Source organism: Cheilinus undulatus, linkage group 5 (genome assembly GCF_018320785.1).
Source record: "Cheilinus undulatus linkage group 5, ASM1832078v1, whole genome shotgun sequence".
Classification (NCBI taxonomy): domain Eukaryota; kingdom Metazoa; phylum Chordata; class Actinopteri; order Labriformes; family Labridae; genus Cheilinus; species Cheilinus undulatus.
Genome location: NC_054869.1, coordinates 27,938,950 through 28,074,568, shown reverse-complemented (window position 1 = coordinate 28,074,568; position 135,619 = coordinate 27,938,950). Strand labels below are relative to the sequence as shown.

Here is a 135,619-nt window from a genome sequence, read left to right as displayed (position 1 = left end):
TCTGTTAAATTCATGCACTGACTATGACCTCTTAACACTGCAGTTTGTGGAGTCAGCACTTAAGTTGAAAGATAAATTATTCAGACACTGGTTATAATTTGAGGGTTCCATTTAGCTATAATAAGCAAATGAATTTTGAGTTTATTTTTACGTTGATTTAAAGAAATGTTAATGAACATTGGTTATTCAGTTCACCATCATTTAGATGGTAGATAGATGATTTTTCAAAACAATCCATAAGGTGCCCTCCTGAGGATTTAGGCTCATAGTTCATTCTGCCTGTGTCAGATGGTCATAAAACCTGGCACACACTACAAGGTTTTCTTACCAATCATCAGTCTGATTCCCCCTTTTCCATCCAAAGGCTTATTATCAGATGGTTCTAAAGATCTTTGTGACAGGTTTTCTTGTGGTGTGAGGTGTATCCTTCTCTGATATGCTTGGAAGAAGATGAGCTCCAACTCATCTGGAGCCTATCCCAGCTGTCATTGGGCGAGAGGCGGGGTACACCCTGGACTGGTTGCCAGTCAATCCCAGGGCTGACATATAGAGACAGACAACACATAGAGACAGACAACCAGGCACGCTCACATTCACACCTACGGCCAATTTATAGTGATCAATTAACCTAATGAGCATGTTTTTGGTGGAGGGAGGAAGCCCGAGTACCAGGAGAAAACCCACGCGTGCACAGGGAGAACATGCAAACTCCGCACAGAAAGGCCCTGTTCGGGAAGCGAACCAGCAACCTTCTTGCTGTGAGGCAACAGCGCTAACCGTGCCGCCCTGTTTCTGTGTCTGTAGCTTTAAATGTTACTGAGCTTTCTGACTCCGCCCCGACCACACCCCTCTCAGGAAATGGATGTGGCATGATGGATGTGACTCCCCTGATCCTCCTCTCAGCTGCCAGCTGAGAGGAGGATCAGGAGAGCAGGGCAGAACTTTCTTCCAAGCAGGGAGGGCCAACCAAACCTGGGGGCGGTGCTAACTCCCCACATGACATCACAAGGGGAAAATCTGAGAACGGTTTGTTTTAGCACACATTTTCTGAAAAGTGGGGAAAGAGAGGGTGGGGTGGATTTTTCTGGTATTTGAGAGGATTGTAGACCGGACAGGGGCACACATTTGTTGTTAGAAAAGTCTGAAAAAGTGATTTTTGCATAATATGTCCCCTTTAAGGCCTACATTAACCTCACCTCTTCACTTGTGTCAAAATTAATTGAGGCTATGTCCATGCTTTATACAGCCTATGGTCAAATCAACATATCAATGATTTCTTGATCCAGGAAAAAAAGTAGGTTTATTCTCCAATTATTGGTAACAATCAAAATGCTAAGCAAGCTACCCTTTCAGCTAGTTACTAATGGACCTTCCAGTGGATCTTGCTAACAAGCTAGTGAATGGTTAACTTGTAAGTCAAATGGAAAAACATAGACAACTTTATAACTCTGTAAATTCTGCACCTGCCCTAAGGTTTACCTATGGTACAAATGCAATGCACTTTACCCCCTCAGCTTGTAGTGAGAGCCGAAGCCAAATGACAACCTCTGTTTTGCTTCGCATTTGTACTGTTAAAATTCTGGGTCAAAGCCTGATACAGAAGCAGTTCAAAAAGCTTAATCCAGATTGAGGTGCATACATGGAAGAGAAAATCAGTATCCAACAGTATTATCAAGGTGTGTTGGTCCAACTTTAAGAAATAAGATTTAGTATGATTTCAGTCTGACAGAAATGTTTGCTTGCATTTAAAAAGTCCAGCTTTTGCTGAACTAACAATAATTGAACATTTTTTAATTGCATGTAAACGTACTGACAGGCACTGTCCACCACCAAAGGGAGGTGTAAAATACTGATCAAACACTGCACCTCAAATTCAGACTAAATATGGTGTAATCCCAGTAAAAACCAGCAGCTTTCTCTCTCTTTAACCATCAACAAAACAAGGTCATTGGCAGCAAACTACCCTGCACAGCAGTCAAAGTTTCACTGCCAAGGCCGGCAGTCTCTCAGCCCTCTGCAGCCTCTCTGACTGTGTGGGGAAAACTGGAGCCGCTTATTTTAGGTCGTAGGTTAGAGCCAACCACAAGCTAAATCAAACTCAGTGACGTTCTCATTTACTCCATGAGCTGTGCGTTTGCTTACAGTTGCTTGTCACGCACAGTTATCTTACCCCATGGCACAATTTTTTTACTTTTTGTTGCAATTTAAACTGTGATTTTACATTCCTTTGAGGGAGTTAAGACCAGCATCATGAAGACATTAAAGATTGTAAAAAGGTCTTCTTAGATCACTTACTTAAAAAAAAAAATCCTTTCAACATCAGTAGAGGCAGCAGCACACTTAGTAAAGACACAGACATGAAAACAAGTTATTTCAAATGCAAACAGCCATCAGTCAACACACCTACAACCTGATCCATCATCCTCCAAAGCTTAAATCTGCTTTTAAAAAGATTTTAAGAGACCAGCTTGCCCAGAAACAAATTTTCCTGCAGTAGAGTCCAGGCTGTGGGAGCAGTGTATCTGAATCTTCTTCTACCCATTTCAAGACTAATTTAAGAAAGCAAAAGTAAATGTGAATCAGTCACAGAGCAAAGACTGTAGTGTGAATTATTTTTCACATGAAAAAAAAATCACACAAGTATGAAAGATGCAGGTTAGCCTTAGAAATAAGGATATGCTAATGATTTTGTCTGTAAGTGGCCAATGAAGGCCACTCAAATCAATCCGAACAATGAGGAGTTCAGGAACATGAGATTTGTTGGAAGAGCCTAGTGGTATACATCCAAATATAAAAGAAAAAAAGAACTTATTTCTGAAATAAAAACCCAATTTACCCTACTTTTAATGGATAATATCACAGCATCGATGTTACTGTATGTCAATGTCAAATTAAATTGCTCATTATAAAGCTTAAAGTTGGTCAGTCAGACAATCTAATCTGGACTGTTTCACATATCACTGCATGGTACATACTTCACATCCATCTGGGCAACATCTACAAGGATGGTTAATCAATACAATGTAATTCGATTTTGTTTGTGTAGCACATGTGTGGCCTTTCTTTCAAGAACACAGAAATAAACAGAATACAAATATGTACTATATCTAACAGTTAAAGGCACAAGAGAAATGCAATGTTTTCAGACCACTTTTAAAAGAAGTGAAGAAGAAGTGTCTACAGATCTCAGGTCAGCAGGTAGTTTGTTCCATACTACAGCACTGTAATGACTAAACACTCCTTCACCTGATTTACTTTTAACTTTGGGTACATTCAGGAGACCAAAACCTGATGATCTGAGGGATCTGACTGGATTATAGTCTTATCAGGTCAGAAAGGTACTGGGGTGCCATACCGTTCAAAGATTTATAAACAAGAAGTAGAACTTTAAAATCGATTCTGTATCGGACCAGAAGCCAATGAAGACTTCAGAATGGGTATGATGTATGAGTTGGAGTCAGTTTATTATCTTTTTGGGAGTCCAGTATGGAGGGCGTTGCAGTCATCAAGTCTACTGGAAATGAATGCATGGACCAGTTTTTCAGAATCAGATTGAGACATGAATGACCTCAGTTTGCTAAAGAGGAAGAAGGCTAATTTGGTCATGGTGGTTATGTGATGTAGAAAGTTTAGATTCATATTAATGAAAACACTGAGATTTCTGACATGTTTACTGGACTTTAGAGGAAATGAAATAGGTATGAATTATTCTCTCTGCTTTTGTGGACCTACTATCAGGATTTCTGTTTTGTCTTAGTTAAGCTGAAAAACATTCTGTGACATTCAGTTTATTTTAGCTTCTGACCAAGTGATTTACAGGATTGAGATTATCAGAGGAAAGTGAAACATATAGTTATGCATCATTGGCATATAATAGGTAGGAGACATTGTATTTTTGCATGATGGAACTAAGAGGAAGCACACAAAGATTCAATAACAGTCAACCAAGGACTGAACCTTGCAACCCACAACTAAAACTAAAAGTTTCAGAGGAGAAGTTGCCAAATGAAACTGAGGATGTTCTTTCCTTTGAAACTGATTTAAACGACTGAATGACAGATGCTGAGAGGCCAGTGCAATTTTCTAGTCTGTTTGGTAAGATGTTATAGTCAACTGTGTTAAAGGTAGATCTTTAATCTAAAAGTACCAGGATTTTTCTACAATTTTAGGGAAAGGGAAGGGAGAGTTGTGGATGTGCCTGTAGTTGCTGGTTATTGAAGTATCAAGTTTGTTATTTCTGAGTAATGGAGTTATAAAGGCATGCTTGAAAGAACTGGGGGTAAAAGTGGGACTAGACCAGCACTCTGTCGGTCATTCACCATGGCCAAATCAGAGCAAAAAAATGTAAGGCATGCACAGTCCCAGGGAGTAACTTACACAACATGAGCTCAAAAGTTAGCAGTTGTCATTGTTTACTATCAGAGGAGACAGTTAGTGAAAAGCGGTGAAAACATATTTTACACTAAGTAAAGCTTTTAAGCTGCTCTTTGCTCTTCTTTTAATAAAGAATTGTCCATTCCTGATAAAACCTATGCTAGAGCTACATCTGAGCTAATCTCCTCAGTGGTCAGAATTTTTTTTCTTCCGGCTTGTAATAAAATTTAACCTGCATATAGCTACCAGATGCTGATTGGTACAGTCATTCTGTACCAATTCTGACTGGACAAAAAGGCCCAGATCAATGCTTAGATGTTAGTTCATGCAGGACACTGCAGTCTTAAGCCTAGTCATGATTAGCTGCTGCAGCTGATCCCAATTATCGCCTTCCAGCTCTCACAGCCAATCACAGCTCTTTCTCTCAACACATCGGTATTCAAATATGACATACTTCTCACTAATCCCTGCTTGCAATAATGCTGATGCACCATGCTGCTGCTGCTGGCAAAGCTTACCCTCCTCTACCCCAGCCTCCTCCTTTATAGCATCAAGCTTGTTGCACCCTCATATTGAGATTCATGCTACTATGGATAAATTGCTTTCCCCCAAGCTGTAAGCTCAGGTTTACTCTGGCCTGTGGCTTCTTTTCCATATGCAATTACCTACTCTCTTTCTCCCAAACTTTCTATTTAAATAAAGGCATAAAAGTCCAAACATAAATCTTTTTAAAAACAGGTAAGATAAAGGTCCTGCTAAAGGGAGTTTAAAGACAGAAAATTACATGTATCGTTTTAAGGAATAATGTTTTGCACAGTTAACCTGGACCTCCAAAAGGTTATATCCACTCACAGTACAGTACACTTATTAGCATTGTCCTCCTATTGAATAAAGCCCCCCACATGGCCCTCACTTCTTTCAACACCACCCCTCTTCTTCTTCTTTATGAGCAGACTGCATCGCAGCAGGCATACAGGCAGCAGACTCCCCCCAACTGCTGCCCCGAGGCCCCAGACAGATAAGCACACACACATGTACCACAACCACAGAGATAACAGTTTCTACTCAAACATATTTTTATTCATCTCCCTTGCTCATCCTTATGCATACAATAAACTTTCACTCTAAAGGACATAGAAATACCAACTAGTACCAACTATTTCTCGTGAAAGGACATCATAAGTGAACAGACCCCAGGCCTAACGTCCCGCTGGCTGGTAGGCAGCATCCGGTGCTTTGGAGAAACAGGAAGTGTGTGTGTCTTTATAACAAGCTGCTCTAAGGGAGGCAGGATTACAGTGAGGTGTTTTAACGTTTGATCTCCTGCCAGCTGCAAATGTTGCAACTTGCAAAACTACTGGAAAAAAGTTTAAGCCTGCAAATTTTGAATAAGTTTTCATTGTCTGCTTCCCCATTCTGCTTGTTACAAATGACTGTTTTCCCCCTCCGTCAGCAGATTAATAATAACAACATCCACATTTTTTGGCACACACTGCATGATGTAAGCTGAAACATGCTGACTGTGAGCACATATGGTATACATCCACACATATAGGCTGCCACAGCCACATCACCCCACCCCCTCTCGTCTTATTGTGTGTTCATCCATCTCTCATCAGGTTTTCTTTCTCTAACTGAACTATTTTAATTCTTTCAGGGGGATATACTCTACATTGTGTGAGAAAGTGTACTGGAACTTAAAATAACACAAAGATGCAGACAAAAAACTCTGGCAAGAGAAGAGGATTTACAATGGCTGCCGAAGGGAGGAAAGCCTGTTAAAGTAGGGGACTGTTTTACTGCCATTTGACACATAATCTCAAACACTACATACAGACACAGAAAAAAACGAGTGTAGGGCTTTGACCTCTTGTGTCTGTAAAAGACAGAGACACAGAGATGGTTTTTGCTTATGCATTCCAGGCAGAAATGGTTTATTTTTGTTGGAAACATAATTGTCTGTGGTGAGGATTTGGAGTTACATTTTACCCGGCAAACTCCCTCATAGAGTACACGTGGGTGTTATCGCCCTCTTGTGTTGACCTGGGATACTGGATTCTTTTTCCACAACACTAAGGACTGGAGTAAACTTGGAGGGGAGAGATGTTTTCCTCTCACAGGGTGTTAACACACTGCAAATGTGTTTTGCTGTCATGAGGTCTAATTTCACACAGAAGTGCACAATGGATTTAAGTGTTTCTTCTCATGCAACTCAAACTACAGTGAGAAAGACAGAGGGACAAAAAAGGGAGGAAAACAAAAGAGAGAGTGGGGGTTAGTTAGTCCCTTGATTACTGATTTTTCAGTCCACAAAAAAAAAAAAAAGATTCAAAGAATACACTGTGTTCACGAGGATAAAGAATTTAGGGTTCTAGTGTGACCCTGGCTCTTTGAGAGAAGATACAACCTCTCCAGACTCTACTCAATTTGGAGACATGTTCCGATCAATGACTATGACTATTTTCCAAAGAAAAGCCTCAGCTACACATGGCTTATTTTGTGACTGGCACCAGAGGGGGCTGCTTCTACCTTTTTGCAATGAAACGGGCTGCCCTGCCAGCCAGCCCACCATTTTGAAGAGATGAATCAGAGGGGCAACCAGGACTCTAGATAATGCCCCCCCCCCGGCACCTAGAATCCTCCGGGTCTAGACCGGGAGGCATGAGCAGCAGTGGTGCAGGGCCCCTTCTACCTGATTTCCATGACTTGGACACCGGGCAGTCTTTCACCTGTAGCAACATGTAAGTGACAATGACGTGTCACGTACGCATGATTTGCATGTGGGACCAACAGGGAACCACTAATACCAGTCAACTGAACCCTGAAGGAGGGTAAAGGAAGGAGGGTAAAGAAAGGGAAGGCATAGTGCAGAAGCCTGGGCTATAGAGATGGCAAGCAGGAAGAGAAAAGCTAGCTTAGCTTAGCAATAAACAGCTGATAAAGAAAAGATAATAACACCCTTTAGATTAAAAAATGTCATTTTTTCTATCATTTAAAATGTTTTTGTTACTTTTTGTATGTATGTAAAAGTTTTAGTGATACTAATGACAAACTAACAATTGCATACTTATGAACTAAACGCTGCATATTTTAAGTGTATAAGTGCGCTAAGTGCTTTCAAACTGAAGAAGTGTACTCAAATATAGTATACTACTGCTGCACTCAAAGCCATCCAAGAATTAAATGTGGAACAATGGACACTTTGCACCCTTAATACACACCATATTGGTGTTATCATGCTAGCGCGCTAGATAAAGTTAACATCCATTAGCTAGCTTCCATGTTATTAGCAACGACAGCACATTTCAATAAAGAAAAAGGCATTTAAGACCAACTGGGTTCATTTTCTATGAGTAAATAATGTTAACATAGTGAATTTAACAGGGAGTGGAAAAGCCATCAAGTTTAGATTATAATTGCCAAACAACTTGCTGTTTAAAAAGAAGTGCAAAAAGGAAAAGTGTGGTTGAAATGTTATCACGTAGTGTAAGTACACGACTGCAATGCACGATTTGGGACAATACTAATCCGCTGTGATTGCTCTGTACTGCATTTACTAAGTATACTACAGTATACTAACTGAAGCATGCCATTTCTGACTTTCAGACAAGTGCCTTCTTGTTCACTTTGGTTAAGAGCATTAATTCTACCCATGCAGTAACCACATCTTTATTGAAAAAAAAAATGGAACAAAACAAAAAAGGAATGTGTTGCTGCCCAAACATCTGGCAAAGTTAGCAACTAGCTGGTGAGCATTTAGCAGCCCAACAGCTGAAAATTTCACCCTGAAATGTGCTGAGGCCAAACATAGCTGGATTCTGAGTGAATTTTAATTTTCTTCAGATGCTGCTATTGCTAATCTAGCAGTGTTGTGTTTACAGGTTGTTTCTTCTGCTGCAAGCAACTAAAACATAATCACAGTTTTAATTGACAATCAAGTTATAAAATATGTTGTCTTGAGCTTTCAGGGTCTCCATTTTATCCCTTAGGGAACACATGTCTTATGGCTTGACTCCAATTATCTTAAAGCAAATGTTCAAAATATGCCTTGTAGGCTATTACTAATTTGAAGAAAACTGTTTCAATCAGGAAATCAATTTTAAAGTTAAATCTCTTTCTGTAAATGAGTGATAAATAATAGTATGATATAGAATCATAGACAAAATGTTTTTGAATTAGTCTAAGCAGTTTGTGTCTGGTATTGAAAACTAGGCCATCTCCATGTTTACATTGATCAGAGATTAATATTTACAGACATGGCAGCTTTTACTAAAAACAGAATGGCATCCCTTACTCTAAATTCTCTACAGCCATATGATGTGCATCCAATACTAATACAATTTCAGTTTTATTTTGACCCTTGTAATGTGTTAGAAAGCTGCCCACATCTTTAGTGTTAGCGGGTCAAATTTGACCCGTGATTTAACTAAGCTTGAAAATACTTGAAAAACAATAGTCATCATCCAATATCATTTTTCCCCTTATAACTTACTTAGTATGTATTCTTATCCGTGTAAAACTGTTTTAAATGTTTTTTGATTGTTTTTTTTTTTTTTTTTTTTGGCTAAATAGACCTTTTCTCTTACAATATACCACTCGTTTTCAATTAAACAACGGTTTAAAATGACTTATTTTATTTCCTACAGTGAAGATAATGGGAAAGTATATCATCCAAGTCTAATAGACTAAAATTAGAGTATATCTACCAAAACAATTGCTTGTTTGTTTGTTTGTTTTTTTTTTGTTTTTTTTTTTTTACTTAACATTCTTAACAATAGTGACATTTGTGGTGTTACAGGTCAAAACTGACCTGTATAGATTTATGGTTAGGAAAAAGACAAAAAGTTGTTTCCTTTTTATAAAACCAACTTTATGTTACTCAGAATAGCAAGAGCAAATTGAAAATCATACCATAAATTAAATATAAAACAACAATATGGTGTCAGGGCAGGTGTGTGTGTCTAAATGAAGGTGTGTGTGTCTGTATGAAGGGGTGTGTGCCTGTATGAAGGGGTGTGTGTCTGTATGAATGTGTGTGTGTCTATGTGAATGTGTGTGTGTCTTTATGAAGGTGTGTGTGTCTGTATGAAGGTGTGTGTGTCTATATGAAGGTGTGTCTATATGAAGGTGTGTGTGTCTGTATGAAGGTGTATGTGTGTCTTTATGAAGGTGTGTGTGTCTGTATGAAGGGGTGTGTGTCTGTATGAATGTGTGTGTGTCTATATGAATGTGTGTGTGTCGGTGTGAAGGTGTGTGTGTCTGTATGAAGGGGTGTGTGTCTATATGAAGGTGTGTGTGTCATGAAGGTGTGTGTCTGTATGAATGTGTGTATGTCTTAATGAAGGTGTGTTCGTCTATATGAAGGTGTGTGTGTATGTATGAATGTGTGTGTCTATATGAAGGTGTATGTGTGTCTATAAGAAGGTGTGTGTGTCTGTATGAATGTATGTATGTCTGTATGAAGGTGTGTGTGTGTGTGTGTGTTTGTGGTGAGGCAAATCGAGCCATATTTGATCCACAGAGCAACCAACAGCTTTTAAGTGATGCATGCATCAGCCAGTATTCTCTGCCGGGTCATATTTGACCCGTAACACCACAATTGGCACTTTTTTTTTCTTTCTCTTCTGTTTTTTTTTTTTGAGACCTTCAGAATTTACTAAAATGGTGAGAATTTCTTTTGTTGTGTTAAAATAGTTGTGTCTAAGGATTAGATGAAGCCTCATTCCAGTACAATAAAGCAAATGGTACTTTTTACATACCTAAACTTGAAAACGGGTCAGATTTGACTCGAACACAATATAAGGGTTAAGTCATGTTAACAAGCAGCAAGAACTGAGCCTAATGCTGTTACATCATATCTTGATTGTCTAATCAGCACAGTAGTTATTTCTTGGTAAAAATCATTTTCTGTGAGAAGTCTGTCCATTAGCCTGGCACATGATCAGATCTAGCTTGTTGGAAGCCACAAGGCCTGGTTCTCTTGTTCTCTTTTCTATCTCTGTTTGTATAAAAATGCAGAAGATACATTCTCTTTTTAACTAAATATCAGATTTAAAGGTGGAAACATTTCAATCATGGCATCCTTAGACTGTTCCCATCTATATGTGACACTGAAGGCTTTCATAGACTTGACAGAAGAGCAAATCTTCTCATCTGAATCTCTTTAACAAAACAAATATAAATATTATGCCAAAAGCTGCACAAATTGTAATCATTGCATTCTATTCTGTTTAATAGAAATAAGTGTCAGTCAAGATTTTCTGTAACAAAAACTTAATCAGAAATCCCAAAGGTTTTCTTGACTCCAATTTGAGACAGAGTTTAATATTGCGAATGTTGCTCTTCATTTACTAGAAAAAAAATTCCCCTTAAAAACCTTAAGTATACACACAACGTGCTGTTGAGATGTCATCATTATCAAAAGATACCTATAAGTTAAAGGTGAGGAAAGTTGCAACTTCCCGGCAATTTCCTGTTTTGAGCACAAATCAGATCAATTTTCCTCCATAAATGTTTCTATAAGGGACAAATGAGGACAAATCTCTCTTTTCTGGACACCTGTGCTCATCCAGGTTCACTAAAATGTGTTATTGGGCAGCTTTCAGAATGTTTTTGGCTCTCAGCAACCATCAGCCACCTGCATGCTCACTGTATGGGAAAAAGCGATAAGGCTGCAGATGTTCTGAGGGTTCTGTGGACCCCCAATGACATCTGATGTGGAGCAAACTATAAACTGTAAAACCAGGGGCCCCTGCATTGCTTTTAACATATTAAACACATAAATAACTGCGACTACAGAAAAAGAATAACATGCAGTCTTCTTGGCAAACTAGTAAAAACCATCTCAGACTGTGGCAAATTCTCATTAAAAAAAATGACAGATAAGCACATAAAGACAAGCAACACAGGAGGGCACTGCTCCCCTGTCGGAAAACATCGTGGTCTTGTCCAATGTGAGAAACTCTCCAAGTGGAATAATCGGTTACATATTGATAGTTAAAGCTCAGGCAAAAAGCACCCAGAGGTAGTAATTCCACATGAAAATGTGGGCCTTTTTGGTGCTAACTCTCACTCTCACTGTTACTGCGACAGACACTGAAAATAACACAGGGGCGGAAGAAAAACTTGTGATAGCCAGAGGAAAACTGCTGGTGAGTAGACACAGAAACCAGTTTCTGAAATTACTGTAAAATTTCTACTTATCATGACTTGAAAATGTTAAGGATGGCATCAGTACCATCAAATTATACAGCCAAAATGTAAAGAAAATAGGCAATTTTTGTGACAGTTAATGCAGGATGGCTTTACATTCAATGTTTGTTTCACAAGATGAACATTTTTGTTTTTATTATTATTATTTCATTCAACTTTTAATCATTCTTGAGAAATCATTAAGGTCATGCCCTCATTTTAATGACATTAGCATAAAATTTAAACAAATAGACAAAAAGTTTAAAAGATTAAAAAAATAGATAAATCATTAGCATCACGAAATAAGCAGATTATCATTGGAAACAGTTACAGCAGTCTATCATCATGTTGTTAATCTGACTCATGCTGACAGTTGTCTTCAGTTTTATGTTGTAAAGGCTTCCAGATGTACAGCACAAAAGGTTAGGAATGATTTTCTAATTTTATGACCGACTTGTGTCACCTTTAGCATTAGCCAATTACTCGGTCAAGTCTGGTAATGATTATCTGCCCAGTTTAATAATGAAGTTATGAAGGAAGGACTCTTACAGTTGTAACAACTACAGAAGGCCTAAGGTGACATGCATGTGTCTTATTTTACTTGGTTATCCCTGGACGATAATTCAGTTTTCACTTATTTTCTTGAGATCTTGGCTAATTCATGCTACTTTTTCTGAATAACAATGCAGATTTACTATGAATATTTTTAGCACTTTTATGTCAAGACAAAATAACTAGAGATGATATGTGATAAAGGGGAGGAGGGTGAAATAAAATATATGGATGTATGTCCCATTCGGACTCTGTAACAATACCTAAATCAGAATAAAAGCTTTACGTGAACAGCCCTTTTTGACTCATCATTGTAACTTCAGTTCATCCACTATGTATGCCCTGCCACATGTGGATTAGTAGGGGTCTGAGGCCAATTCTAGCTGTCATTGAACGAGAGGTGGGGGACACTTTGGACTAGGGGTCAGTCAGTCACAGGACTGACACAAACAAACAAACAAACAAGTATGGGCAATTTAGAGTCACAACTTAACCTAATAAGTATGTCTGGACTGCAGGAGGAAGCAGGGGTACCTGGAGAAAACAAGTAAATCCCACATGCAGAAGCCCTGTTTGACAAAAAGTGAGGCAAATGGCATAATCTAAACCACTCTGCAGTACACAATTGCTGCATTTTTATTATTATTATTATTTTTTCAAAAATATGTATTTGGTGGTTTTGGGTGTAAGGCTTTTTGAGTGGTATTGCTTTGGCCTTCTAAATAGATGACAATAGCTGTAGCCAGCACTAGAGGGGGCTGTAAATACACCATTGTGGAGAAAATGTTAACTAACCAGACGGTGACTAAATAATACAATTTTAACAGTCTCAGACAAGTGCTTAGTAGAACCAAAAGTTTGGTCATTTCTATCTTACCACAGCGTATGTTTTTATCTGTATATTGTCATTTTTAAGTATTCTTACTTTGTTTTGTACTTAAAGAGCATGGATAAAAATAGCATTCTTGTTAACTCTAGCGTGTTAACATACTTGTTTTCTTTATCTTCTGCTAATTATCCCCAACATGCTCTTCCTCTATCAGTAAACAAAACATAAAGGCTGAATTCAATGTCTGAAATAAAACAAAGGCTGTCACATTAAAGGATACAGCAGAGACTGTTATAATAGCAATTAGTGGGCGAAATGGGAAATACAGTAAGATAAAGGATAAGCCCTGTTCACTTAGTATGTATTCTGCAGAGATACCAAACCTATTTCTGGCACCTTTGATCACACAAAAGACGCAACATACACAACTCGATTTGTCATGCTGTTTTAACCACTGTGTGTTGTCGTCACTGCAGGCTCCCAGCGTGGTCGGATGAGGCATAAAGAAAATGCCAGAGCTCCATCATTTCCTCATGGAGCGCTGGGCTTTATAGTATCCTTATGCTCTTTTGTTTGTTAAAAACCTGACTTCTCTTTCACAAAAAGCACACTCACAGACATTCTCTTGACCTCTTTCATAAACAACACAATGTTCTCAGCAAGTTGCCAAATCTGTTGCCAGCTCTAAGGACTTTCCAAAAACTCTGCTTGTCTAGGTCTGAGTGAGTTTAAAAATAGCCAAACAGACAGATTTGCTTTCATTCTCCACTGTCTACCTGTTGTTCCCTTTGACCCCGTCTTTCCCGCATTCAGCCACAACTTGGAATACGACTCATCGGAGGAGAAGAAACCCCGTCTGATCTTCTATAATGAAAAAGACGAGGTTGTGAAGGTGAGATGAGTGTGGGGGTCTCTTCCTCATCTGCTTTGTGCAAGAGTTTATCTGTGGAGAGCCACAGAGACAAGGCACAGTCAAGCAGGAGAACTTTTAAGACTTTCTGCCTCTGATACCAGATCTTCTGTCAGATAAAAAGCCAAGACTGAGTGTGTTTGAGAAAGTGAGACAGATGGTGAGAAGTAGGAGGGTATATAAATTTAGGGCCTCTGACAGAAATATTTGTAAGTGCTGAAGTTGGATAGTTGGTGTGAATACTGATATGAAGTTGAACATTTTTATTCCTTTAAATTATAACCCTACAGAATTCCCCACAGTCTGTCTTTCTTTAGTATGTTGAAAAGACTCCTAAAGCTGCATTTAGGCCAGAAACTGACAGTAAAGCCTTCTTTTCTTTAGTGCTAGTCTCATCTAAAATCTCTGAGAACCATTACTGTGATTTCAAAGTGTTTCTTCTGTTCTTATTGTTTTCCCAGAGCTCCCGCTTTTTCTTTGTTACGTTCAAGGCCTGTGTTGGATGTTTTAGTTTATTGTTTCATAATGTGGGTGCTGTGGGACTGTAATTTGACTTTAAATGAGGAATAATTTCAAAGGCTAAACTATAAAATGAAGATATGAAAACAAATGTGCGGCAGGAGCCTCCATATAAGCCAAGAGTGGAAAAGTTTTAATAAAAATCCCATTTTGGGACAGCAAATTAATGTATCATAAACTAATGTGAATCAAAACACAATATGTGTGTGCAAGCACACTTCCCTGTGACTTTAAACAGCTGCTTTCAACCATTTGTGCGTCTTTCAGACTGTTCCTGTAAAGAAAATGAAGGCAGACGAGATCAGCAGCCTCTTAGATTCACTCGGTTTCTACAAGAGGTCCCAGAAAGGGGAAGAGGTGCCAGAGGAGTTCCAGAACTTCCCCCTGCATGCTGCCAGGGACGAGCTGTGATGACACCCTGTGGCCAAACGCTGCCATTGCACCTTGGCTGCATTAATGATGAGTGGGGCCCCAAGGCCTTGACGAGAAGCCAGGCACCATTCTGAGGAGTCGCTGGTCGGGTGCAGTGTGCAGTGTGTTAGTCATTGCTGTGTCACTCTGTGTGTGTGCTGGATTAGAATTAAAAGGCTGTAAAACACCATAAAACATGACTGAGTGGATTAATGTTACTAATGTGCCTAATGTCTACATTTTGTGCACATTTATGGGATAGAACAAAGCAGAAGAAACACAATAAGATAAAACACTGCAGAGATTTAAAGACCTTCATATGTATGGGAGAAATTGTTTTCAAAGTGTTTTAATTGAGGAAGACTTCCCTTTATGGTTTCTGTATTTGAAAAGTCAAGGTGTAACCAACATTGAGCAGATATAAGGCAGGACAGGTTTATTCATATACACAGAGCAACTTCCCGCTTTTTACACGGTTAAAAATTTTTCCATTCAAAACCTCAGCGCACAAAAATAATGCAATAAAATGCTTTAAAAATTAAAATATAAACCAAATTTTTTTGGTTTTACTACACTCATACTGTAGGAAGCAAACAACCCACCTGTTTAGGCCTAAGTCTTTTTCTCTTAAGGCATTTAAACATGTATAATATTAAGCACACATCTATCAGTCAGCTCTTCACTTACATTTTTGTGTTTTTTGAGCCCTCAGGCCTGTTAGAACAGTGGTTCCCAACCTTTTCATTAGAGACTCCCTACTTGTATCTAAAAAAAATTTGAGGTCCCCTAGGATCGACATAAATACAAAAGTGATATATTGAGGTTAAAAATTCACTTCAACTGTGGTTATTTTTATTAGTTAAATCCATACAATAGCTCTAAACACAAATGTCTTTACCCAAAGACCATTGTGTGAATCATGCTTTAAGTTATAAGTGAGAATCTATTTTTAACAACCTCAGGGCAGACACATTATGTTTGACCCATTTGCATTGTGTTGGTTTTATTTTGGCCTTAATTCTATCCCAGTAAAGCTTAAATTGTGGTTAAATTCTATAATAACATAAACAAATTGTCTGAGAATCATAAATGGCCTCTAAGTTCCTCACAAACTGCCTTTCTGCTGCCTCATCCTAATCCTCTGCCTGCCCCCCCTCCCTATAATCTGATTAGCAGTGTCGTCTGCCAGCATGCATGTGCGTGTCCGTTTGTATCAGTGCCTTCATGCGTTTGTCTACTTGTGTGACTGACCGCACAGCGAGGATTTAGGAGCACACTCTGAGACACATGCAGAGTTTTGGACTGTAACATTTCCTGACTCTTTGGCTCGGTCATGCTTGGCAGCTTTACCCACGATGCCTGTGTTTTACTCACCTGTCCCAGAGAACCTGCAGATGGGTCTGAGCTACATGGGAGGCTCGGTGTTCACCAACAACAGGACAGCAGACAGCGACTACAGCAGAGAGCAAGAGGACGCCAACGGTTGGTTACTGGGTCTATGACGTGTGGTACAGAATAGGTAGAATGTCATATGGGTAATAAAGTAAGATAAAGAAACGTGAGGTTATGTCTAACTGGTGCAGAATTTAACATCACACAAGTATAATTGGTAGGAAAGCATTTAATGCAATTAAATAGCTAAAAATCAATGTAACATTTATGTGTTTATGTTTATGTACATTCATTGTTTCAAAAGACTATTCAAACATATATGTATATTAATAGTTACTGAGCATTAGTTAACACCAGAGATGTACACACATAGATGACACTTTTTGAAATACATCTTTACAGGCACCTTATAGAGCTCATAATGAATGAAGGACTATGACAGTGGAGATCGATCCACAGTTATGAAATTTATAAAATGTGAATAGATTTTCAAGATGATTTTTTTCACATTTTGTTGCATGTATTATCTAAGGTATATTATTGTGTCAAAGGTGCAGGTTTTTTGACTGAAAAATTTTATCTAATATACTTTGCAAGATTACCTTGATTCTCTATAAAAAACAAATATTTCTAAATTATTATTTCTGCTTTCACCTGAGTTATCTCAGGTGAAAGCAGAAATAATAATGTGATAAATAATGTGATAATAATGTGATAAATATGTTTTGGGTCATTTTTGACCCACCTGTGAAAGAGTGTAAGGTCCAGTTACGTGTGCATTTCAGAGTTAATATGTACTGTCTCTTTAAGTTTTCTATTATTTTGACTCTATGTTAGTGCATAAAGATGTAGGATATAAATATCCTCTTGTTCTCATTTTACAGTGGTCAATGAGCTGGTTTCACACCTCCCACTGCAGATGCTTCTCTACTTCAACATATTTTATTTTCCTTGCTGGTGGTTTTCTGCAGTTTTCATGTTGGATGTAAAGGTCAGTTGGGATTCATATGTTTTGATCCTTCTAAATTTCATAAAATTAAACATTTGCATCTGTATTTGTTATTTAAAGAAATCATTTGCAAAATGACAAACATTTTCTCACTAGATTCTCCCTGTGTAAAGTTGTGCTCAGTTTATTTTTCTTGGTCCACAAGATGTTTTAGAAGCAACATGTCTGTTCTGGAGTTTTAATAAAAGAAACAATGAAGTTAAATGGATTGATAGATCACGGTACAGTTTCTTGTAGTTGTCATTTGATACTGACTTGCTGTCATACTGACAATAGAATAACTCATAGTCGGCCTTTATGCTGTGGATGAGAACTAGTTTTGCTTAATGACTCTTACAGCCTCTTGCAATGATAAAAATATATGTACTTAAGCATATGATGCGGCATTGTGTAAGGACACTATTTGTGTGTTCAGAAGTATCAGATTTTTTTTTATGAAATCCATTAAATACTGAGAGTAAAAAAAGGTTTCACACCTTTCTGGCACACTGTCAACACATCTCTTCTTTATTCTTAGTTCTATTTTCTCCCCGGGTACTACCAGGCTCTGCTAATCACTGGCATGATCCTCCTCACAGTCATGGAAGTGGTCCGCCTTTATCTGGGCTACATTGGGAACCTGAAAGAAAAGGTACTTTAGCCCTAGATCCAGTCTGAGACATAGAGCAAGACTCTTATCAGGACTGTTGAACAACACAGCAGAGAAATTGACTACTTTAGTATTCTCTCTGCGTGATCAAACAATCAGCTCCTGGCAACTGTCTATTGAGTTTTTGTAATTGAGTGTGCGTGTAAGTGTGTGTGCCTTCATATGATTATAGTTTAATTGTACATTTACACAGCAGCCATTTCCCACTAACATCATGTCTTTGGTAGATAGCTCAAATGTTACTGCTATATAGTTACTGAACAGTTAAGATTTAGAGTGGCATCAGGCCATAATTAAAGCTTAAACAACATATCTGATTATATAGCTACCTTCTGAGATTAGATTATGATACCATTTAGCCACCCTCATGCTAACTGATGTTCACTATATGTGGCATTATATCTACATTACATTTAAGAGGCCTTATTAGGCACAATCAGACTTCGTTTGGTTTAATAAGCATATTTCCAACCCATTTGCTGCAAGCGGGTATCAGCAAATATTAGGATGGAGCCAAGCTCTTACCACTATAATTATTAGCACATATTATAGGAAAGTCTTTATGCTTACATTGAATTTTGAAAGTCTCCTCAGGTATAAGCAAACTTTACTTGGTAAAATAAACAGATAAACAACAACAACAACAAAAAAAAAAAATAGCCTACATACTTTTAACCCATTTGTCATTTAGCTTATATGCACGATATTTCATTTAGCTAATATTATTGATGTATGTAAACCGCAGGAAGTGCCTACATGTGTCCCAACAGCACCTTTCAAGAGACTTATCAGGCATAAGTAGATTAAACTTGTTTAAAAAACATATATTTGCCTACCTATTTGATACAAGTAGATGGCAGCTAACAGTAGCATTTGGCTGTGTCATTGCTAAAAATGTGACTTCTGACAACCAGGGGGTGGAAAGTGACTAATTCCATTTATTCAAATTACTGTAATTGAGTAGCATTTTTATGTACTTGTACTTTTTTGAGTAGTTTTTAAAATCACTACTTTTTCTTAAGTATATGAGTGAAGTATTGCACTTAATTACATTTTAAAAAGCCTCGAGTACTGAGTAAAAACATAAACACTAAAAGCCACAACAAGGAGGTCCAAGATTTCTGTCAACAACATGAAAACAACCAGTCGTTTGGCTTTCACAACACAGTCAGTAGCACATAGCAAGTGAATGAGACCATCTTTCTTCCCAAAACAGCTGTTGCATTGTACTTTAGGCTAGGTCAAACTTTATAATAAATAACATGGTTGGAGGTCCATATTTTCTTGTTGTTATTGCATATTAAGGACAGGTCATATTTCAATGAGAGAGCTCCTTGTGTTCCAAACGTAGCAACTCAGTACTTTGAGTAAATTTTAAATGACTTACTTTTACTGGAGTAGATTTATAGGACACTAGTTCTACTTCTACTTAAGTAAATTCTAATCAGGGTAACTGTTCTTTTACTCGAGTGCAATAGTCTGGTACTCTTTTCACCTCTGCTAACACGCCTCACAGTGTTAGATACATTCATTTAATGGACGTTATAAGATGACAGCACACATTTCCTCCAGCAGAATGCTAACATTAGTGTCGTGCCTTATTTCTCTTGTTACAATATGTTTGTTAACAACATTAGCTGACGTCTGATGAAGGCTATCTTCTCAGTACTAAATTTAGCTGTTGTCTGGTAAAAGCTAACTCCTCAGTGCTAACATTAACTGTTGTCTGGTAAAAGCTAACTCCTCAGTGCTAACATTAGCTGTTGTCTGGTAAAAGCTATCTTCTCAGTGCTAACATTAGCTGTTGTCTGGTAAAAGCTAACTCCTCAGTGCTAACATTAGCTGTTGTCTGGTAAAAGCTATCTTCTCAGTGCTAACATTAGCTGTTGTCTGGTAAAAGCTAACTCCTCAGTGCTAACATTAGCTGTTGTCTGGTAAAAGCTATCTTCTCAGTGCTAACATTAGCTGTTGTCTGGTAGAAGCTAACTCCTCAGTGCTAACATTAGCTGTTGTCTGGTAGAAGCTAACTCCTCAGTGCTAACATTAGCTGTTGTCATGGGTTATGCAATAGGCTATGTTATTTTAAACTTACAAATGGCAACATCAGCCTTTGGATTTTGCCGTTTCATTGCCTTGCCATTGGCAAATAACCGAGAAGTGTTGCTCATGAAATAAAACAAATGTATGACTGAAACCTTAACAGTAGCTAGCTACTGAGCATAATTAAAGCCTCCCACTTAATGTTTGAGTAAAGTGGCTATGTGTCAACATGGTGACTGCCTGACTACTCTACCTTTTAAATCATGCCCATACTCAAACCTAAAACCTTTTCCTGCATTTGCTGTCATCAGGTGCCGGAGCTGGCAGCCTTCTGGCTCCTGTCTTTCATGTTCCAGCTGCCTATACTGCTCTTTTTCCTCACCGATGAAGCAATCATCATCCTACCACTGGAGAGAGCTGTTCACTCCCTCTACCTCCTTTTCCTGCTCACAGAGATCCTGGCCTCCTTCCTGGCACTCAAGACCATGACCCAAAAACTTACCCTGCTCTTCTACCTGCGCCAATTTGGCAAGGTGGAGAGCTTTCGCCATGCAGGGATGAGCCCTGTCTATGGGGTGCCATACCACCGCAGTGTGCTGCCTGTGTCGCCAACAAATGATATTTATCATTAAGGACATTGTCAATTAAACTTTTATATTGAATTTAGGATGTCTACAGCATTCTTATTCACCATAATTTTGTTTAATATTAACTCCTAGATCGTTGCATTTATGCTGTTGATGATGCTTAAAGTGGTCAGTAAACAATTCTCAGCAAATAGATCATGGTTATAGAAATGTTTGGAATTAATGATACTTTAATAAAGACACAAGATGAAGCTGGGCTATTACAGTAGCTACCACAAGCTATAAAATTTCAGAAAGCGTCTTTGAAAACTGTTGGAAGGTGCTATTGATGCAATCTTGAATGGGCTTGATGAAAAAAAAAACATTCTTATAAGGCCTGATTTACCATTAAAATGCTATAAATTTAAGAACATGTTAAGGCCCTCAAAAGTCATGGAAAAAAAAATTAAAATTGACAATATAAGCACCATTTCTGTGCTTGGGCCCAAATAATGATGAAATAATAGTAATCAAACCTACAAAAACTAAGAGGGTGAGTCAAAGCTGATAAGCTACTTGAAAAGTCAGGAAAATGTGGTACCAGACTTGTAGATTTTACTCTGTCTTACATAGAAAAGAATAATTTCCAGCTAGGGATCTATAAAGAACGGTGAATACAAGGAAAGTCAAGCCCATAAGTAGAAATAGCTCAATCTGTTGCATATTTTCTGGTCTGACTTTATATGATAACAATTCAAATTTAAAGGCCCACAAAGGAGACCAAACTACTTTACTTTTTTTAAATGCCAAACATTGATGATTTAAAACAACATAAAAACTGCTTCAGCCCACTCTAAATGTCAAAACATGATTCTGTGTTAGCCAGACTGTCAGGTAGTGACACCTCTTTGCAAGGTAATGGAGCAAAATGCACCATCAAACAACAACACAGGCTCAGAAATAAGAGCACAATCCAGATGGAGCTTTTATCAGAGAGTGTTAAAGGATTTTTTTTTCTGCAGTGATGATGGATGATGGAGGCTGCAGTGTTGGTACAACAAAATTGTTTTTTGCGAGGTAGATTGAATTTTTTGCCCACGAGACAAGATTAGAGTTCAGGTAGAGGGATCTTAGGTTTCTAGAGGAAACAATAAGAGACTGAGATTAAATTTTCCCAATTTATCTTGCAGCCGTTCCTACGGTGTATAATATTACAGTTACTGTTTGATAAGTTGGCTCCAGGAATTGAATTTCTTGAGGCTTGTAAAGTGGAGTTTAAAGCTAACTGCAGCAAAATTGTGTTAAATATTTATGACCACACAGTGGCAGTCAGCCACCAGAAGAGGGGTGAGGAGAATCTACCAGTGCTGCAAAGTGTGATGAGAACAGATTATCATGCAGCACATGTCCTGCAAAGGAAAGCCTCTGGCAGCAGAATAAAGGTTAGACATGTCCACAGTTGAATATGATGAATTATTTGATAATATATAACTCCAGCATTTATCTGCATAGAAATCAATTTCATTTTTTTGTTGTTTACACCTTTTTTATTCTGTCTGTTGGAAATATTTCAACTGTGGATGTCAGACTTGTTTTACAGGAGGCTTATAGCTAATAGTTGGTGGGAAATTACCCATTGTGGTTCAGAAAGTAGTCAATAGGCTGTTTATGTGAGAAACCGTTTCAGTGATACAACATGCTTATTCTACTGTATGCAGGAAATTATAAGCTGAAGAGGCTGCTCACTGTTTACAGGGAAACTGATATGTGAAAACATTCAAAGTGGAGGATAATGTATGCCTAGCAATTTAAGCAGAAGTGGGTGCTTGAAAGGCAACCCAAATGTAAGGCCACATATTTGACGAGAAGAATCACTGAATTTGTATGTATTTTTATGTATTGGAGCTTGACTAGTTTGACTTTACAAGTTAGCACCACAGATGTTCTCTTTTACTCTATTTTAAATGGATTTTTGAAAGAGCAGCATGTCTGAATTTTACCAACATTACCTTGTGGAGTGGAAGAAGCTGCTTCCCAGAGCTCATGGTGCAGCGGACTGTGATGCTGTAAGAAAAAAGACAAAAAAACTGAAAAGGGAGAAAGAAAATTTTAAAAAACCACAACAGGAGACAGCTAAAAACATAGTTTTTACTGGGTTGTGTTTTTTTATGACTATTTGCATAGTGCTGGCTAGTGCTGACCACTGATGATATCTATACATCACATTCAAATGAGCTATCAAAGATAAAGCCAAGATTTTTGACAGAGGGTTGACTGTAGGATGCTAGAGGTTTAAGAACACTGCCACAACCAACCAGAAGCTCAGACTGACCAAAGACAATAAATTCTGTTTTCTTTTCATTTATTTTTAAGAAATTAAGCTCCACCCAGGATTCAGCATCTTCAAGACAATCTAGCAGAGCATGCTAAGAGTCAGGTTTTATCGGCAGGTAGATCTGCAAATCATCTGCAAAACAATGGAGAGAAATTTTGTACGTCTCAAAAACTGAGGAAGCACATACAAAGAAAACTGAGTCTTGAGGGACCCCACAGCCTAGTAGGGCTGTACTAGAGGAGTACTGGCCCAAACATACAGAAAAAGTCTTCCTTTGAGATATGTTTGGAATTACTTTTGGATGTGATAAAAGAGTCAACAGTATCAAAAGCAGCAGAAAAATCTAAAAGCAACAGTGCCACAGAGATTCCATTTAAAAGAAGATCATTAAAAACTCTTAAAAGTGCCGTTTCTACACTGTGTGGTGAGATTTAAAACAAGACTGTTTTTCTCTAAAATGTTATTGTGACTGTAATTGACAAAAGACACTTTCTCAAAAACCTTAGACAGAAAAGGAAGTTTAGAAATGGGCCTTAAATAGGAAAGAACAGAGGGACCAAGATTGTGTTTTTTAATAAGAGGCTGCACAACAGCATGTTCAGAAAGAGTTGTAATGCAGCCTGATGTATTTATCAAAGTTAAAATGCATGACCCAACCCTGTTAAAAACATCCTATAAAAATTGTGGAAGATTAGCCGAAGGGGTAATGTGACGGTCTTAGTTTTTGGACCACCTTAGACATTGTCAGACATTGACACCAGCAGAAACTAGGCAAGAACAACTGAGCACTCAGGAGTCACAGATGGATCTGAGGTATAGGGGATGGAGAAGACCTGAGAGAGGAAATTTTATTGATTGTAAGTGTGGATCAAATCATCTAAATTTGATCCACACCTATAACATGTAAATAACTTTCTATTATCAAGTAGGCTACTGTATTATAAATGTAGATAAGAAGCCAAAGTTGAATGAAAGAGCAACAAAGTAAATGGACCTGAGCATGTGTTGCGCTTTTCTAGTCCTCTGACAACTCAAAGTGCTTTAACACTGCAGGTCACGCCTCCCATGCACACCCTTTCGCTCCACATTCACACACTGATGGCAGAGGTCGCTATGGAGAATCGGCCATCAGTAGTGAATCCTATTCAAACGCATCCATACACATTTACACACCACCAACGAAGCAATGGGTGCAAATTGGGGTTAACTGTCTTGCCTAAGGGCACATCGACATGTGAGGGGATTGAAACACAACCCTCTGAGATTACTGACTAAGGCCAGCCATACACTAGACGTTTTTTAATCTGAAACGATTTTAAAACTGTGAGAGACCACAGTCTTAAGGACAATTTCCAAAGATTTTTCATCTTTAATCCTCTGAATGCACACACTAGACGACTCAGCCAGACTGTCAGATCACTGGAGACCACACACCTGCCGACCTGCCTACGACCTCGTGTGATCCCATGACTTCAGAAAACAAAACACAGATGTCTGTCAATACCATCTTGCTGTCTCTCCACAACAGGCTGTCCTGGCATGCGTTATAGGTGCAGCAAAATCATAAAACATGGGAAAGACTCAGGATGAAATCACTGCTGAAATTAAGGTACAGTTGTGTTTATGGTTGTGAACGGTGAAAGCATGTATGATCCAGCTGTGATGCTACCTTATCTTCTCTCATTGGTTGTTGTGGGTACTTTGTCAGAGGCACTACGACCCAGAATCGTAAATATCAAACGTGTTTGGCGTTTACGATTCTGGATTTTGGAGGCTACCACGCGATTTGGAGCAGTAAAACAATTGTGTTGACAACACACACGAGGATTATTCCGACGAATAGTCATTCGTGACGAGGCTCCTCTCAGGATACACCCCATGATCGTCGGGGGATGCAAATCTTGCCCCGAATTGGGCTTAAAATCCTGTCGTGTGTGGCCAGCCGAAGTTAGAGTCAAAAATCAGGGAAATTCTGATTTTCAAAAATTCTCCGGGGAGGACCCCTGGGCCCCAGAGGCAAGGTCCAAGTCTCTGAAACCAGCAAAAAAAAAAAAAAAAATCTTTATATCAAGCAAATTAAAGCTAGATATAGACATACTGCAACAATGATTTTTTGCATTACTGTGTGGTAAAATGCTATGCATAAAAATGTTTTTTTTGTATGTGTGTGTGTAAAGAAGAGTCATTCATTTCCCTTTATAAAATATTTTTCCCTCCTGATTTTGTTCACCTATAGGTCTCACTGCACCAATCACTCATCAGCCCCTCTAAATTTCTATATAGAGACTGATTTTCAGCTCAGTTCCTGCCTTCACTTTAATCACTACCACTCAGCTCCTGCTGGAGATTTGCTCCCCCTTTGAGAAAGAACTTGAAAATTAAGATGAATGTCTTCATCGCCACATTAACTCTAGATTTAAATCACTTATAACAGAATTCACTTTATTACCTTACACTCTTTAAAACCAGATTTACAGCATAAAAAAGAGCACCAAGTGACTCTCTTTTTGACAAGTTTTTCATTGCAAACAGAGCTGAAGCTGTACTCAAAATGTCAGCTGTTGAAGCTGGTGAAGTGCTCATTGTTAAGTCACTCTCAACATGTTTTATCCTCTTCAGCAAAGCCAAAGAGAAAACAAACACAGACGCAGAGAAAAGAAGGGAATTTGAGTCCCAGTGAAGCTGCAGAGTCCTTCTAGTCTTTTTTTTTTTAACAATGATTCTTGAAACCTCTTAAAATGGAATGACTGGGTGAAAATGTTACTGCTGAAAGTTTCTTCAGATTTTCTCATCTGTTTTCTATCTAGTCTCTGTGGTTATGCAGAACACGTATCAAAAGATGTATCACAGTCATATAGTGTGGAGCCTTTACTTTCTTGGAGTGACATGTCTTCTTTAATTTTAGCATTACTTTCACACTCTCCACTCCCTGTAGAGTACTATATGTTCACCAAGATGCTCTGACCCATTCAGCTCCCCCCTGCATCCAGTTTTAATAAGTATAAACTCTATTATGTTCTGGAGAAGAAGAAGATTAACCAGCTGCGGGTGAGAAAAGGAATAGAAATCCCCCCTAGAGACACAGTGGCCACATCCAAAGAAGCTCCTCACACCTTTTGCCTCATCAAATTGCCTTTCTTTGGTGGTGAATAATAGCATAGGAGAGTCAGGGGATATAATGTTCTCTATCTCTCTAAACAGATTGTTTCCCTCCTGCTTCTTAGCATCCTTTGAAAATGTGCTCCGTGCCACTCCTGATTAAGTTTCCTTCTTCACGTCTTCTCCACAATGCAGCGGTGTGAAGGGTGACGTCAGCTGCGGCTGGTCGGTCAGCGCCTTAATCACGATTGGGTGCTCACAAAAAGTGAGCAACGAAGCAGTGCTAACCACTGAGGCAATATCCAAGACACCGTAGAGACATCCTCATCCCCTTTTTCTCTAATCCCTCAGGGTTAAGGAGACAGCCAGCCCTTCCAAGATGCATGAAATATTTCTGTCCTCTTCATCTCAGGTGGTCAAACAAAAAACCCTCACAATTCAGCTTTATTAATAACAGCTGTCTTAAAGCTGTATGCCTTAAGACAAACATGAAATAATTGTCACAAAAACCTGTTTAACTGAATCAGAAGACATTCAGAAAACTGTCAAAAAAACTCAAATAACAAATTGTACATGCAGGTCTTATAGCAAATTTGACACATCAGACAATAATTCTATCAGTATGTGTGACACTCACAAATGTGTTGTCACAATTGTAGAATTTATGTTAATTTATTTGTAAAGGTCAAATTTTGATGTATTTTTGTGATTAACATGATCTAGATGTAGTTACCAGTTTGCACCACTAGAGGGAGTATCCCCAAAAATGAGTGCTGGTTGTGGTGGGACTGCAAGGTGCTTCTCTTCCTCAAACGGAGAATTGCCTGCTTGCTGACGACAACTAATGTCTCATGTCCTTGTTTTCCTGTCCTTTAACAGGTTAGTATGGTGGATAATGATCCCAAAAAACACTTCTAAAGGGTTTTTAAAACCTTTCTGATGTTGTACTGACAAAGTTAATGTATAAAAAGATGTGTTTTGTCTGTGGTGAAACTTGGTAGCTGAGGATCAGTTGTTGAAAAGTTTTGCTAGCTCACGAGTGTAAACGAGGTAACAATGGCGGGTTTATGCACAGACTTTTCTTTGTTTGGTTTTGTTTTAGCTCCTGAATATTATTTGCTGTAGTTTTTAAACAGAGCCACCAACTCTCATGCAATCAGCGTGAGAGTCACGCAAATGACGCTTTTCACACGCACTCACGCCACACCTCCCATTCCTCACGCATTTCTAGAAATTCAGCCAAGGACCCACCCACCCTAGCTACCTCTGATTAGCTGAATTACAGGAAGACAGCCTGTTCTTGTCAAATCAGATCCCCCATGGGGAGGAGTCGCGCATGTCAGCTAACTTATGAGGGTGAAGAGGAAGCCACGGGGACGGTTAAACCGCGTTACAACCAACTGAAACCAGCATTACTACAGCGTGCTTCTTCTTTTGCATCTTTTTTCGATGGAAAATCGTTAAATATTCCTCTGACACAGACTACGGGTGAGTATCAGCTTACTACTTGAACTACTGATAATTTTACCTCAGCACTGCATGTTGTTTGAAAGCTAGTTACAGCTAGCTTGCCTCTGAAGTTTAAGTTATATATGTACAACTAGCCATTGTAAATGTGAAATTATTCAGAGTAGATTAATTAATTTATTAAACCAACATGGCAATTTGAATCCGCAAGGTTTTAAGGATGCCCTCTAAAGAAAATGCTGGGCCAGCAGCAGGACAGAAGAGGAGCCTGTTGTCCTACTTTTCAAAAGATCAGCCACCCAAGAAAAGAGCCCCTCAGACAGAAGGTGCAGTATCTGTACATAATGGTTGTTATGCCTCATTTGCACCTTTTTTCATGACACGTGTTTCACTGATGTTGCTATAGAAATTCTTAATGAGGTTTCTTCTTCTTAAGTCCAGAACAACAGTCTGAAGGTATGATATCTGACTGTACATAATGGTAGCTAATAGTAATAGTAATAACAGAGCTGTAGAGTATGCTGTCAAAAAACTGCCCATTTAAGAGCCAGTACTGCAGCATGCCAAGTTTGCAGATGTCTGGCAGAGGTTGGAATGTACTGTGGAAGATACTCTTTACTTTGTTGAGAGGTGAGGGTTTTCCAGACATTTCTGCTTGTGACCTGAAAAAATACCTTAAAATATACTGACACTTTAACACTAGGACAGTGAGCAACTACATTTTACCTCCAAGTGCAAGAGCCATCTCTAAGTCATTTATTTTTTAAAAGCTTAAGCATTATTTTGGGTAGATGACCCACATCTCAAAAACAATAATAAATTTGCAACACTGCTTTCTTTTAACTATAGGTATCCCCACCTGCTTCCCTACCATGGGCCACAGGAGCATGATCAGCTGGCTAATGAGTTTTTAGAGTATCAAGCGATGCCAATGCAGGACCCAAAGGATCCAGTGGAGATGGGGAGCTTCTGGGCTGAGATGGCAACCCCGAATACACAAGGTAATAATTATTTTTGCCTTCTGTTCACAGTGCTTAACAGTTCACAATTACTTAATTAAAGCCATATGAAAATGCTTTAAAACTGTATTAAATAGGCAGTTTATTTTTCAAAGGTGACAGGGGTTAGCCAGTTTCCAAGGCTCTCAACCATAGCAAAGTTGGTCCTGGTTCTGCCCCACTCAAATGCAGATGCAGAGAGAGTGGGCCACTTGACTCTTCGTCTTCCATGTTTGTTTTTTTGAGAACTCATAGTGAAGGGACCTGAACACAATAAACATGTACACAGACTTTGTACTGTAATGCCTACAGAGTAATGGTTCTTACTGTTAATACCAGGACCCCATTTTTATGGGACACAAACAAAGCATACATTGGTAGGTTTGAATAGGAATTAATTAATATAAATACATATATTGGGTGTGTGGTGGTAACCCCGACTGGGCCAACCGTACATTTGCCCCGCACGCCATGAAGTCTCACTCCTAGGTTTTCTCACAAGTTGGCAGCCCTTTTTTAAGATGTCTAAACAGTAAAGTGAACATAAACGGTTGTGTTATTGTAACATCTAGAGCCTTTCAGAGAAATAAGCCAAGCTTATCGAGTGAACGAGTTGTTAAGAAGGACTCAAATGTAATTCTATTGTTAATGTTTCGTCTGCTTAAGTTTGGTTTATGAGTAAGTAAGCACTTTAAAATAGAGAAAGTAAACAGGTAAAAAACAGTCTGAATATACTGTTTTGATGCAATTCTGAGCTGATGAGCAGCAGTTAAAGGGTTGAAATTTAAGTTACAAAGACTAAATATTATGCTCTAATCTTACAGTAGAGAAGACATATTCATAAGTCTATCTTATGCTGTATTTTTGAAGGCAAGAGATATGTCAATACCAAAAATACATTGTTGAAGAGACTGAACCTAAAATGACATGTGAATGTTTGCAGAAGGAAATGGAAAATAATTAGTTTTATTAAAAATGGAGAATTGCCTGCTTGCTGACAACAACTAACATCTCATGTCCTTGTTTTCCTGTCCTTCAACAGGACACATACATCAACAATTAATCTGCTACAGATCTTAGCTGTGAGGCCTGTAACATATGCATTTATTCTTTTATATGTTTATTCATTTTACCACTGGCATTAAGAGTTACAATCCTCGAGTAGTCAAATGACTGATACGATGATGTGCTACAACACGACATGATACAATAAGATGCGATACAATGCAATACAATACAAAATGATATGACACAACACATTATAATATGATATGATGCATCATGATAAGATACACTTTATTGTCCCCTTGGTAAAATTTGTCTCAGACTCCAAGTGTTACACATATACAGTTGCAACCACAGTAATAAATCAGAACAGTAAGCAACACTGATCCACATGAACACAGAGAATACACAAATAAGGAAGCACATATCAACAAAAATACAAATGGTATATTGCATGTATCCAACATGTATGTTTGTAAAACCTACTGAAGGGAAACACTGTTGGAGACCTGAATTAGTTTCCAAATTTAACAAAGCTTAGAGAAATGCTGGTTCTTCTCTTTTAATTTCATAATTGACCCAACAAAATCAGTGCCTTAAGTCAGCTGGTATGTACAGTATGCAGTACTGCAACACTTTCTTTCTTTCTTTCTTTCTTTCTTTCTTTCTTTCTTTCCTTCATCTATGCTGTAGTATATCGCCTTCTTCAAAAATATCATTCCTTTTTCTTAAAACAGAATAAAGATTGGTTAAAGTGACAGTGTGTTTAGAGTGGCACAAATGGGTCAAAAGTGGTAAAAAGAAGTGTTAACAGAGGCAACATGGGAAGAAATGGTAGTGGAAAAGTGGCCAAATGGCTTAAATCCCCCAAAATGAGCACAAAAGGTAGTGAGTGATATATGATTAATAGGGAATAATTTGGTTAAAAAAAAGAAATAAAAATGAAAAATAAGCAAAAATGTTAACAGCACAATATAGGTAGAAAGTGGTAGAAATCGTCTGAGTCAAAAGTGGCAAAAAGAGCAGAAAAAATGGTGAAAAGTGGTTAAAAAGTGTCAAACATATATATATATAGTGACATGTGGGAAAAAGGTGATGAAAAAAATAAAATGTGGCAAAAATGGGTAAATAGAGGCAAATTGGGTAAAAAGTGTACAAAAGAGATAAGAAGTGCCAAAAAATGGGCTGAAAGGGTGGTTAAAAGAGGTTAACAAGTGGAATAAATTAATAATTTAAATTTGGATCCAAGCTTAACACACTTTTCAGCTACAAAAAGTGACCAGAGTCCCACTGCTGTTAGCCAGGATAGCTAGCACCAATGCTACTGATCCCACACACATATACTGATATTGTCAACTGGGGAGGGCCCATTTTCTGGTTTTGTCAGGGGCCCACCCAAATTTGTGGGGGGATCTGGATTTATTGCTGTGGCATATGGCACACTTCCATATGTGCTGTGAAGTTCATCTCTGTATATTAATCCAGGGGAACTCAGCAGTCACTGTGCTGCAGGACAACAAGAGCCCACCTCTCCTGCACTGTCCAGGACTAGACCAGGCCCAGCATCAACCCCCCTGAAGAGCCTCCACTAACACCTGTTGTTGTCCATAGTGCTGCAGAATGAGCCATCAATGATAACAATATTTAATAATAATGATGTTGGTCAAAGGATCATGGACACTATTTCTGCTCCCAGAACATCTGGCTTATTGGCAAAGACTAAAAGTCAGGGTGTACGGTCTGTGGCAAAACCAGTTCACAGACTGATGTCAGTGAGTGAAGAGCTGTTTAATCTCTGCATTTAGTGCTGACAAAGCAAAACAATAAATTCACTACAGAAGTTATTTTTGATAACATTTATGATGCTTTTTATTTTTAGATATGTAGGGTTGTGTTTTATTTTTATTTTGTTATTTAATGTTTCTTGTTGCAGTTTATTTTTTATTTATTTATTTTGGGCTTTTTGCCTTTATTTGGAGAGGACAGGACAAAGGATGGTGTAGAAGATCATAAAGAGAAAGTCAGGAACCACTAGCAGTAATTTGCTAATTGACTATAACACAAGGTATTTCAAATGTTTAGTCTAATAGGGAAATAGCATTTTATTGTTCTTGTTTTATTAAAGGAGCTTTGTTATATAATATTATGTTAATACCGGCGACAAACATGTAGTTTATTTCTATGTAATTTTCCATGTCCATTTTAACACTGGTTGACTGGCTGTTAATAAATTTGCCAGTGTGACATTTGGTCCTTGAGGATTTGACTTAAAAGTGATTGTTTTATTTCTTTGGAGATAAAAAAAAATATCCAAACATACATCATGTAAAGCTGTTCAACTAAAAATCACTGAGATGTGATTTTCTTTCCATATCAGCCAAATCCATACTGTGGTTGTGTGACAAACAGACAACAGGTGATTAAGGGGAGTACCAGCACTTTTTGCTTTCCTTAAAGCAGTGAAGAATGCACCATCAGCTCACATTTCCCTTCTCCCTGTGCTATCAGGTTCTGAGATATACAGTATGTACAGCACTGGAACTAGTGATTACTCAGAAACTTGTCTATGTGAACACATCATTTTTGAAGTGTGGAAACTACAATCAATATCCTATTCACATTTATTGTTACAAGGCAGAAACAACTAACACATACATCCAAGAGCCTGGAAAAGTAAAACTATCTGCTTCATTACTTTGATTTGTATTTCTTTAAAACGTGTGCAGTGAAATGAGTTTTCTTTGCTATTGCTTTCTGTTTGTGTGAAGTATCTGACTCTTAGATTTATTCCTTCTCTGCCAAGCCTATTACCAGAATTTAAGAAACTTAGACTGAGTTGGTTTATTTACCATTTGTAGGCATATTTTTTTAAAAGCTGTGGTTAAACAAGGATTAAGGTGGAGCAAAGCAACGGAGTTTATATTTCCTTTAATATTTTCCAGCCTTGAAAAAAACTGAAGAAGACAATAAATATATCAAACTTAAAAAAACAATGCAAAAATGGTCTCTCTCTCTTTCTATGTCTCTCTCTCTCTCTCTCTCTCTCTGTGTCTGAAGCCCCCATCCCTTTTCTCCCATGCTGAATCTCATGGTGCTCAAACACACGGTGGGTGGAGGGAAGACTTCAGAGTTCAGACTCTGGCTGAAAATGATCAACAAGGTGTCATCTAATGGTTACAAAACTGCATGTGAGTCAAAAACTAGAGCAGAGAAACTTGGAGAACGTTAATATTGACATTACTGAGGCAGCATTTCTTTGTCACCATCATTGGTTATATGCACAATTACATGATTACTTTCATTTATTCAGACAAACAGGCTGACAAACAGCTGCAGATAGGGAGACAGAGGGAGAAAAGATAGCAGATGATGATGAGAGGCTAACAGTGTAGGCCTACATACTGCGGTAGGTCTTCTTCATACCCATTCGGAGACAACTATTCCTTTGAGCTCAGATTTGATCTCGGTAAAAAGTCACACAGTGCTATATCAAGTGAACAGGGAGGCTGATCAGGAACTGTGATTTGTCTTTGGGCCAGAAACTGCTCTACAGAGAGTGCAGTGTGAGCTTGAGTGTTGTCTTGATCAGAATGAAACCATTTTTCCACAATTGTGGTCTCTTTCTTCAGACTCTTCTTTCCAGTTTTTCTAGAACTGGTTTGTAATCGTGCTGATTCACCATTGACTCCCCTGGAACCTACTCCTCAAAAAATAAGCCCTTACTGTCAAAGAAAACGAACAAAAAAAGCATTCGATTTTGACTTTCTTTGTTGTGCTTGCTTCATCCTTGGTAGTGTTTTCCAATGCGGCTTGTCTCAGGATGGCAGATCCAAGTTTCATCACATGTAATCTCTTCTTCTAAAACATTTGGGTTGCCTTCCATTTGTTCCAAAATGTCTCCACAAATTTACTTGCGTCTTTCCTTTTGATCAGGGGTCAGAAGTTTGGGGAAAACTTGGACAAACACTTGAGTCATGTTCAAATTTTCGTGCAAATTTTGCCGAACTGTCTCTTTATTGATAGAGACCATTTCTTCTATCATACTATATGGAGTTGCTGATCATTTGGAATGATTTGTTTAATTCTTTTGAATGTGCTAGGCGCACAGAGCGTTCGTCATCTTGGACGTCCTCTCTGCCTTTAAATCTTTTGTGCCATTCAAGCATATGTGTACTTGACATGTTATGTTCCCTATGTACCTCTGTTAATTTACACTATATTGCCAAAAGTATTCATTCAACCATCCAAATAATTTAAATCAGGTGTTCCAATCCCTTTCATGGCAACAGGTGTATAAAATCAAGCACCTAGGCATGCAGACTGTTTCTACAAACATTTGTGAAAGAATGGGTCGCTCTCTAACCTGACACACCAGATGGATGTGTTTCACACATCCATCTGAGAAAGCTTCAATAGGAAAATTTTGAACAAAGGCAGAGGCTTTGAAAAAATCTGGGAGGGAGATTGGATGAATGTTCTGTTTGTCAAATCTCTACGGGCAAATAAGAGCATCAAAACACATGACGTAGCCGCTATCTAGCTGCGCATGCGCAGCTACTGAGGAATAACACAAAACATGGCGACTATAGACATGTAAGTACTTGAATTTTGTCGTTTTTGAAAAGAAAACAACTCACTGCTGTTCTTTGTTCTTCTTTTAATGAAGAAATGTTGTCAAGTTCTGATAAAACTTACGCTTTAGCAGCATCCATGTTAACCTCTTCCTCCACAACTGCACCAGCTCCAGCTGCTGCTTGTTTATGTCACGACTCTGCTGCTCCTGAAAATACTGCCCCTCATCGTTGATTGGTCCTGTCACTTTCTAACCGGGCCCAAACGTTTCAGATGGGAGCTTAACAAGATGGATTCACCAGTGAAAAACAAGGAAACGGGCGTGTCCATTTGCTTTACAAGGTTAGTTGCTCTCAGGAGCTCAGTGAATTCCAGCGTGGTACTGTGATAGGATGCCACTTGTGCAAAGAGAGCTTCATGGAATGGGTTTCCGTGGCCGAGCAGCTGCATCCAAGCCATACATCACCAAGTGCAATGCAAAGCATTAGATGCAGTGGTGTAAAGCATGCCGCCACTGGACTCTAGAACAGTGGAGACATGTCCTCTGGAGTGACAAATCACGCCTCTCCACCTTGCTATCTGATGGACGAGTCTGGGTTTGGTGGTTGCCAGGAGAACAGTACTTGTCTGACTGCATTGTGCCAAGTGCAAAGTTTGGTGGAGGGAGGATTATGGTGTGGGGTTGTTTTTCAGGGCTTGGCCCCTTAGTTCCAGTGAAAGGAACTCTGAATGCTTCAGCATACCAAGAGATTTTGGACAATTCCATGCTCCCAACTTTGTGGGAACAGTTTGGGGATGGCCCCTTCCTGTTCCAACATGACTGTGCACCAGTGCACAAAGGAAGGTCCATAAAGACATGGATGAGAGAGTTTGGTGTAGATGAACTTAACTGGCCTGCACAGAGTCCTGACCTCAACCTGATAGAACACCTTTGGGATGAATTAGAGCGGAGACTGAGAGCCAGGCCTTCTTGTCCAACATCAGTGTGTGACCTCACAAATGCGCTTCTGGAAGAATGGTCAAAAATTCCCATTAACACACTCCTAAACCTTGTGGAAAGCCTTCCCAGAAGAGTTGAAGCTGTTATAGCTGCAAAGGGTGGACCGACGTCATATCAAACCCTATGGATTAAGAATGGGATGTCATTTAAGTTCTTATGCAAGTAAAGGCAGGTGAGCGAATACTTTTGGCAATATAGTGTGTGTAAAGATTTGGCTGCTGTTTTGTTCAATTTCACCAAACATTTCAAGATAATTGCGTTGCTCAACTTTTAAGCTAATCCTTTTCTGACACCTTAGGGCAGGTCTAGACCATACCCTCTGTTGTAGCCTCTTATAATAAGACCAGCATTAATCACCATTAGCACAGCACTAGCAGTAATTAGATGTGAATTTCCAGCCTTTATTATGTAATGCAGTTTGACTGTAAACCACGTGGTTCAAAAGCACTGTCTCATTATTTAATAGCCATACCTCGTACAGATGTGAGCATCAGCACTGAAGGCCTGCATGCATGCCAAACTGTGAGCCCTGTGCTGAATCCCTTTGAGACATTGCTAAGTTTGTTACACTCATTTTCAAACAGCGATCACGGACAGGACAGAACCTGGCATATGAAGGAAACAGCAATATAATGGCAGATGGGAACACATGTATGGCTCCATTATTGGCGCTGTGTCTATGGCTGTACTGCTGCCTCACTCAAATCAGAATGAGCAGAAGTGGCTCTTAAGGCTACAGAATACATATTGGTCCATTTCTGAGTCTACTAAATGATATTGGGGCCATTAAATTCAAATCTCATTCACAGGCCACTTACATTGTCTCCACTTTTCCAGCTAGCAGGCTCTATGGAGAATGTGACATCACACTGGCAGGAAGGGAATATTGAAATTCTTACAGTAATTGGAGGCTGGAGATTTTCAATTTGAGTCTGATTACCTTGGTGAGGGGGAATGGCAGGCCAATTCACTTCCCCTAGTGGTTTAAATAGCCACTCACCATACAGTACAGATGAATATTTTATTAGGAGCCACAGTATCAAATCTGCACAGCTTGATGTCACAGGGAAATGTACTCAACAGATCAAAACAACATTAAGGTGTTATAGTCGATTTACTGGTACCTTATTTTAACAGTTATTTATTTGAATGGGGTTTGAGTTGAGACATTTGCATGTTACCTTATTTTGGTCTCAGTGTAAAGAAGGAGGATTGTTCTCAGAGCTGGAACACTAATCTTTTCAAAAGCTGCGAATGGGTTTGCTTCTGTGTTACATTTGCAGGAAATGCAAAATCTGAAGCTGTTTTAACAAACAGAAGAAAAGATTTTAATAGACCTGCTAAGGTTTCCTGCAGGTGTCTATAATAGGTCACATATGAGCAGTGGCATGCACAGACTTTTTCAAGGGCAGGGGCAAGTCACAGCGAGTTCTTACCACTGAAGAGGTCACTAAGTTTTGCATGTTTTAGACGACACTGGGTCTTCCCCCAGAACATTTTCAATTAAGTAGATGCCATTTCCTGTATTATAGTGCATTTTAACACCATATTAGCACCAGATAATCCAAACTGGTTCTGTGAGATATAGTTCTGGCTCAATATAGATCAAAAAAGGGTGCAACATAAAAGTCATTGCATTCATTGTATCACTTTTTATCACTTTTTGGACTCGCTTTTATCTCCAGCACGATGGTCCAGACTGGATGTCTCTGGGGCTAAATTCATGCAGAGACATCTTCCTCCCTGCACTCCTCAGTGCACCACGTGACTACCCATGACCAAAATCACAAGATAATCTGTTGTACGTCATACCCTTCGGTTGTGGACCCAATTTAGGAGATCCTTTGGATATAAACTCTTTTCCCTTTTGAGTTCGATTGCCTCCAACCACCTTTATTCCCCCTCGCGCTCCGACTCAACTTTTCAGACTTGGCATGAAAAGGACATCAGATCATTTGCAAACATGTTTGAAGATGGCTATTTTGTTTCGTTCAATCAATTGACTGAGAAATACAATCTACCCAAAACACACTTCTTTCGGTATTTACAGGTCAGACAGTATGTTCGTTCAAATGTGTCTTGTTTCCCCTTATTACCCATAGCTAACCCAATCAATACCTTTCTTTCCTTTGACCTGATGTCTAAAGGTGCATTGTCAAAGTTACACAACAACATTTTGATGCTGATATGTTCACCACTGGACAAGATTAGGGCGGCTTGGGAACAGGACTTGGGACACATCTCAGATGACCAATGGGATTCCATTCTTTTATCAATTTATAGATCCTCAATCTTAGCTAGGCACTGCCTAATTCAATTTAAGGTGGTCCACACATGTCCAAGGTTAAGCTGTCCAATATTTACCCCAATATAACTCCCACTTGTGACAAATGCAACCATTGTGATGCTACCCTGATACATATGTACTGGCTATGTCCTAAATTGCAGAAATTCTGGCATGACATTTTCCATACTCTATCTACAATATTAAAGAAGAATTTAAGCCTTAACCCTACCCTTGCCCTGTTTGGTATTACTTGTGGAGACAACCCCCACCTGACCTCTACAGAACACCACATAGTTGCCTTTGCCTTGCTCTTGGCCAGACGTGCAATACTGCTGAAGTGGAGGGGTGCTGCCCTGCCCACGCTTGGCCAGTGGTGTCAGGATGTAATGTCCTGTCTCAAACTTGAGATGTTACGTTTCTCTATCAGTAGCTCGAAGAGAAAATTCTATGAGACATGGGAACCTTTCTTAACCTACTTTCATAACACTCAAACTAAATGAGTTTGAGTTTTGATCGGGCCCTTGGCATCAAAAGTAAGATTTGACTCTGTGTGGTGCGCTGCAACTAACTCTTAGATTTTTATGCCTTAATTTTCTCAGAACAGCCGGGGATGGGAGGGGAGGAAGGGCTATTGCACTATAACAGGTATTACTGTCACAGAGAATTGTCTTACCTGTACTGCACACTACTATACCATTTGTGGCAATGCGCAATATTACTGCCCAACCCTGTTTTGTGTTTTTTTTTGTTTGCACTTTTGTATATTTGCATAATGAAAATTCAATAAAGAAATTTGAAATAAAAAAAGTCATTGCAACAATAATGTTTCATAGTGTTTCTTGGTCCTAATGGTCTTCTGGAGTTCAGTGTGTTTTTTTCACCCAAGAAGGGAGTTTAGTGTGTTTTGCCAATGAGGGTACTTAAACATGCCTTTTTGCCACCCAAGTGGGCAGTTTATCATGTTTTAACCAGCCAAGGGGGCAGTTTAATGTGTTTTTTTTCACCCAAGAGGGCAGTTTAGTGTGTTCTGCCAACAAGGAGGGCACTTTAGCATACGTTTTGGCGCCCAAGAGGGCACTTTAGAGTGCGTTTTGGCTCCAAAGAGGGCACTTTAGAGTGTGTTTTGGCTCCAAAGAGGGCACTTTAACATGCATTTTGGCTCCCAAGAGGGCACTTCAGTGGGCTTTTCAATAATTGGGCCATGAGGGGGGGGCGACTGCATATGAGTCACAACTAATGATGATGTGTACAGTTATTGCCAATACAAAGTATTCTCCTAATTGATTTTTGCCTTTTTTATTGATTTTCTAAATCAATCAGGGTTTATGCAATTTGGCTGTTTGACAGGAAAAAAATAAAACAAAAAACTCTTTAATGCCAAAGTAAAAACAATTTGTTTATGTCAATTAAACAATAATATATAATGAAAAATAAGTGATAAATTGAAGTTTACCCCTTTTAATGTGGCTGACCTGATTCAACAGAGGTCCAGCCAATGTGTGCTAGAAGTCTCACAATTAGTGAAATGGGGTTCACCTGAGTGCTGTGAGTGTGTCTCAAGTGATACTGGTTGATCAGTATTCCTGGATACCACTACACCATGAAGACAAAAGAACACTCCAAGCAACTCAGAGAATGAAATAATAACATATAATTATGTAACACTACAACACATGAAGCAAATACTCGGAACTATTTCTTGAGTAAACCACTGGGTGGAGTGACACAGTGCAGCAGCCATGCCTGGAGTGTAGTTCTTTTTTCTTTGCATTTAGCTTTAAAACATCTCCGTCTCGTAATTCTCCATGATTATTTCATAGCGTGGTGAATGTACAGGCCACAACTTGTCCACAAGAGCGTTTTGGAGCTGTTGGATTGTGTATTTGATGAGTTTGATGAGGGAAAGCCGGAATACCGTCTGGTTACATTGAGTTGGCACAGCTGGTCCGAACTCGGCAGCAGCGATCTAAAAATAGCTTGCACCGACAACTAAAGGTAACGAACCTATTACTAAGGCTGTAGGAGTTATGGCAATGGACGAATTTGCCAAAATGTTGAAGTATCCCTTTAACTGTAAGATTAGTTGTTAGCCTATTCAGTGTGTAGTATAGTCTACCCTTGTTTCATCTAATGTGAACTCTGTTCTTTCATTGCTACTGATTCTTTTTTAGCGTGATAAACACACTGAAAAATATTTTTTCAAATAACTTGTGAAAATCTTGCAATCATAAAAAAATCAAACCTGAAAGTCATTGATGATCAGCCTGATTAAAACTTTATTGACCCAGCTATTTATGTAAAATGCCACTGGCATCAGACTGAAACCTCATATCTCAGTTTTTCATGATTGTATTTGTTTTCATAAACCAGTGCTCTTGGTCACCCTTTCCATCTATCAGTGGATTTTTTTTTTTTAATTACAAATTTTGAACCAGTTGAAAGCATAAAATAAATACTAACCATGATTACTAAGTGTTACATTACATTACGTTACATTTTTGTCATTCCCTTATCAGTCCTCAGATCTCAGTCCTTGATCCTCTGTCCTCCAACCAGTTCAATAGCTTTGAAACAGTTTTTTAGATGTCAGGTCATAAAAAATAAATATATAAATAAATAAACAAAACTCTGACTTCTTGCATGCAGTCTCTTCAGTTTCTTGATTTTTAATGTCGGTACCATGTTTTGAAGTTTGTTCATTAAACATATTTTTTTAAAAAAAGATGGCAGGTCAGAAATGTCTTTCCGTTCAACTGAAGATCGAGGACAGGTCAGCTAAGCGACATGAGACACAGCTCAGGAACCTGCTGGAGGGATTATACATCCCATCAGGTAACAGAATGCCTTGAAACCCCCAGGAGGAGCTGGAAATTTAATTTCTTCTTCTCTGTTTTGTCCATCTTTGTAAGAAATAGTCAATTTTTTATTCTGTCTTTCTCATGGGGAGGTCTTCATACAAGCCTTTTGGGTTTCATACCTCTTTTTTCCCTCAGATATAACTTTTTTTTTTTTTTAAGTTATATCTGAGGGATTAAACACCTGCACATTTTCCCCTTTTTAATCCCCTTTAGTGAATCAGCTGATGTTGTTCACCTGTTGACTCAGCTGTTCCTTGTTACTCATTAGCTTCTCCTGCTCTAGACACAGAGGCTAGTTTTCAGCTCATTTCCCACTGCTCAGATCACGTCTCATACCACAACCATACTTTCACTATAAATCACCATTACACCATGCAGAAATTTCAGGTGTTTGCTTGAGTAACCACAGTTCAGATCATGTTGAAGTTTCAACTCCACTAACATTTTAAACTGTGAAGTATTCCCTCTATGCCTCATTTATTTTAGACCTTTCAGTAAAATTAAATATTGACAGAGGAGTTGATCCAGGAGACTGCGCTGCTTTTTCAGATCAAATGTGGCATTAGGTCAGGCATATTGCTTTACACTCTATTAAATTTGATTTAAAGCACATACGAAGGGAAGTACCAAAGGACTGTCTGTCTTTTTGACAAGTTTTACAGACCGAACACATCAAAAGCTGTTCTCAGATATCAGAGACAAATGAAGCACCATCACACTGTCTGCCGTAACAGCGTGTTGTAGAACAAATGTGGAAGAAATAAAACCAACATTAAGGTTGGTTGCTGTCCTCTCTGTCTCTGTTTCTCCTCTTAATAAAGCTCTTCTCTGTGTACATATGAAACACTACAGAGATATGTGTCAGACTTCACTGATAGAGACAGACAGTGTCTCTGGAGATTAAATTTTTTAGCTGACCGCTGAGGTCAGCCCTACACATGGCAATGTCTGTGTCTGAGTATGTCTGTTGCTAAGTGACTGAATGAGTGACCCTTTTGTATCAGCCATACAATACAGAGTTGCGTTTTCTTGGACTGAGTGCTGGCAGTAATGGCTGCCCCCACTGTGTTAACTACAACCATACATACAGAGTTGCTCTATGGGTGGGGTTTACTTGTGCTGAAAGTCCTCTGATGGCTGCCTCCACTGCTCTAAATACTCAGAGCTGTAGCCTCTGTTTCACCAGAACTGGGCCACATTTCCACAGGACAATGAATAAAACAACCATATAAGCTTTTCATGTTGGGAAAGATGTTTTCACTCCTCTGCTGACCTGCTTTGGCATGACTGTGTGATAGTTGAGGGAGCTTGTAGGGGTCTGTGCCCCTAATGTTTTTTCAAAACATCAAGTCTTTAACTTTGGTAAAAGTACATTACTTCTGATTACTGATGAATGTAAAAAGTACTATCTTGTATTTTGATAAACAGATTGACCCTGCTGATCACAACATGGAAGTTTCATTCTTGTTGCCAAACTAAAAAAAAAAAAAAAAAAAAAAAAAAAAAATCAGGTGTTTTTTTTTTGGTTTGAAAAGCTTAAAAGCACATGCTATATAATAAAAACCTTATTATTAATATTTCTGCATTTTTAAGAAATATGCATCTTTAACCACACATTTGGCAGAGGGGGGCACTAAATTGTAAGTTTTCCTAGGGCACCAAAATGCCTAGAAACGGCCCTGGCCATTCATGACTGCATTCAGTCTAAGCAAACGCAACTCTGTTATGTTAGGGCTTTGGAAGTAGGGTCACATTCTTTTATTAAATATATAGTTCATCTTTGTGACTATGTGTGTCACACACTATGGAGAAAGGTCGTGACATCATCCAAACCAATGATATAGCACAAAGACATAATCCAAGGACAAGGACCACAATGATCAGTAGTGACTGCATAGTTCAACCTGCAAACATGACAGGCTGCTTGAGCTGGAGTGAATTACACTTCAGCCATTATTGTTACAGGGTCTTTCACTGCATGAGTAGGTGGGGGTTAACGACCTTGTAAAGTGAAAAGTGAATCTATATTTAGGTTTGTTGTATGACAGGCCACTGTGTTATGAACCCCTAAATCAAATTTCAGTCAAAAAAACATCTCTAAGTTTATAAAAATTAAGCTTCAAAATCATGAAAAATGAGTCCGTAAAATCTGCTCCAGGATGGTGTGGGTGTTGTAGCCAGAAATACTGCATTAAAAGATGAGTCAGGAGTCAGAACAAGTTGAATGCAGCCTTGATGTTACGTTTACATGCCTGTTGAATGAGCTGAAGCCACGCCCATTCAGGAGAAATAGGAACCCCTCAGATTTAAAAAATGTTTCAATCTGAATGTTGATGTCATGATCAGAGTGCAGCTGCCTGGCTCTGTGCTAGAGAAGAGACAAAGTCTGTTTTCTGGCTCAAATCTCTCTTATGATGCTTCAAATTATCCATAGGCTGATAGATTTGGCAAATTTACCTCACAATGGACAAAAAACAGCATTTAGCTTACTGTTAACTTTCAATAAAGGCAGTGACATCTGCTAACAACAGGCTGTACTGAGGTTAACTGCCCTGTATTTTGTATTTTAGTCATTCCCTACTGTGGGCTTGTGACATCATGAGCCTACATATTTGCCCCACCCAAATTAAACCAAGCCAGGAAAGAGGTGAAAAAACTTTATAACAGTCTAAATCCAGATTCATATGTAGGGCTCGGTTTTTTCACATGTTTGCAGCAGCCATATTCCAACATACACTATATTGCCAAAAGTATTCACTCACCTGCCTTGACTCGCATAAGAACTTAAGTGACATCCCATTCTCAATCCATAGAGTTGAAAATGACATCGGTCCGCCCTTTGCAGCTTCAACAGCTTCAACTCTTCTGGGAAGGCTTTCCACAAGGCTGGAAATTTTTGACCATTCTTCCAGAATTGCATTTGCGAGGTCACACACTGATGTTGGACAAGAAGGCCTGGCTCTCAGTCTCCGCTCTAATTCATCCCAAAGGTGTTTCATCGGGTTGAGGTCAGGACTCTGTGCAGGCCAGTCAAGTTCATCCACACCAAGCTCTCTCATCCATGTCTTTATGGACCTTGCTTCGTGCACTGGTGCACAGTCATGTTGGAACAGGAAGGGGCCATCCCCAAACTGTTCCCACAAAGTTGGGAGCATGGAATTGTCCAAAATCTCTTGGTATGCTGAAGCATTCAGAGTTCCTTTCACTGGAACTGAGGGACAAAGCATGAAAAACAACCCCTCCACCAAACTTTGCACTTGGCACAATGCAGTCCTTTTCACTGTAAGAGCCACTGCAGGGTTGCCAGGTCCGGGTGACAAATTTAGCCCAATGGCAGCTAAAAACTAGCCCAAAACCAAGCCCAAAGCTGAAATTCAACATAAAACATTAAAGCCTCTGCCACACTACTGTATATTAGCTGTGTGCGTGCATGTGTGCTGCTTCTCCGTATACCGTGTATGTCTACGGCCAGTGTGGCACAGCGGATCTTGTGTGACATGTTCTGTTTTTCTGCTTCTCTGTTGGTTGATTTAGTTGTGTTTGAGGGCAAATAAAGTAGTTCATTCTGCTTTGGACAGTAAATAAACATACAGAAGATATCAAAACTGGGTCCACTCAACCCGTGGCATTACGTAAAAAGCGAGAAAACCTTGGACCTGGCAACCCTGAGCCGCTGAGACTTTTTTGTTTACCTCTTTCTGATAACTTTGAACATGTTTTCTAAAAAATAAATATTATTTCTTGTGGAATACTGCTTAATTATATATTTAAAAATTCATCATTCGAAATTACATGAAAGCTTAACAGAAACAGAAACAGTAACAAGAGAGGATGGGCCATTTGGTTAAAATTTGCTAGCTTGGTTGATGGCTAGCTAGCTAACACTACTGTAAGCTAGCAACTTTGGAAGAGGATAAGGGATAGAGAAAGTAAGAATTTAGAGAATGAAGTTGAATTTTTGAGAGTATAAGTTGAAATCCATTTTTGAGAAAAAAAATTCAATTTTTTTTAGAATATAGTCAAAACTTAAAGCATGGGATCAGTATTCCCCATAGACCTCTGGTGATTAATGATCACCCAGGACATCTATGCTGATAATCCTTTGCAAATCAACCATGCCTGGAGCCTAACTTGCTGAGTAAAAATTCCAGGACAAATTATCCGTTATATTTTAGCACAGAGGTCCATAAGTAATTCGAATCCTATGCCAAAAGTACTTAAGACTCAAACAAACAGAAGATCTTGACTGTCTCTGCAAAATTCCTTGTATTTACAAACATGAAACTAAATTTAGGAATTGGATTTAGCAAGAAAGAGATTCTCTCTTTGGTTGTCAAAGATCTGCTGTTTGTTATAGCCTTATAAACTTTGACTATAGTCTTAAAGTTTCAATTTTTTTTTTCTCACCATTTCGACTTTTTTCCTAAAGTGCACAGCACTCTTTTTCCTTCACCCTGGCTTGTATCAGGGACTCCTCTCCCTTATTAGTGGATGGTTTAAAAAAAAAAAGAACAGTACATGCAAAAAAATAACAATTAATTCTGCAAAAAAAAAAGTGCATTCATGGAACTATGACACATATTACCGATGACTCCCTGGTGAGTACCCTCATATGGCCTCTGTTTCCCGCATGTTCTAATGTGTTTGTGTTTTCTGGGTGCAGCAACAACAAAACTGGAAGCCACTGAGCTTCTGCGAATTCTCCACAGGCGCTGTTGGGAAAACATGTTTCACTGTGATAGTTAGCTGGATGATCAAGCTGCCTCCAAGCTGACAAACAGAGGGAGAACGTGGCAGAGAGTGATGCCAGGCGCTTTTTTGGTGGGGGAAAAAAAAACCCCAAAAAACTAATAAGTGCTTTCCAGCCTGGCAATTCTTCTCTGTGAAGTGTAAAATGGATAAAAAGTGGAGAGTATTTGACAATCAATATAAAGAGAGTAAAAATGTGTTGTCAAAGGATGGCACGACTTCCATCTCTTAGATGAGATGAGCCTCATTCATCTTCACATTCTTTCATGAAAAATGTATCCAGACTGAGTTTCAGAGCAATGTTTTGTTCTTTATTTGGTTACAGCCTAAAATTTTGCCACATGTATTCTGATCACGAAAAAATATCCAAGAAAAAAAATATTGATATTCAGTGTCTTTTAACCACTTTTAAGCCTCCAGTTAACGCACCCTTACTACTCATGCATATTCCTAATGCTCTGCTTAGTATTTTCTACCCACAGGCTGCTCGGAGACTCCTGGGGAGAGAGCTGCTTCAATTCAATTAAAACTGGAAGTTCGGCGATTCCTGATCCAATCAAGCTCTTGGCTCACCTCCATGGCCATGACGAGAATGATAATGGCACAGAAGACAATTGCAGAGACAGACAGAAACATGACACACTGGAATCTGACAGGCTGGATCGTGATGGAGATGTATGGCATTGAGTGAAAATAAAAAAAACAATGAGATGGAGCATATGTCTGTAAGTCATTACTGCATGATTGCCTTGCCAGATGCTGAGAGACTGTAGTGATAATGTTTCAGAAGTGGGAGGAAAACCAAGAGCTGACAATAAGAAAGTTGACCTGCTATGAAAAGTGACATGGATATAACTGCTTCTTAAATTCTATGAATAACAGAATTAAGATGATTAATTTAGATATTTTTTTAACAACTATCTAGCCAGGGTAAAACTGATAAGGTACACAGTAAAAACTGGAGTGTTAATTTCTCAGAGTTACGTTGATTTAACTCCCTAAGTGTAATTTTTAAAGGTGACATATTTCACCTTTTTAAGACAAGTTTATATTGTTCTCAGAGGTTCCAAAAACATGCATGTGAAGTTTATTGCTGAAAAAACCCTCTAGTATAGGATTTTTGCATGTCTTAAAACCGCTCACTTTCAGCCCTTCTCAGAACGAGCCGTTTCTGTGTCTGTGGCTTTAAATGGTAATTAGCTGTCTGACTCCACCCCTGACCTCCAAGTGGGGGAGGGCCAACCAAACCTAGGGGAGGGTGCTTAGGCCCCTGGTGAGGTCACTAGATGTCAAATCTGAGAATGGCTTGTTTCAGCACACATTTTCTGAAAGGTGGAGAAAGAGAGGGGGAGAGGGAAATAAACATGGGAATTTTTCTGGTACTTGAGGGGATTGTGAGCAGGCCAGGGGCACATATTCGTGTTAGAAAAGCCTGAAAAGTGATTTTTGCATAATATGTCCCCTTTAATTCCACCCTGAGTTAAGTGGTCTTCAGTGTTGGAGTTGTTTGAGAGTGTTAATCCCATCAACTCTGCAGAGTCAGTTAATGTAAGCCCTGCCTACTTTCATTTCAAAATTTGAATAATTTTCCCATGATGCCCTCATGCAGAGTGTTTATATGTGTTTTACGTGTTTTGAATTGTGTTTGGATATGTTTAGATGATGCATATTGTACAGTAATCATTGTTTGGAGTCCTCTGTTCATGTTTCTGGTGGATTGTTTAAGATTTTTAAGTTTTTAAACTTTCAACCATGAGTGAAATTGTTTACTGAGTCAGTGACTTCCTACCTGTGGCAGTGAACATTCAGTGAATGTATAAAGCAACAGTGACTCCCTGAGTGAGTGAAGTGCAAGTGTCTATCACCTACCATAGGTCTTGAATATGTAATAGCCTGGTTGACTTGCCAGAGTATAACACTTAAAGGTGCAGTGTATAATATTTAGCCTAGTAACATTTAGCTGAACAAACTTGGTAAAATAAAGCAAAACATTTCTAAGACGGTCTATCTAAATAAGTGCGTAGTCATCTAAATTCAAAAATAGCTATTTTGAAAAAAACAACTCAGAATAAACCTTTAATTCATACATAGGGAGGGTCCCCTCCATGAATGCCGCCATCTTGGATTTTTACATATTTCCATGGTAACATAAAGGAAAAAAGGATAAATAAAGTTATTGTATCGTATTGTATTGTATTCACATTACAGATACACATTAAATTCAACTGGTTGCCATAGTTTCCAGCAGAGAAATGCAATCTAGAACCCACTTCTAGATGTTGATATTCAGTTTTACACACTGCACTTTTAAGCAAATGATTGATAATGTTATTAATCAATCTGCTGAAACACATCAGAGAAGAATGATCTTACTCTGGTGTCAAAAAACACCTTCATATGTTGAAAAGTAACACTTAAATGCTACGATATATCACTATTGGAGAACTATATAAACTCAGCTTAGGTGTTGAATTTAACACTATGGGAGTTGAATTAACACTGACATAGAGTTGATTTGTTATTACAGAAGAATAGATAAACAACACAACTTGGAGCAATTTTTAAACTCCCCAGAGTTGATTAATCCGTAGTGTTAAGTTTTATTAACTCTGTACAGTGTTAGCCAGTGTTCATTTTTTACTCAATTTTGAGTTAATTTTACTCTGAAATTTTAACACTGTGGAAAGAGTTAATTTAACCCCAATTCTGATAAGGACCAAATACACTCAGACACAGTGTTAAATTTAACTCTAATGTGGTCAAATTTACCTTATTCAAAAATTTTACAGTTATTTTGTTCTTTTCCAGAGAAGAGTTGTCTCAGTTTCCTCTACTAAATTTTCTGACATCCTCACATAATGATCTTGCTTTGAGGTCTGACGTTATTTTCCTAAACATTTAGTTACGTTGTTACGTTTAGTTACGTTGCCAATCCACATTGTTAACATCACCAATAAATAGGTAATTCTGTTTGAAGGAAAGGGGTTTACATTTGGAAAAAGGCTATACTGTACAACAGCATAAATAGAAAAAAATCATTGTTGTTGCTTTGATAGGTGGTTATTATTCAGGTTTAAGATAAGAGAATGGACCCATAACTTTGTTGACCTCCATGGGCTCCTCTGTTCAGCCAGGCCCCATAAATCTCTCCCCTTTATTCCCCCAGTGAATTGTTGCAAAATGTACTTGGAGAAGACTTATCACTGGAACTTTTTTAGTTATTTTTTATTTTGCCTCCTCTTTGTTGTCTGTTCAAAAATGCAGATCTGAGCATATGACAAAAACTTCCCCTTTTTCCACCATTAATCTGATAAATCACTGTTGCATTTTGGGCTGCAGTCATAGAGGAAATCTTGTTGGAAGGAGCACAGCAGATGCAGATTCATTGTTTGAATGCAGGAGTTTTATTCTTATAAGGGATATGAAAAAGAGAAGTCTTGCAAAAAAACCAATGTACCTTTGAGTGTGTGCAAGAGGTGAACATAATACGCAAAGCTTTGAATATCTTTGTCATCCATAATCTGTCAGTGCCTTGTGTGACTACCTCCTGTAGTACCACTGTGTGAATGTGCAGCACAGAGTCTGAGAAGATGCTGTAGGATATAATCCATCCCTGCAGAGTGGACTGACTGACTGGTTCGCAGCCACAGGCAGACAGTAGATCTCGTCTCTTAATGTTCAGTCTGTATATTTGATGTATTACCAACTGCTCAAGACATTAACTGGCCTTGGCCCCATTGCTTGCTTTGACCTTAAGGTTTTAATTAAAGACTTTGTAAAGGTGAAATGATTAAGTCTTTTTTACAGGAGCACATCTCAGCCTTTAAGCTGAACAGGAAGTTACTGTTTCCTTACATCAGAAGCTTTGCAAAATAGAAAAGTAACATGCATGTTTATTTCTTCAAAATGTATTCAAAACCCAAGCTATTTTAAGCCTACAAACATGCACTTATTCAACTAAATGTAGTTCTTTCTCCTGACCTCTTGATAACCGCACAGCTCAGAGGGATTTGTAACATAACAACTGTCACATTTCAGCTGCAAAACAAAAACACCCACAGCTCTTCCTCCTCTAAAAATATAGAACACAAATCAAATAAATAACATAATAAATAAACCATGAGAAGAGAAGATAAAACTTGAAGCTTGTGGCAGCAGCAGCAGCTGGCTTATCATGTGGTGGTGAGCAATCCATCTGCTTCTATCAAGTCCAGCTCTGATGGCATCAAATGGGTCCCCAGATCCTTACTCACATGATCAAACTGCCCTTGACCTGAGGGTCAACTAGAATGACAGCTCTTCTTGGCAGGAAATATAACATTGTTTGATTTCCTGGAAGTGGGATGATTACACATGCTGGACTTGGTCACAGATTTGGACAGAGTGGGGGCCTTGGCAGGGCAGGCATGATTTCTGATTTCTAAAGGGGAAGCTGCAAAGAGGATCTGCTTTTATGTTCTGCTGCATGGAGCACATTGCATTGGGTTTAAGATTTCTCTAAATTAACAGATGTTCTCATATTTATTGTAGAAAACACAGGGTTGTAGATATGAGTAGAATCAGGTTAGGCTTCTTTTTTATCTGTCTGAATGTTAAATCAGCTGAAGCAGTCAAACTTTACTCCAGGGATTGTATTGTTTCCTTCTGATTATCAAAAACAACAACAGCTACTGTCAGGACCTAACAGCACATTATCAGACTGACTTAATAAATAGCTCTAGATAAGCTTCAAAAGCCCAAAAGGAAAGATTGATCATTTCTATTTGATTATTTTAATGCCTGCCACCGCTGCCAATGGATTTATGTCAGACAGGGTGATTATCAGCAAGCAGACTAGGCGTGCTAGTGAAAACATTTTCCACAGATTGAGCAAAATATAGGAGATTTTTGTCTACAATGATCACTTAGATCCACAGAAAATGAAAGTTATTCATTAGCTTTTATAATAGGGATAATAAGTCACAAAAAAGCTTGAATCTGAAATTCTTGTGAACTAAATCTTTCAAAAGGTTCATTTGGACAGAAAGAAAAAAAATGGCATCACATTTTATCTTTGCAAATCTGACAACTAAACTATTCTGGTCAGACAATTCATGTAGACCTTCAATTTTTATTTGGTTTATAGGCTTTTATCTTTTCACTTCTTGCAGAATTAACCACAGAAAAACATTAGCATTGCTAGCTATTTAACTGAGTTGACACCAGTCTCTTACATTTCAAAGTATATTACTCAGGCACTTAAGCTTATTTGAAAGTGGCATGCATTGAATCTTGGGATATGTCAGGCCATGAAGACTGGCCTGGTTTGGACAGAAGGATGTAAGCTCCATTTGATGGGACTGCTTCTGATATTCTGCTGTGACATAATTAGTCTTCAAATGTGCGCACAGAAGGATGCAGCACCTGAATTGGGACACAGCTCATGCCTCAAAGTACTATTTCACAGTGTAAATTGTGATATTTGGCCTTAACTATATATGTTGCAGTGGTATTATGGGGACAAATGATCCACTGCGGTGCCCACTTCAGCGGTAGTAACAGAAGTGGTACAGAGGAGAAAACAGGATAAGCAGAGCCAGCAGGGGAGCACAGTAGTCCAGTATGTAAGCTATATGCTCCCAGTTTACCGTGCTCTCTCACGCTCCTGTAAAGCCAAAATGCAATGTGAATTGACAGTCTGGGACACCAGATATCACATTGTTGTGGTATCAAATGAATGTCCCAAGGCATTCAGTTTCATCAGTCAGAAGTGCACAATGAGCACGGTCATTGTGCATGATTTACAAAAAACTAAAAAAAATAGTAAAGCACATTATTATTTCTTGATTATTATGTCAAATTATAGTTATTTACTTGCATTCCTGAACAGAAAAATGAGTTTTAGTGGTTGAATGTTATGCTTGATTCATTTCTGACTTCTCAGAGAAGCCCAGTGAGCCGGCTCAAATTTTGGTATTAAAAGGCGCATTCAGTTTGAAATTCCTCATTCCTTTTCAAAATGGTAAACATGGAGAGCTCACTGAAAATGAAAGAGTCCGCATTAAAGCACTTCATGATGCTGGATGGTCTCTGAGACAAATATGACAGGTGGTCTAATAAATTTGTTAAACACTGTACATATTCAGACAGTGTTTCAGGCAGGATCGAAAAAAACCTGCCTTCAGTTTCGCAGTTGATCTTAACTATATTTATGTAATAATGAGAAAAAAACTGGTAGAGCAAAAGCTGTGCCTTGCTGTATGCACTGCTGCATTTAGTGCTCAAACCTATTGTCTGTAATTGTAAGAACTGCCTCATTTTTCTTACTGCTTTATGACTTAAAGGCAGAAAAATGTATTTTGGTGCAACAATAAGATAAAAATCTTAAAGAGATATGTAAAGTTTCATCATTGTGCCTTTTAGATATGGGGAGCAGACACACAAAGTCTACAGTGTTTAGAAGAGGGGCGGAAAATCTATTTCTGTTAGGATGAATATTCACTTGTGGGCCACAATCACTTACCATCAGCACAACTGAACCCTAAATGACTTTGCACCTTTGTTTGTTGTAATAACTGTGTTCTTTATTAACTGTATGAAATGTAATGACTTGAAAAGCTTATTTAAACAATTCTAGCTCTATCCTTAGTGATTAAAACAATAAATCATTAATTATTTCAGACCTCGTGGTTTTCATCTACACAGGCTCATCAGTAATAGATGAGAGATGTCTTCATTTTTCTGCTGCTGCTGTGAGAATTAGAGGGAAATTAGCTTGTCCTTTGACTGATAATGTCCCTACTGAAAACAATGGGATCTGATGCGGCAATATGCACTGAAACAAATCCCAGTTATGTCATTTCAGAAAGCATTTGTAGAGAGCAGTTCCCAACCTTTTTGTGCCTCCTCACTCACACACTTGTAAAGTGATAAAAATTCCTGTCATGCATGTTTTTGGCAGAAATCTGTTCCCCAACTTGGTGTGCTAACATGGTAAAAGCACATTGTGAGACACTTACAGATGGTCCTATTGGATGAATAACAGTGCAAATGTATTCAGCATTGTATGAGGCAATGATACTGATCTGCTGTGCTCAGATGCCCTGCAGAGAGGACGACTAAAAAACATGGTGAAACAAAGATGCGATCCCTTTTAACTCTAAGATTAAGCTTCATTTGGAGCCATTTCTTTGCAAACATTTAAATGAACACAACACAGAAAAGCCCCATTTATGCAGAGAGCTGGGAAACAATGTGCAATTTGCAATTCAACATCTAGTGTTTTTCTGCATGAATATTGTTTTTAATCTCATGTGAATATTTACTTTCAATCTAAATTAGATTTTTATGCTGTGGAAGAACCCCAGAACAAACTTTTATTTGCTCTCTAATTTTCTCCCTTCCATAAATAAATTTCATTACCACTGGTGCTGCACCATATCTGCTTAGCCCCAGTGCTTATTTAGGCATGGTGAGGAGAAAAACATGCTCAATTGCCTATTTTGTTTGTGCAGCAGTGATGAGATTAACACGACCCCTGTAAGGGTTTATATGGCCCTTAGGTATTGTCTTGAGTGTTGTCCGTGAAACACGGACCTGTGTTCTTTCTCTATAACCCGTTGTGTTCATGCCAGTTTTTGAGAAATAATATTATCTGAAGCTGCATTTCTACCAAAGTAACAGAAACTTTAGGGCCATATTCTGACTGTGTTAAGTATGCTGTCAAAAGCATGCGCCTTACTAAGTGCGTTTAGTTGATTAGGTGATAAGTACCAGAAAACACCTGGGCAACAAAACACACCTGTCAGTCGCATTCAAATACTTTTTCTCAGATGAAAAATGGGTGGGTTCAAACAAAAGGTGCTCTCTTCTAAGTTGTGTATCAGATCTAGAAGTAAATACTTATTGATAAAAGCTGAAATGTTGATCTCTTGTCTAATATTTATCTTTTGATGTCAACAGCAAAAATAAAAGGAACTGGGCTCTCTGTTCCAATACTTTTGTATGAGATACTGATAAATGTTGCTGAAGCATTCTCACAACATCAGAAACAATTAAAACCCAGAGCTGCAAGTGTACTGAACGGGCCCTTGCACCTTCACAGGGTTTGATGCAGAACCTCAACACAGTTTTTTTGCGTTTCAGATGGAGAAAATCTCTGGCTAAATGCTGGAATCTGGAGATAATAAACTTCTGGGACTCCAGGGCAACCACAGGAAGTCGTCCCTTTTCTTGTCAGTGTAATACAGGTATGTATTAGCCTTAAATTGGCTAAAAATCCTGTTGGGGGGGTTGTAAACCTCATAACCATTCACAAAGTAAAGCATCATGACCTTCCCTCTTCAGTGCCTCACTGTCTCCTTCTCCCAAACAGATTTCACTACTTCAATTATAATTGGACAAGTGTTTTTACTCACACAATTTAGAAGGACAGAAGGTGCCCAGATGTATTTATAATCATACTTTGATTTAGTGTGAATTTAGTTTATTTAGATGTAAACACACATCAAAGCAAGACATGAACATTGTTCACATCTCTTCCATGTTCATTTGGACCTGATCAGTCAGCTCTAATGACAAATAGATATGTGGCCAGCTTTCTCTAAACATTTTGTTTTTCAATTCGGGCTGCAAAGTGGCACAGAGGTGAGCAGAGGTTGCCTCACAGCAAAAAGGTTCCTGGTTTGCTCAAGGCCTTTCTGTGGGGTATTTGCATGTCCCCCTGTTGTGCACGTGGGTTATCGCTCCAGGTTCTCCGACTTCTTCCTGCCACCAAAGACATGCTCGTTAGGTTAATTGGTGACTCTAAGTTGAACGTAGGTGTGAATGTAATTGTGCCTAATCGTTTGTCTCTGTATGTCAGCCCTGCAATTGACTTGCGACCAGTCCAGAGTGAACCACACCTTCCACCCAATGACAGCTGGGATAGGCTCAAGCACCTCCAGGACCCTGAACTGGAGGTGAGGTGTAGAAAATGGATGGATTGACATTTACTTCAGTTTTTTCAGTGTAAAGCTACATTGCATCCATCCATCCATCCATTCTCTGCCATGGGCCAAGGGGGCTGGGGCACATCCCAGCTGTCATTCTGCAAGAGGCTGGGTCCATGCTGGACATATCGCTAGGCAAACTGAATGCTGGCATATAGAGACAAGCAAGCACAAACCCACTCACAACTAAGGACAATTCTGTATATCTGCAGTTTTCACTTATTTTATTAAGATTTGAAATTTTTAAGAAATTCTGACATAAAATGAAGAGAAAAGGCCCAGATGAAATGAAGTTAATTGGTTCAAAAAGGAAGATGGTGGCCTGTTCCAAAGTAGGCTGGGCTCATTGTAGCCAGGGTTGGGCGTTCAGCTCCTCCAGGGATCCGCAGTCCTGGGGGAAGATTGCCAGGCAAAAATATAGAAAATCAATGCACTCTGGGAAAAAAAGAGAGGATAACATATTTATGGCATCATTTTGGATTGTAGAGTTCTGGCTGTTGGCTGAAATGGTGATTTCAAATGCAGGTCACAACTTTTTTGACATGTAGGCCTTATGTTGTAGCTAAATTATGTATTTTTCTTGATGTGGATTGCTCAGCTTTGGAAATCCTAAAATTATTATTTTTGGATTGACCATTTCTGAAGCATCTGCAGGGAGTCAAGAGAATGAAGGCTGACAGACACAGAAAAAATCCTAAATGTTCTCATTTATGTAATATGTGTGGTGTTATTTGAAGGTAATTTTATGTGAAGTTGCTTCACTTTCAAAGCACCTTCAAGATGCTTCTTTCTTGATGTCTTACCTGCTGACAGTTCATTGCTAATTTGAAGTCCTCCCTTCATAAGGTCCATGCTTTTGAACTTGGAGTGGTGCAGCATCCTGTAGGCCAATGGTCCAAGCTGCCAAACGGTGGTTGGACCAGCCTTGTAAAACCCATAAGAATGCCATTCAGGTGGGGCGAGAGAAACAGTCCCTGGTGGACAGACAAGAATAGACTAAAATGAGAGCCATGTTCAAACATGAGAGTAAAGATAATAGAAACTGGTCAAACTAAACATCATACCACTATAAGACCAGAAGGTCGTCATCTGCTGGGATGTCCCACAACCAAAGTCTATGATCCTGAGGCAGGAGGGCCCCAGAGTGTAATTCCACCATGACATTCTCAGTTTTCAAATCTCTATGAAATACACCACTTTTGTGGATTGTGGACATGCTTACTTTTATGCTCATATTCAATAAGTAAAACAGAAAGAAAAAAAAATTCTTGCATGTTTGAGATTTGCAACACCTGAGCAATGGGAAAAAAATCTACAAATAAATGGCGATGTACATGAAGAAGAATGAATTAAATGTAACATCCAGTCCCCTTACCTTTGCTTCATCCTCCTTCAAAATCCTGGAGTGGCTCTGGAGGTAGGTCAGGAGGTCAGTACATGGTACTGGTCTCTCCATCACCATAACCACCTCCATTCCTAGGAGACACCACTCCAAAAGCCCTATGACAGCAGACTTTTCGGGTCCGCTTGTGGCTTGCTGCCATAGGGTGATCTCTGGGAGTTTTAAATGGCTGAGAAACACAAAGCAAAGTTGTTATTGTGATCTATAGAGGAGAAGCATGGATGATTAAAATGACTGCAATTAACAGACAACAGAGCAGGCTATAAGGATCAGTTTACTCACTTTCCCCTCTTGTTGGACGTTGGACAGCTTCAGCTGGACATATTTAATTGCCACCTATAAGACACGAAAATAAGTTTAAACTGTCATGGAGTGGTCAACACTTCTTTACTAAGGACTGCACAGTCCTAACCAGGACAGCTGAGTATCTTCATTACAGAAGTTTTAAGTAAGAATGGTCACCATATTTTTAGTTTCAGTATCAAAAGTAAGCAAAGTTAGCTGCTGCCACTGTCGTCACTATCTGTGAATTGAGTTTATGTGGGGCAGTGAAAATATGTAAGAGATACTTACAGGGATGCCATCTTCCTTGCGGATTCCATCATATACTGAGACAAAACCTCCTGTCCCAATCTTATTTCCCTTGTAGTGCTTCTCCTCAAAGTCAGCTGCAAGAACAATCTGAATGTTTTGAAGATGAAAAAGTAGCATCTTTGCACTGACTATGTTATTTTTTCATGGAAAAATTGCTTCCTATTTGGTCTTGATTAGCCGTTAAATTCAGTCAAAGGAATCTTTTACATAAGAAGAACAATGCTTACATAAACTGTAGCCTTCTTTCAGTTCTAGTCTCTGATCAGACTCTTGCCTTACTTCTGTTGTCGTTAACAAACAGGCTTTCTGTTTGTCCCTCATTAGAAGAAGCAGAAGATGATGATGATGATGAAGATGACCACAGTTCAACCATAGAGTCGCCCTCCTCCTTCTCGTCTGTCGTCACTATGGACTCCTCTAAAGAAGAGTCGGACACCTTTTCAATGCTGTGTGAACTGTCCACCGATTCTTCTTGAAGGTATGATCGCCTCTTGGGAGACTTCAGGTCGAAGGTAACAGTCTTTCTTTTTTTACCCTGGACCAACACTTCCGTTACGACACCTCTTCCTCAGCCGTTCCCTCTCAGGGGCGGCTTTAAAATTTACTACAGATGAAGGGCCATCTTCTTAAACAGCTTTCCTCTTGCCCCTTATTTTTTCTATAAAATGATTACAAAGACGTGTTTTAGGGTGAGTTTTCTGGGCACATCACTCTGTTTGGATAACAGTTTTAAACTAAACTACAACCAGTAACACCTTACAGTTTTCTATCGATGTGGAAAGCACCAGGACTGTTTAAGTCACTGAGAGCAATTAGTGCATGATAAACAGGGCTGCACACAGAGTTGGCTGGACCCCTGAAAAACACAGAGAATGAGCCCTCCCCAGCTGTGATTTATTGGTGATATCAATGCATCTGTGTTGGATCCATAGCATTGGTGCTAACTTCCATCCAGGCCAACAGTTAACTTAATTTTGGACCTAAATTTAAAAACCTCTTTTCATCACTACTTCCTCCTAATATTTTCCATTTAATTTGTTTCAGTTCTTTCTACTTTATTTCCTGACATCCTGACATTTGTGCACATTATGGCATAGCTATGAAGTCTGACATCACTTTGCTAATGGTTTAGCTCACTTTTCCCATCCACATTGTTAACGTACCAATAAAACGTAATTCTGTTATAAGAAAAGGGGTTTATGTTAAGTAGTTAAGTTTGGTTGGGCCCCATCAAAATGCTGATGAATAGTTGAACATTTTTTCTGCACATCTAATTTTTTTTAAAGTAAGGAATAGTGTTTAAAGCTCCTATGAGGGATGTTTAGGTTGTGTTAATTCTGGCACCCCCTATGGGCAGAGTAGAATGATTTATGTCCTTTCCATACACCTTTGCGTAGTATTTTCTACCTTTAACTTTCCCAAATGCTGCATTTTTTAACTGATTAGTAAATACAAACCACAAAGTAAGATGGAGGTTGATTTGTGGCAAGTGTTTTTATAACATTTTCAAAATCTTTTAGTGTGTGCCATGTTTAACTTGTCAGAGATTCTTCTGCGATCATTAACAAAGCAGCATTGTTGTTGGGACCTTGTGGGAAGTAAAATAAAGTCCCTAAAACTATTTAAAGCCTGTTCTCCACGATTTACACCCAAAGTATCTTGTGAGGCAATGGAAAAGCAGCAATGTTCTCCATATTCCCTCATCCCTGAGGAAGGTACCTGCAGTTTTAACGAAGCTTTGGTCAAACCTTGGCCTTGTTTTTTTTAAGCATCAAGATATCAAATGAAAAGCCCTCTGGCTTTATGAAGGAGAAAGATTGTCCCTGACGCATGAGTGCACTGGCAACGCTCTGAACTTTAGTAAAAGCCCTTCACAGACTGATGCAATAGAGCCTTTTCTGAACACTGTTGTTGAGTAATAAAGTAACTATGAGTCACTGAGCCCACAAAGGTGTCATGGATATATCTAGCTTCTCTCATGAAAAAAAAAAAAAAAAAGCTTTTGGCTGGCACTTCCCCGTCACGTCCAAATCATGAGTGCCTCTTTGTCTTCATTCATTTTTTAATGTAACCCTTATTTAACCAGGAAAAAGACATGATTTATTTGTTCATACAGAACTTTATTTTCCAACCACCATTGATCATCAGGTCACTGCTATGGTTAGCTGGTCATTGCTGAAAGCTCCCTGAGTGTTTTTTTGTTCTCAAGGTTTTTATGTTACATGGGAATAAGAAGAATGTCATGTCAGTTTTTCTCTTTTGATTAGCAGTCATCACCTTGAGGCATTCAGCAGCTGATTAATGCTGAGACAAAAGAAATGAAATACCTCTCCCATTTCCTTTCCCTCTGGGAGAGACAGAACCGTTACTCATACAAGCAAGGACTTGTTCTATGTGGATCCACGGAGAGCATATAACACTGGAACACTGCAGAAAAAATCCACTTTTCAGTCTACGTGTTCAGAAGTCTGTTTCCTCCTTTCAATTCAGTTAATCATTTAGTGTTTAATGATTTTGCCTTAAACTGAGCATTTTACAGCATTCAGTGTGTTTATCACTCTGCATGTTTCAGAGCTGCTTGGATTTTTTCGTTTATATGGGTGCATTGCTTTTTGTTTTTTTGTCTGATTCTGAATAAATGTCAATTTTTCGAACATTTGCAGAACTGATTTTTGTCAGATTTATGGCATTTAAGGCAAGAATAGCAAATAAATGAGAGGGATGTAAGGGTTAAAGTCAACCCATGTTTCGATTTGAATTTCAAATTTTCTTTAAAGAAAACTTTAAAGTCAAAGTGTGGATTAATTTCCTTTAATTCACTTTTTAATGAAAAATTCGAAAGATTTTCCCTTACAATTTTATTTCTTTTTTAATTTTAATGCACTTTCTGATTCAAAGAACAAAAAAATTGCACATTTTCCATATTCATTACCTTGAAAAAAGTGAATCTGAGAATATATCTTTTGGAAGTATGTATAAAATGAAAAAGGTTATTTTAAACAATCCCCAAATAAAGGAAAGTATAGAATTGGATAAATAAGGTTAAACAGAGTGCAAACTGTGCTGAACTGATTTAAATCACCCTTTATTTGTATCAGTTTTTAGCTGAATCAGGATATATCCTTGCATCCCTATCCAGGAGAATAAAATTATATATATATATATATATATATATATATATATATATATATATATATTTGTATATTCACACATTTATAAGTGTATTGAGGACGCTGGGACCCGGCTTTCTCCTAATATTAGGCTATTTATTTATTTTTAAGAGAAGGAAAACAGTCACACTGGATTGTGGGTAATTGTTGAAAGCAGAGGATACACATGCACATCCTTGGAAATTCTCTCTTTGAAGGACTGAGTCCTTCAAAAGAAAATTTTCGAGGACCCTCAACATTGGAACAGTCCTCCAACAGCACTCTATGATGCAGTATCCTTCAAAAATGGCCGTTCAAGGATCCTTCCTTGGCTTTGAGAAACAGCTATGGTTTTAACTTAGCACCACCTGGCAGGTAAATTACATTCTGTGCATTTAATGCTCCAAAAATTATCAGTGAGTCATAATGAATTCATGAATAGAAAACTGTGTGAATTTATGATGAATTATAAGTGATGCATATGTATTAATAAAATTTCATGGCTTACCTTATGAATAATTTAATGCATGGTGTTTAAATCAGCCTGACTCATGAGTAGTAATGACGTTCGTGATTTGTTCATGGTTAAGTCTACACTTTAACAATCATGACCAATCTGCTGAATTCTTAGTGGTATAATCATGGTAACCTCAGCACAATGTCATTATGTTTGTGGACCCTAAAATGAAGTGGAGAAATTATCCCTCTTTGATGCTGTTATATAAAACACAGCTGTTGGTGAATTTCATAAAACAAAGACTAGGCCAAAATTGCAGCGTTGAAGCTTGAGTTTCAGTATATTGGGAGGAAATTTTCAGACTCTGTGAGGGAGTAATCTTCCCTGTATGCTTTGCAGCATGTCACTCCCCTCTCCACAGGTAATGAAAGCCAGTTGGCTTTTATATGTAAATATGTGCAAAACAGCATGTCTAATGATCTCAGAGCAGACAGGGCCTTTTACCTTCACCTGGCACATGAATGTTGATTTGAAATAAGATGTTTATCTTCAGAGAGAAACATCCTATTAAAGGTTATAAAAATTACAAAATACGTTTTGTTTTGTTTTTTAATCAAGAAGCAAAAGTGTATTTGTTGATTATCTTGAAATGAGATATACTAGCTAGTTTAGAGGAAGGAGTAATTCAACAATACCTCAATTCCACCAGCAGAACCCATAGTGCACACTTTTGTACTACGAAAAGAGGTGGAGACATGGGGTCAATAGTTAAAAGCAGAATTTTACAGTTTCAGGGTTTATGCAATAAGCAGTATTCTTTCATTGTCATTACAGACCATTGGGGAAACAAATAAGAGCATACTAATAACCCTAATGCAAAAACTACACAAATAATGACAGCAGTTTTATTTTATTATACACATGAAGCAGCATTTTTTCTATTCTACTTCTACTGCAAAAAGTATGTCTCCTTTCTACCAGAAGAACAGCCTTACCATTGTTAATGATTGTAAGGAATGTAAGAGGTGATGTTGTTCAGAAAATGCAGCAGATGGGGTCCAAAACACCAAGCAGAGCTAAAGGGTGTAAAAATTGGAATAAAGCAATTCATGGACACAGCAAATCCATCATTTTCTATAGATTTCAATCTGAAAATGTCAGGATGTCGATCAATACATCACCTTAAGCTGCCTCGTTGAGGATTCCACCAATCAGCTATGACTTCACAGACACAGAGCACAGGCATTCTGTGATTTTATTTATATGAAATACAGTTCCACAGACATAAAGAGAAGAACATCAGGTGGTGACGATGAACAGATATCACATGATCAATAAACATTTTGGCAAGATCCAAAGACATGTATCAAAGTACAGTACCATGGAAATAGAACATTCAGTAGACTATTAACATTTTCATACAGTTTTTCCATTTGTGAAACAAAAATAAATATTGGTTTATACATTTGGTCTGATGATAAAGAATAAATCCATCACTGGTTTGTTTTAATGTGTATGCACAATGCCAAGTGTCTCAAAGAATAAGGCAACAAATAAAAATCATATTTCTAACTTTATTTCCCATGAAAATGTTCCCTGTATAATGAGAGTAGAAAACTAATTAGACAGCATCATTTGTCGGTTGGTAAATATTCATTTCCTTCACATTCTTGTCACAAAAATAGATACATCTATGCTAAAGTAATGCCTAAAATACATCTGGGAATGGAATAAACAATCATGGGGGTGAGTTGTTGTGCGCTGCAGCACATCTTAAAGTGCAAAATGGAAACCAAAATATTTGGTGATAAATGAGCTTTTTTTCTTCTCGTATTTTTTCCTAGAGAGTTGACACTTTGACAAATTGTTACCCTGCTTGTCTCTGGACGATAAGATGGTCTAATTCAGTTGCTTTTGTGAGGCTGTGGCTGAAGTGTAAAATCCAAGTTAAAGGTTCCTAACCCAAAGAAAACAAAGTATTCATAAGATGTGATAATGATTTATATCTCTATATCACATTATCCTGTTTTAAAGGCATCTTAAATTAACATGGCTAATTCAGACCTTCAATTTTTGTTTTGTTTTTTTTAATTTCTTACCTGTTTGAGGAGAGAGTGTCTCTTTGACTAGGTAGGTATTTCATCATTTAGAAGTTGATTCTGTGACTTTATTACTAATCTTTCAGTCATTATCTTTCCATAAACTGTACACAAGAAGTGACATGATAAATTATCTAATGTTTGGTAAATTTTCAGTAAATTTTGATACAATTTCAAGATAAGGGTGTGGTTTCGCTGTACTTCCATTTAACAGTCTGGTTTGGTTACGTTTATTTTGGCATGGTTTAGTATTAGAGGTAACGATATCATTCATTTCACAGTATCACGGTGACAGAAGCGTCTAAATACCATCATGGACATGTGACAGTTTCAAACAAAAGGTCTTCGAGGCAAAAAGTGTAGATTTTTTAGTGAAGCAGAGGGACAGTTCCCATCGGCCCTTGCGAACCCATCCTCCTATGCACTCCACTCGCTGGCTTGATCTAACAGCACTAAAACGGTGGATCCTACAAAGGCAATAGACAACTGAGTGAGATGGTGGAGGCTCCAGAGACTTTTAAATCTGACGTGTGAAAGCATTTTGGTTTCCTGGTGTTGCAAAAGCAGAAAAGGTGACGGACAAACAAGAAGCCATATGCAGTTACAGCCAGACTGTGGTGACAATCTTGATAGGAATATGAGTAACTATACGTTCTGTACTGTGGACTTGTTACCAAGGTATTATTGTACCATGAGATTTTGATACCATCCCATCCCTATTTGGTACAGTAGACAGAGTAATCCTCCTTGTGTTTCCACAGCCAATGTCCATCCAGCCTTGCTCATATTTATGTGATTTTAGCTCTTTTTATAAATCTAGATTAGGGGGTTTCAAAGTTTGGGAGAGTGAGCCTCTCCAGTTTGTTTCATGAACCCACACCCCCATAAATGATATGATAAAAAAAATCAAACAACTATATTTTCAAACTTTTATATCGGATCTTTAAACATTTTTATTTCAACATTTCTATATTTTTGGTCTGCATGTGTCTTTAAACATCCATCTTTCCCAGGCAATCAGTTATTTAGTTTCAGTAATGAACTTATTGCCAATACTACCTGATTTTTATGCTCTACACTTATTTAGTGGGAACTATGAGTTTGTGTCTATGCAGTTGATGCAGGATTGCATAACTGCAGATCACACTCCACCTTCAGCCTTGCCTTGTTTGATCATTGCTGGCACCTAGAACCTGCTCTTAACATTTCTATCGCTAAATGTCTCCGTTACTGAAATTCCTTTTACTTCTTGTCAAAAATTCCCCTGGTTTGGTCACTAGACTTTATGCTTTTGTCTTATGACCCCAGGCTTTGTACAGCCTGATGCTGCCATTAGCTTGTACATATTTGCATAATGAAACACTGTGGCTGTTAAACATCATCAGGATAAATGCAAGAAAATCCTAACTTTACTAGTCAACTCTAGAATAGTCTCTACATGAACTATTTGTCCAGTCTGCCCCACAGCAGAAGTTTGTAAAGCAAGAAACCTTTTATCAGGTTTATTGTTCCGCAGCTCTCCTGAAGCCCTGCGGTGCCCCCTAGGGGAGACCCGCCTCCCATGTTGAAAACAGCCAGTCATCTGGCTCCCAGTTGGCTCTTCATTTGGTATTGTTTTGGCTTACGTTGTGGATGAAAAGGAAACCAGCTCTCAAATGGAGGCCAGCTCCTGTTAACAGAAAAAAGCTGGCTCGAATTTAGAAGTCATTTAATCTAGCCAATCCCCAACAAGGTTTATTTGCTTATTAGTATATTACTGTTTCCTTAAAAAGCATGTGTATAACAAAGTGAAGGGGAAAAGCCAACCTTTTGTCAATTATTGGTGTTGTTACACAGGAAGTGAAGATTCTTTCAACCAGTCTACCGACTGCTGCAAGTTAGACTCCACTCTTTAGGGTCAGACACGCGTGCTTGTCAGTCCAACAGAAGAGTGCTGAAAAAGTAGGATGGCGAAAGTTTTTATTTATTTTTATTTTTTTCATTAATCAGTGAGTCCAGGATCATGTAGGCTGTCCTTCTTGCAGCTTTATCAGATCTTTGTGTCTTAAGTGTTGGACATTTACTGCCCCCTCCCCCAAGCCAGTGAACATGGAACGAAAAATGATTTTATTGGCATTGTCAGTAGGTATTTTTAGCTGTCTCAAATTTCCTTTAGGATTAATAAAGTGTCTATTGATCTCTTTCTAGTGATGAAGATTTTGCATATTTTTTCCAATCTGAACTGGTTTTATGTCAGTGCACAGTGGGGTGGTGTGGTGGGGTGGACTGAGATGATTCCAGGCAGCACAAACACATATATTTGTGTATCACTCTGAACTGAACCAGACTGTTGGGTGGAATTGCAGCTTAAAAAACAATTTGGCTTCAAAGTTTAAAAAAAAAAAAAAAAAAAAAAAAAAGGAGGATGTGGACCAACAAAAGGCTAGTTTGGGAACTAAAGGATAGTCAACAAAGCAGTAAGTAACATCAGGGTGGATACATCCACTTCTTCTATACAGTCTATGTATATGTCCCAGCTCTAATGTCACAGATTGCTCCATAACTTTGGTTAAAGTTGTTTTCTATGTTCAAAAAACAATATTAGTGACAGTCTTTTCCCCAATGCATGCCCAAAAACCTAAACAACATCCAGTTGTATCCATTTGGTGCTTCACAGACAATGTTTTATTGCAGCAGTTTATACCATTTGGCCCGTGTAGTGCTTCAAAGCACTGGGCAGCTTCTGACGCCCAGTTTTCCACTCAGCTGTTTGATCTTTGTATCTCACTGAATCACAGCACTGTCCCGCGGAGAAACATCAGGGCCAATTTCTCTCTTGTATTGCCTAAACCTTGATAAGTGCTTTAGAACATTTTCTGACCTCAACAGTTGCTAGGTCCATCGGTGCTAACATTTTTAGGTGTTTTTGTCTGTTCAAAGCACTGTTTGATGCCTGTTTTAGGTTCATTTATTGCTCAATAGCAACACATCCAGACAGAAATAACTTAAAGCAAAAGACAGAAAAGAAAAAGAATCCTGCACATTTGTATCAGCACTACCAGGTTTTGATGCATACTCTTTAGATGCTAAGTGGCACATTTGTTGGAACTGTTTTGCTCTTCTGTGGCAGTGAAAATGATACCAGGTGCCCAGCGAGGCAAAAAAGGTTCGCAGGTTAGCAATCCCAAAAGTGATTTTCACTAGCATTTACTAAAGCAGCCCTTCTTTTTCATGCAGTTGTATGCTTTACTTTAGTTGTGATTGCTGATACCCTGGACCACATAATTGCTCACAGTTGTTATTTAGTAATTAACACAGTCATTATGGTAAATACATTGATAAAACCTTACAAATGTGTCAAGACAGCTGTTTAAATCCATGCACTTCATGCATAGAAGATGGTTGTCCTTTTGAGGGCTGTAGAGCCCTGCCGTGGAGACAAAAAAAAAAGCAGTGTTTGCTGCATGTCCATCCTCTCCCCAGCCTGTTACCAGTCCATTCAGACCTCCACACCTCCCTCCAGAGAGCTGTTAACCTGCTTCACCCTGCTCCATCCATTTCAGACCGAGATCCTGCAGCCTGCGAAGGCAAGAAACTAATCCACACAATCACATGCACCACCCTGCAAACCCTTCTATTTGTCTCTTACCAGGCTATTGTTATTTCCAAGTGGTTTTTGAACAATGTTGCACCTCGAACAATATCTCCACAATGCTGTGCACTCCAGACCTCACACATAACATCAATTTTGAGCCTTAGGAATACATTTTCTTCAGTGTCTCCACCACATAGCAAAAATTGCTTTCTACTGGTTTCTAACAAACCGCATGGGACACACAAATACAAAACTGGACAGTCACTACACTTCTCTCTATAGCTGCCACCATACAGAATGCAACACTGCTCAAATGCACATAGCTAATGAATACTAACAGTTGTATTACAAAGAGTGATATGTTTAGTCAGATGTCCCCTTTGAACAGCTTTCTCTGAACGGGAGGTCCTTTAGTCCTTAAAAGACTGTTAATTGTCAGTATGTCTTTGGAAATGTGACAAATTTCTGCACATGTAGCGTCCTAGGGGACTCCAGGTACTCTACAGTCTTTGCCTGTTTTATAGCTGTGCCATTGTCTGTATGGATTGATTTTTAAGCAGTAATTTATCAGAAGGGCCGCCTTAAGGTGGTAGTTCAGGCTGGAGATGCCAGCGTTCCTATTTCATGCCACTTCTCAGCACCTGATTGGCTGCGATGAGCATGACGCTGATGATGAAAGCGATGGCAAAAGCACATATCAGGCTCTTGCGCACACATGTTTGCTTGACTTGCTGCGTCGGGCTGGAACCTGAGGAAGAAAAAAAAAAAAAGAAGAAGAAGAGGGAGGTGAATAAGAAAAAAAAAAGAAGAACCAGAAGGTCCATTGAACCCGCTGTTATTTCATGCTTGAGAGATATCTGAGAGTAATTTCCGAATGACAGAGCTCATCACAAAACCTTACAATTACATGAGCACAATTATAAGGAATGAACGCTGCCAAGAAGATTTGTTTCCACACCTGTATGCCACGTAACTGCATCGAGATTGAAATGCTGATTGGAGTTTTGGAACAACAAATAGATTCATGCCTGACTGGCATAATAAAGGCCGCTCATCAGAACAGCAGCGCTCAAAGAAAAAGGTTGTAGTCTACCTGCAGAATCATCTGAACCAAGGTATATAAAGCAAAAGAAAATGATCAAATAGAAACTTTATTCTGCCTTACTTCTGTCCAAATAGAAGAGATTTCAAACATTTTAAATCTGATGTCTTTTGAATAACATTCCTGTTTTTAGAGGACATTGCTGCTCACTGATAAAAAACACATCTTAAGAAAAGTGTCCCACAAGAGAGAATAGCTTCTCATTGCAAATCATAGAGTGGCTTTTGTAAGGCTCTTAAAAAGATGTCTGTATAATAAGCAAACTGTACTCTATAACGATTTTGTGTAAATGAACCATCCAAACAGCATTCCCCCTTTGAGACATCATTTCACCACAAGTACACATTAAGGTTATTTAGCATTGAAGAGGTGGAATTAACTCTTAAATGGTGGACATTATCCCCAAACCTGCCTCAACTTCAGTCGGGGATTTCCCGCATTTCTGACTGTGACTTTCAAATGAGCTTCTTGAAAACAGTGCTCTCCATGCAGAGTCTGTGTAGGCGGATGGAGATTTAGCTAGTAATTTTTTCTTGTAAGGAAAAAGCAACAGGGGAGACGGAACAATGACATTTTCCAGCACAGTCGCTCTGTTCGCAGAGATAGGAGAAATTGATATCGCTTATTTCTGCTGCCTCTGTAAGAGCTGCATTTTGGTGCAGAGTGATGAGACTATTTTTTTTAATGTGCTGGTGTTTTCAAAGATACCTCATGTTAAATATCTAAGCAACATCTGAAGATATCTTTGTCACATGTCAGCGTTTTTATTGAATACCCACTGGAGATAAATTGCAGGAAATCAACCCTCTCTCTCTCTCACTTCTGTACCTCTTTGAGAGAGACAAGAGCTGATTTCTGATACTGCAAGTATTTCTCTTCTGAATATGACTGCTGTGTGACTTATCCTGTTCAAAGTAAAGGCATTCTTAGGCTGTTCAATGTTTCAATACAGGTTTTCATCTCATACCCCAGCTACAGTTACATTGCCATTTTGAGAAAAACCCAATTGGATTTTAAGCATAACTCAGCAGATGGATAAATCTTTCAGACTGTGATTTCAGAGCCCCTTTTACACATGCACTTCAATCCTGTAAATTCTCCCAAAGTTTTAGATTGCGCTGCTTGTGTGAAAGCAAAATATTTATGATAATAAAAAGATTTTTTTCCCAAGTTTAATCCACACTTTTCTTGCAAACCCCTAAGGAAACTTTGCCAAGAACTTTGGGTGAGTCAGTGTTTGACACTGCAGAATATATTCTAAAATTCTCATGAGCCAATGAATGTTACATACAGCAATGAAACATGTAAAGGAAAAACTGTATCGTAGCATCAAACTCCACCTCCACCATCAACCTGATACTGTGACCGAATGCCGACTCAGACTACACAAATTCAACCAAATGCACGTCAGGAACAACAAATGGTCTTGTGGTGTGACATAACTATTGATGCATCCAAAATGCCCATCAACCAAAATTAAACCAGACAAGGATGTCAGAATTTTTCTTGCATAATCGTCTTACTTCACACCCTAACCCGAGGTCATAGCATGAATCCTGCCTAGCAATAGGATAGCATTTGCTCTTATCTTTGTATCATTATTTACCAGAGTGACATTAAACAAGGCTTTACTTGTTCTCCTTCCAGAGATTTATGTTTACATACACGAGTTTCCTTGACATTTTATCACATTCATACCTTAAGTTCTATTTAAAGGGGAGCCGATCCATATTTTCCTTCTCCTGATATATCAGGAAGAGTTGATAATCGTTTCCTTTTTTTCTTGTCAGAACACAAGACAGCTAGCATCACATAGAGAATAAGTCTGATTCACTGTCTTTGACCCACCACCCTGAAGACCTGTGGACTTGCACATAGTCGTAGAGCATGCAATGAGCGGTTGGGATCACACTTGTAGTGTGGCCAGACTGTTGGCAAAGACATACAAGTCTCGTCACGTAGTCTGAAATGGACCTGTTGTGAAAGACCAGGAACATCATGTGGTCTGTACTGGCCTTAAGAAGCGGCTTCCTGAGGTTGGATTGAAATCTGAAAGCTTGGAGGTGGTCGGGCAAGTGACTCCCTCTAGCAGCTTTGGCTGTTTGAATTTATACATACTTTTTATTATAGATGTCTCAAAGGGCTTCTGGTATGATGAAGTAATTACAATGTGTTGTGAGACACTAGAGATCTTATAAGCATCAGTGTTGCACTTAAACACACTAAATGAGCATGTTCATTGAACAGTGAAATAATCAGTTAAGTGTTCATGTCATGAAGGAGATCAAGTGTATAGTTGACCCTGGAGACACTGAACCACTGCTCATATTTAGAGACATACTAGAAGTTTTGGTGTTTGCCATAGTGTCAAAAGTGGATTTACCACACTCTATGCATCCTGGTTGTCACTACAGACAAGGCTTAAAATGTAAAGTGCAGTAAAACCTCTGGTATGGCTTTCAGTGTAAAAGCCCAATATTTTGTTGTTGTTGTTTTTGTTTTGTTTTTAATGTTGAGACTATATCCACATTTTCAAAAAAGCTTTAATTATAAATGCATTTTTTGGGGCAGATCTTTATTTATTTAAGTCACATGAAATTTAGCTCTATGTTAGCATTTCTACTAGTCTTTGTTTCCAAAACACTCAGAAATCACACTGGCTGCTTGCACGTGCTATGTCAGTAATTCTAAAAACTTCAGGATGCATGATATTCATTTCTTTATCTCTTTTTGTACCCGTTGATGTGAACTAGATAATTTTATATAAACCAGATTCTCAAAGCATCAATAACAATATCAGTCAGCTCTGTACAAGGATGGCCACTAAGTTGCTCAGAATATTAAAAAAAAAAAAATGAAACAAAGAGGTGAAGTGCTGATTTTTTGGGCCTTTTTTTCGTCATTTAGTGTTTTTTCCAACATGAGTGACGAGAAAGGCCTGAAAGTTGAAGAATGGTATAAATACAATTTCCAAACAACCAAATTGTGGTAAGTAAAAATGCTGAGTAACATAGGAAAACGACTAGACACAGTGGCTGGTGACCAAAAACATTCATTTTAACCCTTGAAACCATATAAATTAAATTAAAATCACCATCAGCTGATGTATGCCATTAGTTTTTTAATGGTGTGATACAGCAGAGAAAAGAAATGTTAGAAGTGTAAAAGTCTGCTCTTACTGTCTATATCCACCTGGCAGTCCTCGGGGTTCTCTATGTGGTTCTCTTCAGTCATGATGATGTTCTCGATGTCTTTCATGGAGAGGTGATCACAGAAAGTGTCATACAGAAGCCTCTTCAGCTCCTCAACTGTTAACTTCTGCATGTCACACTGTGGAAACACAGAAATCAATATTAACAGGGAGTCTGCAAACTGATAGCTCAAAAACACATCATCATCCTTTGTTTGTTTGCTTATGCTGGCATTAAAAATCATTATAATGGATAGTCAGTTTACACCAGAGAACAAGACACAAACATTACTCTCTGGGTAAAAGATCCACCAAAATATCAAAGCTGCTGCGAGAATCCTTCTGTTTCAGCAAAACCCATTAACTGGTGACTGTACCTTCCAGACACAGGTGTGTTTATCTATATTAGCATGAACCTGGATATGAGGGTACAACAAGCTTTATGCTATAAAGGAGGAGGCTGGAGTGGAGGAGGTTAAGCCTTGCCAGCAGTAGCAATGTGGTGCATCAGCATTAATGCACACAGGGATTAGTGAGAAGTGCATCATATTTAAATATACCACTGTATTGACAGAAAGAGCTGTGATTGGCTGCAGGAGCTGGGAGGCAATAACTGGGATCATCTGGCCATCAGCTGGTCGTATGTCTACCATGTCCTGCATGAATTAACGTTGAGTTTCATTATATTAATCCATAAGTGGTCTTATTTGGAATTTTTTATAAAACAAAATTAACAGTTTGTGAAACAAGAAAACCTTGACAAAAATGCCGATCCAAGATGTGTGCTTGTTTTCAAAAAAGCCCATGTGTCATTTCAGCTCAGCCTGAGCCGAGCTCCTCTGTAGGACCGCAGGCTCTGTTTGATCAATCCAGCTGCACATGCTTGATACAACTATTCATGTATAATGTTATGTGAAGCCAGCCTATGCATCAGCCCCTAGGGTTTCTTGACTCTCCCAGCAGGTGTCTCTGCTTGTGATGCTTTTTTTTCATGCACGGGCAGCACCAAGAATTCCCATAAATCTCCCTCACGCTCGATTTAGAGCCTCACTCTTTGACAGCCTCTGTGGTGCTGTTATCACCTAACTACAACAAAGGCACACGCTCCATCCCATTAACTTCATCCCACTGTCAGTGTGAGCAGCTGATTATCTAATGAGGTGTCTGTAAATACATTAATATCTTTTTTACATAAAAATTGACTTTAATGTTTTAATAACTCTGTCTTCCACACACAAAGAGGCAGCGATATCGCCTTAAAGTCTTGAATAAGGACACACTTATTGAGAGAATTCAAACCCTGCCTGATTCAAATCCTCCTATTAATTCCCATAAGAATACAGCAATTAAACTGCTTTTCCATTTAAGTCATTCAGAGGCAAATTCTGAATAATTCTGCAACTGGAGTTTTTTTTTTTTTTCAACAGCTGTCTGTATTTTCTCTAATAAGCACGAAATGAGTTTTGAATACTGAGTACCTTCCAAAAAACGGAGTCAAAGTCAGTGCCATTGAACTTATCTGGCAACCCAGCTGCCGTAAGCTTTGGGCCCAGAAGAGTCACAAACTCCTCAAAGTCCACCTGGCCATCACCTGTGGAAAAAAAGAGGAACAGTTGGTCTTTATAGCCGCTGGTTTTACCACCTGCTACTGTCCAGTTTTTTGGGCAAATAGTGAGCAAATTGCTTTAGTGCTTTGTGGGCTTCAATAATATAAAACCCCAGCTGTGTGTTTGCCTTACCGTCCATGTCCAGTCTCTGGATGATGACCTCCAGCTCCACCTCGTTTGGCATGTAGCCCAGGGAGCGCATGGCCATCCCCAGCTCCTGCTTTGAGATGAACCCGTTCCCATCACGGTCAAACACTTTGAAGGCCTCACGGATCTCTGCAAAGAAAAGAAAACATGCACATGTAAGACTTTTGACAGAGCAGGATATGAAAGTGGGAAATGTTCCATCCAGCAAAGGCGAATTTGTTATGCCGCATCAGTGCTTGAGTCATAGTTATATGGGGGTTGGCAGCTCAGGAGAACAAATTCCACCAGTAAATGATAAAAAGGAACCAAAATAAAATTCAAAGAAATAGCCCTGAACAAAGAGAATGGGACAAATTTTCCCATTTTAAGAGCAGTTGTCCCTGCCTTCTTGTTTTTTTAGATTTCATGGGGATTAATCAAACTATGTAGTCTAACCCTCTAAGCTGCCAGAATCTCTGGAGCTTTAACACCAAAATAACCTGTGACATTACCTGCTGTCATATAAAGCACAATGTGTAATGAATGGTAGCATCTCCTGGCTTCATTTATTCATTTATTTTTTTAGAAAAAAAAAAAAAAACAGTGAGGGACAAAATCAGTAGCACCCACAGTGTCAAACTGTTACCCCAATTTTCAAATATTTCAGCACATGAAATAAAGAAGAAAAGGACAACCACATACCGCAGAAATAAAGTAAACAATGACGCGTGTCTGGTTCTGGGAAGAAGGAACTGAGGACCTGACTGAGCACACCTCAGGTCAAATACCAGATGGACTTTTGAGAATTGCATGGTTACAAACAACAAGATTATAAATCACCATTGTTCCAATTCTCATAGCAGTATCAGAAGTATTTCTGAAAAGTCAGAAATCAGTTCTTCCTCTCTGCTTGAAAACACTGCACACATGAACCACTGTTTTTAGAGCAGTGAAGAAGAATGCATTGAAGGTGTGTAATGGAACAAGCTAAATGTCAGAAACAAGGCTGTATTTTACACCTGAAAGGCTGACAAGTAAAACGAGTAAACTTCATCTCTAGTAACCTGATAAAGTATTTGAAGCGGCATCGCTCAGAGAAGCACAACTATTGCACATCCAAAACAACAATAAAGGAAAGGATAAAATGAACTAACAAAATAGTTTATTGTTTTAGACAACCAGCCACTGTCTGTCATGGGAAAAAGGGGATTTCACTGCTTAATGAAGCATTAGGAGCCAAAGTCATGGGTAAGTGTGCCAAGTCACAAATTTATATCTGAAACTGCCCTTCCCAAACTATTTGAAACAGTAAAGCCCAAAACTCAACGGCGCTGGCCAATGATGAAACAATTTGCCCCCATTATTTTCTATAAACGGCACTTTAGGCCACTGCTCTAGAACAGCTATTTTGTCCATCTCAACTGTCGTAGTAGAAGCTCTGTTTGAGAGCACAGAAAGAGATTTAGCGCCATCTTTTGTCCGAAGTGTAGAATAGACAGGAGGCCTGAGCTGCTGGTGAAATACTACTATTGTTTTTTTCACTTACCCAGTGAGGTAGGGAGGCGATCCTTAAGCTGGCTGTCAGCTCTAGTATCAAGCACCCGTCCCAGCAGTGACTGGTGGGGAGTTTGACAGTTGATCTGTGCCATCAGTGTGTGTTGGGTATGGAAATTGAAGAGGCTGCGAGGGTTTTGGGCTTTAGGAATTATTTCTTAGTTTTGCTCATGTTTTTTAGGGAATTACTGACATGCAAACTAAATGATAAAAGAGTCTTCCATGACGTTAATTATTGTTTGCATGTGTTTGTTAATGTGCGAAGGGTTTAATCTGAGACAGGGCATACAATAACCATAGCAATCATATAACGTCTATGCAGATGATACAGCTGTTTACATTTGATTGTAAATAATGATGTCATCTAATTCAAAATAGGGGCACCATAGAATCTGTGATAACTCTAAACTTGCATGACTTACATAGAAAAACTTTTTTTTGCAAATTGTTTACAGCAAAACAATTTGGTTAGCTAAATTCAATCAAGTGCTGACATTTGTTAGATGCTACTTCATCTATCTTACTCCCAGTAGATCCACTGTTTGAGATAATGTTACAATTATTTTCAAGTTATTTTCAAGACTTTTATAAATACTTAGAGAAGTAGTAAGCTTTTTTGATAACATATGCTCTGGAGTTGGTTAAAATCTACAAAGCTGGGTGCCAGTTTAGCTCAGCTGGTAGAGCAGGCGCCGATATACAGAGGCTATTGTCCTCAATGCAGTGGTCTCAGGATCGATTCCTGGCCTCTTTCCCCAACCCTCTCCCCATGTTCCTGTCTCTCTTCAGCTATCCTACCTAAAAAAAAAATAAGAAGAAGAAAAAAAGGCAGAAAAGCCCCCCAGAAAACTACAATGCCAATGCAGTGTAAAAAAGTGTTATATTTAATGAAAATAATAACATGGAAGACAATAACCTCTACTTTTAGAGCAGATTTGAAAATTCTAGTTACAATGAGTGCAAAGTAGCAGGGCTATAAAACAGACAAATAAAATCACCAGGTTCTATGTCTGTAGATATAACACATCTCTAGAGAGCCAATACATCTCCACAAAAAAGGAAATTCATCAAACACACCATCTTAAACATCATCAAAATTAATTCTAATAAGCCAACATCCCTGTATCACATTAACAGGTCTCTGATCTAAGGAAAAATGAGAGGAAGGGAAAGAGGATTGCCCCGTCTGCCAACACAGAGCCACAATCACTATAGGACATCTTCAAGCTGTTAATTCATCAGTTCAGCCACACTGCATATTTTGCCTCAGTCTCTGCCTGTTTATTCTTCATGAGAAAATGAATCCCTTCATTTATATGCAACAACATCCACAACCAAATCACCTATGATTTCAGACTTGTCAGATCCTTGTGTCACAGGCCTGATTAGCACACAAAAGAGCAGAGCAGGAGATGAATCTTAAGATAGAGATAATGAAAATCTTAAGAAAATGAAATAAAATGTCTGTAATCTCTTTTATCCAGAATAAGCTGAAAACAGTAAATGTAATGTTTAAGTAATACAAAAGTCAGAATCAGGTTCAAGGGTCTGACTGGACTGCCCCATACCGATGGTTGTCAAGGTAGTAAACGAGTAATCTGTGGTTTCAGTGCTAACTGATTTATCTCTAGCAAGGTTGTTTGAGATCCAGTGGGCAAAATACAAAGAATAAGTAAACTTGATAATGAGACACTTTAATTGCATGAGCACACACTCAGCTGATTGCCCTCTAGCTATGATGCTAACAACTAAAGTGGTAACATTCATGAATCCAGATGTACAGGAAGCAAAAAGTTATTTCATCAGGATGTAAAACCCCCAGTCTGCAAAGATGGGGAATTCTGCTTTCTTGGGGATGATTGTGTTTGCATAGCTCTTGGCTTGCCAGCTTTCTTATATTCATCAGCCGTGATAGAGAAATTGCAGCAGGGATGGGTGCACCATTCAGTCACTGCAGTAAATTATATACACAGTCTTTTCATAACTACTGCAAATACTTGAAAAAATGAATAAGAGAACTTCAGCACCTACAGTTTGGTCGACCACTGAAGCGTTGGCCCATTAACGCTCAACCTGGCTGTTTAAAAAAATGAAGCCAATGCAAAAGTGAAAAAAATGCACTGGAGGACTCCTGTAAAAGGCAAGAAATTCCTGTTAGATCTTTTGTCAAAATGCCCAATATACAGCAGACATTACCATGTTTACAGCCTAGTTCAAAAAACAGTTTTGGTCTGCAGCTGCTGCCTGTGTCAGGACAGGTTTCCTTTATATTGTCTGCATCTCTTCTGAGTGATATTTTCTTGAATCAGGAAATGTGAAGCATAGATCTTTTTTTAAACAATGTTACAGATTCTACCGAGGAATGCAGGATTTATTTTTGTATTGATAAGTGCTGGCAAGAAGCGCTCTGGAATTGAGATCTGAGCGCTGCTAGTGCAAAAAAGCTGTGGACACGCAGCTTAATCAAGTTGAAATAGAAAAACTGGAGGTATAACAGTACTGTATTTATCTTCCCTGTGGTGTTTACTACACCTGTGAACATGCATGCCTGGGATACAAAAAAAAAGAGAAATTACAGCCCTCTATGATTTTCCTGTCTCTTGGCTTTCAATCAAAAATAGGCGAACCCTCTATTCTTCAGACTCACTTAAGATGAGACATGGCGGTCATGCAGGCAGTCTAAAAGCTCTGATGTGTTAACTTGTACACCAAAATGAAAATCACGCCATGACATAGCTGTAACACAGCAACCACGCACCCACTCTAAACACCCAGAATTGTTACCAAATGTTGGCATTTCCATTATAGCAACCACATCGTCTTGCTGTAACACTATTCCCAAAACCAGTGCCACATATCACTGACCCTACTTCCATTGTGCCATCTATGCTCTGAATGGCAATAGCAACCTTCATAAACATGTTTATTTATAATGCAAATGGCTTTCCCTTCCTCATTGACAGCTGATAAGAGGTTTTAAAGTTAGTGAAGTGAACTACAAACTTTTCTCATCCACTGTAAAGCCAAAGGTCTAAAAAAGTGGAATTGCTTCTCCAGTGATTTGTGTCAAACTGGTAACAAATGACCAAGCCTCAGGCCAAAAATCCACAGCATGACAGGCTGTGACAAATATTTCAGTTGTGGAACAAAACATAAAACATCACTGATGGCAGGAAACAGCATGGGTTATCTGTGTGTAATGTGCTCACAGGGCTTCTGAAATAGTTTTTTTTTTTTTTTAAAGTACACATCCACAGAATAGAAACCCTGAGACGAGGGCTATCATGTATTACAACATATCACATCTGGGTCTGCAATATAGAAAACCAAGCTGAGTGACATTCACACGTTGGTTTTTCCAGCAACATGTCTTACAAGAGGTGAAGTTCCAATGAATGAAAGCCTCCAGCAGTGTGTTTTCTCCTCTTTTCCTGGGTGTGATATAATGGTTTATAGAAAAGCACCTCCTCAGTTTCCACCTGAGGTCTCTGCTCCACCTGTTTGCTTTGGAAAGAGGGTCTTTCCAGCAGACACATGCTGAAAAACACATGTTGCTACACAGTAGGGAAACACACTCTTAAATGAGATGCCAAAACAGTTCTGGTGAATACTCCGTCTCCCATGGAAGCTTTGTTTATTGATCAAATGCCAAGGAGAGCAAAACATCCCTACTAGTCAATTTTTTTAAGTATATTTCAGATAAAAGTTTGTCTGGTGTAATGAAATGTATTGTTGTGGGAGAACTTTATACCCTGTCACAAACCATTTACAGAATACAAATGCTTTCTGTGCTGCATGGGCCAGAATTTAATAAATGGCTTATCTAGTCCTATGAGATATGCAGCTATAAAGCTGGAAACGCGTATAGGCGATACAAATACAACATCAGCATCACTTGGCTGGGCTTGAAAATAGAACAGAGTCTTACTAGAAGAAATCTCTTAAGTACAGCAAACCAAGACTATATCCTTTCTAATTTATCAAAAAAGGCTGACTAATCATCCTCCAAAAGAATCAATTTCCCTTTTTGACCGCACACCATCCAGATAGAGCACTATCACTTTGAGAGCTTATCTTTGTGAATTGTCCTCAGGAGAGACGACTTTCTTCTCCTTCTCCCACTTCACTCAGTTAAACAAAAAAATGTACATGCTGGCCTCCATCGCGACCATTGTAATTGAGAATCTGCTTCTGACAAAATCAAATGTTCCCTCTACCTGACTGTGAATAAAACACTCCAGCAGGAAATAAGAAGTGAATAGCTCAGATATTAGCGTGTTTCTGCATACATGGGCCATATTATCCTGCCCAATCAAAGGGAGGTTGTTAACAAATTTTAACCAGTGCATTTAAAAAGGAACCGAATTTTTTGTTTAAATTAAAACAAAAAACTACAATGGGTCTGTAGCTGAAATACACTTTTATTCTCCTAAACAAAGTTATAATGTTACAAAAATGGGAGAATTATTGTTAGAGAGTTTTTTATGATTATCACAAAACACTGTTGTACGCTGTATGTAATTTTTTAACAGCCATTGAAATTCTGAGAACTCTTTTATTTCAGTATTTCCTGATTGAAAAATGACCACAAAGACAATGTATATTAAATATCCAGAGAGAGACTGGACTGTATTTCATGTTAGAAACATGCTTGAAACATTATGTTGCATCACATTGATTAGATCCATCCCAAAAACAACAAAATAATCATAGTGAGTGAACAAAATATTTTCAAGAATTTCTTTTTAGGGAATAAAGCTAATAGCCAACTCTACTTCATCAGCTTATAAAAGAGTATCATATCTTAAACTCTCCACATCACAATATAATACAAGTCTTTAGGACAGGAGGAAATATACAGTACTTTTAGCGCAATATCAATATCAATTTTCCTGCCACAAATCATCACTTTTGATCTACTCCATGCCATTTTTCCACACAGTAACATGGCCACCCAATTTGGGGGATAAAGGGGAGAGCTTCCCAGCTGGCATATGGCGAGAGGCGGGGCGCACCCTGAGCTGACATACAGAGACAGACAACCAGGCATAGTCACACGCACACCTACGGCCAATTAAGAGTCACCAATTAACCTAATGGGCATTTCTTAAGTGGTGGGAGGATGCCAGAGTACCCACGTATGCAGGGAGGATGCAAACTCCACAAAGAAAGGCCCTGACCGGGAAGCAAACCAGAAACTTTCTTGCTGTGAAGCAACAGCACTAATCCCTGCACCGCCATGCAGTCCAATATAGATTTGTGCTTTAGTAAAATATAAACTTTTTTAAACTTGGAAAGTAATATTGAAGCTAAGCTATGATGTCAGGATGATATAAGAAGATGAAGGAACCGCAATGAATTAAATAATTGTGAAACTAGGCAAAACAGGTGAAAACTGGCAAAAATGCATTACACAACAGTAAAAATAGGCTGAAAAAATGGTAAGCAGTAACAGAGCTGGAAAAAATGCAGAAAGTGGCAAAAATGGGTACAAAGAAGCAAAATGGAATGAAAGTGGCAAAGACAAGTCAAGGAAGGCAAAGATGGGTAGAAAATTGTAAAATGTTGTTAAAAATGAGCAAAAAAAATTGGTTAAATGTGTCAAAATGGGCAAAAATGGGTGAAAACTGGCAACAAAGGGTTAAAGAGGCAAAAATGGGCAAAATAAATAGAAATGGGCAGTTGAGATTAGCGAGTAAAGTTGTGAAATTTTGCAGAGGAAAGTGGTTACACAGTGGCATAATGGATAGAATGTGACCTAAATTGGTTCAATGAAGCAAAAAAGGGTCCTAAAATGGGCACGGTGAAAAGCAGTTGAAAATGGAAATGGGGGGTTAAATGTGTCACAAACAGGCAACAATGGGTTACAGAGGCAAGAATGGGCAGCTAAAGTAGTGAAAAGGTGTTTAAAAAGCAGCAAAGTGATTAAGAGAGGCAAAAATGAGCAAAATGTTGAAAGAATGTGGAATTAATTGGGGGGGAAACAGTGATGAAAAGGGGTTTATATCACCTGGTACAAATAAGTAATTATAACATCAGAATGAGTAATCAGTAATATCTTGACAAGTTTTTCAGCTCCAAAATTAAGAAACTGTTAACCATGATGCTAGCACCAATACTGATCCAACACATGCACTGAAATCATACATAAGTGCTAATATTAAAATCTTAAAGCATTTTCAGTTGGACAGAAAAAAGGCTCAGGGGAGAGCTCACGTCTCAGCTTCAAAGGGCCTGAAATCATCGTTTTTGTCAGGAGCGAAAGTCACCAGGCTCTCTGCCCAGTTCAAGTTTGAGGTTATTAAAAATTATTCCCTCTGAGATCAAGTGGAGTATTTAACTAGTCTGCTTTACAAAGTGCACACTGGTTCGAGACGAAAGCATGATCTGTTACACAGAGTGAGTGGAGTGTGTTGTCAATGGGAAAGAAAAAGAGGCTCTTCTTGATGACCTCAAGATCCAAAACACCAAGATCAACACCCAGTCACAGTCTGAAGGGAAGGAAGGGAACTCCCTCTGGGATCAAGTGGAGGCTTTGAAAACAGCTTTACAGACCAGTTAGCTTGTCAGAAGATCCAGGAACAGATATTGGTGAAAAAGGAAGTGAGTAGGAAGATTAATCACCCCTTGTTTGCACTAACATGTGGTCAACCAACCAAAAGTCCATTCATTCATTCATTCATGAATCTCAGCGGTATCCGACATGCCTGCGAAACTCTTTACTGAAGTGCTAGCTAACTAGCTCTCCTTTTCCCATGACTACAGGTATTTATTTATTTATTTATTTTTTAAATCAGGTTTCTATCTGTTAAAAAGTGCATACCCTTGCACTGGACTCTAGGAGGCCTCATCCATACATTTACAAACATTGGCCATGTACATACCTGAGAACAAGGGGTCAGAGTGAAAATGTATTAAAGCTTTACCAGCAGAGCCAAAGGCTGGGACAAACAATAAAAAACAGAAGCAGGACATTAAACTCCCAGGTCAAGAAGCTTAAGAGAAAAAGTCTCTCCTCAGCAAGATCAAGGACCCTCGAAAAACACTCAAACTTCAGGGCTCAGAAAAATCCTGGCAAAGATCAGGATGAAATCTGGGTGGATGAGGAGGAGAAGAAAAAGAAAACAATGCTTTTATGGAAGCACTTAAAGGACCTGCATCCTCTCCCAGTCCAAAAAAATGAATGAAATACAATAGTAATAAAGACTGATTAATGTGAATGTAGTAATATTATCAACTATCGTTATAGACAGATGTGATCTATCAGTGTGGTACAAAGGTGGCTCACAATGGAAAGGACATGATACTTATTGTCATAACATTGGTGTGGTCTGAGTTATTGTCACAGTGATCTTTGATATCACGGACTCAGTATTTACCTGCAGGTCCACCCACAAAAATGTCTGAGCCCCTGATAGGCCTCCAAGGTGGGGCCTCCCTGAATGTAATTTAACAAAACTGACACATGGACCTAGGATCAGGACCATCAGCACTAGCCTCTGACCTGGCTCTGATCGACTTTGGAGCTGATAAAAAAAAAGTTTGCCACATGTCTTAGTAAGGCTTTACTTGCTAACATTACTCTCAGAACAGTTAAGATCAATGAACACTCAACATTTGGCTAGTGTTGTCTTATAGCCTGGGTTCTGCTGGTGTGAGGGCAAGATAATGATTTGGATTCAAACCATCAGTTTGACAGTAGTTCAACAGACATTTGTGAGGGCTTTTTCAGATATCGCCTATGCTAAAGTTCAGGTTAGCTTTTTTCACACAGGGTAGCATTCCTGTAAACTAAAGTCTGATTCTTTTTTAAAAAGGGCTGCAGATCTCCACTACCAGGCCCTCTCTCCACTGTCAGCCCCCTCTACAAGCCTACAGTGAAACTTAAACTGCACCAAAGCTGATGGTGGTAATAAGCCACGTGTCGACTGTCAGGCCCCCCTCCTGGAGAAAAGTGTTGCTGCAGCCAAGAGATCTTTTGTGTCATACCTTTTCCTATTCCTTCCCTTACCTTAAACTAACCCTAACAGAGTGTTTTTCAACTGAGATTAGAAGGCAAACAAAAAAAGTTCTGTCCATCGCCGCCATCAGCTGTAGTGTAGAGTATACGTTTCATAAGGGGCCTGACAGTGAAGGTCTACAGCCATACTGTCTTGTGACTGCACACCACTCACCTTTCTTTTCTTGCACACTATAAAAAGACAATAGATTAAGCTTTAAATGCCTTGGCAAGGTATAACTAATAATTGGGTACTTGAAATGACTAAGGACATGACTGTTATTCATTAACCGTCAATTTTCATATTTAGTTTAGTTTAGTTTTCTCTGTCAGCTGTTTTCTCACTCTGTTTGATGGTAGATTTTCTGACTTTAAGGTTGCAAATACTCCATTTTGCATATGATCACTTAGAAGAATAGACTGGTTTAGAGTAAACTGTCAATTGATTTCCCATAAAAGTAACCTGTTTGTACATCCCATTAAATGTTACTCCAAGTATTGATAAATTTATATGAATTTAATACTTTGTGTAGAGTCCCTGCCAGACAGGGCTTTTCTGTTTTTATGTTCTCTTCATAAATTGGTGAGCTCTCTCTCCCCTTGACTTTGTTCTTCTCACATTTCAAAGAAAATGCTTGTTGGATTAGTTGGTGACTCTAAATTGTCTGTAGGTGTGAATGCCAGCATGACTGCTTGTTTGTCTCTATCAGCCCTGTGATTGGCTGGCGACCGGTCCAGGGTGCACCCCACCTCTTGGCCAGTGGCAGCTGGAATCAGCTTCTGAAACCTCAGGTTGGACAAGTGGTTTGGATGCATGTTTCCGAAGTGGTTAGCAAATGGCTTTTCTTCCATGATTGGTATTTAATCCCTTTTAATATGTGTTCATTTCTTACACTTTCATTAACCTTCAAGAAAATATTTTTCCATGAAAAATTAGGAAATTCAAAGGCTTTCAGGCAACGTCATAATGTTAAAAGTTTTGAAGTTAGATTTTACCTTTCAAACTTTAGGAGTATAGCCCCTGAGATCACTTTTTGAGATTTTCCTCATTGCTGCAGATTTTGTTGAGGCCTCTGGCTCTTATCTTTACCATCTCTTACATTTTACTTTATTACTTGATTAATATATGTATGTTTTCTTTTTATAGCTCAAAAATCTGCTGTTTCTGCATCTTCTGCTCTGTCTCTGGGACCCCGGCTCCACCAGGGAGGCATGAATATTTTTATTGAAAGCATGTTGTATTTGCTTTGATGTAGAGAGGTGCTTGTTGGCCTTCAGAAATGTGATGCCATGCAGTCCCCTGTGGTGTGATCTGACGGAGGATGAAAAGCCTAAGTTACGACTGGAGCTGGGGAAGCCAAGAATTTGAAGCTGAACTCCCACAAAGGAAAGGTGCCACTGCATTGCTCTCCCTGTGTGCTGTTGTATATAAATGAAGTGTACTGGATCCATGCTGCGGAAACAGACGCTGAGCACTCTGTGAACTGTAAACAACATTAGAGAGAACTATTAATCACTGGGGAATGGAGCTGATTCATGAGGACAATTAGGAAATGTCATGATGATAACATGGATAGCATAGGACCTGACATCGGACTTTCTTTTACACAGTAACAAAGTAAAATAACACTTTGGCTCTTTACTTTTACTAAAGAAAAAAGAAGGAAGAAAAAGTGTTGAACAAGTTGAACTCTCCTCCGTTCAGAACAGAAACCCCTCACAGAGAGGAATATTTACTCTAATTTCGAGACTTGCCTGGAGCAAATTGTTCCACCTCTTCAGGCTAAATTTAGCATCAGTAGAAACTTGCTAATTACATGCGGTGCACTCTTACCAGGATAGGGTTATACCTTGGCTTTTGTCATACTGAAGTGTCTGTGAAAGTAATCCAGGTCATGTTTTTGTGTGGAAGTGCTACATCCTCTTGGCCTCAGTCAGACCTGCCTCTGCTTCAGGCCTCTTTGGAGTGGTAATTGCAGCACACCCACTCTTTATGTAAGACCTTATCAGTGTGAGAAGAACACAGCTTTGCTTTGTGTGTTTAAAAACCAAGCGGCTATTTTTAAACATCCCTAACAACCTTAATCCATCTTTAGCTGGATATAGGCTGACTTAGGCACCCGGAAGGTTTGAATATTACCATAACGTGCTTCTAATAAGACTCTGGGGTATTCTGTGGGGGTTGATGGCAGAGTGGAAGTCATCTGTGTCTTGAGGAAAAATCCCCTTGGATGGAAATTTATGAAATTTGATGCATTTTAACCTCGCCAGTGTTACTTGCTATCCTGACATGACCACAGGGAGAAACTGTAAGAGGGAAAAAAAGAGTCAGAAAGGTCAAGGAGCCTCATCCTCAAAAAGGAAAAATCCCCCTGCCAACTCTTAAACCCATCTTGACCTTGAGTGATTGATGTCGGTGAAAGGCAGGGAAATTTAAGCCCATCTCTGTTGCTTCTGTCATTTTTTTTTCTTCCAGCACTGAAGGAGAATCATTCTAATGTTTCTCCCTCTCTGCTCTTATGTTTCCAAAGCTGCAAGTTTTCATCATCACAGCAGATATCAAGCTGCGCCAGAGCCAATATCCACCAGGCAAAAACCCATGAGAAGAACCTCAAACAAAGGTCAAATGTGAACAATTGAAAGGCTTCACTTTGCATTGCTGCTCGCTCAACTCTCCCTCATCAGTTCCAGCGCTTTAACAGAGCCTGCTCATGAGCGGATGGCACTAACAGTGGATTTTGTTTTCGTCTGAGGGAGACTTTGTAATATCACCTATCACAGGGAGGAAATATTACCCAGGGGAGAAAAAGCACTTCAACTTCCAGAACTCATCACAGTTAATTTCACAGGTAATAAAGTCAGCTGGATTCACTCCTACACTGCAATCGATCAAAATGGAAATAAATGACCTAACTCTAACCTAATTGACAAGCATAATCAAAGCTTCTAATGATATTCTCTGTGTATGATGATGGCATGACCTAACATTGCAAAGGAGGATTTCATGCTGGGGTAAAGCAACTGATCAGCAAAAATGTTTCATGAGAAAAGCATTTGTTTCAGCGGTAGAAGTAGGCATCTCAGTATGTCAACTGACGTCCAACATCATGTCTATGATCAGAAAATAGGTATTGTAATTGTAAGTTTCTTGCAGGTGACATCATGCAGCAGCGGAGAACTCTCCTTAGTGGGCAGGAAGTGACTTCTACATGGAGAAACTCTACCAAAAGGCCTTGTGACTATGCCAAGTGTTTAAGGTGTGGAAATAAGTTATAAACAATCTTAATTCTTATGTTACTTTTGTGTCCAGAAAGTAGTAAGGCATTCAGAGAAAAAAAAAAGCTTTAGAAAAGTCAGAGAAACAGCAGGCAGGAATTTTAAAAAGGTTACGTCTAAAGCCGGGACGAGCACCGCTACACAATGCTTGTGTATGGTCTGGTTACCTCATTAAACTCTGATCTTACCCGTGTTTCCTCAGTTGAGGTCTATCTCACAAACCCCCAGCTTCACTCGTTGTGACGGTAAATCTGTCTCTTTTTAGAGATCCAGGTCATTTGGCTCAGCTCAGTAGAGCTGGTAGTTTGGCTCCCAAACTACCAGCTATTTAGTAGCAGTTTGGCTTTTCAAATGTGGATTAAATAACAACATAAGATGGAAGAAAGGAAACTGGCACTCAAACAGGAGCTAGCTATGGCTAAGCCATTCCGCTGTGCAGCTTTATTCATGAATGGCTCATCATCACTCGGTCGCTCACCCCACAAGGTTTATTCTGTTGATAGTCTAGTACCATCTTAATTAAAGAATGTTTGTAATAATATGAGGATTTGCTTCTGTGTTAAAGGGGCTCAACTAGCCTCTTAGCTAGTACAAGACTCTTGTTTTCCTTCATTTGGCTACATGATGCTAGAGGGAGGTCTGCAGGACTGAGTCATTTGTGATTGCTTCCATGCCAGGTAAATCATTTAACCTGTTTGAAAATCCCTATTTTGCAGTGTAAAAAGCACACTCCATATGCAAGGACATTTTCTGATTGTAAGTAAAGTGCAGAGATCTATTAATTACTAACTCTCCTCTGGTTATATTTATTTCTTATGGCTGCCCCTCACTTTCTGGCCCCTAACAGATCAGATCACATGACTGCAAACAACCTGTTTGCAAAGGAACAGGACAGATAGTTTCATAGTGTGCTTGAGTAAATTATTGGTAAACTGGCTCAGTCTAACAGCTTTCATAATTCGTTCATCATTTTGTCTCTATGAAAACAAATATATAAATGGCTAATTGCTGTTTTCAGATGGTGATGTGCCTGGTGATTTTAGGACACAAAAGGCCCAAATACACCAAAAACAATTTTTAACATAGGCTCATGGTTCCACGTTTGAAAAGTCATCTACACAGGACCAGCTGGATTTGAACACAAATCTCACTGGAGCAGGTGGTGTTATCACTTTACCGCTGCTGATGTCATGGGGAGGATGGTCAAAAAAAAAACACTGCTGGTCCAAGATGAACCTGAATAGTGAGTGCTTATTATTGTGGAAATAAATTACATTTAAAGGAAGATTATTTCGATGTTTTAGAAAGAAAACAAGACAGCAGGAAGACAGAGAAATACAAGTCTGACATGATGGCAAAACTTTCATTTTCAAATGAAACAATGACTGGAAAAGTTCAATAACTTGAATGTTTCAAATGTGAAAAAGTTCTGGTAAAATATTGGCACAAATCTGGAAAATGTAAGATAAGACACAAACACGCTCTGTGCTCTCAGAGTAAACTCTCCTCTTCCTGCATGTATGAAATAAGCCTTTCAGGGAAATATGTCTCATTTGCTGAAGAAGCATTTGTCGAGACTTCAAGGCTAAAATGCTCTGTCTGTCAGTTAGTGTCATAGGCGCCTGTTGGCAGCCACAGGCAGCCGTTTATTTTGTTGGATTAGTTTAGAATAATTGGCCGTTGTCATTTTAAAGAGGGACACATTTATTTATTTAAACAAAAACACTGACTTAATTTCTGGACTTTCAGCAGAGTTTGTGAGCATCAACTCCTCCCCTGGCTTGTCTAATTTACATAATTTAGTATTCTCAAGACAAAGATTGTTTCTTACCCAGGTGGAAATGCTCTCTGTTAGCCCGTTCATGACCATTTCCATTAAGTGTTAGAATAAACTAAAATAAGACATAAATCCTGAGCCATAAATATTTAGATAAATGCTGAACAGTTCAAATACGTGTTTCCTAACACATAACTCCATTCTATTATTCTCACTACTTTGTCAAATTTAAATGCATTTTAGTGTACTTTGTGTAAATGCACTGACTGAAAGATTTTCTTATTTTATTCACATTTTTTTGCAAACTCCAAACAGGCTTTCATGTGTTTAGCACTGAGGAGAGGCTTCCATGTAGCCATTCTGCCATAAGCCCAGATCAGTGGAGGGCTGCAGTGATGGTTGTTCCTCTGGAACTTTATCCCATCTCCACACAGGAAATCTGGAGCACAGTCAGAGTGACCATCAGGTTCTTGGTCACCTCTCTTACTAAGGCCCTTCTCCCCAGATTGCTCATTTTGGCTAGGCAACTGGCTCTTGGAAGAGGCTTGGTTGTGCAAAACTTTTTCCATATGAGAATCATGGAGGCCACTGTGCTCCTGGGAACCTTTAGTGCAGCAGATTTTGTTTTTATATATCTGTACCTTGCAACAATCCTGTCCCTGAGCTCATACAGGATCCTTTGACCACATGGCTTGGTTTGTGCTCTTTTATCATCGTCAGCTGTGAGACCTTCTATTGAGGTGTGCGCCTTTCCAAACCATATCCAATCAATGCAGTTAACCACAATTTGACTCTAATCAAGATGTGGAAACATCTCAGCAAAGATTGGGAGAAATGGGAGGCACCTAAGCACTTTCTTTTTTTTTCTCAAAGGGTCTAAATACCTGTGTCAATGTAACATTTCAGTTTTGCAAAAAGATTCTCAAATTCTGTTTTCGCTTTATCATTATGGAGTACTCAGTGTAGATTAATGAGAAAAAAACAGATTTTTTTAGACTGTAGCATCTGGCTGCAACATAAGAAAAATTAAAAAATTGAAAGGGTCTGACATACACATATGGGGCTTATATCAGTCCCTTTAATGACCAAGGATCTCTTGAGAGTATTAGATGTGGTTGGCCTCCAACTTTCCAGTGTATATGTTCTATTTCTCTGCACCCTAAAGCAAGAGCTGGCAAATGTTGCATCATATACAATGACCTTGGCACTGACCTTCAGGCGTTTGTTTTCAAAAACCTTTCTGCAGAGTGCCGAAAGCTGACGGGGGCTTTGTTGATGCTGCTGTTTGTTTCACCGTCATGGGAGCAGTCTGAGGAAAGCTTGTTCCAGTGAGTAGGACTAAAGTAATTAAAGACTCCCTCAATAGGCCTAGATGTAATTCTGAACACAGAGAGGCCTCCCCATGACAGTCTTGTCTATGAACAGACTTGCTTCTAAATCACACTGAACCTGCACTAGAGACAGCCCTGCTTGATCCCGTTATAATTCTGCACAAAGAGGAATAAATGCTTTAATTTTTAATTTTTCAAACAGTTGTGATTGCCCTGGGCATCTTAAAAGTATATGTTGTTTTTTCAGAACATTAGTACATAAGATGGCATGCCTTGGATTTAATTTGGCTAATTTTCATCTTTGCATCCATTTGGGGTCGGGGGGGGGGGGGGGGGCTGCACCCAACCTGAGCTGCCATTGGATTGAAAGGCAAGGAACACTTTGGACTGATCATCAGTCAATTATGGAGCTGACATACAGTACGTAGACAGACAAATGTTCATGTTTACCTTAACATATTAGCAGTGTACAGCCACTGATTAACCGATCAAGCATGTGTTTGAAACTGTGGAAGGAAACTGAAGTACTCAGAGAAAACAAATGCATGTAAGGAAAGAGCAAACTTCACACAGAAAGGCCCTGTCTGATGAGATTTGAACCATGCCTCATGACTGAATATTGGCAGAACAAAATCCTAAACAAAGCATTGTATAAGAAGACATGGGGCACAACCCCAACATGTGATTATCAGTTAGACAAACATGCTTATGAGGCAAAAAATTAGAAATTAGATGTAAAACTATAGTGGCTGTGTCCACTGGAAGAAAATTCACTTCTGACCTTGTCTAGTTTCAAGAAAAAATCAATGCAAGTGTCCCTAGATTTTTTTTCTGCAATCACCAAGTTCTTAATTAAGTGAGGCAGAAGTCATTGTCAAAGCTCCCTAACCAGCCAATCAAAATCAAGAAAGGGTGGGATTTCTACTATCAACTTTAACAACGAAGGTGGCAGCGTAAAAACTCCTTTATGAATAAAGTTTAGCTCACACACCCAGACTTTTTCTTTTCCCATCATAATGTGCACAGGGCTGCCTCTAATAATTGAATATTTTTATTTTCCTTTGTTCTTTGTACTGTTACCTTGAATACATGAAATCTGAGTGATGTAAAACTCCCTTAGTCACAACGAAGGGAAGCAGAGCCATGGGGAAACTCTCCTAGCCTAGAAACACACTAGTTAGAGGTACTCTGAAACTGTGTTTGTAGATGCTGCAAATGCAAATTTACTGCCATCAGGCCAAAACCTTGTATTTCAATTTTTCATGTTTTTCTTTTTTTTTTTTAATTTTCATAAATAAGTGCTCCTGTTCACCCTTTACATCTCTCTGTGGGTTTAAAGCGATTTTAAAGCAATAAAAATGGTCAAAAAGATGCAGAAAATGATCATTCTGTGTTGAATTAGTTGAAAAATGCTTTTTCTTTCATGCTCTGTAAAGTGGTGATTTTAGAGATACAAGGTTTTGATGTGATGCCAGGGTAGTACACATCAATATTGGCCATAGGCTAAAAGTGATATCAGGAACAAATTCAAGGCATCAATTCTGTTGAGATTTCATGTATTATTTTCAAGTGCTACAAAAAATCTTTATAATGCCATTATTTTGTGAACTGATTTGCCATGTAAAAATCTCATTTACAACATTATGTTTTGTATTTTGCTCTTTTTAATTTGTGCAGTGTATTTCAGACACAGCCAATTTAACTGAGAGCAACGTTTTCTGTTTCTGATTTCCAGGACCATCTGATTCTATCTGAACCTTCTGTAATGCTTTTCTCACTCATAAGAAATGTCACAAACCATTTACTCGTATATTAGCAGGCCTGAGATCCCCAAAAGTGAAATATGCAGCATATTTTATAAATATGAATGGTAATTCCAGGCTGAAGTATGTATAAATTGAGGCAGTGGTCTAAAGAACTCTTTTGTAGCCCTGTGATATTTCATTGTTGACTACTGATTACTCTGAAAGCTATTTTAAAGCTTGCACTGACTCTGAACCCCAAGTGGTATGGCTTGTTTTAGATGAGCTTGAAGGCTAATCATTCATATGTGTGAATAAAGAAGGGTAAGTTGGATAAATTGAAGTCTTGTGGAATAACTACACAAAAAAGTTTGGTCCACATGATTTAGAGACAGTGCCTGTCTCTAGGGAGCTATATTGGGTGTCATTTATAAAGCAATAAGAGAAGCATTTGAACCCTTTGTTGGGGTGAAATCAAGACACCAGGTGCAAGAACAGAAGAGATTCTCTCGAGGTAACAGGAGAGGATTCAGACATATGCTTATGCCAGTAAACCAGTGCAATTCCAGATGCTTTGCTGCAGGAAGAAAAAAATAAATTTTCTCTAATAAGGGGGACTTTTCTGTCAGAGATAAAATAAAAACATTTGGAAAGATCTGGTTTAAGGAAAAAGGGAATGGCTTAATATTATGATTATATTTTTGTTTTTCTCGAAATAACCTTTGTCAAAAGAAATCAAGTAAATATGATAACTTTTACATACAAATTTAGTCATATCTCAAATCCCACAACATTTCCACAAAACTCAGACAAAATACGTTTTTAAGAGCAGCTGTTTACAGCATGTGGCTCGCCAGCTGCTCTGAGCAGAAATTAGCTGATTCTGAGAAGGCTGAAGTGACCCAGCACATTTTTACCAATATCTCTGTCAAGTAGAGCTTTTCTCACATTCTGCCTGTCTCATATAGCAGAGAGAGCCATTCTGAAATCTATTCCTGCCAAGCAGCCTGTTGACTGGTGGGCCGCATAAGACGACCCTCCATCATACAGATAGAGCGGGAAGGGTTTAGGATTGAGCTGAGTGCCGGGAAGACATACAAAGTGAGATTTATTGCTCTCTGCTTGATTATATACAAGCAGGATGCTTTCACGGGTGTCCCAAGGCCGCACATCATGTAACAAACCAGGTTGTTTTCCAAGATGAATGAAGGTAATCTTCTTTCAGCTCAGGTGTCTTTCCTTCATCTAGGACCAGGCAATTCAATTGGTGGCCCCCAGGGCCAAATCCAGCCTGAAGGCAACCTCTGAGTTGTCCTTACCTGACCAGAATACATGAATACAAGATAACTTAACAGTATATACTTGTACAAAAGTAGCTTGTGAGGGAGTCATCCTACTTCATTCCTATCTTTGTTGAGACTGGCATGTCAGACCAGCGGTTTACAGAAGTAGCCACACTCAAAACACCCAGACCCCTCCAAGAGCAAGGGTCTTCAGTGGTATTACCTACATTTGTACAAAGGCCAGCTTTTTTACATGGGCCAGACTTTCACATAAAGTCAACTGAAATAAAAACTTTGGTCTAATTAACATATTTTTGTTTTGAAAATCACATTTGCTTCCCAAGAGTATGAATCCTTTAGCCTTTAACAGTGAAGTCAGTCCCTATCACGTGTACTACAGCTAGCCACAAGGGGGTGCTTGAGATATTTTAGCTGCATATTTCTAGATGCCATCTGTCACTGAGTTTGATGCTAATTAGCTGTGAAAAAATGCAGAAAACATATTTTTTGTTTTGATTCTTAGGCAGGGGAAATTGCACTCTCATAGAGCCTGCAGCAGAAGGTTGATGCTAAAAATGTTGATGTAAATAAGGATAGATAAGAATGGCTTCATCATGCTAACTTATAAAAAAAAGCTTTACCTGTGCATCTCTGGTTTGATTTCTTAGGTTTAAGGGTGTTATTTAGACTTTAAGAAAAAAACAATGTTAAACATCGGTGTTCATAGAAACAAGGTCAGTGTATGTGTCTGTGTCCCATTGAGATGTCGTTGTTGCCAGGTCGCTGCTGAAAACACTCCATTTCCTGATATTGCTCTTCAAATTAAAATTATTCAGCGATGATCTGCATTGGAGGCTTTTATTGTGGCAGAATTGGCAGGAATGGAGTGGGTCTGTCATTTGATACTTTACTAAACTTTAATAGCATGATGCTAACACACATGAGGGATCAAATTGTCTCTGCTTGGAGAGAGACAGACACAACCTGCTTCTTTTAACTGATCAAGTGAACTATGGTTTAAAAGACACATTCAGAAGGTAAGATGTTTGTTCCTGCTGCTTCTGGTTCAAGTGAAAAGTAGATAAATACTCAACCAACTGGCCGGCCTCTGACCTTATGGTGAACTCTGATCAGAGCACAGCTGCCTGACATTGTGCCAGAGCAAAGACAGCGGTTTGGGATTAAATTGACTGTTTTCTGGCACAAATCTCTCTGTTATGATACTTTTAATGACCTTTAGGCCACTGAAGCTGATGGCCTTGGGAAATCCACCTCACAATGAACAAAAACACAGCATGTAGCTGGCTGTTAACCTTCAATGAAGACAGTTACATAGGCTAACAACAGACTGTACTGACATTACGTGCTCTGAGATTATATTGTTTTGGCGTTAGGGGTGGGGTTATTCCCAAAAGAGACTGGTGGTGTCCTTGGCTCATATATTTGTCCCACTCAAATCAAACCAAGCCTGGAAAAAGGTGGAAAAACTTTCTAACAGTCTAAATCAAAAATTCAGTCAAACATAGATCTCATCTTTATTCCAGCATTTCTTACAACACAAATTTTAGATTTCCCTTTATAGGGATTTGTCCTACCTTCACTGATTTTAAGCTAGCAAGTAGTACAAATCTGTGGAAGTGCAGCACAACAAGCAGAGCTTTTTATGAGAGTGGAAACTTGAAGTCCTGGTGGAATATTTGCAAATTATGACTGACAGGTCAAGCTCAGTAAAATAGATAAATTGTTCAGTCATGCATGATAAAATTGTTCAATCTTTGTTGTTTGAGAGTTGTATTAGTCGCTCTAGAGATACCCTAAACCCCAGTTTCTCAGCTCACATTTTCTTAATTTGATAATCTTCTGCTAGCCAGATGGGAAGCATGGGGGGGTGCTGATGTGGCTCTTGGGCCCTCAGTTGATAAACACTATCTAAGAGTGTACTCAGAAAAGAACCATTCACAGGATTCAAAGCATTTTTGAGGGTGAAGTGATTGATGATGCATAAATTGAAGTTAGTGTGGCATCTGCTGTTAAAAATCTACCACATAGGTACAAATTAACCTGACTAATGTAAAATTCTGAAAATTAATTGAATATTTGTCAGCAGCCAACTGGGCTTTTAACTTCTGAATGATTTAACAATTACAGTGTGCAGTGCTCTTCATGTCACGTCATGCCACATGTCGGTCCTTTTTGTTCTTTATTGAAAAAATCCGTCTGAGCTATAAACTGTTTGCCACACTTGTTATTTCATCAAAACAATTTGAAAGGCAGGAACTGGAAGCCTAATTGTGTTGGCCTTGGAGAAACACTTAATTTATTAGCTTGATTAACTTTTTTATTCCAATATTGTTTGAGAAAGAAACAGCTTTGATGAAAAGTTTTTTTACAATTTTCTGCAGGGAGGCATGAAAAGCTCTCTACTATATGAGGGAAAACAAACACTATTTAGTGGATCCAATTTAGGGGTTTGCAAGGGGTTATTTTGTGAAAGAGTACAATAATTGAACTAATTCTGGCTTCCTAGGAGACAGCCTTGCTAATAGCAGTCAATAGCTGAGGTGAGGACAAGCAAAAAAAAAACGTTTGGTTTGTGTAAACACAGCTGGATTGTTTGCACTCCTTAAAATGAGCCAGCATATCTGCCGGCATCATGATTGGTCAGTTTGTTTTTGTGTTTTTGTCCAAATCTTCTTAGCAGCATCTGCTTCAAAACAGTCCCAGCTGACCCCTTGGAAGTACACCCCCACAACGCCCACTGATTCTGCACCAGCGATACGTTCTGTGCATAATTTCCGTCTTGCCTAGCAGATGCCGGTGTCTTTAAATATCCTCATTTGTATTCATGTAAGTATTTCCAAAGGAGTGGAAGTCAACCCTCCACCTCAGGGCAAACGAATGAGTCAATGTTTCTGCTTGACTCCTACTGTAGCTGCTGCAGAAACATCAAGATCGCAGTTTTGCTATTAGGAACACAGTGGTGTCTGAGGCGTTTTTTTTCTGCAGCTGTCAGTCAAGGCTTTTAGAGTCCCAAAATCTCTGCTGGGGAATGACTCAAAATGTTGAAAAAGAAACCACCAACAGACTGTTAATTTTTTTACTATTCAAAGCAAACTTCTTCCTGAAAAATAAAAATCCAGTGTGGGTGTCTGAATATCCTGATGAATTATTCCTACATCAAAATTTGAACTCAAGAAGACACAGGAGGAGAAAATCCTACCTAAAAATACCCATTAATAAGACAGAATGCTGACTTTTAAGACTTTCTGTATCCAGATATAAAGGTTTCTGTCAGTCTTCAGTTGTTTTGATAAAAGCCTAACGTCTATCTCCTCAGAAATCTGCCAGTGGCTGAGTAGGGTTGATGATGGGGACATGAGGGGCTCCACCAGATTCCATTCTAAATCCATTATGTTAATGAGACTTTTCAGTCAGGACCAAACTGGTCAACCATCAGCCTAAGGCTGCATGATAGAAAATTTTAAGCTTGATTTCTGGCCAGATTTGCCCCCTCATGACTAAATTTGAGGCTTCTTAGTATCATCAGTTTGTTGCTCCTGATCAAGCTGGAGCATCTGTGATTGAGAATCATAAATAGTATGTCAGGATCAATGTGTAACATGTTTGATATTTACAATTAGCAGCAGTAACCTCCGTCCAGTTATCAAGCCAGTCAGCATCACCATCCAAATGCTATGTTCCCAGCTCACTAGCATAAACAACCATATTATCTTCTCAGACAGTATTTTACCCATATTCTTTTCCTCATCTTTTTGTTTTTCTTTGCATTAATAACATACTCCAGCTGAGAACGTCAAGCATCCTCCATGGTTTTCCTCTGAAGTCACTTCAATCAAGCAAATATCGTTGAGGTCTCACTGTCTGTGGAAGTCACATCAGGTGTGAAGTTTCACAGTGTGGCTAAAACATCTAGTGCAGGGGTGTTGAAACTTTCTCCTATAAAGACCACATACAGAAATACATAAGTGTGGCCAGATAGAGTTACACTCCCTACCCCGAGGTGCAGTGTCTTTGTTGGCTCTTTGTGTACTTTTTTTATTGTACTACCTAACGGCTATTTACTGGTAGAGCTGCCTGAGCTCTCGTGCTCTGCTAATGACTGTAGACTCAGCTGTCCTATCTGCTCTTGTTGAAGCCTTAGCTGACACTGCTTTGACAAACTTTGCCCAAGCGGGCCAGACAAGGGTGTCCCGACCCCCCCAATGAACACTGGGCTGATTGTTTCCTGGCCTTGGTCTTAATACAGTGCAGACACATTATCAGTTAATTTGTTTAGTTTAATTGTCTTTCATTTGTTATTTCTTCTTTGAATTATTATTGAGTTTGCTTTTGGATTGTATTTGACTTAGTGTTTATAAACTGTTTTTGGTTTCTGCATTTTGATAATTTGTTTAGTTACAGTTTCTTTTGGTTTGGGGTGAGGGTGTTTTATATTCTGTGTATAGTGGTGTAAGGTCTGCCATTATTGCATGTTTTTAATAGTGTTTTCTCTTTTTGTTTGACAGGTGCTGAGGGCCCCGGAACGGCAGCGGTCCCCCTGGTGGTGGTTCCTTTTCCACTTTTGATTTGCTGTTTCACGGGTGCTGTGTAGTTTTGGATCCTTCCCCTTTTTGTTACCACTGTCGTGGTAAGCCCCAGTCCTAACTTTGTTTCCCTTTCTGGTAGGCCCCATACCACTGTTTATTCTTTATTTAGTCTGCTACTAATTTTAACTATATTTCTTCAATAAAGTATTTTAATATTTTGGAAATCACATTCTCTGGCCCTGTGGGCTTTAATATTCAAACTGTGTTCGTGTTACTGTTGGGTTGTGAATTTATATCCTGGGGTGCAAGTCCCCAGGTGGCGTTGTCTGGTACATTCCACTGCTCACCTTGCCACATTCAGATGGTGGGGCTACTTACCTTACCTGTTCAATTACCTGTTCTGTTTCCACTTTACAACTGTTTGATTCTTCTACTGTTTCTTCTTCTACTACTATTGCAGCTTCTTTTTTTGCTACAGTACTACTGCTACTGTTTCTACTTCTTCTTCTTCTGCTTCTGTTTCTTCTTCTACACTATTTCTGATTAGTGGCTCGTGTGGTTTGTTCCTGATCGGTGTGCTATGACTTCTCTAAGAGATTTGCCAATTTTTTGCAGTTATTTGCAAAAAACTGCGAAAAAAAATCCCATAAGAAATGACAGGTGAGAGGGACGAAGAAACCACAAAAACAGGGTTTTTCACCACTCCTACTGCTTCGCCATACTTTCACCTACAGAGATCATTCAAACTTTAAAACGCAGGTATTTTTGTCCTGTCATCAGGAATGTCTTTGGTATGACGATGGGGTTTACGGTTTTCGATAAGCGAGTCTTCAAAACTCCTGTGTGTTGACTGAAAATGCTTAAAAATCGCCCTGCTAGAGTGGGTGATGTCATCACCCCAGAGGCTGATAGAGCTGACACATCAACTGAGACTTTTGCGAACAACTACTGACTACAGCCACAAATCTAACACCACACACATAAAATTGATAACAAAACTGAGAAAATCTTGTCCTGCTACTGTCAAACCAAGAACCAAAGCCATATCATGCACACTTTTGGCATCAGAGGACCAACTGTCCCAAGTACGGCTACATCTCTCTCATCTGCTGCGATGTTATAGAATCTGAGATTTTGGTCTTCAGACCAGAGAAAGATGCCTGTTTTTAGCTCGCCCCCCCAGCCTCATTTCTTGCACAATCAACAATAAAATAACATCACTGTTAGTTCCAAACCTGCAGATGCTCACGCAGAAATTCGTTTGATGATAGCATGTACGGTGTTCACACACGGAGAGGAGAAAGAGACTGTGTTCACAATAAAAATCACCCAAAACTGCTCTCATCTCTCACAGGTGTAACTGCTCTCTGTGATCACTGATGTTGATGTCATCGCTGATTAACACACCTACAGCCCTCAATGAGCTCTGATCACACACACACACATGTAGCTGTTCCAATAAAGCAGCCTATTTAAACAATGCTTTACCAGGATCATGGGACACTGTGGGTGGCTTCTCATCCACATACAGTCCCCCATAAAGTCGCCACATATATATCCCATATGAAGTGAATGGGAGAGATTGTGCATTTGTGTGTGTGTTAGCGCGCAAAGTGGGCATGCGTGTCTGTTTGTGTGTTGTCTTGACTTTGGTGACGTCAATCAAAATAAGAACACACAAGAACAATTTCTCAATAAAAGTTTTTAATGTGTTCAAATGGAGCTGGAAATGATAAAATTCATCTCTTCTGCACCTGCTCTCATCACAACCTTGACAGGAACTGCATGTCTGTATAAAATTCAATTACAGGACTCTATTTCATAGGGAAGGCCAACACCAACAGGTATACCAAGAAGACAGCTGAGGCTCAGGTGCCAGGTGATCAGCATCAGCTAATCAGGCCACACATGACTAAAACACATAAATGAAGTCTCCTGTCATGTACAGTGTTTCTCAACCATTTCACCGTCATTGTCCAGCTACATGCTGCTTCAGCCTGGACTTGGACATGACCTTGTAATGACAAGTCAGGTCTATTGTCAGGAATGACCTTGCGATGAAACCCGCATGCCCCCCCTGAGCCCCTCTTGCGATTTCCGTTTGTGGAAATTGTCTAGTTCAATTTGCACTCCTTCTGCTACTGTTTCTGCTTCTTGTTCTACTACCGTTTCTTCTTCTGCTATTTCTGCTTCTTTTACTGCTACCCCAGCTGTTTCCATTTCTTCTTCTAATGCTGTTCTTCTACTAGCCTACTGTTTCTGCTTCTTCTTCTGCTATTATTTCTTCTTCTGCTAATGTTTCTGCTTCTTCTACTGGTACTTTAGCTCTGTATCTACTTCTATCAATATTTTGGCATCTTCTGCTATTTTTGCTCTGTGTCTTTTCTACCAAAATTTCTGCTTCTTTTTCTGCTACTTCTGCTCGTCTTATTCCAAGACTATTCCTTCTGCTGCTGCTTCTGCTTCAGTTTCCTCTTCTTCTACTACTTTTTCTGCCTTTTCCCCTACTACGTCTTTTTCACCTGATGATTTTTTTTTATGTTTACTGTTTTTTGTTCACTCAGCTATTTCTATTTCAAGCAATGTTTACACTGCATTTCAGCTCAATCAAAAATGGACCGTGGGCTGCATTTGCCCTAGGGCCATAGTTTGGACACCCTTTATGTAGTGTGTGCATTTGGAGAATTATAATGTTAAAATCTGTTAACTGATCTTTATATTTGTGGTCTCCCTCATTTTTTTCAGTCTGGTAAGATTTGAAATCAGCTGGTGTCTGGTGACCCCAAATAAAACTGTCACTGGAAACGATTCAATAGCTTAATCTATATTGTTAGGAGTTTAAACAGTCTTCTTTTCAGCAACACATACACTAAAGTTAATTTCACTGAAAAACCACTGCACACTACAGTTTCTGCTCTTTTGAAAGATCTCTTATACATTGTTAACTCTATATGAGAAAAGACAAGTCTCCACTTCCCTCTACTGTGCAAACAGGAAGTCAAAATATCCTCTAGACTGGGACTGAAATACTGCTTTTGACATCCCAGCCCTTCCTCTAACCAAACACAAATTTAGCATAGATATAAAATGGCACAGACATCTCTTGTTTGCTAAGTCGACAGCAGAACAAATCCTTGTGTTGGTTTAAAGGAGGCACTTCAAGTTAAGTGACTCTCATGTAAGAGGTTGTTGTAATGTTCTTCTTTCTCTGCTAATCTGGTGGATAGCGTCCCAAGGGCTCATTTGTCAACAAAGCTCTTAATCTTGATGTTTAAGACATAATTTTCAAACAAAACTACAACCATGATTCCAAAAAAGTTGTGACACTGTGTAAAATGTCAACAAAAATAGATAGCAATGATTTGCAAATCCCATTAACCTATATTTTGTTTACAATAGAACCTAAACAACACACTAGATGTCGAAACTGAGACATTTGCAATTTAATGAAAATATCCGCAAATTTTTGAATTTGATGGCAGCTACATTTCTCAAAAAGGTACCATTGTTTACCATTGTGCACCATCCCCTTTACTTTTAACAACAGTGTGTAAATGTCTGGGATGTGAGGAGACCAGGGGTTGGAGTTTTGTAGAGGAATCTTGTCCCATTCTTGCCTGTTGTAGGATTTCAGCTGATCAACACTCCTTGGTCATCTTTGCCAGATTTTTCATTTTATCAGGCACCAAATGTTTCCTGTTGGTGGAAGGTCTGGACTGTAAGCAGCACCTGCACTCTTACTTTGAAGCCATGCTGTTGTGATGGATGTGGTATGTGGTTTAGCATTGTCTTGCTGAAATATGCAAGGCCTTCCCTGAAAGAGACTTTGTCTGGATGGGAGTGTATGTTGCTCTTAAACCTACTATCAGCGCTGATAGTGCCTTTCCAGAAGTGTAAGCTGTCCACGCCCTAATTGAACCCCATACCATCAGAGTTGCAGGCTTTTGAGCTATGCGCTGATAACAACCTGGATGGTCTCTCTCCTCTTTAGTCCACAGGACACAGTGTCTGTGGTTTCCAAAAAAATTTACAAATTTTGATTCATGTGGCCAGAGGTCAGTTGTCCATGTTGTCTCAGTCCATTTTAAATGAGCTTTGGTCCACAAAGGCAGCATTTCTAGATCATGCTCACATATGGCTTCTTTTTTGCATGATACAGCTTTCACTTGCATTTGTGCCTGTCAACTGTGCCTACAGACAAGGATTTCTGAAAGTTCTCTGAGCCCATGCAATGATTTCCTGCACAGGTGCCTGTTTGAAATGCAATGCCACCTGCATGAGGGCCCGCACATCAGCATTTTATATATACAGTATATATTATATCACCTTTGGCCTGTGCCCTGCACACAAAGATTTCTCCAGATTCTCTAAATTTACTTTTCAGCCCTTTGTGGTGCCTTTGCTAATTTTTGAGATGTGTTTCTGCATAAATATTTTTCATGAATGGTAAAACATCTTTGAGAACAGAAACATTTCAGAAAAATTCATCTGACATGTATTTTTAAATGCTCTAATCTGACCCATGCCCCACACGTAAAGAGGCAGGCTTTATGACCTAATGGGGGAATTTCAAATGTCTTGGCTTCATCTTTGGTGTGAAGTTATGTTGCCCATATTTTTATACAGTCAATGGCACAACTATTGCTCAAAAGTCATTCAGGCAGTAAGAAAACAAGATAGACCTTGCCACAACTGCCCCACAGAATATTTGAAATACACACACAGAGATTCAAAACATTTCATCTTAAATCTTCAACAGCTCTTTCCAATTATTCTTCAATCACTTTCTGATGGCAAGACCTCAGTTTCTTGTCCCCTCAATCTTTGTTTGATCAAGAGACAAGGAAAGCCCCCTCACTCTGCCTGAGCATGAATAAATGGACAGATATCTTTGTAGTCTTCACTGACTTCTATTAGCACAGACAGTTACTTCACAAGCATAAAAATGCTCCTTGAGAGGTTCCCCTCTGCTGCCGCTCTATATGACAAGTTTGGCTCTCGATATATTTTAAAGTTTCCTTGACAGTGATTTAAAAAAAATCTTTCATGCTGAATCAAACACAGTAAAGCTGAATAAAGGTGGGGAAACAGTGGATCTTGAAGAAATGGATTCATATGTGTCATTAAATTGACATTTCAATGGGGAATATTTAATCTTGTGGATCTAGCTGCAGAATTCCTGATGATGTCCACCAAATACAGAGTATCTTCCTTTTAATTAAACTTAATTGCTTCATCTGTGTCTTCTTCCTTTTTATGTGTGCTGAATTAGGAAAATAATGTCTGCAGGGCTATTTAATGTCTGAGGTAATAATTGGAATAGGGGTAAAAAAAAATCCAAACAAGTATGAAGACTAGTACGGTTACATATTTTGCTTTGTGCTCTGAATTATGAACAGTAGTGGTTTTTGCTTTTTCCCAAATTAATTTGCAGCTATCACACTCCTGTTTTTAAGCCAACAATTGAGTTATTAAATAAAAGGTGTATCATCCTTTCCTGAAAAAAATTCACCTGTAAAAAATCACCTGTATTTAAAGAAGGAATAAGAGCCTTTTCTGCAGCTCAGTTGCAGGCTCAGGATGTTTGAGGGGCAGGGGTGCAAACAAAAAGGCCATCTGCCATTTGCAGTGGTGTAAAAGTGGGATAGAAATCCTGGTTAGAATAAAACAGTTTTTTTTTTAAAACATGTGATTATACATCGCTTGTAGTGCATCCTAGAGCAGTGTTTCCCAACCATTTTTACTTGGAGCCCCCCAACATGTACCTAAGAAAAGCGGAGCCCCCCCCCCTCCCCAGGACCCAAGACAGAAGAAAAAGTGACACACCACCGTCAAAAATCAACATAGATTTAAATTTTTTCACTGATAAAACCCAAAAAAGACCTATGCATTCTGTATAAACGACTTAATAACTGCTTTATCATGGTTCTAGGCAATATTTGCAAATCGAATTTTAGCAGCCTCAGAGCAGACAAAGCATCACCCCCCCCAAAAAAAAAAAATCTTTGCACCCCCCTGGGGGGATCCTGGACCCCAGGTTGGGAACCAATGTCCTAGATGGCCCTGAAGAACTTCTTTCCCACTGGAAGGGCACCCTGGGGGTCACTTTATTGTGGTTTTTCCACTAAAAGCACAGCCTAAAAGGCAACATATCAAGTTTTTTCCAGTTTTATGTATCAAAAGTGCACTTTATCACATTTCATCCTCTGGTAGTGCACCCTAGAGGCCTCTTTAGAACCTTTTGTACACTTGCAGGGCACTCCAGGGCACTTTATCAAACCTTGTCCTCTAGAAGGCTTCTTGAAAGGGATTATATCATATTTTGTCGACTAATAGGGCACCCTGAAGGTCACTTTATAATTTTTTATGTATTAAAGGCTTATCCAAGAGGGCACCCTTGCCGAGGCTTTTTTTCTCTGATCTTGTAGCGGGAGTACGATCACCCACCGCTGATACCACCAGTGGTTGAGCTGTGTCTAACAGCTTGATTGATATATAATGTATCAGTCAGCTTTATTTATAAATCAGTTATGTTTTCACACATGGTCCCAATAGTATAGAAGTGTTTCAGGTTTTTGGGGCATCTATCTCAAGAATCAAACAGAATTTAAGCCAAATTTAGTGAAAAAAAAATTGGAAGTTTCAGGTTCCATAAGCTATCTTGAAACGTCGATTTACTTCCATGGATAAATGATGGGGAAGAGAGCAGACTTGAGAGAAAGTATGATTCTATTTGTGTATGCTCTGAGTGAATTATGATTTGTTGTTTATTGTCTGGAAAAAAACAAAGGTGAGAAACAATGAAAGAGAAGAAGCCAAAGTAGATTTGTACTGACACAATAAATAAACCCCACTGATCACAGTCTTCTCTGAAAGATGCAAACATGCTGCTCCTGTCTTATCTTGAGCTTATGTCTACATAAAACTTGCAGCATCTGTTTACATGAGCTTCAATCTGGGACCTGTTACAAATGCTCTAAGCTCAGCCTGAGGACTATTCTGAGCCTGGTTCCAATAGGCTTGTTGTTAGGCTGCATGGAAATGGGCTCCCACTTAATTCCACCTGCAGTGATATCGACACAGAGCGTTGTGTGTTTGTGTGTGTGTGTGTGTGAGTGTGAGTGTGTGTCTATTAGTGGTGGAGGAGGTTCACGCTATATCCAGCTCCTGTAATATGACCAACTGTTTTTTTCTCGTCCCTCTTGTGTAGGCGGGGAAATGGAGAATATGAAGTCCAGCTCAATTTATGCTCACATCATTGTACATTAAGGCACTTGTAACCACCCCCCACCTTCTACCACACACATGTATTCACACACTCTCATGGTGACACACAGGCTTATCAAGCATCAGAAAAATAGCATTTTGTTCCAATTATAGCTTTGACAGCCTTCTCAGCCTCAAAGTATGGCGCCATTGGTCTGATCCTTTGGGTATCCAAGCCAGTAATTGAAAATCAAGTCCTTGCCTTTGTGTGCCAATAGGGCTGGGGCCTCCTGGAACCATACACATAGATATGCACTAATGTGTAGTTTAATTTCATGAAAGCCCCATCTCCCTGCTGACAGCGCTGATGTATGTGACAACTCACATTTTCAACCAATTCTCATCTGTCTCTCATGAGATATGGACGTCATGACAGGACATGGAAGCTGTCACTGGAGAGCCTAAACAGTATGTGCAAGGCGATTTAATGCATGTTACAATTCAGATCTTAAATTTACTATCTAATAACTCTAAGGCTCATATTTTCATGGCTTATATCATTTAAATGAACTCACACGGCACTGCTTATTCCACTTTGACTGGCAAGTGTACATTAGAGAGCAGTCCCAGTTTGACCTCTCTGATTTAAAAGCCCAACTACAAAAATCCTAAAGGGTTTACTTGATATTTTGGCAGCTTTTAAACTTCATTTTTACAAGAAATTGACAGATGGCAAATAGCTGTGCAGGTATGAAAGGTCTGCAGTGAGTGATGTTTGTGTCAGATGTAACGATTCTTTAAACCTTTTTGTCTCAATATTCCCAAGACAAAAGAACACTCAAAGCAACTCAGAGAAAAGGTTATTGGAAAGTATAAGTCAGGGGATGGATACTAAAACATTTCCATGGCACCTAATACCTATGAACACCTATGACTACTCTGAAGGAGTTACAAGCTTCAACAGCTGAAATGGAAGAGACTGTGCATACAACTGTTGCTCAGGTTCTTCGCCAGTCAAAGCTTTATGAGAGAGTGGCAACGAGGAGGCTGCTGTTGAAGAAAACTTCTTATATCTCATCTAGAGTTAGCCAAAAGGCATGTGGGAGACTCTATGGTCAAGTGGAAGAAAGCCCTGGAAGGCTTGTAAAGGTAGAGGGTAAAATAGATGTGGCAAAGTATGGGAAAATCCTGGAGCACAATCTCAATATGTGTGCAAGTGAACTGAGAATTTATTTTTCAGAAAGGCAATGACTCGAAGGAGATAGTGAAAGCTACACAGAAATAGTTTAAAGACAACAAGGTGAATATACAGGAGTGGCTGAGTCAAAGCCTAGACCTCTATCCTATGGAGAATTTGAGGCTGGACTTGAAAACGGCTGTTCATGCCTGATCCCTGTGTACCTGACAGAGCTTGAGCAGTTTTGCAAACTATGGAGCTAAAATTGCAGTGTGCATATTTGCAAGTCTGAGACCTATCCACACAGACTCAATGCTGTTTAGTTGCATTTTTTTTGTTATACTTTGTAGTCGTTGTCCCAGATGTGTTTGTGTGCCCCACCCTCATTGTGTTCACCTGCGTCTTGTTTCAGTCACATCTGTGCTGACTACTTCATGCTCACAGTATTTCTGTGTTCCTTCCCTTCTTTCCTCCCTGTTTGTTTGGTTATTTTTTTCTATGGATTTTTCCTAATGGCTTTCCTTTTTCTGTTCCCCCCCTTTCTGAGAGAACTTCCTTATTTCATTTTCAGAAAGGATTTTGTTTTCATCCTTGTGGTCCGCTAAAACAAATCTTTTATTTTAATCTGCACCTGGGTCCTCTCCCTTGTTGAATCCTTAAGCCTGACACGAAATCATACCTTTCTCAATTGCCTTTTTTTCCCTTTCAGTGAGACAGTTTGAAAATTAATAAAATTACAAAATTAATACACTACGAATTAATTATTCAAAGGTGTACTTAGAAAGACTTCAAACATGGAATTAAGGCTGTAAAATAATTAAGTAAACAATTATTGAGGTAACAAAATCTGCCCCAATTTTATCTGTCTTGCAATCACTCCTTTCAGGCTGGAATAATGTAGGTTATAGTCATCTCATTAGTTTAACTATTTCACATTGTAACAAAATATACTTTGTCGGCTTTCATATACAGCCCATGGTTGCCATACATAGCAGTGTTCATTTTGACAGTGTTTGGTCTTTGCATTCATATTAAAATGCCTTTTAATCATTTTTAACCTAAATAATCTGGTATTAGTCCATGAGTCCAGTTTTAGTCAATAAAAAGTCTTTACATATCAGTCTTTACTCTAAGTCCACACTCATATTAATATGTTATCAATACTTTAATATACTAAAGAAAAAACTGACACACCATGCTGCTCTCTATATCCTCTTGTGTTTTTACAGATATATGCATAGTGGAGAATTATTATGGATTTTGAATATTCATAGTCCAGCATTATTATTTAGTCTTGTTTTAGTCTGCTTGAAAAAAAGAACTCAAATTACTTTATGTCAGGTTTTTTTTTTTTTTTTTTTTTTATCAAAGTTTCATTTTTCAGCTAATCTTGTCCTAATCTCCCTCACAGAATAAAGGTAGGCGACCAACATTTTTAGTCATAGTTTAGTCAACAAATTAAAAATGATAAATAGACTGCATAAAACGTGGACATACTCTTATGACATCACCCACTGGTTTATGAAGCCCATTGATGGTGGTTGCCATGTCAGAATTGCTGTCTCAACTATCACTCAACCTAACCACGGGCAATAAGCTGTGATGAGCCTACCTGTCAGCTGGAGCGGCCAAACCCTTATTTGTGCAAAGCTCTCATCCTTTATAAAATCCCAATCTTGACTTTTACTAAAACTCACTCCCCTGCAAAGTGTGGACACTTTAGAATGAATGTGTATGTGACTTGCAAGACTTTTGAAATCAGCCTCAAGTGGACACTCAAGGAACTGCAGCTCTTTAAGAAACACTGCTGTGCATTTTACTTCTGACAACACATCAAAGCATTTCCGAAGAGGAAGTTATGGTCTTTATCTGTGTCCTGCTTCTTTTAGTTGCTGAAAATGAGACTCATGGCAAGATTGTCTCAAAGAATGAGAAAATGGAGCTTTGCAAGCTCAGATATTAGCATATTGCTAAGCATTTATGTGTCTTTCTACCAAAAAAGAACAAACTAATCAGCCCTGTCACGCTTCTAATAGCTGCCTCCAGTGTTTTCTGGCAGGAGAAGCTGTAACCCCCAGTTCCACTCCCAATAGCAACAACAACACTCAATCTCCTCAGTGACAGAGCCTTTAAAGCCTGCCTCGTTCACACCCTGTAAGACATTGCTCACAGTGGATCACTAATGCTACACAGCGGCTGAGAAAGGCTCTGTGACTGCTGTTAACTGTGCTTTACCTACAGCTCTGCTTTTCCTCTCTACAAACCATCCTATTACTTCGCCAGTCAAACTGCAACAATAAGTCTGGCTGTAAAGCCCAAATGGCTCACTTTGTCTTTGCAACAGAATGGCTCCAGCCCGGCAGCACAAGTGGATTTAATTAATTAAAGCTTAAATGAAGTGTTGTCTGTTTTTTACACCACAATTGTGAGGTGGGAGGGTGAGAGGGAAACTGAGATTCCTCAATATCAACAAACAAACTCAATTCAATGATGATCACTATATCATTTTTAGAGGCATTTTTCATGGAAGGTCTCTACATGAATTATAATACTTGAAAATAAAACAGTGAATGATGCAATGCTATAATAAAGGGCAGGAAATCATCCAAAGATCACTTTTTGAACTGACATTTTGACATTCCTCTTTTATCATAGGCTCGTCTGTTGAGAGTCAAAGCATATAAAAGGAAACAGAAAAAATACACAAGGTACAATGGCATGTAAAAACAGCCTGTGCCAATTGTTGCCTCTTTTTTATAATCTTGGCACTGTCTGTGCCCTGAAACAGGTGTTACATCAGAGGCTTGTATTAGACACCTATCGGGAGTCAAAACCGTGTCATATTTGGCCTCTTTAATTTAACTTTAACATTCAAAATCAACCTCAGTAAAAGAATAACAATCCTCTATAACCATATGTGTCCGTCTTTGCACATTAAGGTGCAAACCTTTGTGTTTGAGTGAAACAAAGGGTAATTTTTAATGCAGGCAGCTCCAGGTTTAATTAAAGGCTCTGAAAAACTGAAAACTACCAACAAGACATCTGGCAAGTCCCAACTTTTCTGTCATCAAACTAGTTTTTCTCTTTTCAGAAATACATCACTTAAGTGACAAGCATGCGTTCTGATTTTTTGTTTCTCGAACATTGTGTGCATCATAAAGGTGCCAAAAATGAGACATGCACTGAACAAATCACTCAGCAGGGAACGTCATCCACCTTACAGCATCACTCCACTGAAAAAAAAAAAAAACACAACTCCATGTCATCACACACCCTCTGGGACTTGAACAATGTCCCAGGAGAGGGAGAAGACATTGGATGATAATGCACAGATGATGCAGGTCCACATCACAACTGCTCCAGGCCTGAATATTCTCCAGACACTGAAAAGTCACATTGCTCAGAATAGCTGCCATCATGCATGGATGCTTGTTGAAAAGGAAGTCACTTATTTATTTATTTTTTTTTTTTTTAATTTATTTATTTATTTATTTATTTATTTATTTATTTTGCAGTAATATGCCACTAGATTTTGATTTTTAGGCATTTTTTCTTCAATCAAGAGCAGATTTACTGTAAAATTTGGTGGAATCACATTGCAGCTGTGGAGCAGTTCCAAAGAAGAGAAAGGATGAGCATAAATATGAAACATTTTAACATTTTTTGACTCCTACAAACTCTGCTTTGAGTTAATGGTCCTCTGAAATCAAGCTTGCATGAACCAAATTTGAACCCGGAGACTTTCTGCCTCTAGTTAGAGCCAATGCATCATTTCTGCACAAAGAAATAATAACTTGTGACCAAAAGAGTGCAGGGATACCTTGTTTTTACAACCAAATCAGCTCCACACAGTGAGCATAGGCGCCAGTGATCAACCTTCTGAATGAGTTAGAAATCTGTAAAATCTGTAAAATTAATTTGAAGGATAGCAGATTTTTCAGAAAAATCTTGGGGAGTGTTGGTTATTATTTTTGCAGATGCAGTTTGAATCATCAAGATAAGGAAAAAGAGAACATCTGGGGTAGAAACAGCCCTTAAAAGGCCTTATTTGCGCTGAAAATCATTCAAATCTCCACCAATGTGCGGCACTGAGACTCTAAGCGCTGTCCAAGGTGCTGACCGCGCGTCTCCTCGAATGAGCTCCACCACAGTGGCATACACCGCTTCTATGCGCTTATTATGAATTAAACACCACCTTATATCACCTGAGAAACACGAGCAGGTAACATCTCACCTTCAACTTCGTCCTCCGGCAGGTTCACAGGAGCGCTGTAGGAGAGGATATCCGGGATGGTGCAGATCCCCCGGTACATCAACGTGGAGGTGACTGGATGCATCGGCATGGCTGCGACCTTTGGGTGCCACCTGCGCCCTCGACATACAGAAACGTCTACAGAGAGGAGCCCAAGTTCCCCCCACGGTCACCGAGGGAACGGAGGAACTAGTCCATGGATGATGGTGGGAAGAGGGCGAGGAGGGAGACGGTGGATTCCGCAGCGTGTCCACCGAAATCGGGATTTTTTTTGTCAATGAAGGAAGGGGAGGAAAATGTTTCAGGTGTCTTACCTCATTGCAGTTTCTTCAAATTCTTTAGGAAAAAAATCCCAATGAGTCCAGAAAGTCAGTGGATTTAACAAGAAACTACCTCAAACCGAGACAATGCGCACAAGCATGCATCACAATCAACCAAGACAAGCTCCACATCAGAGCTAATCAGTGCAGCTTGTTTGGTTCTGTTGTTAACCGATCAATCAAGACACATTTTCAGGTCATCAATCCATTGGCTGTTCGTCTCTTTTAGACCCAGGGTCTGCCCGCTGTGAGCCAGATTAAGCATCCACTTGTTGGATACGTGCGCTCACTTGACGCACTCCTTCCTCAACATCCGTCAACCTTCGTAAAATCCACAGAAAAACACGTCGTGTTACACTTCACAGACTGGAAATAGCGTGAAACTACGACAGGTAAGAGGGTTTCCAGATCCTACAAGGCAATAACTGCTTTCGCGCTCACAATTAGTCACGGGTACGAGGGCGCAGTGCGATCCAGTTGTTCCATCTTCAGTGAGGGAGTGTTTTTGTGAAAGAAGCTCTGTGTGGATCTGATATGTAGTCACCCACCCTCTCCCTTTCCCTCTCCTTCTCTCTCAGTCCTGTCTCACCCCCGTCACTCTCTCATACATCCGTCTACACATATACACAATCTCTATGGGTGTAATAACACACCAACACACCCAACCTTCCCTCCCTCGCTCTTTGTTTTTCTCCAATTACTCTCCCCGTGTGCAATCCGGTAACTCCCTGATGTCAGACTGAAAACCATAAAGTGTGATTGATGACAGTGCTGTACTGTAGGAGTATGCTTCAATTCCTCCAACTTCTATAAGATCAAACAAGGCAACCTTCTCAAATGATAAGCTAGAGTGATGATAGCCAGACTATGCATTGGAAAATTTACCATGGCACAGAAGTGCATCGACTGCTAATTCACCTGGAAAGACTGAGGTGGAAAATGTTTTATAGATTTTTTTCTCTTTTTCTCTTCTTAAGAAAATTCTCACTATAGGCTTTGTGTTTCCTGCCCCACTATCAATCCATATGTAAAGGATGGTTGCTGAGGCATTTCAGATTCTAAGAACAAAACGATTTTTTCCCTCCTTTTTTTTACATCCTCTTATTCTGCAAAGGATGAAAAATAGTTTTCTTCTTTTCCCTTTCAATCCTTTACAGGACTATGACTGTAAGGACAAAACCTTCTTTGCAGTCCTTTTAAACTGTCTGAAAACTGCCTATTAACAGCTGCTTTCTTTCAAAAATAAATTATAAATAACTGAATTGCCTACTTATTGGCCCAGGTTTATTGGCTGTTTGAATAATTCCTATAGTATTATGTCCTAATTTGATAGCAAGGTTGTATCCAGGAGGTGGCCAGAGGTGGTAATGGCCTCTTAAATCTGATTGGCCAACCCACTGGCCGCCCCTAAATTCTAAACTTTGATTGACATTATGCCATGTCAAAGTTAAGACATACTGAGCCTGTTTATTCCTTCACAGAATTGCCCCATGTAAAAATAAATAATAATAAATAAATAACTTATTTAAAGAGATATATATATAAATAAAAATACAACATTATGTTGTGTTAATCATGTGGGCGCACTGACCGCATTATATTTTCAGAACAGGTTCAATTTTTATGCTTTTTTTCCCCATATCTGTTCAAGTCATTAAAATGCACGGTATGTAAATTCCACCACCATGGGGCTCTTAATCTGCACAATTACAAAAAACAAAAAATATAACATAGAAACAGTGTTGAGTGTAACACAGTACAAAGTAATGCGTTACTGTAAGCACATTACATTTGTCTGTCCCAGCCTTCAGGCCACTGCTGCATAAGTCATTTGGGAAACCCAGACAAAAAGTCAGACTATGCCACTGTTTGATAGGTGGATAGAGAGAGGTGAGAAGGATGGCATTTGGGTCTTGCCCCATGTATAGAGGCCACAGTCCTCCAGGTCAGCAGTTGGTCTTTACCCACATGTCATTCCCCACTCTCTCCATCTCTCCATCCAGTCTCTACAGCACTGGCGAGAGGCAGGATACATCCTGGACTGGTCGCTAACAAATCACAGGGCCGACAGAGAGACAACCAACCAGACACGCTCACATCTACAGGCAATTTATAGTCATCAGTTTACCTAACGAGCATGTTTTTGATCTGTGGGAGGAAGCCGGAGTACCTGGAGGAGCCCACACATGCATGGGGAGGACATGCAAAATCTGCACAGAAAGGCCCTTTCCTACCAGGGCTTGAACCAGGAACTTTCTTGCTGTGAGGCAACAGTGCTAACACCTGTGCCAACTTGTGGCCCAATCTGAAAAACAAATCTTTAAAAATAAGATTAGAGAGAGAGAGTGGGAAGTGATATGGGGTAAAGCCCCCAACAGTGGATGATGTTTGGCTGCCATGAGAGTCTCTTCTTAGCTGTTTAATTAACTTTTCAAATGTTTTCTATAATGTTTTGCTTCTTGTTGCTGAAATGTGACATATAAATCAGCAGAATTACCTGTCTTTGTTGCTGCCTATTCACATTATGTTCCTGCTGCAATAGTTTGCCAAGATGAGGACAGTCCTGTGGGTAATGGTAACGCAGGTTATATAACAAGCCTATGGCCTCTGTTTTGGAAAAAAGCATTCACTTATTATAATGCAAACTGGCTATGAAAACATCCATAAAGTTAATCTACATGCTCCACAGTTGCCCTTGTGTTTATTATTTTGGCTCTGCTTCATAATGGTTTGGAGCCCCAGAAGACTCTGCTCATGTAAATGTAAAAGCAAAATCCAAATTAAGCAGTTTTTCTTTTTTGAGTTTCAACTCAAACACCCAAAATGATTAATCTTTAAAAGTGATTGGATTGTGAATCCTTCTTTAAATGAAACTGAGTTGTTGTTGTTGTTGTTGTTGTTTTTTACTTTAATTAAGGTGGTAAACAGCCTACAGTATATCAATCATTATTTTTGGGACCAAACAAAAATGTTTGGTTTGAATTTCCCTTTCATTGCACAAAGCCACCTGCTTTGTTTAAGTTCTGCCATACATTTGTGTGATAAGTTCACACTTACTTGAGGGGCTACATAGGGAAACATTTTCATTAAAGGGGGCTGTGGATCAAGTACTCTGGTCTTTACTGACTTCATGCCAACATTCAAATAGATACAAATCATTTGTGCTGAAATCCAACATAGCAGCATGAGGTGGCAAAGACACTTAACCTGAATGTGTGGTTATTTTTTCATGCTCTGCTCCCTCACTGTTAGCCTCTAAGTGATCATCAACTGGTGGCCCAGGGGCCATATCAGGGTCCCCAAAGCTCCCCACCTGGCCCTCAAAAGATGATGAATTCACAAAATGTGAAGAGGAAAAAAGATCTTATAGTTTATATGGCATGTTTTATCTTTAAATCCCTACAGCAATTACATCAACACCAAAACGATCAAGATTGCAACAGTTTTAAGAGAATGTTTGATAATTTCTTGATAGAAATCCACCTGTTGGCTATCATCAGTAAATAGGATGCATGATAAATATGTATAAGTTCAGTCCTGATTATATGTGCCATTTTCTGTGCCAGCTTTTCACTTCAGGCTCTCAGAGAATGTGATTTTTCTGCCCGAGAATCAAAACAATTGAAAATGGAACTGTTATTTGGACCAACATTTTTTGTTTGAGTTCATTTGAAAGGCTGCCCCCCTAAACCCCTGTCGAGACAAAATCTGGCCCTTGTACAAATGTAGTTGATGGCCTATCATTTACGTAGCTGACGTCGTTTTTAAGTATGGCTTCCTCCTCCACCAGCTCAATCGAGTCATGATTGTGTGCCACCCTCTTCTGTCCCATCACTGCCAATCTTCACAGTTTTATCACCTTCTTTTTCCAACCAGCCTCATCTGCCATCATCTACTCTGCCCTCTCTTCACAGTGTGGTCAGCCTCTTCATGCTGTCAGCCTCTGACGACATCTTCAGCCATCACCAGGTCAACAGAATCCTCACCTTCTTCATCTCACCAGTCACAGTACATATCACCCGATGTCCCTGTGGAGTAAAATCACCAAAGATTCTCTGATAAAACTTTTATGCTTCCATGTGAAATAAATGTTTTTATTTTTAATGAAAAATTTAAAAAATTGAGCAGCTTCTCAGAAAAGTTGGTATGCCAGGAAAAATGTGAATAAAAACAACACAGTGATTGGCACATCCTTTTCAATCAAATTTAATTAATACAGCGCAGATGATATTTACTGTTTGAACTGAGAGGCTTAATTGTTTTGTGTTTTTTGTTGTTGTTATTTTTAATGTCTGTAACATGTTTCAAAAAAGCCTGGACAGATGCAGATGCTTACAGAGCGTTGTTAGAAGAAAAGGTGATGCAACACAGGTGAACATGCTCCTGTCCCAAATTTTGTTTTACAAGCATCGTATTCAAAATTTGTGTAATTTAAAAATACATAGTTTATCAGTTTCAACATTAAGACAAATTGCAAATTGTATTTGCAGTGTATTAAGGATTTGGAAATCACTGTGTTTTGTTTTAGTTCAAATTTTTATTTTCCAACTTTTTTGGAATTGAGTGTTTTTGTTTTTGAGGAAAAAAGAACCATTTGATGTAACAAATATAAAACAGAGCAAAACTCATGTGCAATTTGCGATTCAGTCTTTTTATTTTTAAAGGTTAAATGATGACTCCAGATTTGAAAAATATAGTTTTTCAATTATTTGAAGGATTAGACCTTATTGGGTTAAAAGAAGGTGATTACTTGAAAAAACATGAGTGTTGCTCTCTAGATGTATAAGCATTTCACTGGCATCAAGCCAAAACCCCATAGCTCCATTTTCATGTTTTTTTTTTTGTTTTGTTTTTTTTAACAAGCAATTTGACATTTGACTTACAAGATTGTCATATTCATTTAAGTGAATGTTTTATTTAAAACATTCAAATTTACCAGCTGGTTAAACTAAGCTATTGTAGAGGATCTGGGCCTCAACTGAGTTCTAAGAGAATATCTCCACTTTTCTTCTTTACTTGAACAAGAATGCCAGTCCTGAAACACTTCTGGATAACAGAAAAACATCTACCTTTGCCTCATGCCTATCTCCTCCATAATCCCACCTTTACTCAGGAACAGAGTTGTAGCAGACACACATGAAAGCATCTGCGTATTGGCTGGTATTCTGTAATGCTGAGCAGACCACCGGTCACTGAACATGTCAGCAGTGTCCAACAACAACCACCACTACTGTTGGCAAAACACGAAAGGCCACCAGCTAACTTTATATCCTCAGGTGACACGCAGGACCCTTTATGTTTACCTGAAGCCTTCTCAACAGGAACAAAGTCTGAAGGTCAGAGCACTCTCAGAGGCTCGTAGCAGCGGTGTTCAAACTCTGACGCATCATCAGGCTCTTTTGTCACAAAAATGTTCAATGATCGCCTCCTCCTGGGCGGAGGTCCTTCACATTCTGGTTCCCCTCTCTCTATGTGAGAGAGGAGATCTGGTGTTAAAGCTGGCACTAGATGGCACCTGATCTGGGCATTTTGGTATCTGCATATTCTGTTGCTTATTGTCTAAATGCTGCTGTATGTGCAGATTTGGAGGATGTGTAGGAACACTTAAAAGGGTTTAAAACAAAAAGTCTTTATTCTCTACATATGGTTCCAGTGAACGAAGATGTGAATTAATTGGACCAGCAGCTTTTGGACCCCAACTGACAAAATAATGCTGACTGTCCTTTAACAAACAGATACAAGTTTCACTGAGCTCATGCTGAGCAGCTTAAAGTCCCAGTAAAGTGATGAAAAAATGAGTATTTTATGTTTGTTGTAAGACAGGCCACTGCATAACAAACTACCAAATTTCAATTAAGTAAACCATCTCTAGGTCTATAAAATCAAGCTTCAAAATCATAAAAAAGAAGCAGTAAAATCTGCTCTAGGATGGTGTGGGCGTGTCAGTTGAATGAGTTGAAGCCACGCCGACTCATGAGAAATAAGATCATCTCAAATTGTTTAAAAAATGTTTCTGATCAGAGCGCTGTTCCTTGGCTGTGTGCCAGAACAGAGAGACAGACGTTGGGAATTAAATTAACTGTTTTCTGGCACAAATCTCTCTGTTATGATGATTATTGTAACCTGTAGGCCATTGTTGGTGATACATTTGGGAAATTTACCCCAGAATGACTAAAAACACAACATGTAGCTGGCTGTTAACTTTCAATGAAGGCAGTGACATTGGCTAACAAAAGACTGCTGAGATGAAGTGCCTAGTGATTTTATATTGTTGTAGCATGGAGGGGTAACTACCCATCAGGACAGGTGATGTCATGGGCTCATATGTTTGCTGTGCTCAAATAAAACCATGCCAGGAAAGAGGTGAAAATCTTTCTAATGGCCTTAATCAAAAACTAAGTCTCATGTAGATCTCAGTGTTTTCTCATGTTTACAGCAACCTTATTCCAATATATCTAGTGTGTTATGGCACACATTTTGGATTTCACTTTACAGGGACTTTAATCAAACAAACAGGCACATCAGGGTTTGATAGTGACAAAGACTGATTCCTCCTTAAGTGACGTGTTTAAAGATGCTCTTTTTTTTTCCACCGACTACGACAATACCCATGAAGATAAAATTTGTATTTTTGTCAAATTTGGTCATATTTCATGGCATGTGTTCATTTATCAGCAACCACAGACTCAGTGACAGTTTGTACCTGGTACTGGCGTGAAATGGCTTCCAAAGAAAAAATGAAAACAGTTTCTTGGTTCTTGGGACTCCAGAGGCACCAGCGGCTTCAACAGAAACTGTCCTTAACAGGCCTTTATCTGAATGAACCAGTCTGCACTCTGAAGCACACGTAAATCTTTTCACAGAACGATGATCTCTTTTTGTGAAATATCAAGTGTTTTCATATCTTTTGCAAGATACTGCAATTTCAAGTTTTTCATCTACAGAAAGATCTTTCTTTTTCCTTATATTACATAAAACCTGTGACTTACAGGTATATAATATAATAATATCAAAGTAGTTTCCCTTTAATTAGGCTCACCAAATTAATGACCAAACCTGACTGAGATTGATGTCAGTGATGTAAACTGACAGGAGAAGCAGCACAATAGAAAACTTTAATAGAAAAACTGAAAATCAAATGTTTGTTTTATTGGAATTACATTTGCATGATAGTTTGGAACACAGTGTAAATTGACAAGATGAGAAGAAGAAATAATGCTGATGAAAAAGGTTAAACTTTTGGTTCAGCACCACTCTCAGGTGGGAACTTTTTGCCACAATGTTAACAGTATTGTAGTTTGATGAACTGTTCGCGCAATTTATACATAAATTAATTGCAGGAACCTTTATGAAGGACACTCTGATGACGATTGTGTATCAAGTCTGGTCTCAAAAGAGATTTACTTATTTTGACAGTTTTCCAGAATGAAGTAATGGACGTAACAATTTGGAGTGCTGAGCTGCTGGAGAGCTAGTATAAATGAACTTTTCTTAATTTGCTTTCAACCCTTAAGTGAGTCCAGAAGCAGGTTTTAATGTCCATATTAACTCAGCAGGTGCACTGAATGTGAATATGTTCTGAGTGCCAGAAGTATAAAAAAAAAAGCAGAAAATTACCCTAAACTATTCAGCAGCATAATCCAAATGTTCAGAAGCCTAACGGTCGCACTGTGGATTCAAGAGTCCAATACTCAATACCCTCATTAAGTCCTAGATTTTCCCCCATCATCATGCATCAGCCTATAGCGGTCTGGCATAGGAGCCCCGCTGTCTTCATCTGCTCACAATTTCTCTTTCCAAGACTTAAAGTTTGAAACACTGTGTATTCAAGCCTCTGAAAATCCTTAAAAGCCTTGTCTGAGTCATTTATTATTGAGGATTGTCGAACTACTTCACCAGAAGAATAAATCATGTGAATAATTTTGTCAGAGATTTCAATAATAAAGTGCTTTTTGGTGCAGTAGCATGCCAGTTAGGCAAAACAAGTAGAAGAGAAATAAAATCCTTCACTCTAGGAAAATTACAAATACCCAGTGAAGGGAGTTAATGTTAAAGATCAGTATTACAAAGAGGATATTTAAAGGGGGATCCCTGTGCTTTTATTAGCCTTGATCCTTTTGTTTTATGATGTTCAGTTATGGAAATGATAAGGGCTAAACCGATTTATAATTGTTCTTGGCAACTGTTTCAGCCATCAGTTGGAAAAAAAAAGCTTTACAAAGCAAGAGTGTAATTCTCTGGGACAATAACATGCAGAGTTAGCTGCTTCAAAACTGCCCCTTTACAGCTTACAGCAGGCCCAGAATGGCTTACCTGGAGAACCAGGAGAATATACGGTGGGTTGAGATGGTTTTAGGGCTAGGGGGCAGGTCTATAGGTTGCACTTGCAAGGTGTGGGCATGAGCACTCATTGATTGGCATCCCCCCTTACAACTCCACTCTCTTTCGGCATCTCTCTCTCTCTGTTATGGCACATGCAGTGGTTCAGTTCAGGGTATACTTTGATGTAGCCACAGCAGTAGTTTAAATCAGTATTGGGTCACATTTCTTTATTAAAACAAGAGCAAAGATGTCCTCAAAGTTATACAGAAAGCTTATCATGTCAGAAAAGATGTTTTCACTTTTTTTAACAACCTGATTCAGCATGAGTTTGTCATTATTTTGGGAGGGTTTAGTTGTACTGCAAGCCAGTAGCAATGACAGCCACTTGTGAAGCTATTAGCTCAGATGTAGCTTTAGCAACTCTTTTTATCAGATCTCAACAGCATTTTTTTGTTCAAAAGGGAGCAAATATCCACACTTAAAACTTTTCTCAGCAAGAAAGAGGATTTTGCACTACTACAGACTGGCCTTGGCATGAGTTTTATGGAACAATATGCTCTATCGTGGGTAAACTACAACATTGTTTCCCTGTCAAGCTCACTTACCGGGGCTGTGCATGTGTACTACTTCATTTTGTGTTGTCACTCTGATTGGCCTGCATTGAATGTAACAGACAATGTGACAGAAAGTCCTGCCTTTCCCAAATGCACTGGATGGGAGGTTTCCCAGATGAATGTGAAAAATAGCTGTAGGCCAGTCTACAATGTCATTTCAGACAAAAACATGTGTCAAAATTCTCTAAAAATACATTTTAATAAAGTTCTTTTAAGAGAGTAAAACATGAATAGAGGCTAGTTTCACCAAAAAGGCCACTTTTTTCTAGAAAGCTGAGAAAAATGCATTTTTGTGAAAGAGAGTCTGTCAAGCAAAACAGTAATTTGAATGTTATAATTTTGCCTTCAATGACATATAAGACATCTGAAAATTGTATTACAAATGTCATTTTATTGTTAAATAAATAACAATGCTTCCAGTCACTGTCATTCACACTCTGGAACTGGACGGCCTCCACGGGTCCTCCCTATATGCCCACGTCCTCTCCTGCTTGTTGATGTATGCATCCAGCTGGCGAGAGGCTGCACGGGTGTGTGTGTGCGTGTGTGTGTGTGTGTGGGGGGGGGGGGGGGGGGGTTTGCAGCATTCTTTAGCCTCTTTGCTGGTCAAGGCAGATCAATAAAAGCGCCGATCCCTGGATTCGCTGTTGTTAAGTTCACTGTCGGTTTCAGTGAGTAAGCGATTTCTCAGACAAAAGTTTAAAGTTTCTTTCAGCATCTAAGTTAGAACTTTAAGCTTATTACCACCGTAACGATCGCTCTGCTCTTTGACCCCAGGGTGTCCACCTCTGAAGTTTGATCTACCGTCACTTCAGACTGTAGTGTTCCAACTACATATCCCAGAAGTCCCAAAATTACTCACAGGGAGCGTGAGAGCGCCCCCTTGTGCCAGCCGCTGAAAAAACACTTTGACGTATGTATACGTCAATGGCACTCAATGAGTTAATGGGACTGCTCAGGTCGTCTGGTGCAGGCCTGCTCTGTGTCCCCAGAGTCAGAACTGAACATGGAGAATCAGCATTCAGTTACTATGCTCCATATATTTGGAACAAACTCCCAGAAAACATCAGGTCTGCTGAGAGTTTGAGTTCTTTTAAATCAAGGTTGAAGACACACCTGTTCACTGCTGCATTTGACTAAAAACTTTATCACTTTTCAAATTTTCTATTTTCGCTCAAACTCTGCACTGTAACTTTTATATGTGTGTTTTTATCTTTTTTGGGTTTTGTGTCCTGTTTTTATCACCTTTTACATTCTTCTTTTAAATTGTTTAAAGTTAAGAGCTTGGAGCTCAGATAAGGATCCAGTATTGGCCAGATACGTGAAACTGTCTGGGACAGAGTTCGGTCCCGGGGCCAAGGTTGAGAGGAACCCAGGTTTTTATCTTTTGTCATATTTGCTGTTTTTAATCCCCTTTTACATGTTTCGTTTAAAATTTTTCCATTGTGTTTCTTTTATCCCTTTGTCAATGTATTATAATGTCCTGTGTGAAGCACTTTGAATTGCCTTGTTGCTGAAATGTGCTATACAAATAAACTTGCCTTGCCTTGCCTTACAGTGCTTAACAAATTTATTAGACCACCTGTCATATTTGTCTCAGAGACCATCCAGCATCATGAAGTGCTTTAATGTGGACTCTTTCATTTTCCAGTCAGCTCTCCACGTTTTACCATTTTGTACAGGAATGAGGAATTTCAAACTGAATTCACCTTTTTATACCCAAATTTGAGCTGGCTCACTGGGCTTCTCTGAGAAGTCAGAAATTAATCAAGCATAAAACTCAACCACTAAAACTAATTTTTCTGTTCAGGAATGCAAGTCTAATAAATTTGTTAAGCACTTTACTTACAACGTTGACAAGACATAAACTTTACCTGGCCATCACACATTAGTAAATTAACCCTAAAGATAACTATTTTTGGAGAGAAGTGCCATCCGTAATCAATGGAGTGCACGCAGTGTCTGCTCTCACTCACCCGTGATTCTGCAACCTCTCTCGTCAAACATCAACTTCTACCATTATTTCGTTTGTTAATTTATGATGAAACTGTGTGAAGTTCCCGTGCTAGTTCTGATCAGGAATTAATTGACGTTGTCAAACTTCCTTATGCAGATCAGCTGTTTTTAAAACCAGATCATAGGTGAAAACAAATAAAGAAAAGGTATATTTTAAGGTGATTTAACAAAAGATGATTACACTGAAGCAGAAACTTAAAAAAGGAGCGAAAGCAGCAAAATGGATGAGCTGCTGTGTGTGGGGGAAGGGGATTGGTGCAGAGGTGAGTGTGAGGGGGTGTAAGGGGGGCAAGATCAGTTGGTTTATATTAGTTTTATTTTGAGGAGAAGACCCCAATAAAACAGATGGCTAATAAAGTGGGATTAATCTTATGATGAAAATAATTAACCCTTAGTAACCAGTTTTTTTAGATGTATTGAAATTAAAAATATCCTTATTATTGCAACAAGGAATATGATCATTAAAATCAATGAGAATTTTACTAAGAACTATGTCTTTTATATGCGGCTAACTTTAAAAAAGTTATATGAGGCTATATTTTATGTGTCTTTTATTTCATGTCTAATTTCATTTATGTGTGTTTTAAGTTAAGAGGGATCATTGTGTTAAAAACTAATTTTTGGTGAGATTTAAAAAATTGATCATTTGTTTTTCTCACTACGTGGAGGCACCACCAGTAATTTAGAAATCATTCAACAAATCTCCAAAGAGTTAAGAAAGCTTAAAAGCAAGGTATTTTTCCTCCTGTTATACAGGTCAGCCAAATACATCAGAGTACCCAGGGCCCATAGTACTACAACCCCTTTAATATTATATTACACCTATAGCTACATGGGTTGGGTGCTACATATCCATGCAGTGTCAGAACAGGGTGAGTGGGACACAATTGCAGAAAAAAAGGGGGTTCTTAAAGTTATCCTGGAAGGATGACTACTAAAAACATGAATGATTACAGGGGAGAGGAGAAAAAGTCAAAATATAAAGTCAATAGGGGTGAGAATCTCTCCTTCTTAAGACGATTAGATTTGATTCTCAGTTCACAGGCTAAAGTGTCTCACTTTGACAGTGAGTTGATAGATGAGTATGTACATGAGTTTTTCCTGGGACATAAATCTTTCTGTACGTGTAACTTCACTGGTTCTATTAATCCTGATTAGAGTAAAAACTAAATAATAAATTTGCCCCAGAAGCTCAAATTAAAGCTTATTTAACAATTAAAGGGGAATTGGAAAGAGAGAGCTCTATGTGTCTGTTAGTGCGGAAGAATAAAAGGTTTAAAATTATACTGAAAACAGTAATATAAAACCAGCTTTCTATACATTAAATTTTCTCCTTTCATAATTCCTCTTAATATTTAGCCTACATGTAGTTCAGATATCTCTCCACTCGCTTTGTATTTAGCTGTTTAGTTTTCGTTCCTGCTGATCTTTAGCTTGGTGAGCTACTCTGTTTAATATCATGAAACTCAGCACAGACGTATTGATTACGTCACCAAATCAGTCACTCTCAACAATAAGTTATGGTTATAAACCACAGGAATAAAACAGGCTGTGGAAACCGTGATAAGCGAAGACTTTTACCTGAGTTGTGAACCAGAAAAGTGTTTATGTTCTGATCAGTTTGTGCTACGTTTAGTGTTAGCATCGTAGCTAAACTTTAGCTCTACCTTCTCAACAGGTGCGCAACAGGAGCTGCCGTTGTTCGCAATCATTTTTTCTCCAAAGCATACAGATGGATAGAAATTTAAAAGTTATTCTTCCTTCATACTGAGCCCGCATGACTTGATTTCTGAGGTGGAGATCTGTAGCTGTAAGACATTTCTGCAATGATCTCAGAAGGATGTCTAGCTATCTAGAGAGCACCGACAGCTAACCATTAACCTGTGTAAAGGTAACAGGTCAATGCAACATATAAGAGACTGAGCCAAAGCATGGTGGAACAAACTCTGATAACAAGCTGCAGAGCCTCAGTGCACTGATCTCTGATGTTAGGACTGGTCCATGGTCCGATTGTTTAGATTGTTTCAGTAAGGCAGGGTAAAACTGTAAACTGAATTGCCCTTCGGGGATTAATAAAGTCGTCTGAATCTGAATCTGAATCTGATTCATAGTACATTTTTACTGAAATACGGACCAGTGCATTTGGACCTTTGACAGTGAGATCGGTTAACCAATCCATATGGGTTACACCACTTAAGGTCAATATGAAATAACCCAAAAGTTCCTGCTCTAGATGTTACCACCACTGCTGTGCAGCTGAATACAAGCTAAACATTAATGGGAGACTGAGAAAACTCCTAAAGTAGAATGTTAAAAGCTTATAGGCTGATTTGTTATGGAGAAACAAAATGGCTGTGCAAAAACATGCAGCACTGGCAAACAATTATCTCAGAGGGTCAACAGGTAACTTTACATATGTTCACACAAAAGAGTTCTGGAGAAACCCAAGGCAGACACTTCATCATAAAACACCCAAGAAACACAGGGGCGCTTTCCTTATCTCTGACAGTGAAATAATGAGTCAGCTCAGAGTATTGCCAACAAAGAGAACAGATGCATCCCAATAAATTAGAATATCCTGAAAAAGTTGGTTTATTTCAGCAATTCAATTCAAAAAGTGAAACATGTGTGTTACACAAATTCCAGCTGGTTTACAGATAATGAAAACACAAAATCCTTTATCTCAGAAAATGAGAATATTGTGAAAAAGTTCAATATTGGTGACTCACTGGTGACTCCAAACACCTGCAAATATGTCCTGATGGATCCAGGGCATGGGCTACAGTGCTGCATTCCTCGGGCCAAGCCGCTCTTGAACCAGAGACAAAGTCAGAGGCGTCTCACCTGGACTAAGGACAAAAAGGACTGGACTGTTGCTCAGTGGTCCAAAGTCCTCTTTCCAGATGAAAGTAAATTTTGCTAACCTGGCATGTCAGATGGATGTGTTTAACACATCCATCCGGGAAACTACTCATCCACAGCGTTTGGGAAAGGGGAGAGCCTTTGGAAAAAAAAAAACTCAGAGGTGATTGGATGAATGTTCTGTCTGTCACAACTTTACGTGCCAATCAGAGCAACAAAACACGTGATGTAGCAGCTACTGACCTGCGAGTCTGCGCCCAGACCGAAGGAGTAAGCTCCATAGCGTCGTCTTTTAATGAGGAAATGTCATCAAGTTCTGATAAAACTGGCACTTAAGCAGCATCCACACTAATGTCTTCTGCCACTGTTGCACCGGCCTCTTGTTGCTGCTTACTTAGGTCACAAAAGTACTGCCCCTCGACGCTGATTGTCAATTTCCTGTCAATTTCTAACCGGGCCCAGATGGTTCAGACAGGAGCTTTGCAAGATGGATTCGCCAGTGAGAAACACGGAAACAGGCGTATCCATCTGCTTTGTGAGGTTAAAATTTTGCATTTCATTTGGAAATCAAGGTCTCAGAGTTTGGAGGAAGAGAGGAGTGGCACACAATCCAAGTTGCTTGAGGTCCAGTGTAAAGTTTCAACAGCCAGTGGCAGTTTGGGGAACCATCTCACCTGCTGGTGTTGGTCCACAGTGTTTTATCAGGTCCAAAACTACCAAAACCTGGTGTAAGGACTGCAGTATCCCTGCGCTTGATTGGCCAGCAAACTGGCCTGACCCATAGAGAATCTACAGAATTGTGAAAAGGAAGATGCGAGGCACCAGACCTGACAACGCAGAAGAGCTGAAAGCCACTATCAGAGCAACCTGGGCTTCCAGAACACCTGGGCAGTACCACAGACTGATCGCCTCCATGCTGCCCCCAGTGTTGCAGTAATTTATGCAAAAGGAACCCTGACCAAGTATTAAGTGCTGTACATGTTCATACTTTTCAGTAGTCAAAGATGTCTGTGATAAAAATCTTTTCTTTTTTTGTTTTTTATAATATTCTAATTTTCTAAGATACTGAATTTACGTTTTCATTGGCTGTAAGCCATAATCATCAAAATTTAAAGAAATACACAGAAATAAATGAAATACATCAGTCTGTGTGTAATGATATGTAAGTGTCCCATTTGAATGGAATTACTCAAATAAATCAACTTTTAGATGTTATTTTAATTTATTTTGATGCCCCTGTGTATATATAAATTTTCCACACCTGGCCATAATCTGGGACAATCAGTAACACACACACCTGGCAGTGCAGTGTTAATCACTCAGTGAGTGCCCATGTGTGATCTCCCTCTCATGCAGTGGCTATGAACAGTCTATCTGGTGAGTCAGGTTAACTGAATGTTAAATATCTTGTCTGTGAGATGTATCCAAAGTGAAAACATTTATTGTTTTGTTTAATTAATAAGTATTATGATGTTTACAACACATTTCAAAAAAGCTTGAAGGGGAGCATGTTTACCACTCACCTTTAACTTCTAACAAGACTGTGAGCACCTGGAGACACTGAAATCATTTGAGACCAATTAACCTCCTTAGCTATGAAATGTTCCAGGTGTTTTTGAGTATTACATGATTTCGCAGTCTTTTCTTGTCCCAACCTTTTTTTAATGTTTTGCCAGCATGAAATTCACAAAGTGTACTCCCAAAAATCATTCAAGTTAATCAGTTTGAACATTAAATACCTTGTCTTTGGTCTGGATTCAGTTAAAAATAGGTTTAAAAGTATTAGTAAATCACTGTATCAAGTTTTTTTCAGGTTCTACAGTCTCAGCTATTTTTGAATTGGCTTAGTATGCAGCATTTGTGTATTTATACACCTTGTTGCATTTGTCAAGCCATGTCTGCTAGGCAGATTTTGTAACTGCCATTCTCAGCAGAAAGGAATGTTAAAACCCAGAGATTGTCAGCCTCTTTCTTCTGGTTTAATTTCACATCTCACTCTCAGATAAGCAAACAAAGACTTGACAAGATTGTAATAAAAAAAGAGAAGAGCCCAAGTATCCACTCAAGATGCCTCCATGTATTATACTAAATTAAATGCATAAATAAAATGGCTGGATTAACCTTATTCCAAAGGTAAAAACAATAATAAATTGCAAAGACTATAATTAAGAAAAAGGCATTGTGGGGGGAAATGTGGGTTTGTTCCCCACAATTTCTCTATAGGAAGCTATAGAGACCATAGGATGAGGGCTAGTTGCAATGCTGCCCCTCTGGTCACATCTGTCTGCCCCTGTGGAACCAATAAACCTTTTCAATTCTGAGTCCTTGGCTATTGACCACCACAGAGAAAAAAGTATTGGAGTGAATAATGGCTCGTACTGTGAGCCCATTGAGCTGCTCCAGGATTATAAGCATGGAGCCAGAGAGAGGGCTGCAGACTGATGGAGGGAAAAGCTTTTCCTCTCTCTTTGGGAGAAAGAGGAAAGATAAATGTGGTCATTTCACAGACCCCTGAACGGATTCTGTCATTAAAGCTTAGCATTACAACTACCTAATGTTGTTAGGTGATGCATCTGCTAAATCCCTGCATTAGAGGGATGGTTTATGACTGACTAAAGTCTGACATAGCAGACTTAGGGCTACATTGGATCACTCCACCACCATCCAGACATTTTCTGCAGGGGGAACCAGCATCGTTCCCTTCTTTCTCCTCCCTTTTCCTTAGTAAAACTGCCCTGGTACTGCCATTCTTAAAAGTTTCGGGCTGTTGTGAGGAGGAGGAGGAGTTCCAGTCAATGAGGGAATTATGAATCTGCCAGTGTGCTGAATCTGCCTCTGAATGAAGCTGCAGGATCAACATAAGCTGCACTGCAGGCCCAAACATGTATTCCCTCAGCTTTTTAGCTGATCCACCCTTCCCTCTCTGCTCCCTCCTCCTCTGCTGGGCAGCCCCAAGCTGGACCCTGTCGATAGTTTTCAGAGGATGTTGGTGCCTGTTTGAAGTGCTGCTTTGCTATTTGGGGAACTTCCGCCGGGAGGAGGTGTAGGAGGGGGAAAGAAAGATTGGATTTGGAAGGAAAGAGAACATTTTTTATTTGAGGAAGAAACGAAACAGCAGCCCCTGGTGGCAAACAGACGCAGGCTGCTTCCTCCCTGTAGTAACAGATGCTTGATCTTCCAAATAAAGTATCATACATGCCTTTAGGGGCAGGAGAGGGTTTTCAGTTGTGAGCAAAAGAAAGGAGGTTAGAGTTTGATCATGCAGAGATGATTCATTCAAAATGTTTCGTAGCTGCATTTACAGAGGGACATCATGTCACAGTGTATAATCTTGTTTTGTATCCTAATAAGCAGACAGTCCGTATACATAGTGAATACTATAATTATGATGACACTTATGTATCCTGAAAGATGAACTATTTCTGCGTATGGTGTAACATTTACATCATTGTAACAAACTAAAGTTTCTGCAGGTTATACGTTTCATACCAAATGTAACTCCTATGTTCAATGTTCCTGAGAAAATGTCTGATCCCTGTTCATTTGACAGGTCTGACAGTAGAGGATTTTAACAAAGCACAAGAGTGAAGCTGACAGACTTGACAGTTCCTGACAGGCAGAAGGATTGGAAAAGTATTCCATGTACAACTTTTACAAAAGCATGAGAAAAAGCAAACAAAATAAGACAATAATCATCATTCTGAGGAAATGCATCACTGAATATATCTATCATGTATCCCTTTATCCTGGGCCAGTCATGATTTACATCAAGTGCAAAGTCTAGTCATATGTCTTTAGTATGGAGGGGGAATATGACACTGTGAAGACTGGTTGGAATTAAAGATTTTTTCTAAAAGAAACAAAGTACAGTGCTTAAAAAATTTATTAGACCACCCTAACCCTAACCAAAGTAAAGTTTATGCCACAGCTGCCCTAAATTAACAGCATTGGTAATTACCAAAATCCTTTTTTGTGTTTCTGCAGTGGTTAATACACCAATATGTAGAAGCTCTTTAACCCAAATAATACTTTTAATGCTACAATATAATTATTATTGTTCTCCATGAATTTTCAAATTTACTGATTTACAAAAAACCCTGAAAAAATGGTAAAGCACATTATTATTTCTTGATTGTTATGTCAAATGATCGTTATTTACTTGCATTCCTGAACAGAAAAATGAGTTTTAGTGGTTGAATGTTATGCTTGATTCATTTCTGACTTCTCAGAGAAGCCCAGTGAAACTCAAATTTGGGTATAAAAAGGTGAATTCAGTTTGAAATTCCTCATTCCTGTACTAAATGGTAAAACGTGGAGAGCTCACTGAAAATGAAAGAGTCTACATTAAAGCACTTCATGATGCTGGATGGTCTCTGAGACAAATATGACAGGCACTGTATGTCAGCAAGACTTGAAATTAAACTTCCTTTAATATTAAAAGGATTTGGCAAAGACACTCAGTTTAGTTCAAAACGAATCCATAAGACAAATGGACTCGGTAGAAGCAGTTCAGTTCAGACCTGGGAAAGACTTTCAGCTTTGATTTAACTTTGAATTATTAGGATCTAGTTCAGTGGTTCCTAATCACTGGAGGCGAATGCCCCTACTATAGCCAAGTACCTCTACGACCCAACTTCAAAAATCCTGAAATATCCCTTTAATAATACAACATTAAGTCTAATACCTATATATTGGGGTAAACGTCTTGTTTCTCTTTTTATAGATGAAAAGGCAGCAGCTGCCTATTTAGAGTAAAATGTAGCTTTATGAAAAGCTATCCTCATTTATAAATTGGAACATCAATCTATTTAGAGTAAGATGCAGCTCTACATAAAGTTTTACTCATTTCTATATGGAGAAGAGATTGTTCTATGATGAGTAGGAAACATAAGGAATGAAAAACAGCTCTGAAATGATTAAACACAACACTACTGAGTACATAATCATCATTTAGAGTTGAATAAGAACAATTTATAAAGTGCACGCAACTCTGAAAAACTAACTGCAAGCAGAATGAATCTGACTCCAAACAGACTGGGACCAAATGTTCTTTTTTTCACAGTTAAATCTTATTCAATTTCAGTATTTTTATTTTTTTCAGCTAAATATACAGTGTACAGGCAAGTAAAGCTAACAATCAGCTAATGAGCAACTAACAGCAACTATATTCTTACTTCTAAAGTTGCTTTTCTGACAGTAAATAAAGACACAGAGAAAAGCAAGGCTTGACCGATAGTCCCTGACTAACTGCTGGCTACATGCAGAAACCCTGAAAGTGAGAGGGGTCTGGCAGCAGATCATACATCTCTTTTCTACATAGCAACATTAGCTTTAGTTACATTTGCTAATGCTCACGTTGCTAAAGCAGACTTAGCTACATTGGCGTATATAGTACCTGTAATTATGTAGCTAGTGTACCTATGTTTGGCAAAAGCCAACATAGCTAAAGCGAGTCACCATTCGTGTATCTTCTTCTAAAACTGGTCTATACATAATTTTCTCTCAGATAAGGCCTCTGATCTTTTTCTCTGTTTTGTTTATTAAATGGTGTTAAGGCTGTAATGTTTTACTGTCATTTCATAAATATAAACAGCATACTTTGTTTATGAATAAAGTTGAATTTAAGAAAAAAAAATCTAAAAACATACGTTGTACTGGCAAATTACAGCACTTCTGTTCTGAATGAGACAGCATCTCAGATGAATGGTCTGTTTATAATGAAACATTATCTTTACATAGGACATAGTTTAATTGCATGGTGAGTGGAAAATTCAAACCTTTGGCCTTTGCCTTTGGTGTCTTGATATAATTTTGCCCTAGGAAAAACTAATTAAGCATACCAATAGATGTCCAGTGTTCTGTGATGATTAGCTAAATCTCTCACAAGGATGGTAATTTCAGGTATTTTTAAAATTGATAATGATGAAAACATCAGCATGAAACAAGAAGAACATTACTGGACATGGTCCAGTCAAGTCATCTACTGTAAGGTTGGGCAAAGAGACACTCCATACATACATAACTCACTGCTTGTAAACTAGAGCAAAGTATGTGACCCAAAGAGCCTGATATTCTTTTCTTTTTGCAGTGGCTGTTTAACATTGGCTTAAGTTCCCAGTATTTGATGAACATGTAAATAATCATTGGTTATTGGACAAATGGGTACTTGAATGCCGCAGCTGAGTTGAGGGCAAATGAACCCAATCTAACTGCAGCTGTGCTACGTGAGCAGTTTTACAAGCAAAAATAACACTGTGCATATATCACCAGGGTCCCTGCTCATTAAAACCTGGGATGCAGGGTTTCCCCCTGCCATTTTATAAAACTTAATGTTCCATTAAGAGTGCATCAATCAGATTTTAAATGATTTGGACGTCCATTAGTCCTCACAGAGCCACAGCACTGAGACCACTCCCAGGATAATCATTGCCAGCACATGCAGTAAAAAAAAAAAAATCGTCTTTAAAAAGCAAAATCACTTGTTCCACTCGAGCTTCTCCCACAAACCCCCCGTGAAGTCAGAGTAACCGTGTTACCACCAGTCAGAGGCATCCAAGCACCACCAATTAATCCAAAAAACACTCAGGACTTGGAGCAGAACATTTTGGTAGAATTTTCTGCCCAAAGCCTCCAAGTAAAGGTTTATCAGATGAACACAAGCCGAGAGCTGGCTCTCTACAGACTGCTAATGCCATCCACGAAACATCAAAGTTGTAGAAACTAGGATAAGAAAGCTGCGTCATGTTTACCTCCTGAGCGAGCAGCTGAGTGTTTACACACCTTTTCTACAGGAAACATTTCAAAACATCAAAAACGCCCGAGTCTGTTTTCATGCTCATGACCCAGAAATGAGACAACACTGAAGGCAGAGGAAAAAGAGAAACCATGAGGGAATTTAGCCTTTTGAAAAAAGTTAAGCAAACTCCAAGTTCAGTGAGAGTGAGGTGAAATCTGATGAGATAACAGTGACAGTAGCAGATACATTCTTTGTTTTCTTTTTCTCACATGTCCTGAGGGCAGAAAACGCCTCAGTGGAAGTCCTTAAACAGGAAAACACTCAAGTTCTTAAAGGACTGTAGTGTATCCCATCTATTTAGCATACTGCATGGGTAGCTGCAGCTCCATGTTGCTTTAAATATTTAAAGCCATCCAGCCAACCTGCAGAGAGAAATTCATACACTGTTTCTTAGATTTCACAATAAAACTTAACATTACTTCTTAACATCCCTAGAGACACATCCTAGACCTACAAATTATTCTTCCACTAACTTTTTCAAAGTGTTGCAAGTATCAGTCAACTATTGAATCACCTCCTCAAGACTCCTCTATATGGAAATAGGGGAAAAATGCAAACGTCTCCCTGGTTAAAATCAATTATTCACAGTCATCTCTAGGGATGTGCAGGCCCTGGCAGTTCCCTAAGACGATTCAAAGTGTGCTTGTGTGAGTGTTTGAGTATGTGGAAGGCTCATGCTAAACCCTTTAGTGTAATGTGAGTAACATTAGGGATGAAGGACTGTGTCCAGACAAATGCCTCTCCATGACCGAGCTCCACTGAGAGAACAGACCGCTCAGACGAACAGGTCTGGAGGAGCAGATAGGAAAAAAGGTTAGCGTGTCTCTTTAGCAGAGTTCCTTATTAGCTAACCCACTGCTGAGAAGTTGGAAATGTCTCAGAGAGAAATGGTGTGCAGTGTTTCTCTGTAGCCTTTTGTGGCTGAAGCTGTTGGCTGTGTACATGTGTGCCCGTCTGCTCAATTGGGCTCCACCTTGTGAGTCTTTCTGTCTATTTTTTCTGTTCTATACTTTAAAACTTTAACAGAAGCAACGAGCACAAGTCAGTTATCTTCTGACTATAAAAGAAGATTGTGTACACTATTTAAAGTGGCCATTGCATCCTGTATGTGCATTTTACATGCTGCTGAATATGGGTAGTGTGAGATGTGGAAAGCATCTGTTAGCACACCAGCAAAATAACTCTTTTGACTGGCATGCACTTCTGCATTCATTTTCAGTGCTATTCTTTATTCCTCATTGGTAATACCCTACAGAAAGTATGAAGGTAAACACTACAAGAAAACTCAGCCCAAAATTTCAACACAAAATCCCATTTTTTGATGTATCTGAAGATAGTTTGGGGCTGCAACTCCCTTACTGGAAAAACGAGGCTTATCATCATTGGAGCTAATCTCAGTGCAGAGAGAAATCAAGGTGAGATTCTGCAACCAGTGGCAATCCTTTATCTCCAAAGTCAGGGACCAAACTCTACCCTCCAAGATGACAACGATCGCCCCCACAGAGCGGGGTTTATCAGAGACTACCTCCAGAATTTGGGAGTGGAGAAGATGGAACTGCCTGCCAGCAGTCCTGACCTCAACATCACTGAACACTTGTGGGGTCAGCTTTGATGTGTTGTTAATGTCAGAGTGACCAACACCACCACATTGGCTGACTTGCAACAAATGCTGGTTGAAAAATGTGATGCCATCCCACAGCAGTGTGTGACCAGGCTGATGACCAGCATGAGGAGGAGGTACTAGGCTGTTGTGGTCGTGTAAGGTTCCTCCACAGTTACTGAGGCTCCTGTTTGTTAAATGAATACATTGTTAAATTGCCAATACGCCTTGTTTCTTCATACTTCAATCATTCAACCCACCAACTGGAGATTGGAATAAACAGGCTTTCCAATGGTGTAAGATTTATTGCCAAGAAACATTGTTTTAACAAAGAAATAATCTACCTGATACAAATTTCCTTACGTAAAATGAAGGTTAATATGTGTGTGTCTGCACTGTAAATGCTAAAAAAAAAAAGACTTTTTTATTTGAATGTTATTTGAATGTTGTAACTTATTGGTCTTTTGCAGCTATAGCCTCATGTAGACACTTGAGAAGTTTCAGCTTTTTTACATCACATTGACTGTAGGTTTCAGCACTGGAGGTTTCTTATCTGTAACTTGAATTTCCTGTGTTCTGAATTAGGACCCTTTGTCATAATCTTTCACATTTTCAACATCTGTTCAAATTAAAGACAAATCTGGCATGGGCCAAGCCTACCACAGCAGCAGGTTCTCCTTATAGTTCAAAGAGACTATACCCCAAATTCTGCTATCCTGTTGACCTGGTACATATCTAAATATCTAAAGAAAAAAAATAGGTTTACACTGGTAGCTTCATATATAATGATCATTTTAAAAAAAAAAGCAATAGGTAAGCAAAAAAATCCCACATGGACTTTCACAGATTCTGAAGCCAAGGTTCCTGATTGTTCCCTGTCTTTATTTGTGGGGTATGTCCTTGAAGGAAATTCAAGTTCAATTGGCTGAAAAATAGCTGATGTCTCATAAGCTAATTGGAATTGATATGATGTACAGAACATCACATTTTCAATTAATATACTGCAGCAGATTTCCTTTACCCTCTCTATAAGCTAGTTAAACCAATTTCCAACCTCTCACTTGTTCACCACTTTTGATAAACTGTCAATTTCAACACAGAAGGCAGTTTCATTGTTTTGTTTTGAGCCCTGTCTTGCTTGTTAAGTTTCACACAAAACTTCTGTCTGCATTCTGGTGAGATTCACTGCTATGTGCCAGATTTTCATTTATTTCAAGCTGTTTTAGATCTTCTGACTAAAATTGAAGGCCTAGTTCAACTTCTCTGCTACTTCAGCTTGAAGAACTGGAGAAATGTACATCAGACAGAAATCAAATACAGACTTTAAATGAAGCAGAGTCAGCTTTTGAGCAGCATGCTAATGTGTGAATGTTTACTTTTAGTGATGAGGTATCAAGTTGTCCTAACATTGCATTTGTTGCCTGGTGATTAAAACATGGTAAGTCTTGTACATAGCTTGCTTATTGTCAGACCAGTTATACTGGGACAACAATCCAGCAACATTGACAAGATACAGTTAGCTGGCAAGCAAGTAAAGGGTGGAAATAGCCTATCGACATTTTCTAACAATACAGAAGACCTCTTTGAAGGGAAGATTTTGGCTATACAGACTGGATGGTAGTCTTGGTTAAGTTAGCTAAAAACCAGTGGGTGTCGGCACTTAGACTATATCCATGTTTTTGCAGTCTTTGGTTTCCTTTGCACCAAAGGCTTTTTTTACAAGAGTGTGAAAAATTGTTTTGTTTCTAAGAACACATATCAAACCATCTTTAACACTTTGGATCCCATCAGGGAGCATTAATGTCTACCAGTGCTATTTAGCAAAAAAACAAAAATGATGGATTAATTTTTGCATATACACATTAAAGCCTGTTTCAGATGGCACAAGTCTTGGCCACAACATGGCTTGCTTTGCATTTTGCTTACATGTTGGCAAGTCAGGGATTTCAGACTGCCAGCACAAGCACAATGTCCCACACGCAGAGAATCTTGAGAATAGAGGGCTTGCATATTTTCACATGAGCTGTATGCATCTATTGGCCAAAATAAATAAGAAAATGATGAAGAGCCAGTTTTACCTTGTTTTAGCAGATAGCCTCGCTGCCACGCTGGCGAATATGTCTGCAGTGTGTGTCTTGATGATCCTGAGAAAGACCATGAGCAGAAATGCGCCTGTCTAATCAAATTTCCTTAACTTTAACTACTGATGGAGCTTTCTGTTTCCACATCAGTAGAACATGTCACAGGCAGGATAACACAGTATGAGTAAACCTCTGGTCTGAGATTCTTTTAACCTCCTACGTCCTTGCATCTTTATATAAGAACATTACATTTTGGGTTCCTTGCACCATTAGTCTTAATTTTGCTGAACTTAGACCTGTTAGCCTCATTCATGGACACAGACTAAATCACTTAATTTCATTTCATGAAAATAATTTTGTCACATTTTTTGCAAATTTTTACTGTACACTGTTGTCACGACAAAAACATTGCTGTCGCTACTATAACATGGCATTATTTTCTCAAAAATTATAAAACATTGAACCATCTGTTATGATGTTTTGATATTATTTAGTTAAAAGTGGATTAAACTAATGAGTCATTAACTTTGAAATCAGTTCATATACATTTATGCCTTTTACAACAAAAATGTAATTACAGACTCCAAAATAATACTAAAGAAAGGGCTGTCAAAAGAAAACAATTTTAAATGGGATTACTCCGAACTTCTGGAGTTTATCGCATTTATACACACCCTTCTATCGCATCTTGAAAATCCACTATTTGGCATTTTAAAATAATTTTAGGTCAAGTTGGATTTGGTCTGTTGAAAGGTAATTGACTTCATGTTGGGATACAGACCTCCTTTCATAGGTAGATAGAAGATTATGACATGAACTTACTTGTGGAAAAAAGAACATATTACGGATTGAAAAGGATATGAGGAGACAGAAAAAAATAAATGCTTGATAACAGAGGGTCCAGATGACTTCTGACTCCTCTACTGAGCTGTCTGAGTTTGTGGCTGACCACTGAGGTCAGCCCTATGGATGGCTCTGTCTGTATCTGACTAAGTGACTGAATGTGTGATCTACTTTCAGAGTCATACAATACAGAGTTAGGTTTAGTTGTACTGAAACCCACTGGTAATGGCTGCTTCCACTGTAGTAAATAGAACCATACATACAGAGTTGTGCTATGGGCAGGGTTTAGTCATACTGAAGCCCTCTAATGACTGCCTCCACTACTAGAAATGCCTCAGATATAGCTTTAGCATTGCGTCCTTTTTACTAGAACTGGTCAACGTCTCTGTATGAAATAAAGAATAAAAATAACCCTAAAAGCTTTTCATGTTGGGAAAGATGTTTTCACTTCAGCTGACTTGCTTCGGCATTACTATGTGATAGGGGGAAAGGGTTATTTGTTGCGTGAATGCTTGTATACAAAGACTGCTAGTGGAGTGATTAGGTCAGAATTAACCAAAGCTGCACTTCTATCAAAATTGGACATTTCTTTATGAAAACAAGCACAGAGAGCAGCACTGAAAGCTTTATGTGACATAAAAGGTGCTTTCACTCTTCTACCAACCTGCTTTGGCACGAGTATGTAATTGACTTATGGCTAGGCCACCCCCCCTCCACTCACTCAGACAAACAATGAACATTCAGTGACATGCTATTGCAGTTGTCACAGTAGGAGACATTTCACAGGAGGCCACTAACGATTTTTGGAGACAGAAAGATCACATATCATCTAGAAGTCACCAAAAGGGTCTAAACTACGCATTGGAGGGATATATTACTCATTTTATTGTCAAGAGGGTCAATAAAAAACTTCAGTTACAAGCCAAAATTTACAGGTCCCAGTGCAAACGTGATTAACCGCATCTCATTGCCATCACAATCTCAGACCACAAGATAGAGGATCAGCATCAAAGTGCCACTGAAGTTAAGGTTTTTGGCTCAGAATATGAGAAAAATATAACGGCCTTTTTACCATCTTTACCAAGAGTGTCTCTCCGTTAGTTTGGCACTACAGTATTTACATTGAATCATTCAGCATAACGTTTGCCAACCTTTGTTATCTCAGCTATTACAGATAAGTTCATGAAGCTAAGCTCCAGGAGTTAACTTTAGTTTAACTAGAGACCTTTGGACAACAGTTAACAATGATGTACAACCACCAAAGAATAAAAACTAGAACAAACAATGCAAATGAACTCCAAACAAACAACGTGACACAGTGAACAACGCAGCCAGGAGCTAACATTAGGCTAACTTCAGCTAACGTTAGAGATGTTAAAGATAACTTTATATTTCTTTCCAGCAAAGTGACAATATGCTGCCTCAAATACGATGTTGGCTTACCTTAGAACAGATGTTGTTAATTTTATCCATGTTGAGTTGATGTTATGGTCTACTGCAAAACTTTTATCCAAAGAAGACACTTTTCTCGGTTTAGATGTGGCTTAGGAAAGGGTTAAAAATACACTCTGTCACCCAGCCTCTCAGGATACCTTGTGTTGGAGTCGCATGTACCCCATAAACACCATTTGACCATTTTTAAACTTAAAATCTAAAAAAAAAAAAACCTCATAAAACCGGACGAAAACTGACTTTCTCCTATTCATTTCAATGGACGTCCAGGCAGCCGATGTCCGAGTGTATTGGTGTGGCTATACGCACTGTGATTGGGACTTAGCTAGGTCAATTGTAACAGGGAAAGGGTTAGTTGTTGTGAGTAGTTGTATACAAGCCCTGCTAGTGGAGTGATTAGCTGGGACCAGTGTTGCCAGATACAGCTGATAGTTTCCAGCCCAAAACCTGTCCAAAAACCAGCAGAATGCACAAAAAAAAAAACACCCAATAATCAATATTTAGTGTTTTTTCTTTTGATGAACATACAATACTCCACAAAAGTCCACTGACAGCTTAAGCACACCAAAAATAACCCCTAAATTGACAAATAACAACAACAGTCAACCATCACAACATACTGATTTCAGGTGCATGACCAACACCTGCATCTCTAATCCTCAAAAAAGGGCAGATCTTACGAAGCTCAACATAAAAAAATGAATCTGTATTTTTCATATCATCGATACAGCAACTAGGGTTAGGGTTATACACATGCACACACTCCACTTTCAGAGGGATAAATAGGCTTATTATCACAATTATTACATTTTACAGGAGACAGACATGATTGTATTTGATATCTCACTTTTAGATGCTGGGGCTTACTCCTTTAACACATCGATGAAGAGCACAGATGAACATCTGATCATAACAGCCGTCTCCATCAGTGGCATCATGTGGCAGCTGGGTGTGCAATACAGTAACATTAGGCTAATTCATTTTATCAGGACCTTCTTCCTGTACAACAGGACGTTTTCCAGCTTTGTATACGCTTTCACTAACTCAGTACAGGCTACTGTGGGCCTAGCCAACGCCAATAACAGCAAAATTTGCCATCTTTATAGGTCTTCGAGAGTTTAGTTTTCTTGCAGACATGCACGCACACATGTAAAAACACATACGACCCGATGTGCACACCCATCTCTCTCACGCACGCTCTTGTGCTCTCTACCAATCACAACACAGCTCCCTCCACTGAACTCTACAGGATACTTAGAGTGACTGACAGGCTTCAGAAGTACTGCTGTCAGTCTGATACATTCACTGATATCAAAGAGAACTCTCTTATTGTCATAACTGTCATTTTACTTAATTAAACAAAATAATTAAGAATGTAATCCAGTCTGTAAAAATGCAGTTAAAACCTGCCAAACTTGGGGAAAACCAGCCCAAATTATATCAACCTGCCCAAGCCCATTTTTACCCGCACCGCCGCCGTAAAACCAT

The 135,619-nt window shown here is 38.9% G+C and overlaps 3 protein-coding genes across 3 annotated transcripts; 2 read left to right on the top strand and 1 right to left on the bottom strand.

Annotated features, from left to right (window-relative positions):
- The first annotated feature begins 11,381 nt into the window (after nt 1-11,381).
- On the top strand, nt 11,382-14,969 carry selenoe (selenoprotein e). The gene is made up of 4 exons (XM_041788318.1): nt 11,382-11,525; nt 13,423-13,499; nt 13,760-13,838; nt 14,643-14,969. The coding sequence occupies exons 1-4, from the start codon at nt 11,412-11,414 to the stop codon at nt 14,784-14,786; spliced, it is 414 nt and encodes a 137-aa protein (XP_041644252.1). The 5' UTR covers nt 11,382-11,411; the 3' UTR covers nt 14,787-14,969.
- A 1,172-nt stretch (nt 14,970-16,141) lies between these two features.
- zgc:112294 (transmembrane protein 17A) lies at nt 16,142-20,508 on the top strand. The gene is made up of 4 exons (XM_041787412.1): nt 16,142-16,268; nt 17,063-17,169; nt 17,705-17,818; nt 20,188-20,508. Exons 1-4 carry the CDS (start codon nt 16,142-16,144, stop codon nt 20,506-20,508), a joined length of 669 nt encoding a protein of 222 aa, XP_041643346.1.
- Nucleotides 20,509-65,673: 45,165 nt separating this feature from the next.
- Nucleotides 65,674-107,316, bottom strand: LOC121510360 (calcium-binding protein 7). Its single transcript, XM_041788369.1, has 5 exons — nt 107,208-107,316; nt 71,088-71,231; nt 70,827-70,939; nt 69,338-69,488; nt 65,674-65,804 (listed from the first exon to the last, which is right to left on the bottom strand). The coding sequence occupies exons 1-5, from the start codon at nt 107,314-107,316 to the stop codon at nt 65,674-65,676; spliced, it is 648 nt and encodes a 215-aa protein (XP_041644303.1).
- Between the last annotated feature and the right edge of the window lie 28,303 nt (nt 107,317-135,619).

What these genes read in the sequence shown, in the direction of transcription:
- zgc:112294 (XM_041787412.1), top strand. Translation starts at nt 16,142, where the DNA reads ATGCCTGTGTTTTACTCACCTGTCCCAGAGAACCTGCAGATGGGTCTG. An exon ending in TTTTCATGTTGGATGTAAAG is followed by an intron (nt 17,170 to 17,704) that starts GTCAGTTGGGAT and finishes CTTTATTCTTAG; the next exon opens with TTCTATTTTCTCCCCGGGTA. An exon ending in TTGGGAACCTGAAAGAAAAG is followed by an intron (nt 17,819 to 20,187) that starts GTACTTTAGCCC and finishes TGCTGTCATCAG; the next exon opens with GTGCCGGAGCTGGCAGCCTT.
- LOC121510360 (XM_041788369.1), bottom strand. Translation starts at nt 107,316, where the DNA reads ATGCCGATGCATCCAGTCACCTCCACGTTGATGTACCGGGGGATCTGC. An exon ending in CCAGAGACTGGACATGGACG is followed by an intron (nt 70,940 to 71,087) that starts GTAAGGCAAACA and finishes TTTTTTCCACAG; the next exon opens with GTGATGGCCAGGTGGACTTT. An exon ending in TTGACTCCGTTTTTTGGAAG is followed by an intron (nt 69,489 to 70,826) that starts GTACTCAGTATT and finishes GTGTTTCCACAG; the next exon opens with TGTGACATGCAGAAGTTAAC.